Source organism: Crotalus tigris, unplaced genomic scaffold, assembly GCF_016545835.1.
Source record: "Crotalus tigris isolate CLP2741 ecotype Arizona unplaced genomic scaffold, ASM1654583v1 scf7180000018682.9941245338:1185362, whole genome shotgun sequence".
NCBI classification, from domain to species: domain Eukaryota; kingdom Metazoa; phylum Chordata; class Lepidosauria; order Squamata; family Viperidae; genus Crotalus; species Crotalus tigris.
In genome coordinates this window covers 347,052-491,230 of record NW_024097143.1, presented here as the reverse complement: position 1 = coordinate 491,230, position 144,179 = coordinate 347,052, and the positions used below count along the sequence as shown (strand labels likewise).

At 37.8% G+C, this 144,179-nt stretch overlaps 7 protein-coding genes across 7 annotated transcripts; 5 read left to right on the top strand and 2 right to left on the bottom strand.

The window, feature by feature from the left end:
• Positions 1 to 3,302: 3,302 nt before the first annotated feature.
• LOC120313427 (vomeronasal type-2 receptor 26-like) lies at positions 3,303 to 14,191 on the top strand. The gene is made up of 3 exons (XM_039355340.1): positions 3,303 to 3,518; positions 11,542 to 11,668; positions 13,287 to 14,191. The coding sequence occupies exons 1-3, from the start codon at positions 3,303 to 3,305 to the stop codon at positions 14,189 to 14,191; spliced, it is 1,248 nt and encodes a 415-aa protein (XP_039211274.1).
• Positions 14,192 to 20,747: 6,556 nt separating this feature from the next.
• Positions 20,748 to 34,415, top strand: LOC120313426 (vomeronasal type-2 receptor 26-like). The gene is made up of 8 exons (XM_039355339.1): positions 20,748 to 20,768; positions 21,250 to 21,283; positions 22,603 to 22,967; positions 23,761 to 24,189; positions 24,308 to 24,451; positions 26,459 to 26,686; positions 31,660 to 31,786; positions 33,511 to 34,415. The coding sequence occupies exons 1-8, from the start codon at positions 20,748 to 20,750 to the stop codon at positions 34,413 to 34,415; spliced, it is 2,253 nt and encodes a 750-aa protein (XP_039211273.1).
• Positions 34,416 to 43,970: 9,555 nt separating this feature from the next.
• Positions 43,971 to 56,532, top strand: LOC120313425 (vomeronasal type-2 receptor 26-like). The gene is made up of 6 exons (XM_039355338.1): positions 43,971 to 44,252; positions 45,393 to 45,491; positions 45,666 to 45,860; positions 47,665 to 47,892; positions 53,783 to 53,909; positions 55,628 to 56,532. The coding sequence occupies exons 1-6, from the start codon at positions 43,971 to 43,973 to the stop codon at positions 56,530 to 56,532; spliced, it is 1,836 nt and encodes a 611-aa protein (XP_039211272.1).
• Positions 56,533 to 69,917: 13,385 nt separating this feature from the next.
• Positions 69,918 to 81,490, top strand: LOC120313424 (vomeronasal type-2 receptor 26-like). The gene is made up of 6 exons (XM_039355337.1): positions 69,918 to 70,054; positions 70,462 to 70,753; positions 71,567 to 71,962; positions 72,863 to 73,090; positions 74,976 to 75,102; positions 80,586 to 81,490. Exons 1-6 carry the CDS (start codon positions 69,918 to 69,920, stop codon positions 81,488 to 81,490), a joined length of 2,085 nt encoding a protein of 694 aa, XP_039211271.1.
• A 2,711-nt stretch (positions 81,491 to 84,201) lies between these two features.
• LOC120313423 (vomeronasal type-2 receptor 26-like) lies at positions 84,202 to 94,905 on the bottom strand. The gene is made up of 5 exons (XM_039355336.1): positions 94,807 to 94,905; positions 92,806 to 92,960; positions 88,773 to 89,061; positions 86,489 to 86,684; positions 84,202 to 85,112 (listed from the first exon to the last, which is right to left on the bottom strand). Exons 1-5 carry the CDS (start codon positions 94,903 to 94,905, stop codon positions 84,202 to 84,204), a joined length of 1,650 nt encoding a protein of 549 aa, XP_039211270.1.
• A 3,147-nt stretch (positions 94,906 to 98,052) lies between these two features.
• LOC120313422 (vomeronasal type-2 receptor 26-like) lies at positions 98,053 to 106,697 on the top strand. The gene is made up of 3 exons (XM_039355335.1): positions 98,053 to 98,196; positions 105,210 to 105,336; positions 105,781 to 106,697. The coding sequence occupies exons 1-3, from the start codon at positions 98,053 to 98,055 to the stop codon at positions 106,695 to 106,697; spliced, it is 1,188 nt and encodes a 395-aa protein (XP_039211269.1).
• A 6,361-nt stretch (positions 106,698 to 113,058) lies between these two features.
• LOC120313421 (vomeronasal type-2 receptor 26-like) lies at positions 113,059 to 123,322 on the bottom strand. The gene is made up of 7 exons (XM_039355333.1): positions 123,302 to 123,322; positions 121,914 to 122,098; positions 120,426 to 120,711; positions 117,770 to 118,606; positions 115,589 to 115,816; positions 114,411 to 114,542; positions 113,059 to 113,997 (listed from the first exon to the last, which is right to left on the bottom strand). Exons 1-7 carry the CDS (start codon positions 123,320 to 123,322, stop codon positions 113,059 to 113,061), a joined length of 2,628 nt encoding a protein of 875 aa, XP_039211267.1.
• Positions 123,323 to 144,179: the final 20,857 nt, after the last annotated feature.

The window sequence follows — 144,179 nt, the reverse complement described above, 5'->3', positions numbered from 1 at the left end:
GGTAATACGAGACATTGAAAAGAAAAAAATCCTGTTTGAGGAAAAAGTATGGATTGCTACAGCTTTGTCAGATTTAAATGTGAGATTATTTTACCAGTTGGTTGATCTCCAGCATAACCATCTTTTATTATCTTTCTCAACTAAGGCAAAGAAAAGGACACAATATTATGATTTTAAATCACATTATTCTGCTACAGGAAAGTTTGGGGAGGCAGCATTTCAGTGTTCTTATTCAAGTCCTTTGTTGTCTAAGAAAGTTTGGAACAGATGCCTGGAAAAAGAGACCTGGGAAATCCCATCCATGGATCTGGTTGGAAGAATCCTGTCTGAGGATGGCTCCAGCATTTCCACAACAGTCCAGGTTGTGGCCTGGGTCCTCAGTGCTGCCTTTTCCTCCCAAATGAGTAAGAGGAGGATTCCTGCTGGGGACCACCAGACACTCCAGATGATACAGCCATGGCAGGTAATGCTTCTTCAAAATGTTGCTGATGTTTCCCTTTCAATTCTTAAATGTTACATTAAAGACAAACATCATCTTATGGGATAACCCAACAACAATTGCCTGTTTCTAATATTTGTTCTGACCAGATGAGGCATTTTAGAGAGAGAAAAAAAGATAGATTGTGTTGCTGAATCTTCTAGATTAAACCTGGGTTGCTGCTTTAGGATCCTTGTGAGGTTACAATATGATGTCTCAAGAGACTGGAAGATTCTTTTCACAATTGTTGAATAAATAAGCAGTAGGATGTGACAATGACCATCATGCTCTATTGAGCTTCCACCATTGTTGCACAACATGTTTGGGATCTGAGCTTACCAATTTCATAAAAAAGAGCAGGCTAAAATATTAAATTAAAATGATCTGTATGTGTGTGAGAAGGGGAGACAGATAGACATAGACAGACAGACAGAGTGGAAAGAGCCTGGAAGAAACAATGGGAGTGGGAAAGAAAGAGAGGGAGAGATGTAATTAAAGTGAAAAATATACTCTTCCTACCATATTTGCAGACAGCAGCACTAGGATAAAGTACCTTTGTTTTGATTTAGTGCTCAAATGCATACATTGCAAGGGTGATTCTCCATGTCTTTTCAGCTCCATCCATTTCTAAGAAACATCCAGATTTACAATTTTTCTGTAAATGATGTTTATTTGGATGAGTATGGAATTTCCACTGCTGACTTTAATATTGTGGACTGGGCAGTATTTTCCAACAAATGTGCTGCTGGGGTGATAATTGGGAATGTTGAAAAAGAAGTCTTCAGACATCAAGATCTTTGTGGATGAGAATGCCATTGTATGGCCAACATCTTTTAACCAGGTAACCAAGTCTGCCTCTATGTGGGTTTTATTGTTCACCTATTCCTATGTATCCATGTGATTTTGTGGTTTACCAGTTTTTTTAACTCAGATGGAGAGTCACCACTGCTAAAAGGACAGGTTGAAGGAGACACTATTTCTCCTGGTCCTCTCTAAATATCTGTTCTTATAATAAGGGATATCTGGTTTGACGTTGTAGTGATACAGATGTGGAGAGAGCAGAGCTCCACATCCCACACTTATTTTCCTTCTTCCAGGGAGCCCCAAAGGGTCAAAAGTCACCCCAGAGAGGCAACAACAAAGGAGGAAACCCTCATTGATTATGGACAGATGTCAGTTAGACATTTGATCTGAGGAAATCCTTCCAAACTGACAGAAGAAATAGGGACTGCATTCATGCAGTCTGTCCAAGAGCTACTGACAGCAGGGAAGGGCAGGGACTAGCCCTATGAGAGGATCAATAACAGCATGTCATGGAACTGGGTGAGAAGATCCTCTTTCTATCTACCACTTTTGAACACTATTCCCTGGAATAGATAAATTCCCCCAAATCAAGAACTCCCCAGGCGTGACTGGAGGAAGGGGATTCCCCCCCCCACCTTACCAGAGAAACAAAACTGGCAGGAAGAAAACTTTAAGAGGGACAGGAATAGAGAATACAGAATGATAAACAATGAGTAATATAAAGACATTGCTTTGCTAAATTTGATCAACTGTCAAAATTATTAATTTGTGCTTGAAAAATAATAGTATGAGACTAATCTTATGAATAACTTTCGATTTAAACTCCAATTACTTGGGAGAGTGACAGCTAGTGGTGAAATAGAGACAAAATCTTTCAATATATTATCCCTGGGATAGACTTGGGATAAAGCCCAGATACAGATAAGCAGCCAGCTGGATGACTTTGAAAGCTCTTAGAACTGTAACAAACAGTTGAAGACGGAAGCAGGATTTTATGTAATATTTTATCAATGAATGTATGGAATTATACTGCACACTGTGGATTACAAATGTCAGTTGACCTGGGATTTCAAGAAACATCTTGAGACAGAGAACAATATGGCTTTTTACTACTCCTGGCTTGGTGAGTCTTACTGATTGGTTTAAGATTGGCTGGCCATTTTGGATTACAAACATTGATTGATTGGCAACTCTTGGACTTTGCACTCTGGACAAAGGGCTACATTAGACTTTATAACTACCCCTCCAGACTTGATACTGACAGACAAAACTGGACTACAGTTTTTGGTTTTTTGTGGCACGTCAGACAAGAACTATAAGAATTACATAATATGATTTTAAATTTAAATTGTGTACTGATGTATTGAATATGAGATCTGGGTTTTTTTTCAGATAAAGATACTTTCCAGGGGGCACAACAGATTGATGATAGAGTAACTGGAGGGGGAATAAAAAAAGAGTATCCCAAACCTTGCTAAACCTTGTAAAAAACCTGCTTCAGCACCATCATCTGGGTAGCCCAGCCCAGTATATCAGAGATCGATTGAAGTTATGATTCAACAAAAAAGTGAACAATTTTCAAAAGGAAATGCAAACAACATTGCAATCAATTCAGGAATAGAACATGATGACTGAACCTTCATTCCATTGCAGTAGAATCTGCCCTTTTGCGGAATATAAGTCAGAATCTGAGAATGGGGGAAAGATTCCCAGCCATAGGAAACAGATGGCCACCTGAACCCCAGAGCAGGAGAAGATGATGCAATTGGCCAAAGATTTCCCCAGCCATTTCCTCATTTTGCTTCCTGGCTTTGTGGCCAGAAATGCCATCACCACCATGATAGTCTTGGTCAGCATAAAGAAGATACAAGGAAACAAGGAGACACGAAAAAATTTGGATAAGATAAATGAGCAGGTCTTCAATATAAACTTACAATTAGAAAATTCTCAACAAATGATTATAAAGAATGAGCAAAAAATCCAGAAAATGGAAGAGAAATCAGAAGAAACTGAGAAAAAGATGGAAGAAAGAAAAGGAGAAAATCAAAGATTAGCACAGGAAAATAAAAGCTTGGAAGATACAACCACAATACTGGAAATGGAAAATGCGTCACACTTTTTAAGACTACAGAACATACCTGAAGATAAGAAGGAAGTCCTAACAGAAATGATTACTAATTTGTTTGCTGAGGCTCTAGAAGTGGAAAAAAATGAGATGGAAGGAGAATTGGATCAGGTATATAGAATTAACTCAAGCTACACAAGGAGACATAGACTCCCTAGGTTCACGTTAGATTTGTGAAAAAAACAATGAGAGATGAAATATTGAAGAGAGTGAGAGATGAGCCACTGATGTATAGAAAAAAAAAAGAAATTGTGGTCCTGAACAGATCCCTAGGAGGATAAGAGATTCTCGAAAATACTACCAATTTTTGATTATAAAATTAAATGCAAAAGGAGTGAATTTCAGATGGTTGGTCCTGGAGGGAATATTAATAAATTGGGATGTGAAAACATATAGATTGGACTCCATGTTTAAGGCAACAGAGTTCTATGAGACATACAGAAGTTTTCTTGAAGAGAAAACACAAGAACCACAAGGAGATTGGGAAAATGAAATACAGAGAAAGTTAGTAACAGAAGAGACACCCATACAAAGAGAAGAAGAAGAAAAAAAAAGAAAACACAAATCAAGAAAGATAGTAGGTGATAAAAGAACAGAGACATTGTCTGACCATAGTCCAGTATGGATGGACCTGTTTGCTGAGAAAGAAGACAGGAGATCCTGGAGGGTGAATGAGAACTTATTCAAACAAGAAAAAAATGTTCATAAATTAAAGGAATGTTTAAAGGAATATTTTGCTTTAAATATGAATAAGGGAACATCAATGTCAATGGTGTGGGATGCAAGTAAAGCTTTTATGCGTGGTATCTTGATAAAAATGAATAACTTGCATAGACAGAAACAGATTCAGAAACGTAAAGATTTAGAAGAGGAGATTAAATTAAAAGAGAAACTTTTAATTTCAAATCCTTTAGACGAAAAGGTGAAAGGAGCTTTAAAACTGTTAAAAACACAATTTAACATGTTGATGGCTGATCAAGCTGCAACCAATTTATTATTTATGAAACAAAATATATTTTGTAATGGTAATAAACCAGGGAGATGGCTGGCTTATCAGTTAAGAAAGAAACAGAAACAGAGGAATATAGATAAAATAAATTATAATGGTAAATTGGTTTATCAGAAAGAATTGATTAAGAAATCCTTTTTAGAATATTATCAAAAATTATATAAGAGTGCCAATATTCAGACTACAGATATAAACAATTATTTAGGTAAAGTTAACTTTCCTAAATTAACAGAAGATCAGGAAAAAGAGATTAATGGCTTAATTACTAAAGAAGAAATTGTTACAGCTATTAAACAATTGAAATTGGGCAAAGCGCCGGGTACGGATGGGTTGACATCTATCTATTACAAAACTTTAGTAGAAGAGATGACTCAACCATTGTGTGAATTGTTTAATAATTTATTACAGGGCTTAGAGATCCCTCCATCTTGGCGTAATGCATTTATATCATTGATTCCAAAAGATAATCAAGATCTTACATTGCCTAAAAATTATAGGCCTATATCTCTTTTAAACGTGGATTATAAAATCTTTGCAAAAATTTTAGCTAATAGGCTTATGGGGATCTTGCAGCAGTTTATACATAAGGATCAATCGGGCTTTATAACTGGAAGGTATATGAAAAATAATGTTAGACAAATTATTAACTTATTAGAGTATCTAGAAAAGAATAACCAAGTCTCTGCAGGCCTGATATTTTTGGATGCTGAAAAAGCCTTTGACCAAGTGAATTGGCAGTTTATGTTATGTTTAATTAAGGAGATGAATTTTGGACAAAATATATTACAAGTATTATCTAATATATATCAAAAACAGACTGCTCAACTTATTGTAAATGGGGGTTTGTCAGAGGCTTTTGTAATAGAAAAAGGAACAAGACAGGGATGCCCGTTATCTCCGTTATTGTTTGTTTTAACATTGGAAATTTTGTTGATTAAAATTCGGGAGTCTCAAGAAATAAAAGGAATAGAAATTAATAAAAAAGAATATAAATTAAGAGCCTTTGCAGATGACTTGGTTGTTACTTTGTCTCAACCTACCTGTTCGGTGGTAAAATTATTACAATTGATTCAACAATATGGATGTGTTTCTGGTTTTAAAATTAATAATAATAAGACCAAAATATTAGCTAAAAATATGACTAATGGTGATAAACAGGTTTTAGTTAACTTAACAGATTTTGAAATTGTTGATAAGGTAAAATATTTGGGGGTCACATTATCTGCTTCTAATGCAAAACTGTATAAAAATAATTATGAAAAGCTGTGGATGGAGGTACAGAAGGATTTAAAAAACTGGAACAATCTACAGTTATCCCTTATGGGTAGAATTGCAGTTATCAAAATGAATGTCCTGCCAAAGTTTATTTTTTTGTTTCAAATGTTACCTATTTTAAAGAATGAACGTAATTTAGATGAATGGCAAAAAGGTATTAATAAATTTGTTTGGGCAGGGAAAAAACCAAGGGTGAAACTTAAAATAATGCAAGATTTTCGTGAGAGAGGAGGACTCAAGGTACCAAATATGAAATTGTATTATGATGCTGTAGTATTAACATTGATCAGCGACTGGGTGAATTTAACAAATATAGAAATACTTCATTTGGAAGGTTGGGACTTACTTTTTGGATGGCATGCCTATTTAATATTTAATAAAAAAGTGGATTGGGTTTTTAAGTCTCATATTATAAGAATCTCTTTGCTTAGAGTGTGGAGAAAGTATTATAAAAGTGACTTCAAAATACCATTATGGGCTATACCTCGGCATGCCATAGAAGGCATAAGGAAAGGGGTTAATATGGATATGGTCTCTTATGCACAGTTACTTAGATGGGATGGCCAAGATTGGCAGTTAAAATCTTTGGAAGAATTAACGCATGAAAATTTAACTTATTCATGGTTCCAATACAGACAAATAGTGGACAGATGGAAGATGGATTGTAAAATGGGCTGGCTTAGAGAAGATGAAGCTCTTTTAAAACAAGTAAGAGATCAAAGGCCAACCCATATTAAGAGAGTTTATGGGGTTTTAGTGGAATTGGACTCAGAACCTGAATTAGTTAAAGATTGTATGATTAAATGGGTACAGAATATTGGTGAAACGATTTCAATGGATACCTGGGAACTTATTTGGATAAGAAATGTTAAATTCACACAAGCGCAAAATTTAAGAGAGAATTTTTATAAGATGTTTTATAGATGGCACCTTGATCCAAAGAAAATGTCCATTATGTACCCTAATCTGCAGCCGAAATGCTGGAGATGTGGACATTTGGATGCTACTTATTATCATATTTGGTGGACGTGTAAGCATATAAAAGCTTTTTGGATTAAGATATGGTGGAATATCCAAAGAATTTTTAAACGGAGGGTAAAATTTACTCCGCAATTATTTTTACTAGGTATTGTTACTGATTGTGATGCTAAGGAGGTTATATTGATGTTAAATTTGATTACAGCCGCTAGGCTGTTAATAGGGCAATATTGGAAGAAGGAATCCTTGCCTACTTTGCAAGAGTGGTTTCATAAAGTTTCGTATTTGGCAGAAATGGCAAAGATTTCGGCTTTTTTAAAGGAGCAATCTCAAGAGAAATTCTTTGTAGTATGGGAAAAATGGATAAATTTCATACAATATAATTTGGATATGGAAAAATACCATTTAGCTTTTTTATAACTTGTAATGATTGTTTTTTCCTTCTTTCTTTCTTCCTTTTTTCTTTACGTATTATTATTTATATATATATATATTTTATATATATGTTCTATTTTTCGTTTACTTTTTTCTTTTTTCTTTCTCTCTTTTCTTTTCCCTTTTTTTTCTTTCTTTTTAGTATATATTATTCATTTTAAAGCTTATGTTATGCATATTATTATTATATATATTATTATATATATTATTATTATGATCTTTATTATTTTTATTAATTATCTTATAAATTGTAAACGTTATTTTCTAAAATTTGTTAAATAATCCTATATTCAGTTCTGGGAAGTCGGGGGGGGAGGGTGGGGTGGTTTGGGAGGGGGGGGATGTTTATTTGTAAAATTTTTGAAAAATTTCAATAAAAAAAAAAAAAAAAAGAACAGAGACAGGAAAGGCCCACTAGGTGAATAAAACCTAAATATAAGTAAAGAAGCTGGAGAAAGAAAGTGGAATTTTCTCAATGAATATAAATGGATTGAACTCCCCATCAAAAAGAAATGATTTTTGCACGATTATGGAAACTAAAAATAGATATAATTTGTCTCCAAGAAACACATATAAAAAAACAACACTATAAATTGCTGGAATGCCCCAAAATTGGGAAACTTTATTTTACATCAGCACATCAAAAGAAAAGAGGAGTCACTTTATATATAAAAGAGACATTAGAATCCAAGCAGGTCTACTCAGATGAAGAAGGAAGAATCCTAATGGTAGAAATAATGATAAATCAAAAACAGATACTGATGGTAGCAATATATGCACCAAATAACAAACAAGAAGAATTTTATCAAAAATTACAAAGGAAAATATTGGAAATGGAACATCAAAACATTTGCTTGATAGGAGATTTTAATGCAATTGTCGATCAAAAATTATATTATAGAAGCAGCAAAGGAGGGAAAAAGGAAAGAAAGATAGAATGACAGAAGAAATTTCCATACAGGATACTTATAGAGAAAGAAACCCAAAAAAGACCAGTACATATTTTATTCGAATAGACATAAATCTTGGTCTAGAATTGATATGATATGGATGTCCCCTGAGCTAAGTACTAATATATATGAGATTGAGGTAAAACCTAATATTTGGGCGGACCATAATCCAATAAAGATGACCCATAAAGAGATAAAGAAAAAATCAAGATGGACTTTGAATCAATCTTTGTTAAAAGAGAAACAATTTGTAGAAATAGCAATAAAGGAAATGGAGTATTTCTTTAAAGAAAATAAAAAGGAAGCAACATCAATTCAGAATGTATGGGACACAGCCAAAATGTATTTTAGAGGATTAGCTATAACATATATGGCTAAAAAGGACAAAGAAAAAACCCCAACAATTTACAACACTAAGAGAATAATTCAAGAAACTGGAATTAGAATTACAAATACATCCACAAAAGAAAATTGTGAAAAGGCAAATGGAGAAAGTGAAACATAAATTAAATTTAATAGAGTCAAAAGAATTGGCTCTACAAATAAAAAGGGTAAAACAAAAATTTTTTGAAAATGCAAACAAGTCGGAAAGATGGTTGGCATATAAACTAAAAAAAGAAAGAGAGAAGAAACTGATAATAAACTACAAGATGAGAAGGGTGACATACAATTTCAAACTGATGCAATTAAAAAAACAAAGAATTTTATGAAAAATTATATGATGTAGAAGGAATTTCTCGAGAAAAAAATGATACAATACTTGGAAAATCCAAACCTACCAAAAATATCAGAAAACCTAAAAAATATATTAAATGAAAAAATTACAATGATGGAAATCATAGAAGCTATAAAAAAGCAGAAAAACGATAAAATACCAGGACCGGATGTGCTATCCGCAGAGGTTTACAAATATCTACAAGATACATTAAGCCTACCAATGAAGAAAGTGTGTAACGAGGTATTATTAGAGGATGGAAGCAAGTATTACTTTAATATGAAGGGAAGATTCAGATTTGACACAGATGAAAAATTATAGACCAATATTATTATTAAATGTGGATTATACATTTTTTGCCTCAGTAATAGCAGAGAGATTGAGAAGATTCTTGACTGAAATTGCTACTGTTAGATTAGCAAAAATGTTTAAAAATATGTCTAGCAAATGTTGGAAATGTAATCAAAATCCCAGTACATATTATCACTTGTGGTGGACATGTGTAAAAGCAAAAATCTTTTGGACTAAAATACATACTTGATGAGAAAAGATGTTAGGAAAACATGTAGATTTTAAACCTGAACTGTTTTTTTACTCGGCATAATGCTAGAAAAGTTTGATAAACGAAATGTATATTTAACATTACATGTATTTGCACTGCACTGGAAAAATGAGATAGCACGAATGAAGGAAGCAATAATGAAGAAAATATTGGACTATGCAGAAATGGACAGACTCACATTGAGAATCAAAGTAAAAGAAGATACAGAATACTTTCAAATATAGAACTTATTTTATCAATGATTGGAAAAGCAGGGCAGAGAGTAAGAATTTAACCAATTTGTTGTTGTTGTTAATTGCGAAGTCGTGTCCGACCCATCGCGACCCCATGGACAACGTTCCTCCAGGTCTTCCTGTCCTCTACCATCTTCTGGAGTCCATTTAAGTTCACACCTACTGCTTCTGTGACTCCATCCAGCCATCTCATTCTCTGTCATCCCCTTCTTCTATTGCCCTCAATCTTTCCCAGCATTAGTGACCCGGTGAGTCCTTCCTTCTCATTAGGTGGCCAAAGTATTTGAGTTTCAACTTCAGGATCTGGCCTTCTAAAAAGCAGTCGGGGTTGATCTCTTCTAGGACTGACCGGTTTGAACGCCTTGCAGTCCAAGGGACTCGCAGGAGTCTTTTCCAGCACCATAGTTCAAAGAATGTAAGCAATATGACTAGGCAAAAATCAAGAGAAGATTCAGGTTTGTCACAGATAAAAAAAATTATACACCAATATTATTATTAAATGTGGATTATATTTTTTTGCCTCAATAATAGCAGAGAGATTGAAAAGGTTCTTGATTGAAATTACTACTGTTAGATTAGCAAAAATGTTTCAAAATATGTCTAGCAAATGTTGGATATGTAATCAAAATCCCGGTACATATTATCGCTTGTGGGGGACATGTATAGAAGACAAAAAAATGGACTAAAATACATACTTGGTGAGAAAAGATGTTAGGAAAGCATATAGATTTTAAACCTGAACCTTTTTTACTAGGCATAAGGCCAGAAAAGTTTGATAAACAAAATGTATATTTAACAATACATGGATTAACTGCAGCAAGGATTATATTTCCACAGCACTAGAAAAATGATATAACACCATCGAAAGAAGCGATAATTAAGAAAATATTGGACTGTGCAGAAATGGACAGGCTCACATTGACAATCAAAGGAAAGGAAGATACAGAATAATTTTAAATACAGAACTTATTTCATCAATGATTGGAAAGGCGGGACAGAGAGTAATAATTTAACCAATATGACTAGGCAAAAATCAAGCCAGACAACACATTGTTCATTAAGCACAAATGAATTGTAATGAAAGAAAACTAATAAAATACTTTAAAAAAATCTGTTGCTTTTGATGGGAATACCAGCATTGCTCTGGTGTAGAATGGAAAACATGTTGTTGGCTAGCTCAAAGCTGCTTGTAGCATGTAAGGAAACTTAGGAGCATCACAAACCAGGGAACTGGCCTTTGACTTTGAGGGACTTACGGTAGGGCATTTTATTCAGTGGAATCTTTGGTGTTCTCTGAGCTTGCTTGTTTGCGGGTAATTTCATTGATTAATTTCCCAACTAAGTAACATCATCAATGCCTGATGATAGCACTGATAATGTTATCTACTCAAATAATGAAATATCTGCAAACAGGCAGTCAAAACCAGAGAGCATCAAGGAGTTTACAATTCAACCCTGAGTTACACAGGTTTTCTTCTGTTGAATCATTCAATGTTTTTTTAGAACTGGAGTCTTCTTTGAGACTTAATTGATAGTAAATTGAGATCTAAGAAATACATATTGTAAGAAGGCAGAGGTAATGTTGCCACAGATGGTGTTCTAGCAATTGCTAAGATAAGATGAAGTAAGCCTTTGCTTTCCATGCTTTGGACTAGGCTTTCCATAGTTTTGTAATATTGACCAGTTGGCTGAAGCTGGTAGGATCTGAAGCACAAATGCAGAAAAATCCCAGGATAATGATGATTGGACTGGAGAGTCAGCAGCTTTTTCTGAACATTACGGGGACTCTGAGATCATAGCCTGCAGAAACGAAACTGCTAGTGGAAAAATTTCACTAAAACAAAAATATTTTCATTGTATTTGGAAAAAGATCTTGAAAGTGCCTTCTTGAATTCATGAACCCACTTTGGTGCTCGCTTCCATTTTTAGAAGTAATCCCCTCATTCATACATTTCTCTGATTTTTCTTTCTGTTCAGAAGGCCCCGTTTTCTAGGTGTACAGAAAGTTGCCTCCCAGGATATACCAAGCTGATGAGAGAGGGAGAACCAGTTTGCTGCTATGACTGTTCTCCATGTATGGAAGGAACCATCTCTGTGCAGGAAGGTAGGTAATTCAAGAACAAAGAAGCAGCACTAGTCTTTTATTCTAAGGATAATATAGTAGCAATAGGAATTGCACTTAGACTTATATGTTGCTTCATAGTGCTTTACAGCATGCTCTAAGCAGTTTACAGAGTCAGCATATTGCCCCTCAAAAATTTGGGTCCTCATTTTACTGACTCGAAAGGATGGAAGAATGATTCAACCTTGAGCTGGTCAGTATTACCAAGATTTGTTCTCGTATACCAATATGCTACATCTAGACTCAGGAAACAGACTAAAAACACTGCAAGAATTGTTCAGTGAAGGTAAAATTCACCATTGTGAATGTTTTCACAAGTTGCTGAAATAATAACAAGCAATTTTGAAAAAGATTGAGAGACCTTAAGAAATATGACAGCATTTGAAACACATATAGAAAACAAGATTTATGATTAAGAACCATATATAAGTTTCTTTTTGAAATACAACATGGAGATGGAAAAAAATAAACATTTTTATGATAAAATGGATGCAAAATGTCAAACAGTTGATCACAATGCAAAAATGAGAAGAGCTTTCAAAAAGAAAAATACAGAAAATTCACACCAAGTTATAATTTAAGGGGAAATTGCGGCAACAATTGCAAAATAAACAAATAATAGAACATTTAAAGTTGGAAAAGCCATGATAAGAAGGAACATTTTATCATCTGTAGTGGTTATGCAGAAGAACCTCAAAAGCATTGGAATGAAATACATCAAATTATTCAGAAAAAATCCTATACAAAATGAACCGAAATTACAAATATTCTTTATAAGTATAGTTTCAAAAAGAAAAAAAAATGCTAACCCTAACCCTTACCCTAACCTGAACAAATTTTTGAGAGAATTGGAAAAATAGATATTTTGTCAGTGATGTCAGATTGGGAGGTCAATTTGCAGAATATGCAGCAATAACACAATTGACAATGCGTACAGCAGTGATTCTTTGCAACATTAAGTCATGGGGACATGAATTCCCAGAATTCCTCAGGAGCCATGGAATTCAGGGAATTGGGGAATTCTGGCTGAGGAATTCTGGGAACTGAAGTACACGTCTTAATGTGAAGTTTGAGAAACACTGATCTACAGTATCTGTGATGAAGTTTAAGCAACTTTTAAAAAGAATAGCTCTCATATGTGGAACACATTGCACAGCAGGATATATTTAAAGCTTTAGAACATGATTTTTAACTAGAAACTTTTGAGATGAATCAAAACTAATATCAGATACCAGCAAGAATCTTTACACTTTAAAGTAAAACACACAGAGAGAGAAACAAATAGATTATGTGTGGAAGTTGTTTGTGTATGTATTTTTGTTTATTCTACTCACAGCTTGGGGAAATAACAAAAGGGAAGAATGTTTTCCATAAACATAATTAACTACTTTATTCATGCTTAGTAATTAAGCATTTTTCCCTTGCATTTCATTATTTTAATAATATTTTTAGAGAGAGAGAGAGAGAGAGAGAGAGACAGACAGACAGACAGAATCTTTATTGCTCTTTATTGCTCTATCTACATTCTGTTTCTGGTTGGTTGGTCATTATGTGCTGAATGTCATTGAACCACTATTTAAAAAGCAGTTGTGTTTTCCAGATGTAGCCCAATGTGCAAAATGTCCAGATGACCATTTCTCCAACGAGAAGCGGGATCAGTGTGTCACCAAAGTTATAACTTTCCTGTCCTACAGAGAAAACTTAGGTCTCATCCTGGCTGTATTTGCCCTTTTTTTGTCTCTTACCACTGCCTTAGTTCTAGGAATTTTTATTAAATATCGAGAAACTCCCATAGTCAAAGCTAACAATCGTGATCTCACCTACATTCTGCTGATCTTTCTCCTGCTTTCCTTCTTGACTTCCCTTCTATTCATTGGTCAACCCAAGAAAGTGACCTGTCTTCTTCGACAAACTGCCTTCAGTGTTGTTTTCTCAGTTGCTGTGTCATCCTTGCTGGCCAAGACTATCATGGTGGTGATGGCATTTCTGGCCACAAAGCCAGGAAGCAAAATAAGGAAATGGCTGGGGAAATCTTTGGCCAATTTCATCATCTTCTCCTGCTCTGGTGTTCAGGTGGGCATCTGTTTCATATGGCTGGGAATCTTTCCCCCATTCCCAGATTCTGATTTATATTCCCAAAAAGGGCAGATCCTACTGCAGTGCAATGAAGGTTCAGTCATCATGTTCTATTCTGCCCTTGGCTACTTGGGCTTTCTGGCTTCCATCTGTTTCTTGGTGGCTTTTCTAGCCCGAAAACTACCAGGGGGCTTCAACGAAGCCAAGTGGATCACCTTCAGCATGCTGCTCTTCTGCAGTGTTTGGGTTTCTTTTGTCCCCGCCTACCTGAGCACCAAAGGAAAATACATGGTGGCTGTGCAGATCTTCTCCATCCTGACCTCCAGCCTCGGCTTACTTGGCTGCATCTTTGTCCCGAAATGTTATATCATCATTCTGAGACCTGACATGAACGCGAAGGAGCATCTAATGATGAAAAACAATGAATGATCTTGATTTTGGCAGTTATATTTTATCCAAATTATTGCTAAATTAAAATAAGACATTGTAAACAGTTATTTGTTCAAAGATTTTTTTCTTTCTCCCATGTGATTAATTTTACTATCATTAAATAGCACAGTGAAGGTTATTGATGTTTCCTCCACCAATTTAAAACCATGTCATTTGTCTTCTAACCTACATTTCTTCAATATCCATTCAATGTACGAGATGCATACATAAGAGAGGAGAATACAGTGTTGTCTCATTTCTTTACTGATCTGGGATCATACTGTTTAACTCTGTTTTGTTCAGAGTCTGGCTTCGAGTCCTTGTGTAAATTTTTTAAAAGGACAAAGAGATATTGTCAGATTGTCATTTCTCTTTTTTTATTGAAAATTTTTTAAAAACTTTTACAAAGACAGAAAAAAAACAATAACAACTACAATAAGACAAAAAAAACAAAACAAAACAAAACAACCCTCCCCCAACCCCTCCCAAATCACCCCCTCCCGCCCCGAGCTTCCCAGAGCAGAATATAGGCTTAATTAAAAGAAATTAACAAAATTATAAGATAATTAAGAACAAAATATATATAAATAAAGAATTATAAACCTTAAAAAGAAAAAAATATTTTAAAAAAATATTTAAAAAAAAGCAAAGAAAAAAAGTAGAGTTTTTATACAAGTTATAAAAAAGCTAAATGGTATTTTTTCATATCCAATTTAAATTGTATAAAATTTATCCATTTTTCCCATACAGCAAAAAATTTCTCTTGCATTTGCTCTTTTAAGAAAGCCGAAATCTTTGCCATTTCAGATTGTCATTTCTCAAAAACATTCCATAGCTCAACATAATTTCTTTTAATTATTCATTTATTTTAAAAGTTTTTTATGGCCACATATGTTAAGATATATTTTATGTTTTATAATCTTCAAAAGCCATGATTTTAACCAGTGAAAAAAGTAAGGTTCTACATGTAGGCAAGAAAAATCAAATGTAGAGGTATAGTATAGGTTGTACCTTGTTCAATAGTAGTAACTGTGAGAGGGATCTCAGACTCCTAGTGGACAATCACTTAAATATGAGCCAGCCTTGTGCTGCAGCAGCCAAAAAAGCCAGCACTGTGTTAGGCTGCATTAACAGAGGGAGAGAATCAAGGTCACGTGAAGTGTTAATACCACTTTACAATGCCTTTGTAAGGCCACACTTGGAACACTGCATCCAGTTTTGGTCACCACGGTGTAAAAAAGAGGTTGAGACTCTAGAAAGAGTGCAGAGAAGAGCAACAAAGATGATTAGGGGACTGGAGGCTAAAAGATGTAAGGAACGGTTGATGGAATTGGGTATGAGACAATCAACCAGCCCCAAAGAGAAAAAGACTCCAGTACACCTCCACCAGCAATCAGCTCTCAGATCAGCATAGATAACTTCAAAGTCAACTTCAGACCTACAATCAAGTAAGCAATAACCCAATCAAGAAACTGCCAAAGAGCCATTAGTATACAGCCCAACCATAGAATCCCTAAGACCACCCCCACCCACCCAGACAGGCAAGACACCAGAATATAAACTGACAACAAACAGCTCTCCTTACTAGCACTGATATTATTATCTAGTTAGGGTAACTTGTAGTTAGGGTAAACATCTGCTAGAAAACAAGCAAGCTCTGAAAACACCAAGGGCCGCTTTCTTTTTTAACTAGCCAGTGGGGACATTATAATTTATTCTTATTCTGTCTGGTGTGTATCACATAGAAAATCAGCTATTCCATATGGTTGCCTCCAGATCATAGGTGCCTCTCCTCCCATTGGAACGGCAGAATCTGAAAATGAAAAAGAAAGACAAAATGCATTGGGTTCTAACATCAGGTGTCTGCCAGGTGCTACTGCCAGCAGAGACAAAAGACATATTTTTAAGATAGTCAAGAATACTAGTAAGGACTGTGATATTGATGCTATTTTACATCTTGGCATGAATGATCTGTCCCAAAAAGATGTGCTCTCTGTGCAGAATGATTTCCAGAGTTTGGGCAGGAACTTAGTAGGATAGGCTTTAGGCTTACTTCTTTAATGGTTTTACCACTATATAAGGACCAAAAAGGAAAAGGCCAGTGTATATCAGATTTCAATATGTAGCTAAAGGGATTGAGTTAAATCCACAGATTTTCTGGAGAAACATTCAAACTAAACAATAGGGACAGTGAGTTAATTGATATAGAACATTTCTGTCCCCAGCAATCTAAAACTAATAGGATTATCAGTACATGTAACATAGATGTTTTGCAGGTAAGAATATCAACCTTGCTGTCAAACAAAATCAAGCTTTTAATAGTGAGTGTCGCACCAAGATAGGTAGTAATCACAACAATGATGAAAACTGTTTTGAATGCATTTGGGTCAATATAATAAAAGGGGAAAAAATGACATTGCCATAGGTGTATACTATAGGCCACTCAATCAAACAGAAGAAGTAGATGAAGTTTTTGTTAGTCAGTTAACTAAGGTATGTAGGTAGCATATCACAACAGTAATGGGTGATTTTAACTACCCTGACATCAACTGGAAGACAAACTCTGCACTAAGTGGAAGATCAAATAGGTTCCTGACAAACCTAGCAGACAACTTTGTCTCCCCAAAAGTAGAAAAACGAAGCAGCCATATTGAACTTAATTCTCACTAACAGAGATGAAATGATAGAACAGTGATTTTCAACCTTTCTAATGCCATGACCCCATAATACAGTTCCCCATGTTGTGGTGACCCCCAAGTGGGTGTGGCCACCAATAAGAGGGATTAGGACAGCTAGGGAAAAGGGAAAAAAATGGTGGACAGCATGGTTTGGCGACCCCCGTGAAATGGTCATTCGACCCCAAATGGGGTCCCGACCCACAGGTTGAGAACCACTGTGATAGAAGGTGTTGAAACCACAGGAACCTTGTGCTGGCTAGAAAAGAAATGCCTTATTTTCTCTGCAGTATGCACCTAGGAGGCAGTGGGTCTGTGGAATTTAAATGTATTTAAGCATTTGTTTCTTCTGCCTAATTTATTAAATCAATATCTAATTCAAAATTCAATGTTTCTGAGAAATCCAGGTGGTTTACAAGAAAACCCTCAAATACAACTATTGTAAAGCATTACCAGCACTGCTTAAAATTATTAAAAGTGTATATTTTAAGAAAGAAAAATATTAGTAGTAATTTCATTAATGCTGTTTGACCATGAAATTTGTTGTTGTTCTACATATGCCTGGCTGAACAGTGTGTTTGGAGTTGCCTCTAAATGGGTGAGGGATGTACTGTTCATATTTTCCTTGGGAGAAAGTTCTATTTTTGGGGTGCTGTCTCTGAGAAGGCTCTGCTCTTGGCCATTCATTGTTCTATACACAAAACCAGTGGGAGCATCTGATCTTAATGGATGGTAAACAAAGATGATTAGGGGGCTGGAGGCTAAAACATATGACAAACGGTGATGACATGATAGCACTGTTCCAATATTTGAGGGGCTGCCACAAAGAAGGAGTCAACCTACTTTTCAAAGCACCAGAAGGCAAGACAAGAAACACTAGATGGAAACTAATCAAGGAGAAAACCAGCCTAGAACTAAGGAGTGAAAACTATTAATCCTGGGGTTTGCAACCTTTCTTGGTTGGTGGACCAGAGGGAAAGGGAGGGGGAAGCATTTTACACATGTCTGTGTGTGTACACACAAACAGGGCTGCAAGTAGGCATGATGCAAATGGGGCAGTGCTAGCCTGTGCATGACACCAGCACTGCCACATTTTTGCCACGCGGTGTCCCGTTTTCTCTGTGACCGAGGCACTAGAGCAAATGGGGGTGAGCACACATGTGTGCCCTGACCAGACTTTTCTATGGCCTGCTAGACAGCAAGCCATGGCCTGGTAGTGGGCCATGGCCCACAGGTTGGGGACCCTGAACTAACCAATGTAAGGTTTGCCTTCAGAAGTTGTAGGTGCTCCTTTTAAGCAGAGATATAGACATTCCATTGTCTGGAATGGTATAGGTCTCCTGCTTGAGCAGGGGGTTGATCTAGATCAGGGATCGGCAACCTTAAATATTCAAAGAGCCATTTGGACCTGTTTCCCACAGAAAGAAAACACTGGGAGCTGCAAAATGTGCGCATGTATGCAAGCTTGCTGGAGGGGGGGGGGCTTGATTGAAGAGTTTAATTAAAAAGAAATAGAGGGTGCTGTGCATGAGTTTCTCTCTGTCTCTCTCTCTCTCTCTTTCTCTCTCTCTCACACACACACACTCTCTCCCTCTCTCCCTCTCTCCCTCTCTCTCTCTCACCCCCTCTCTTTCTCTCTCTCTCTCCTCTCTCTCCCTCTCTCTCCTCTCTCTCTCCCTCTCTCTTTTTCTCTCTTTCCTCTCCCTCTCTCTTTTTCTCTCTCTTTCCTCTCCCTCTATCTTTCTCTCTCCCCCTTGTTTTTTCTCTCTCTCCCTCTCTCTCTCCCTCTGTCTTTCTCTCTCCCCCCTCAATCTTTCCTCTCTCTCTCTCTCTGTCTCTGTCTCTTTCTCTCTCTCTCTTCCCCCTCTCTCCAATCTTCTGCTCACCTGGCAAGCTGGCTTCATGCTGTTCTCAGACAAGCTGGGACTACCATTCTTATTGGGCTGGCTCTCTCCTGCCCTTGGTCTGTCAGTCCTCTTCCCCTACTCTCTCTCTCTCTCTCTCTCTCTCTCTCTCTCTCTCTCTCTCTCTCTCTCTGTGTGTGTGTGTGTGTGTGTGTGTGTGTGAGAGAGAGATATGCTACTTGCTGCTTCCTGCTGCTTCCTGCTTCTTGCAGAGATGCAGCAAAGGAGGAGCCCTGCCCAATAAGCTTCTCGGCTTGGAGAACAGTATGAGGCCACTCTCTTTCTTACAGAGAGAGAGAGAGAGAGAGAGAGAGAGAGAGAAGGGAAGCACAAGTGCCCTTGTGGGTTGCCGACCTGTGGTTTAGATAGAAGATCTCTAATGGCTCTGTCATTCTTTGAGTGAAGTGCTGCCAACCTCTCCCCCTTCCCTCGTCCCTTCCTTGGCAGGGATGAATTTTAATATAGAAGATTCTCAAAATGAACATGATAATATAATATTTTTTTGGTTTGGTTCACCAAAGATAGTACAAAGTTCCTTTTTTATATTTACATTTACATTTCCAACATGCATCTGAAATACCTTTATACATGTTTGACAATTTATTGGTTGTTAAGGATCAAAGATACATCATAGCATAAAAAATTTCTTTCAGATTGTAATTAAGCGTAATTAAACCCTTTAGCCACATGTTTTCCCATTGTACAAGTTTTATATTATACCCTGAATTTTTTTGTCCATTTGATCATATACTGTTTCATATATTCATTTTCCACATTCAGTTTCAGTGACAATTTATAAACCTTAGCAATAGGTTTGTAAACCAGTGACGGACAAATCCTTCTGACTCCAACTCTTCTTTGGACTTGAGAGTAAGTTCACTTATTTAACCATAGGTCCACCAGTCTGGCCTCACTATCATTTATTTTCTAAGAGAAAGCTTCCTAAGGTGACACCCAAAGAGTTAATTTCATAGAGAACTTTATTTTATATTTATTCCAGAACCCTAGGGTGGCACACCTAGCAAAAAGATTCTTAAAGTCAACATTTATTTTAATCTTGTCATCCCATAAGTGGGCATGCCATCCAAATCTTAGTTCATGACCTTCTAATTTGAGTAATCTCTTATTTTGGAGAGTCACCCACTCTTTCATCCAGATCCAAGAGCAGGTATCAAAATACAGTTTCAAATCTGGTAAACCCAAAGCTCCTCTTTCTTTATCATTTTGCAGTAGTTTACCTAATCCTAATGCTAACCCTTACCAGATGAATTTAGATTTATTTATTTTTTGCCATTGGTTAACTACAGTGTCAGTTGTCAATATCAGTAAAGTCTGGAATAAAAATAACATATTCCAAATAGAAACAAAAGTACTTATATTCTTTTCTTTTATGAAAATAATCAATTGGGCCATCTCTGCTAATTCCATCAGCTTTTGTAAACAATTGTGCATGGTGAGAATGGAAGCCTCCTTCCATTTTTGTGCATAGAGCAGTTTTGTTGCTGTCACCATATATAAAATCAGAGTTCCAAATTGTTTTTCCAAGTATAAAATTGTTTTGAAACAATTTAGACTTTTTACTTGTCAATGTAACCCCAGATATTTAACCTTTGTCTTTGCCCGAAACCTAGTTTCTTGCCAATGTTTTATAATCTTGAAAATTGAAGTTCTTAACAAATATTTTTGTTTTCTGTTGATCCAGTCAGGATCTGCTTTGCATATTTACTGTAAATTTTTTTCCAATTTCCCTGCACCAACTTCATTCACTCTGTCAATATGCAGTTTTTGTTCCTCTTCCTCTTCTCTGTATAATTATCAAAATCACAATGATTACTTCATCTTCCACTAAAGCCTAAGGGACTTCTTTCAGCCACAGTTATTTTGAAACAAGGTAGATGTTAGTAACCCTCATCAATGGATTTCACAAATATTTAGTAATTCTTATAAAAATCTGAAAATCTGGTTCACAAGGACCTCATGGTTGATGAAGAACACACGGTGAGACTCCTGTAGGCACAAATGTACAGGTCGGAATTTTAATGTTGTCCTTTTAATGTGCCAGATTAAATTTCATCTTGCTTGATCAAGTCAGCCTATCTGTGTTCTTTGGCAAGAGAAGTGTGCTTCTCCTTAGACAGCTCTGAGGCCAAAGACAGTGGGCACCTGTCTCACAGAACTACAGAAGATCTCCATCATGATATCTGAAATACTGCTGATGCTGCTTCTCCTGGTATCCCATTTTCCATGTGGGACGCTGATGACCAAATGTCCATTGAACATACAAAAAGAGGGAGGTAGCATATTTAATTATTACAAGTCAGGAGATTTCCTGATTAGTGGAATCATTTCTACATCAAGCACAGTATTTAAACCATACGTCTTCTTTAAGCCTCCATATCACAGATTTCAAAGGTAATTCCTGATGTGTACTTAACACTAATGATTAATTTTATCTTTTCCCCTATTTTCCTTTTAATAGGGATGGTTAGCTGATATGAATGCTAATGTTTCAGGTTAGAAACCAGGAAAGCATGACCTCTAGTCTTGCCTTGGATATAAATTAAACTGGCTAGCCCTGGATCAGTCACATTCTCTTAATGCCAGGAAGGAGGCAATGGTAAATCATTTCTGAAAAACCTTGCCAGGAAAACTGCAGGAACGTGTCCAGGCATTCTCTGAGAATCAGACATAATCAAACAGAAGGAAAAAAAAAAAAAACGTAAGCGAGTAATAAAGACAGACAATGTTGGAGATTTTCCAAGATGCATACTATTATTCAGGAAGAATCTGCCGCACTTCCCAGGTTATTATTCCAGAAGAGAGCTCTTCCTTTTTCCCCATCAAGCACAGTCAAAGAACTTTATATCTCCCAAATTGAAGCCCCCTTTAGCCTTTGAAACTTCTAGCTGTCTTAGAAGGGGCACTAGTATCACTAGATACTTTGAATGATATTGTTGTTATTAAGGGCTATGATGTCACTGCTGACTTAAAGCAACTACAAGGATAAAATTTTTTAGGGAAAAGTCTTTTAGTTCTTCCTCTAAGGACATAAGGAAATCCATTAAAAGCAAACAAACAGTTGGCATTGCAACCCATCCAAAACCAAAGACAATTAACTCATTGAATTTAAGGCACCCTTTCAACTAAACTGAGTCATCAAAGCAGAAAAAATAAATAACAAGGAAACTTTTGCCAGAATAATTCCACTTAAATATTACTCCAATTAGAAATCAAATCAACATAAAGAGACTTATTTAACAGAACCCTGTTTTTTTTATACGGAAATGATTTTCCAAAGTGAATTTTAAATAAGTGCATCCAGTTGCTATGACAGTTGATCTGCTTAGAGATGCATTTTATTACTATAAAATGCATCTCTAAGTCACCATTTGGAGAAAATAATGGTTGGGATCAGGTCTAGAGTTTCCAATTGGGATGATTTTGAGCTTCAAGAAAAACATTGGAAAGAAGGTCCTCTGTGGTCAATAAGACTGTGCTTCTAATAGCAAGATCCAAAGAAGTCCATCACCTGGCATGGTCCAAAAAATGATACAGGTATCTCAAATTAATTTTTGGAGGAATTAATTTCTGAGAATATTTCCTGCTATACAATATAGGGAGTGAGCTTTTGGTCTGATCTTCTCCTGCTTTCCCCTTCATGGGGCCAACCAGAATAGAAAGCTGTTACCAAAGGTCATCCTGGGCTACAGCATTAGAGATACATTAGAAGGTGATGCATTCCATAACTAATTTCAGATTATTAGATTGTCAAATTTGTGTACTAAACTTATAAGACAGCAATCCAACTGATTAGTTATAAATGTCCTTAAAGGAACAGCTTCAGGAAATATGATGTGTTTTTATGAACTGAAGATGAAAACCAACTGCAGTCTCTTATCTTGCAGTATACAGAGTATGAGCTTATGGCGTGTCCTGCCCTTCTTCTTTGCCACTCATGAGATCAACCAGAATCCAAAGCTGCTACCCAACATCACCCTGGGCTACAGCATCTATGAGAACTTTTTCAATGCAAGGATAACATATGAGGTCATGATGGACTTGCTGTCTACAGGGCAAGAGAATGTCCCAAACTACAGTTGTGGAAGACAAAATAATCTTCTGGCTGTGCTTGAAGGGACTGATTCGGAGCTCTTTACTTCCATTTCAACTATGCTGGGCATCTACAAAATTCCACAAGTAGGAATGAATACTGAAGCTAATTTAATTTTGTAAAGTCTACTGATAATCCAAAAGGGGTCAAATAATGAATAAAATGAGTCAGATGACAGAGCTTATAGGACGCCTGAAATATACTATTTTCATCAGGCATTCAAATACATTTCTTCATTCTTACATCATTGCATATCTTTATTTTTTTAAAAGATACACAGGTTACCCAGAGATTTTTCAACTGAACGAACCTTCACCCATAGCTCATCTGAAGTGCTCTCAACCATATTTTGCATGTCCCTGTCTTCTAGTCACTGCAGTCTCATGTCTTGGCAGACAAAAACATCTTTTTACCCTTAATCCAACCAATTCCAAACAAAATCTCTAAGGATTGTAATGGAAATAACATAGGCAAATGTTCCTTTAAGAGAGTTTTTCCCTACTTGCACAAAGACAATGAAAACATACCCAGTTGATATATTTTTTTTCTGCTGCCATCACGTGATGTTCCATTTTCCCCAATCTATGATCAAAGCAAATCAAATGATATATATTTTCAAAGCCTTTATAATACAAGAGTACAGCAAAAAGAGAAACACTGTAATACAGCAATTTGTTATTGGGGAAAGGAAAAAAGAAAAGGAAAATAAAACAGCATATCTAATGAAAAGTTCTGTGCAGTTGTATAACTTGGTGAATATAATTGACCAGCTGATATGTCAGTATAGAGTTAACATCAGAAGAAAAATCCCTTAGAGATAAGAATTTATTTTTGTCCTTAAAAGCAAAGCAATCAACCATCTTTTGTGTTTCATCTTAGATCAACTATGGGGTCATCAGCCACATTCCAGAGCAGAAACATCATTTCCCTTTTTTCTACCAAGTGAGTCCAAAACAAGAACCTCCTCACTTGGCAATTATCAAGTTGCTCCTGCATTTCCAATGGACATGGATCGGCCTTGCTGCTCCGGACAATGAAAGTGGAGAACGGTTCAGAAGAACTTTTGTGCCAGAAGCTGTAAGGAAAGGTGTCTGTGTTGCCTTTTCAGAAATCTTACCCATGGTTGTTAGAGAAGGGAGGGGAAAGGACATCCTTGAATATTTTAGCTACACTAAAGTGAAAAGTATTGTTTGTCAGTTGGACTCTCAATCCTCATTAATACTAGCAGTGGTAATACAAGACATTGAAAAGAAAAAAATCCTGTTTGAGGAAAAAGTATGGATTGCTACAGCTTTGTCAGGTTTAAATGTGAGATTATTTTACCAATTGGTTAATCTCCAGCATAACCATCTTTTATTATCTTTCTCAACTAAGGGAAAGAAAAGGACACAATATTATGATTTTAATTCACATTATTCTGCTACAGGAAAGTTTGGAAAGGCAGCATTTCTGTGTTCTTATTCAAGCCCTTTGTTGTCTAAGAAAGTTTGGAACAGATGCCTGGAAAAAGAGACCTGGGAAATCCCATCCCCGGATCTGGTTGAAAGAATCCTGTCTGAGGATGGCTCCAGTATTTCCACAACAATCCAGGTTGTGGCCTGGGTCCTCAGTGCTGCCTTTTCCTCCCAAATGAATAAGAGGAGGATTCCTGCTGGGGACCACCAGACACTCCAGATGGTACAGCCATGGCAGGTAATGCTTCTTCAAAATGTTGCTGATGGTTCCCTTTCCATTCTTAAATGTTACATTAAAGATAAGCATCATCGTATGGGGATAACCTCACAACAATTGCCTGTTTCTAATATTTGTTCTGACCAAACAAATAGATTGTGTTGCTGACTCTTCTAGATTAAACCTGGTGTGCTGGTTCAGGATGCTTGTGACATTAGGATATGATGTTTCAAGAGACTGGAAGTTTCTTTTCACAATTGTTGAATAAATAAGCAGTAGGATATGACATTTTTTACATTTTTTATACTTTTTAAAATCCTACAAGCTAGACTCCATCAGTATGTTGACTGAGAACTACCAGAAGTACAGGCAGGATTTCGAAGAGGCAGAGGAACTAGAGATCAAATTGCCAACATACGCTGGATCATGGAGAAAGCTAGGGTGTTCCAGAAAAACATCTACGTTCACTTCATTGACTATGCTAAAGACTTTGATTGTGTGGATCACAACAAATTGTGGCAAGTTCTTAAAGAGATGGGAGTACCAGACCATCTTATTTGTCTCTTGAGAAACCTATATGTGGGTCAAGAAGCAATAGTGAGAACTGGACACGGAACCACTGATTGGTTCAAAATTGGAAAGGAGTCTGGCAAGGCTGTATACTGTTGCCCTGCCTATTTAACTTATATGCAGAGGACATCATGAGAAAGGCAGGGCTAGATGAATCAAAAAATTAAAATTAAGATTGCCAGGAGAAATATCAACAACCTAAGATAGGCAGATGATACCATTCTAATGGCAGAATGTGAAGAGGAATTAAAGAGCCTCTTAATGCGGGTGAAGAAGGAGAGTGCAAAAGTTGGCTTGAAACTCAACATTAAGAAAACCAAAATCATGGCATCTGGGCCTCTCAATTCCTGGCAAATGAATGGGGAAGAAATGGACGTAGTGATAGATTTTATTTTCCTGGGCTCCAAGGTCACCTCAAATGGGGACTGCAGCCAAGAAATTAAAAGACGCTTGCTTCTGGGGAGGAAAGCTATGGCAAATCTAGACAGCATACTAAAAAGCAGAGACATCGCCCTGCCAACAAAAGTGCATACAGTTAAGGCCATGGTTTTCCCAGTTGCAATGTATGGATGTGAAAATTGGACCATAAAAAAGGCTGAGCGACAAAGAATTGAGGCCTTTGAACTATGATGATGGAGAAGACTCCTGCGAGTCCCTTGGACTGCAAGGCGTTCAAACCAGTCAGTCCTAGAAGAGATCAACCCCGACTGCTCTTTAGAAGGCCAGATCCTGAAGATGAAACTCAAATACTTTGGCCAACTAATGAGAAGGAAGGGCTCACTGGAGAAGGGCCTAATGCTGGGAAAGATTGAGGGCAACACAAGAAGGGGACAACAGAGAATGAGGTGGCTGGATGGAGTCACTGAAGCAGTAGGTGTGAACTTAAATGGACTCCAGAAGAAGGTAGAGGACAGGAAGACCTGGAGGAACGTTGTCCATGGGGTGACAATGGGTCGGATATGACTTTACAATTAACAAAAACAAGGATGTGACAATAACCATCATGCTCTATTGAGCTTCCACCATTGTTGCACAACATGTTTGGGATCTGAGCTTACAAATGTCATAAAGAAGAGCAGGCTAAAATAATAAATTAAAATGATCTGTATGTATGTGAGAAGGGGAGACAGACAGACATAGACAGACAGACAGAGTGGAAAGAGCCTGGAAGAAACAATGGGAGTGGGAAAGAGAGGGAGAGATGTAATTAAAGTGAAAAATATACTCTTCCTACCACATTTGCAGACAGAAGCACTAGGATAAAGTACCTCTGTTTTGACTTAGTGCTCAAATGAGAATGTATACATTGCTAGGGTGATTCTCCATGTCTTTTCAGCTCCATCCATTTCTAAGAAACTTCCAGATTTACAATTTTTCTGTAAATGACGTTTATTTGAATGAGTATGGAATTCCCACTGCTGACTTTAATATCATGGACTGGGCAATATTTCCCAACAAATCTGCTGCTGGGGTGATAATTGGGAATGTTGAAAAAGAAGTGTCTTCAGACATCAAGATCTCTGTGGATGAGAGCGCCATCATATGGCCAACATCTTTTAACCAGGTAACCAAATCTGCCTCCATGTGGGTTTTATTGTTCACCTGTTCTGATGTATCCATGTGATTTTTTGGTTTATCAGTCTTTTAACTCAGATGGAGAGTCACCACTGCTAAAAGGACAAGTTGAAGGAGACACTATTTCTCCTGGTCCTCTCAAAAGATCTATTCTTATGATAAGGGATTTCTGGTTTGATGTTGTAGTGATACAGATGTGGGGAGTGTGGAGCTCCACACCACACAGCTGATTTCCTTCTGCCAGGGAGCCCCAAAAGGCCAAAGGTCACCCCAGAGAGGCAACAATAAAGGAGGAAACCCTTGTTGATCATGGGCAGATGGCAATTAGCCCATTTGATCTAAGGAAATCCCTCCAAACCCACAGAAGAAAGACGGACTGCATTCATCAAGTCTGTCCAAGAGCTACTGACAGCTGGGAAGATACAATCACAATTCTGGAAATGGAAAAAGATCACACTTTTTAACAGAACAGAACATACCTGAAGATAAGGGGGAAGTCCTAACTACTAATTTGTTTGCTGAGGCAGTAGAAGTGAAAAAAATGAGATGGAAGGAGAATTGGATCAGGTATATAGAATTAACTCAAGCTACACAAGGAGACATAGACTCCCTAGGTTCACGTTAGATTTGTGAAAAAAACAATGAGAGATGAAATATTGAAGAGAGTGAGAGATGAGATGATGATGTATAGAAAAAAAGAAATTGTGGTTCTGAACAGATCTCTAGGAGGATAAGAGATTCTCAAAAATACTACCAATTTTTGATTATAAAATTAAATGAAAAAGGAGTTAATTTCAGATGGTTGGTCTTGGAGGGACTATTAATAAATTGGGATGTGAAAACTTATAGATTGGACTCCATCTTTAAGGCAACAGAGTTCTATGAGACATACAGAAGTTTTCTTGAAGAGAAAACACAAGAACCACAAGGGGATAGGGAAGATGAAATACAGAGAAAGTTAGTAACAGAAGAGACACCCATACAAATAGTAGTAGAAGAAGAAGAAGAAGAAGAAGAAGAAGAAGAAGAAGAAGAAGAAGAAGAAGAAGAAGAAGAAGAAGAAGAAGAAGAAGAAGAAGAAGAAGAAGAAGAAGAAGAAGAAGAAAAAGAAAAAGAAAAAGAAAAAGGAAAGAAAATACAGATCAAGAAAGAGAGTAGGTGATAAAAGAACAGAGACAGGAATTGTCCACTAGGTGAATAAAACCTAAATATAAGAAGATGGAGAAAGAAAGTGGAATTTTCTCAATGAATATAAATGAATTGAACTCCCCATCAAAAAGAAATATTTTCTGCATGATTACGGAAACTAAAAATCGATATAATTTGTCTCCAAGAAACACATATAAAAAAACAACACTATAAATTGCTGGAATATTCCAAAATTGGGAAACTTTATTTTACATCAGCATCTCAAAAGAAAAGAGGGGCCACTTTATATATAAAAGAGACATTGGAATCCAAACAGGTCTACTCAGATAAAGAAGGAGGAATCCTAATGCTAGAAATAATGATAAATCAAAACCAGATACTGATGGTAGCAATATATGCACCAAATAACAAACAAGAAGAATTATATCAAAAATTACAAAGGAAAATATTGGAAATGGAACATCAAAGCATTTGTTTGATAGGAGATTTTAATGCAATTGTAGATAGAAAGTGAGATTATAGAAACAGCAAAAGAGGGGAAAGGGGAAAAAAGACACTCCCTAAGGTGTTTTTTAGAATGACAGAAGAAATTTCCATACAGGATACTTAGGCAGAAAGTAACCCAAAAAAGACCCAGTACATGTTTTATTGGAATAGACATAAATCTTGGCCTAGAATTAATTAAGTACTAATATATATGAGATTGAGGTAAAACCTAACATTTGGGTGGATCATAATCCAATAATGCTGACCCGGAAAGAGGTAAAGAAGAAATCAAGATAGACTTTGAATCAATCTTTGTTAAAAGAGAAACAATTTGTAGAATTAGCAATAAAGGAAATGGAGTTTTTCTTTAAAGAAAATAAAAGGGAAACAATATCAATTCAGAATGTATGGGACATAGCCAAAGCGTACTGTATATTCTGGCAAATAAGACAACAATGCTTGCGGAAGTCATCTTATACGCCAGAAAGTACAGTATTTTAGAGGATTAGCTATAACATATATGGCTAAAAAGAACAAAAAAAAAACACAACAGAGAAGAATTCAAGAAACTGGAATTAGAATTACAAATACATCCACAAAAGAAAATTGTGAAAAGACAAATGGAGACAGTGAAACATAAATTAAATTTAATAGAGTCAGAACCATTGGCTCTACAAATAAAAAGGATAAAACAAAACTTTTTTGAAAATAAAAACAAGCTGGGAAAATGGTTGGCATATAAACTGAAAAAAGAAAGAGAGAAGAAACTGATAATAAACTACAAGATGAGAAGGATGACTTCCAATTTCAAACTGATGCAATTAAAAAAACCAAAGAATTTTATGAATAATTATATGATGTAGAAGGAGTTTCTCAAGAAAAAATGATACAATACTTGGAAAATGCAAACCTACCAAAAATACCATGAAACCTAAAAAATATATTAAATGAAAAAATTACAATGATGGAAATCATAGAAGCTATAAAAAAACAGAAAAATGATAAAATCCCAGGACCGGATGTGCTACCCGCAGAGGTTTACAAATATCTACAAGATACATTAAGCCTACCAATGAAGAAAGTGTGTAACGAAGTATTATTAGAGGCCAAACTACCAAACACATGGATGGAAGCAAGTATTACTTTAATATGAAGAGAAGATTCAGATTTGACACAGATGAAAAATTATAGACCAATATTATTATTAAATGTGGATTATACATTTTTTGCCTCAGTAATAGCAGAGAGATTGAAAAGATTCTTGATTGAAATTGCTACTGTTAGATTAGCAAAAATGTTTAAAAATATGTCTAGCAAATGTTGGAAATGTAATCAAAATCCCAGTACATATTATCACTTGTGGTGGACATGTGTAAAAGCAGACCGGGAGGCTTTACTCACAGTCACTCATGCCCTTGTCACCTCAAGACTGGATTACTGTAACGCGCTCTACATGGGGCTACCCTTGAAGAGCGTTCGGAGGCTGCAGTTGGTTCAGAATGCAGCCACGAGAGCGGTTCTGGGCGCGCCAAGGTACGCCCATGTGTCACCTATCCTCCGCGAGCTGCACTGGTTTCCTGTGGGTCTCCGGACGCAATTCAAGGTGTTGGTTATCACCTTTAAAGCCCTTCATGGCATAGGGCCAGGTTACTTACAGGACCGCATACTGCCGCACAGTTCCCAGAGACTGGTGAGGTCCCACAGATTGGGCCTCCTTCAGGTCCCGTCGGCCAGACAATGTCGGCTGGCAGGCCCTCAGGGAAGGGCCTTTTCTGTGGTAGCTCCGACCTGGTGGAATCAACTTCCCCCCGAGGTTCGAACTACTCCTATCCTGCTGGCCTTTAAGAAAGCCATTAAAACTCTACTGTTCTGGCAGGCCTGGGGCTGATGTCCCCGGGGGGGGGGGGATATGATCGGACACGCTGTATGAATGTATTTATTTTATTGTTTTATTGTCATATTATTGTTTTAATTTTGTACGCCACCCTGAGTCCCTTGGGATTGGGCGGCATATAAATTTTAGAAATAAATAAATAAATAAATAAAAAACTTTTGGACTAAAATACATACTTGATGAGAAAAGATGTTAGGAAAACATGTAGATTTTAAACCTGAACTGTTTTTTTACTAGGCATAATGCTAGAAAAGTTTGATAAACAAAATGTATATTTAACATTACATGTATTTGCACTGCACTGGAAAAATGAGATAGCACAATTGAAAGAAGCAATAATGAAGAACATATTGGACTGTGCAGAAATGGATAGACTCACATTGAGAATCAAAGGAAAAGAAGATACAGAATACTTTCAAATATAGAACTTATTTTATCAATGATTGGAAAAGCAGGGCAGAGAGTAAGAATTTAACCAATATGACTAGGCAAAAATCAAGCCAGACAACACATTGTTCATTAAGCACAAATGAATTGTAATGATAGAAAACTAATAAAATACTTTTAAAAAATCTATTTCTTATGATGGGAAAGAATGGTGTAGAATGGAAAACATGTTGTTGGCTAGGCCAAAGCTGCTTGTAGCACGTAAGGAAACTTAGGAGCATCACAAACCAGGGAACTGGCCTTTGACACTGAGGGACTTACGGTAGGGTGTTTTATTCAGGGGAATCTTTGGTGTTCTCTGAGCTTGGTTGTTTGTTTGCAGGTAATTTCATTGGTTAATTTCCCAACTAAGTAACATCATCAGTGCCTGATGATAGCAGTGATAATGTTATTTACTCAAGTAATGAAATAACTGCAAACAGGCAGTTAAAACCAGAGAGCATCAAGGAGTTTACAATTCAACACTGAGTTACACAGATTTTCTTCTATTGAATCATTCAATGTTTTTTTAGAACTGGAGTCTCCTTTGAGAGTGAGTTGATAGTAAATTGAGATCTAAGAAATACATATTGTAAGAAGGCAGAGGAAATGTTGTGACAGATGATGTTCTAGCAATTGCTAATATAAGATGAAGTAACCCTTTCTTTTCCAACCTTTGGACTAGACTTTCCACAGTTTTGTATCGTTGACCAGTTGGCTGAATCTGATAGGATCTGAAGCCCAAATGCAGAAAAATCCCGGGATAATGATGATTGGACTGGAGAGTCAGCAGCTTTTTCTGAACATTAAGGGGACTCGGAAATCATAGCCTGCTGAAATGAAACTGCTAGTGGAAAAATTTCACTAAAACAAAAATATTTTCATTGTATTTTGAAAAAGATCTTGAAAGTGCCTTCTTGAATTCATGAACCCACTTTGGTGCTCGCTTCCATATTTAGAAGTAATCCCCTCATTCATACATTTCTCTGATTTTTCTTTCTGTTCAGAAGGCCCCCTTTTCTAGGTGTACAGAAAGTTGCCTCCCAGGATATACCAAGCTGACAAGAGAGGGAGAACCAGTTTGCTGCTACGACTGTTCTCCATGTATGGAAGGAACCATCTCTGTGCAGGAAGGTAGGTAATTCAAGAACAAAGAAGCAGCACTAGTCTTTTATTCTAAGGATAATATAGTAGCAATAGGAATTGCACTTAGACATATATTACTTCATAGTGCTTCACAGCATGCTCTAAGCAGTTTACAGAATCAACATATTGCCCCTCAAAAATCTGGGTCCTCATTTTACTGATCTTGAAAGGATGGAAGACTAATTCAACCTTGAGTTGATCAGTATAAAACTCCAGGCTGTGGGCAGAGTTAGACTGCAATACTGCATTCTAATCACTGTGCCACCACAGTTCTGGTATTAGCAAGATTTGTTCTCATATACCAATATGCTACATCTAGACTCAGGAAACAGACTAAAAACACTGCAAGAACTGTTCAGTGAAGGTAAAATTCACCATTGTGAATGTTTTCCCAGGTTGCTGAAACAATAACAAGCAATTTTTCAAAAAGATTGAGAAACCTTAAGAAACACAATAGCATTTGAAACACATATAGAAAACAAGACTTATGATTAAGAACCATATATAAATTGTTTTTGAAATACAACATGGAGATGGAAAAAAATAAACATTTTTATGATAAAATGGATGCAAAATGGCAAACAATTAACCACAATACAAAAATGCGAAGAGCTTTCAAAAAGAAAAATACAGAAAATTCACGCCAACTTATAATTTAAGGGGAAATTGCTGCAAAATGTGTTTCAAATGTTCTATAGCTACATCAACAATTGCAAAATAAACAAATAATAGAACATTTAATGTTGGAAAACCCACGAGAAAAAGGAACACTTTATCATCTGTAGTGGTTATGCAAAAAAACCTCAAAAGCATTGGAATGAAATACATCAAATTATTCAAGAAAATCCTATACAAAATGAACTGAAATCACAAATATTCTTTATAGGTATAGTTTCAAAAAGCAAAATAAATAAATAAATAAATAAAAAATGCTAATCCTAAACCTATTTTTTCTGGCAGTCGCAAGAAGAAAGTTAGGAGAGAATTGGAAAAATAGATATTCTGTCAGTGATGTCAGATTGGGAGGTCAATTTGGAGAATATGCAGCAATGACACTTGACAATACCTACAGCAGTGATTCTTGGCAACATTAAGTCATGTGGACATGAACTCCCAGAATTCCTCAGGAGCCATGGAATTCAGGGAATTGGGAAATTCTGGCTGAGGAATTCTGGGAACTGAAGTACATGTTTTAATGTGAAGGTTGAAAACGCTGAACTACAGAATCTGTGATTAAGTTTAAGCAACTTTTAAAAAGAATAGCTCCTGTATGTGGAACACATTGAACAGCAGGATATATTTAAAGCTTTAGAACATGATTTTTAACCAGAAAGTTGTGAGATGAATCAAACCTAATATCAGATGCCAGCAAGAATCTTTACACTTTAAAATAAAACACACAGAGAGAAACAAATAGATTATGTGTGGAAGTGGTGTGTTTGTGTTTTTGTGTTTATTCTACTCACAGCTTGGGGAAATAACGAAAGGAAAGAGAGAAATGGTTTTCATAAACATAATTAACTACTTTATTCATTCTTAGTAATTAAGCATTTTTTCCTTGGATTTCATTATTCGAATAATATAATTTCTTTATAAATAGAGAGAGAAAGAGAAAATCTTCATTGCTCTATCTACATCCTGCTTCTGCTTGTTTGGTCATGATGTACTGAATGTCATTGAATCACTATTTAAAAAGCAGTTGTGTTTTCCAGATGTAGCCCAATGTGCAAAATGTCCAGATGACCATTTCTCCAACGAGAAGCGGGATCAGTGTGTTGCCAAAGTTATAACTTTCCTGTCCTACAGAGAAAACCTAGGTCTCATCCTGGCTGTCTCTACCCTTTTTTTGTCTCTTACCTCTGCCTTAGTTCTAGGAATTTTTATTAAATATCGAGAAACTCCCATAGTCAAAGCTAACAACCGTGATCTCACCTACATTCTCCTGATCTTTCTCCTGCTTTCCTTCTTGACTTCCCTTCTATTCATTGGTCAACCCAAGAAAGTGACCTGTCTTCTTCGACAAACTGCCTTCAGTATTGTTTTCTCAGTTGCTGTGTCATCCTTGCTGGCCAAGACTATCATGGTGGTGATGGCATTTCTGGCCACAAAGCCAGGAAGCAAAATGAGGAAATGGCTGGGGAAATCTTTGGCCAATTGCATTATCTTCTCCTGCTCTGGTGTTCAGGTGGGCATCTGTTTCATATGGCTGGGAATCTTTCCCCCATTCCCAGATTCTGACTTATATTCCCAAAAAGGGCAGATCCTACTGCAATGCAATGAAGGTTCAGTCATCCTGTTCTATTCTGCCCTTGGCTACTTAGGCTTTCTGGCTTCCATCTGTTTCTTGGTGGCTTTTCTAGCCCGAAAACTACCAGGGGGCTTCAATGAAGCCAAGTGGATCACCTTCAGCATGCTGCTCTTCTGCAGTGTTTGGGTTTCTTTTGTCCCCGCTTACCTGAGCACCAAAGGAAAATACATGGTGGCTGTGCAGATCTTCTCCATCCTGACCTCCAGCCTCGGCTTACTTGGCTGCATCTTTGTCCCCAAATGTTATATCATCATTCTGAGACCTGACATGAATGCGAAGGAGCATCTAATGTTGAAAAACAATGAGTGATCTAGATTTTGGCAGTTACATTTTATCCAAATTATTGCTAAGTTAAAATAAGACATTGCAAACAGTTATTTGTTCAAATAATTTTTTCCCTCCCATGTGATTAATCTTACTATCAATAAATAGCATAGTGAAGGTTATTGATGTTTCTTCCAGCAATTGAAAACCATGTTATTTGTCTTCTAATCTACATTTCTTCAATATCCATTGAATATATGAGATGAATAAATAAGAAAGGAGAGTACAGTGTTGTCTCATTTCTTTACTGATCTGGAATCATACTGTTTAACTCTGGTTTTTTCAGAGTATGGCTTCGAGTCCTTGTGTAGATTTTTTAAAAGGACAAAGAGATATTGTCAGATTGTCATTTCTCAAAAACATTCCATAGCTCAACATAATTTCTTTTAATTGTTCATTTATTTTAAAAGATTTGTTATGGTCACCTATGTTAAGACATATTTTATTTTTTATAATGTACAAAAGCCATAATCTTAACAAGTATTTTTGTTTTCTGTTTATCCAATCAGGAAGTGACATCTACTTTGGGTACTTAACTTATCCTTCCAATTTCCCTCCACCCTCTTTCTCTTGTTTCACCAAATTTTAAGGTAAACCAGCCAAATGCATTTCCCTCAGGGTTCTAATCCCTAACAGCCTCATGAGGATATGAGTCTCCTGCAGAGTTGTAGTCCCTAACATCTATATAATAGGCTGGCTCAGTGGGACTGCTTTCTCCAAAATCAGCAAGCAGGTCACTTCATCAGCCCTTATGACAACTGAACTGACCTTCAAAAATAAAAACTGAATTGCTTTTTTTCCCCTTTTACTGACTACAAAGGTTGGCTCACAGAAGCAGAATAACAAAAATGCCAGGCAAATAAAATGCAGGTTGACACTTTTCTTCCTGCTGCGTTCACATGATGTTCCATTTCCCCCAATCTATGATAAAACCAAATGAAATAAAATATTTTTTTATAGTCATTCACCAGCATTTACCATAAAAGAATACAGCAAAAAGAGAAACAGTGTAATACTACAATTTGTTATTGGGGAAAGGAAAAAAAAGAATAGGGCAACAAACAATAGATCTAATAAAAAGTTCTGTGCAGTTGTATAACTTGGTGAATATAATTGACCAGCTGATATGTCAGTATAGGGTTAACATCAGAAAAAAAAATCCCTTCAAAGTAAGCACTTATTTTTTTCCTCAAAAGCAAAGCAATCTGCCATCATTTCTATTTCATCTTAGATCAACTAAGGGGTAAGGAATGGACCCACTTCATTCACTCTGTCAATATGCACAGATTTTATTCCTTGTTCTACTCTTGGTCCAAATTTTAAGCTAGACCAGCATAATGAGTCTTCCTCAGGGTTCTAATCCCTAACAGCAGAATCAGGATATGAGTCTCCCTCAAGGTTCTAGTCCCTAAGAGCAGAATGAAGATATAAGTCTTCCTCAGGGGTCTAGTCCCTAACAGCAGAATAAGGATATGTGTCTCCCTCAGGGTTCTAGTCCCTAACACCTACATACTAGGCTGGCCCAGTGGGACTGCTTTCTCCAAAATCAGCAACTAGGTCAGTTCGTCAACCCCCCATGACAAATGAATTGACCTTCAAAAATCAAAACTGAATTGCTTTTTCTCCTTTTACTCACTACAAAGGGTGACTGAAAGCAGCAGAATAACCAAAATACCAAGCAAATACAATCCAGGCTCCACAAGTTTCTGAAACCAATTTAGAGATGTTTTATCAAGGAGCTTTCCTCAGTATAATTTTTAGATGAGATGCAAATCTCTTGTCAGAGATGATGAAAAAATGATGAAAAAAAAAAAAAATCCAGACCCAGGAAACTACAGACCAATCAGTCTGGTATCAATACCTGGGAAGATCATGGAAAAGATAATAAAAATCAGATCTTTGAATATCTCAAAACAAATAAAGTTATAACTAGGATGCAGCATGGGTGTGTTAAAAACAGATCATGCCAAACCAATCTTATTTTATTTTTTGACAAAGTGACTAAATTAGTATACCAGCAAAATGCTGTGGACATAGTATACTATTTCTTAGTAAGCTAGATAAATATGGGGTAGATATCATCACCACCAGATGGATTTGTAACTGGCCGATAAACCACTCAACGAATAATTCTTAATGGTACTACAACTACATGGAGGGACATAAGCAGTGGAGTACTACAACGCTCCATCTTAGGCCTAGTACTGTTCAATATTTTCATAAATGACTTAGATGAGTGAATAGAAGGAGAACTCATGAAATTTGCAGATGACACTAAGCTGGCAGGAATAGCCAACATCCCAGAAGACTTGTTCAGACTTGAATAATGGATCCTATTAAACAACATAAAATTTAATGTGGAGAAAAGCAAGGTTTTATACTTAGGCAAGAAAAACCAAAGGTACCAGTACAAACTAGGCAAAACCTGACTCAATAACAGTAGCTGTGAGAGGGACCTTGGACAATCACTGAAACATGAGCCAGCAATAGGGTAATACAATCCTTCGTGGTATAAAGAGAGGCATAGAATCAAAATCATGTGAAGTATTAGTACCACTTTATACAGCCTTAGTAAGGCTATACCTAGAAAACTGCATCCAGTTTTGGTCACCACATTAAAAAAAAAAAGATGTTGAGACTTTGGAAAAAATGCAAAGAAGAGCAAGTAAGACGATTAAAGGACTGGAGACTAAAATATTTGAAGAACGGTTGAAGGATTTGGGTTTGGCCAGTCTAGAGAAAAGGACTAGGGGTGACATGATAGCAGTATTCCAGTATTTGAGGGGCTGCCAAAAAGAAGAGGGGGTCAACTTATTTTCCAAAGTACCAGAGGACAAGACAAGAAACAACGGATGGAATCTAATCAAGGAGAAAAGCAACCTGGCATTAAGGAGAAAATTTCTAACAGTGAGAACAATTAACCAGTGGAACAGCCTGCCTTCAGAAGTTGTGGTGCTCCATCAGTGGAGGTCTTTAAGAAGACACTGGACAGCCACTTGTCTAAAATTGTATAGGGTCTCCTGCTTGAGCAGGGGGTTGGACCAAGGTGTATTCCAGCTCTATTCTGATTGATTGACTATGAGGGCTCTGTGTGAGTTGTTTTGTTATATTTCATTTCATATTGTTGAGCTTCTCTATTTGGACAATTATCACCTTTTGATTTAGTTATTTAGTTATTTGCTCATGCAAAACATTTTTTCATTCCATTTTCACATTCTTTTCTTCAGACAATCTAGATTCTTCTGATTGTTAATGTGAAAATACTGAGTGCCGATATGAAGACACTACTCAAGTACATGGAAGAATTCTCTTTTGCATTAGGAGAGAAAAGAGACCAGCTCATTTCCATCAGGAAAGTGTGATACTCTTTCGTATCAATAACTTTTTTTTTGCCGGCTAAAAATCTACTCAATTTATTAAGACATAATTTCAAAACTTCTTTCCCAAAGATATCTCAGTTGCAATAGTAACTTTGTAATTTAATTACAAAGTTTAGAATATGAGAAGCAACATTATTCTCAGTTTCCTTGAGTGAGTTGTGTGGGACTTCACATAGGGAAAAATGTGAGGAAGTATTTTCCTGGCGCTCTGTATTTGCAAATCACAAGAGACTTGACTCAGTAGAGGAATCTGATAATTTTGGGGGGAGGGGAAAATTCATTCCCCACCCTCTCAATTGCCCTAAAGGTACAGATAATTCTCAACTAAAATTTCTGTTGCCAAGTGAGATAGTTGTTAAATGAATTTTGCCCCATTTTACGACCTTTCTTGCCACAATTCAATTAAGTGAATCACTGCAGTTCTTAAATTAGTAACTTGGTTAAGAGGATCTCACTTCCTCATTGACTTTGCTTGCCAGAAGGTTGCAAAAGGTGATTATATCATTCTGGGACAGTGCAACCATCATAAATATATACCAGTTGCCAAGCGTTCAAATTTAGATCACATGCCCATGGGGATGCTGCGACAATTGTAAGTGTGAAAAACAGCCATAAGTCACTTTTTTCAATGATGTTGTAACATTGAACGGTCACTAAATGACCTGTTGTAAGTTGAGGATTACCTGTATATTGTGATTCAATATTGAAACTGCTGAGAGATCCAGCAGAATACCCCACCAGAGGTTCAGTGTCCAGCAGAGTTAATTCACAGGCACAATCAGTGCTTTCTCTGTGCTGTGACTCAATGAGAAACCCAAATATAACAGGACCAGATATTCTGCTTCCCCAGAGTAAGTTTCTTGAATAATGGGAACAAGTTTCCTGAGTTGTTATTTTGACTATTAAATTGAAACTATGTCCATACCTTATGCAAAGGTTTTCCTCTCTTGCATAGTAGTAAGTGAAGTCATACAGAGAATCAACTGTGATTCCCAAATCCCTTCATAATTATCAAAATCACAATGATTACTTCATCTTCCACTAAAGGCTAGTGGACCTCTCTCACCCACAGTTATTTTGAAACCAGGTAGAAGTTAGTAACCCTCATCCACAGATTTCTCAAATATTTTGTAATTCTTATAATAAATTGAAGCTCTGGTCCACAAGTGCCTCAAGGACGATGAACACATGGTGAGACTCCTGTAGGCATACTGTACTGGTCTGTATTTTAATGCTGCCCTTTTAATGTGCCAGATTAAATTTTATCTTGCTTGACCAAGTCAGTGGATCTGTGTTGTTTGTCAAGAGAACTGGGCTTCTCCTTAGACAGCTCTGAAGCCAAATATAGTGGGTGCCTGTCTCAGAGAAGGACAGAAGTTCTCCATTATGATATCTGAAATACTGCTGATGCTTCTTCTTCTGGTGTATCATTTTCCACGTGGCACGCTGATATCCAAATGTCCATTGAACGTACAAAAAGAGGGAGGTAACATATTTAATTACTACAAGCCAGGAGATTTCCTGATAAGCGGAATCATTTCTACATCTAGCAGTTTCATAAATCCATACCGCTTCTTCAAGCCTCCAAACAACCGTTTTCAAAGGTAATTCCTGATGTGAACTTCATGCTAGTGATTAATGCTTTCTCTCTCTCTTCTCTCTCTCTCTCTCTCTCTCTCTCTCTCTCTCTCTCTCTCTCTCTCTCTCGCATGCACACTCTCTCTCTCTCTCTCTCTCTCTCTCTCTCTCTCTCTCTCTCTCTCTCTCTCACACACACACACACACACACACACACACACAAACACACACACACACACATCTTTCCTGGGCAAGTGGCCATAGTCCTCATCTGTTAACTTTCAGCTTTTTTTTTCATCAGAAGGTTTATGGGCAACTTGTGCCATAAAAGGAGTTGAGGCTGGTATTTTGCTTTCTTCAGAATGAGTGCTATTTTCCATCTTACTTTGTGTTTTAATTAATAAGATAAAAAAAATAAAGAAGCCAAGGACCACAGCAGGATCCATGGCAGGTGGCCTTGGATGTAGGATATCTAAAGACCGTGAAAACACCATCCATCCTATTTAGAAGGGCATTCAATTTAGTAGAGGTGACTTCAGCTGCTCCAAAGAAAAATCCATTTCTAGTAAGTGGTTGTTGTTATTATGTCTTGACATAAAAAGTTTTGTTGATTTGATTAAGTGAATTCAGCACAGTACTGGCTACCTTTGGAACCTTATTTTAGATATTCAATTCAGTCACTGAACCAGGATAAATTAACAATAAAATTAAAAATTACAGTCTTCCCGTATGGAAGTATCAATCCATACAGACTGTGAGGGAAGTCACTAAAAATTAAAATTAATAATATAGAACTACAGAACTAGTTCAAGATAAAATGCTTACTATTTCACCTAGCTGATATGAACATTAAAACTTTATATGCTTTAATAATAGTGACATCTACGACATTAACTGTCTACTATGAAAAAGTATGGAAATATTATAGAAGATTCTACACAGTGTACTGTCTGAAAAGACAATAATAACAATAAAAGTAAAATTTTATTTTATGACAAAGGAATGTTAAGTTTAATATCAAGGATTCAATAGCTAGCAATGCATCTATGCAAGGGCAGGCTCTATCATGGCTGGTGAATTTTTATTCTTAATTTTGCAAGCTGATATGCAAAATTCAGAAACATGATAGGGTTGGAAAACATTCTGAAAGAAACAAAAAGATGTAAAAGTTATCAAAAGGAGTAGGCAATCTAGTCAGCCTTGGAGAGATGAGAGTTATTCTATCTCCTTATTATATGAATAACGAGTGGTGATTAAGGCTTCAGGCTAGAAACTGGAAGAACATGAACTCTTGTTCCACTGGTTGGCCTTGGGCCAGTCACTTTCTCTCAGCCTTAGGAAGGAGGCAATGGCAAACCACTCTGGAAAAACTTTGCCAAGAAAACTGCAGGAACTCATCCAGGCAGTCTCCAAGAATTGAACACAATTGAACAGAAGAAAAAAAAAAAGGAATAATAAAGAAGAACATATTTGGAGATTTTCCAAGATGCAGTGTTATTCCAGAATAATCTGCCCCAACCCTCAGATTATTATTAGAAGAGAACTCTACTAGAACATTGGTCTTCCCTTTTTTTCATCAAGCACATCAAAGTCACTAGATCCCTTGGAGGATATTGGTAATATTAAGGACCATCATATCAATACTGTTTTAGAACAACCATGCAGATAGAATTTATCGAGGATGATCTATCCTCAATCTTTGAATTAGAATAGAATATAACTGGAAGGGGCCTTGGAGGTTTTCTAGTCCAACCCCTTGCTCAAACAGGTGATCCTATACCATTTCAGACAAGTGGCTGTCCCGTCACTTCTTAAAAATCACCAATGATGAAGCACCAATAACTTTTGAAGGCAAGCTGTTCCACTGGTTAATTGTTCTCACTGTTAGAAAGTTTCTCCTTAATGCCAGGTTGCTTCTCTCCTTGATTAGTTTCCATCCATTGTGTCTTGCCTTGCCTTCTGGTGCTTTGGAAAATAAGTTGACCTCTTCTTTGTGGCAGCCCCTCAAATACTTGAATACTGCTATCATGTCACTCCTAGTTCTTCTTTTCACTACATTAGCCATATCCAATTTCTGCAACTGTTCTTCTTGTTTTAATCTCCAGGCCTTTAATCATCTTAGTTGCTCTTCTCTGTATTTTTCCAAAGTTTCAACATCTTTTTTATAATGTGGTGACCAAAACTGGATGCAGTATTCCAGATATGGTCATACTAAGATTTTATAAGGCAATACTAATACTTCACATGATTTTGATGTCAAGCCTGTGTTTATCTAACCAAGAATTATATTAGCTTTTTTGGCTACTGCAGCACACTCCTGGCTCATATTTAAGTGATTGTTCACTAAGATTCCAAGATCCATTCTCACAGTTACTGGTATTGAACCACGTTTCATCTAGTCTATAGCTACATAGTTGGATTTTTTTTTTTTTTTGCCTAAGTGTAAAACCTTACTTTTATCTGTGTTGATTTTCATTTTGTTAGATAGGGCTCAGTGTTCAGGTTTGTCAAGATCTATCCTTAATCTGGCCTTTTAGTTCTCCCTGTAAGGAGATAAGGAAGCCTATTTTTTAAAAAAGATCTTGGAGGAGTTCATTTCCTAAATTTGCATTGGTTCAGGATACTGAACAAAGTCAGCAATCATTTAATTTGGTAATCCCCTTAGGTCCGTTAAAATAACTCAGACTAGATGGGACTGAAAGAAGAGCACATGAATTATGTTTGAATATGAAACAATAGCTCAAGATTTATTAATTGATTTTGGTTCATTGTATGCATAAAGTCAGTGGAGTCTTTTATTGATTACATACCTAAATTGTCATGATGTTCTGTCCCTAACCTGCTCTTTCATTGCCACTGTAACTGAATCCAGCCCCATTGTTTTTAGTCATCTTCTTCTCTTTCTTTCCAACATTCCCAGCATTATAACTTTCTCCAGAGAGTTAACTCTTTATATAATATTTCCAAACTGAGATAATTTGAGCCTGGTCATTTGTTGAGTGAGCACTCTGGTTGAATCAATTGATGTTCAATTTCCTTGTTTTCTTGGCTGCCCACAGTATACTCAGGAGTCTTCTCCAATCCTAAAATTAAAAAGTGGCAATTCTCTTTCTCTCCTGCTTCTTCAAAGTCCAACATTTACTTCCATAGAGTATTACAGAGAATACATGAGTTGAACGATTCTGACCTTTGTAGATGTGGACATACAACTTCCTGACAGTTAGAACAATTAATTAGTGGAACAACCTGCCTCCAGAAGAGGGGAATGCTCCAACACTGGAAGTTTTTAAGAAGAGACTGGACAGCCATTTTTCCAAAATGGTGTAGGGTTTTCTGTCTGAGCAGGGGGTTGGTCTAGATGACCTCGAAGGCCCCTTCCAACTTTATTATTATTATGGCATCTGAATATATTTTCCAGGGCCTTCATGGCTGCTTTACTAAGTGCTAGTCTGTGATGTATTTCTTGACTGCTTGTGAAAAGGTCTTGGCGATGGAAGGCCCAAACACCCAAAGAAACTCAACCTTGCTTGAGTTGAGCTGAAGCCTGCTGCACTCTATCCAGGACCCTCAGCCTCCAGCCCCTTGGACAAAAAGACCACATTTTTTTAAGTTGAGATTTTTGTCTTTCTTAGCTAAAGAACATGACTAATAATGCAAAAAGTTCTTCTATTTTTATTTATGGTACCTACCTACCTACCTACCTACCGACCGACCTATCTATCTATCTATCTATCTATCTATCTATCTATCTATCTATCTATCTATCTATCTATCCCTATCACATTTACAAACTGCCTATCTTCCTCACAGTTACTGTGATTATTGTCAAATAAGATATAAAACATAAAAATATAGATAATATAGATATTATAATATAAGGCAGATTAAAACAAGAATAAAATATCTAAAATTCAGAATTAAAAAGACAGGGCAGGTCCTTCAAGCCACTAACTAGCCCTATGGCTGTGTGCATCTCTGTGGGTCCCAAGTGAGTCAGCAGAACCAGACATTTCTGAACAGTCAGGAGAATGGGTACCAACCTCATCTCTGGTGGAAGAATGTTCCAAGGGGCAGGGACAATGGCAGAGAAAGCTCTCTTCCTGGACCTCATGAACTGGAGTTCTTTAGCTGATGAGATCTGCAAATACTTTTCCTAGCAGACCAGGTGAGATGGGCCAAAGTAATGGGATGAAGATGGTTCCATAGGTAGCCTATCCCAATGCCAGGTACTTCAAAGGTCATAACCAACACCTTCAATAGGACCCAGAAGCAAACTGGCATCCAATGCAGCTTGCACAACAAGGCATATAACAGAGATGTTATATGCGCAGTCCTTTATGTGTCCATAATTGCTGGCACAGCCACATCCTGTGCCATCTGAACTTCTAGATACTTTTCAAGAGTAGCCCCAGGTAGAGCACAGATTGTTAGATTGTCAAATTTGTGCACTAGACTTATAAGACAGCAATCCAACTGATTAGTTATAAATGTCCCTAAAGGAACAGTTTCAGGAAATATGATGTGATTTTATGAATAGAAGATGAAAACTAACTGCAGTCTCTTATCTTGCAGTATACAGAGTATGAGCTTCTGTCATGTCCTGCCCTTCTTCTTTGCCACTCATGAGATCAACCAGAATCCAAAGCTGCTACCCAACATCACCCTGGGCTACAGCATCTATGAGAACTTTTTCAATGCAAGAATAACATATGAGGTCATGATGGACTTGCTGTCTACAGGGCAAGAGAATGTCCCAAACTACAGTTGTGGAAGACAAAATAATCTTCTGGCTGTGCTTGAAGGGACTGATTCGGATTTCTTTACTTCCATTTCAACTATGCTGGGCATCTACAAAATTCCACAAGTAGGAATGAATACTGAAGCTAATTTCATTTTGTAAAGTCTATTGATAATCCAAAAGGGGTCAGATAATAAATAAAATAGTCAGATTGCAGAGCTTAAAGAACACCTGAACAGGCATTCAAATACCTTTCCTCATTCTTACATCATTGCATATCTTGATTTTTTTTAAAGATACATAGATTACACAGAGATGATTCAACTGAATGAACCTTCACCCATAGTTCATCTGAACTGCTCTGAACAATATTTTGCATGGAATTTGCATCCTCTTTTCCCACCCTTCTGCCTCTTTTCCCTTTCTTTTGGTCACTGCAGTCTCATGTCTTGGCAGACAAAAACATCTTTTTACCCTTATTCCAACCAATTCCAAACAACATCTCTAAGGATTGTAATGAAAATTACATAGGCAAATGTTACTTTAAGAGAGTTTTTCCCTACTTGCACGTAAAGACAATGAAAACATACCCAGCTGACATATTTTTTTCTACTGCATTCACATGATGTTCCATTTTCCCCAATCTATGATAAAAGCAAATCAAATGATATATTTTTTAAAGCCTTTACAATACAATACAGCAAAAACAGAAAAACTGTAATACAGCTATTTGTTATAGGGGAAAGGAAAAAAAATAGGATAATAAAACAGCATATCTAAATTGAAAATTCTGTGCAGTTGTATAACTTGGTGAATATAATTGACCAGCTGATATGTCAGTATAGAGTTAACATCAGAAAAAAAATCCCTTAGAGGTAAGAACTTATTTTTGTCCTTAAAAGGAAGCAATCAACCATCTTTTCTGTTTCATCTTTGATCAACTATGGGGTCATCAGCCACATTCCAGAGCAGAAACATCATTTCCCTTTTTTCTACCGGGTGAGTCCAAAACAAGAACCTCCTCACTTGGCAATTATCAAGTTGCTCCTGCATTTCCGATGGACATGGATCGGCCTCGCTGCTCCGGACAATGAAAGTGGAGAAAAGTTCAGAAGAACCTTTGTGCCAGAAGCCGTAAGGAAAGGTGTCTGTGTTGCCTTCTCAGAAAGCTTACCCTTGGGTCCTAGAGCAGGGAGGGAAAAGGACATCCTTGAATATTTTAGCAACACTAAAGTGAAAAGTATTGTTTGTTACTTGAACTTTCAGGTCACATTAATACTAGCAGTGCTAATACGAGACATTGAAAAGAAAAAAATCCTGTTTGAGGAAAAAGTATGGATTGCTACAGCTTTGTCAGATTTAAATGTGAGATTATTTTACCATTTGGTTAATCTCCAGCATAACCATCTTTTATTATCCTTCTCAACTAAGGGAAAGAAAAGGACACAATATTATGATTTTAATTCACATTATTCTGCTACAGGAAAGTTTGGAAAGGCAGCATTTCTGTGTTCTTATTCAAGCCCTTTGTTGTCTAAGAAAGTTTGGAAGAGATGTCTGGAAAAAGAGACTTGGGAAATCCCATCCCGGGATCTGGTTGGAAGAATACTGTCTGAGGATGGCTCCAGCATTTCCACAACAATCCAGGTTGTGGCCTGGGTCCTCAGTGCTGCCTTTTCCTCCCAAATGAGTAAGAGGAGGATGCCTGTTGTGGACCACCAGACACTCCAGAAGGTACAGCCAAGGCAGGTAATGCTTCTTCAAAATGTTGCTGATGGTTCCCTTTCCATTCTTAAATGTTACATTAAAGATAAGTATCATCGTATGGGGATGACCTAACAACAATTGCCTGTTTCTAATATTTGTTCTAACCAAACAAATAGATTGTGTTGCTGACTCTTCTAGATTAAACCTGGTGTGCTGATTCAGGATGCTTGTGACATTAGGATATGATGTTTCAAGAGACTGGAAGTTTTTTTTCACAATTGTTGAATAAATAACAGTAGGATGTGACATTTTTTACATTTTTTAAAATCCTACAAGCTAGACTCCAGCAGTATGTTGACCGAGAACTACCAGAAGTACAGGCAGGATTTCGAAGAGGCAGAGGAACTAGAGATCAAATTGCCAACATATGCTGGAGCATGTAGAAAGCTAGGGTGTTCCAGAAAAACATCTACGTCTGCTTCATTGACTATGCTAAAGACTTTGATTGTGTGGATCACAACAAATTGTGGCAAGTTCTTAAAGAGATGGGAGTACCAGACATCTTATTTGTCTCTTGAGAAACCTATATGTGGGTCAAAAAGCAACAGTGAGAACAGGACACGGAACCACTAGCAGTGGTTCAAAATTGGGAAAGGAGTCTGGCAAGGCTGTATACTGTCACCCTGCCTATTTAACTTATATGCAGAGCACATCATGGGAAAGGCAGGGCTAGATGAATCAAAAGTTGGAATTAAGATTGCCGGGAGAAATATCAACAACTAAGATATGCAGATGATACCACTCTAATGGCAGAAAGTGATGAGGAACTAAAGAGCCTCTTAATGTGGGTGAAGAAGGAGAGTGCAAAAGTTGGCTTGAAACTCAACATTAAGAAAACCAAAATCATGGCATCCGGGCCTCTCAATGCCTGGCAAATGGATGGGGAAAAAATGGAGGTAGTGACAGATTTTATTTTCCTGGGCTCCAAGATCACCTCAGATGGGGTCTGCAGCCAAGAAATTAAAAGACGCTTGCTCCTAGGGAGGTAAGCTATGGCAAAACTAGACAGCATACTAAAAAGCAGAGACATCGCCCTGCCAACAATTGAGGCCTTTGAACTATGATGATGGAGAAGACTCCTGCGAGTCCCTTGGACTGCAAGGCGTTCAAACCAGTCAGTCCTAGAAGAGATCAACCCCGACTGCTCTTTAGAAGGCCAGATCCTGAAGTTGAAACTCAAATACTTTGGCCACCTAATGAGAAGGAAGGACTCACTGGAGAAGGGACTAATGCTGGGAAAGATTGAGGGTAATACAAAAAGGGGACGACAGAGAATGAGGTGGCCGGATGGAGTCACTGAAGCAGTAGGTGTGAACTTAAATGGACTCCAGAATAAGGTAGAAGACAGGAAGACCTGGAGGAACATTGTCCATGGGGTGACGATGGGTCGCACATGACTTTGCAATTAACAAAAACAAGGATGTGACAATAACCATCATGCTCTATTGAGTTTCCACCATTGTTGCACAACATGTTTGGGATCTGAGCTTACCAATTTCATAAAGAAGAGTAGGCTAAAATAAATTAAAAAGATATATATGTGTGTGAGAAGGGGAGACACAAAGACATAGACAGACAGACAGAGTGGAAAGAGCCTGTAAGAAACGATGGGAGTGTGAAAGAAAGAGAGGGAGAGATGTAATTAAAGTGAAAAATATACTCTTCCTACCACATTTGCAGACAGAAGCACTAGGATAAAGTACCGCTGTTTTGACTTATTGCTCAAATGAGAATGTATACATTGCAAGGGTGATTCTCCATGTCTTTTCAGCTCCATCCATTTCTAAGAAACTTCCAGAATTACAATTTTTCTGTAAATGACGTTTATTTGAATGAGTATGGAATTCCCACTGCTGACTTTAATATCATGGACTGGGCAATATTTCCCAACAAATCTGCTGCTGGGGTGATAATTGGGAATGTTGAAAAAGAAGTCTCTTCAGACATCGAGATCTCTGTGGATGAGAGCGCCATCATATGGCCAACATCTTTTAACCAGGTAACCAAGTCTGCCTCTATGTGGGTTTTATTGTTCACCTGTTCCTATGTATCCATGTGATTTTTTGGTTTATCAGTCTTTTAACTCAGATGGAGAGTCACCACTGCTAAAAGTACAAGTTGAAGGAGAAATTATTTTTCATGGTCCTCTCAAAAGATCTGTTCTTATGATAAGGGATATCCGGTTTGATGTTGTAGTGATACAGATGTGGGGAGTGCGAAGCTCCACACCCCACAGCTGATTTCCTTCTACCAGGGAGCCCCAAAAGCCCAAAAGTCAACCCAGAGAGGCAATAACAAAGAAGGAAATCCTTGTTGATCATGATCATTAGCCCATTTGATCTGAGGAAATCCCTCCAAACCCACAGAAGAGAGATGGACTGCATTTATGCAGTCTGTACAAGAGCTACTGACAGCTGGGAAGGGTGAGGACTAGCCCTATGAGAGGATCAATAACAGTATGTCATGGAACTGGGTGAGAAGATCCTCTTTCTATCTACCATTTTTGAACACTATTCCTTGGAATAAATTCCCCCAAAGCAAGAACTCCCCAGATGTGACTGGAGGAAGGGGATTTCCCCCCCACCACCAGAGAAACAAAAGTGGGAGGAAGAAAACTTGAAGGGGGACAGGAATAGAGAATACAGAATGATAAACCATGAGTAATATAAAGACATTGCTTTGCTAAATTTGATCAACCGTCAAAATTATTAATTTGTGCTTAAAAATAAGAGTATGAGACTAATCTTATGAATAACTTTTGATTTAAACTCCAATTACTTGGGAGAGTGGCATCTAGTGGTGAAATAGAGACAAACTCTTTCATATATTATCCCTGGGATGGACTTGGCCTAAAGCCCAGATACAGATAAGCAGCCAGCTGGATGACTTTGAAAGCTCTTGGAACTGTAACAAACAGCTGAAGATAGAAGGAAGCAGGACTTTATATAATATTTTATCACTGAATGTATGGAATTATACTGCTCACTGTGGATTACAAACGTTGGTTGACCTGGATTTCAAGAAACATCTAGAGACAGAGAACAATATGGCTTTTTACTACTCCTGGCTTGGTGAGTCTTACTGATTGGTTTAAGATTAGCTGGCCATTTTGATTACAAATATCGATTGACTTTATAACTACTCCTCCAAACCTGATAGTGACAGACAGTTTTTTTTTGAGATAAAGATACTTTCCAGGGGGCACAACAGATTGATGATAGAGTAACTGGAGGAGGAATAAAAAAACAGAGTATCCCAAACCTTGCTAAACTTCTAAAAAATCTCCTTCAGCTCCATCATCTGGGTAGCCCTGCCCAGTATATCAGAGATTGATTGAAGCCATGATTCTACAAGAAAGGAAATGCAAACAACATTGCAATCAATTCAGGAAGCAATTGTTTCACATAAAGAAGATACAAGGAAACAAGGAAACAAGAAACAATTTGGATAAGATAAATGAGCAGGTCTTCATTATAAACTCACAATTAGAAAATTCTCAACAAATGATTATAAAAAATGAGCAAGAAATCCAGAAAATGGAAGAGAAATCAAAAGAAACTAAGAAAAAGATGGAGGAAAGAAAAGAAGAAAATCAAAAATTAGCACAGGCAAATAAAAGCTTGGAAGATACAATCACAATACTGGAAATGGAAAAAGATCACACTTTTTAACAGAACAGAACGTACCTGAAGATAAGGAGGAAGTCCTAACATAAATGATTACTAATTTGTTTGCTGAAGCACTAGAAGTGAAAAAAATGAGATGGACGGAGAATTGGATCAGGTATATAGAATTAACTCAAGCTACACAAGGAGACATAGACTCCCTAGGTTCACATTAGATTTGTGAAAAAAACAATGAAATATTGAAGAGAGTAAGAGATGAGCTGCTGATGTATAGAAAAAAAGAAATTGTGGTCCTGAACAGATCCCTAGGAGGATAAGATATTCTCAAAAATACTACCAATTTTTGATTATAAAATTAAATGAAAAAGGAGTGAATTTCAGATGGTTGGTCCTAGAGGGAATATTAATAAATTGGGATATGAAAACATATAGATTGGACTCTATCTTTAAGGCAACAGAGTTCTATGAGACATACATAAGTTTTCTTGAAGAGAAAACACAAGACCCACAAGGGGATAGGGAAGATGAAATACAGAGAAAGTTAGTAACAGAAGAGACACCCATACAAAGAGAAGAAGAAGAAGAAGAAGAAGAAGAAGAAGAAGAAGAAGAAGAAGAAGAAGAAGAAGAAGAAGAAGAAGAAGAAGAAGAAGAAGAAGAAGAAGAAGAAGAAGAAGAAGAAGAAAATACAGATCAAGAAAGAGAGTAGGTGATAAAAGAATAGAGACAGGAATTGTCCACTAGGTGAATAAAACCTAAATATAAGAAGATGGAGAAAGAAAGTGGAATTTTCTCAATGAATATAAATGAATTGAACTCCCCATCAAAAAGAAATATTTTCTGCACGATTACGGAAACTAAAAATAGATATAATTTGTCTCCAAGACACACATATAAAAAAACAACACTATAAATTGCTGGAATATTCCAAAATTGGGAAACTTTATTTTACATCAGCATCTCAAAAGAAAAGAGGGGCCACTTTATATATAAAAGAGACATTGGAATCCAAACAGGTCTACTCAGATAAAGAAGGAGGAATCCTAATGGTAGAAATAATGATAAATCAAAACCAGATACTGATGGTAGCAATATATGCACCAAATAACAAACAAGAAGAATTATATCAAAAATTACAAAAGAAAATATTGGAAATGGAACATCAAAGCATTTGTTTGATAGGAGATTTTAATGCAATTGTAGATAGAAAGTTAGATTATAGAAACAGCAAAAGAGGGGAAAGGGGAAAAAAGACACTCCTTAAGGTGTTTTTTAGAATGACAGAAGAAATTTCCATACAGGATACTTAGGCAGAAAGTAACCCAAAAAAGACCCAGTACATGTTTTATTGGAATAGACATAAATCTTGGCCTAGAATTAATTAAGTACTAATATATATGAGATTGAGGTAAAACCTAACATTTGGGTGGATCATAATCCAATAATGCTGACCCGGAAAGAGGTAAAGAAGAAATCAAGATAGACTTTGAATCAATCTTTGTTAAAAGAGAAACAATTTGTAGAATTAGCAATAAAGGAAATGGAGTTTTTCTTTAAAGAAAATAAAAGGGAAACAATATCAATTCAGAATGTATGGGACATAGCCAAAGCGTACTGTATATTCCAGCAAATAAGACAACTCGGTGTATAAGATGATCCCCGACTTCGGCACCTATTTTAATGCTTGCGGAAGTCATCTTATACGCCAGAAAGTACAGTATTTTAGAGGATTAGCTATAACATATATGGCTAAAAAGAACAACAACAAAAAAAACATAACAGAGAAGAATTCAAGAAACTGGAATTAGAATTACAAATACATCCACAAAAGAAAATTGTGAAAAGACAAATGGAGACAATGAAACATAAATTAAATTTAATAGAGTCAGAAGCATTGGCTCTACAAATAAAAAGGATAAAACAAAACTTTTTTGAAAATAAAAACAAGCTGGGAAAATGGTTGGCATATAAACTAAAAAAAGAAAGAGAGAAGAAACTGATAATAAACTACAAGATGAGAAAGGTGACATACAATTTCAAACTGATGCAATTAAAAAAACAAAGATTTTTATGAAAAATTATATGATGTAGAAGGAATTTCTCGAGAAAAAAATGATACAATACTTGGAAAATGCAAACCTACCAAAAATATCAGAAAACCTAAAAAATATATTAAATGAAAAAATTACAATGATGGAAATCATAGAAGCTATAAAAAAGCAGAAAAACGATAAAATACCAGGACCGGATGTGCTACCCGCAGAGGTTTACAAATATCTACAAGATACATTAAGCCTACCAATGAAGAAAGTGTGTAACGAGGTATTATTAGAGGATGGAAGCAAGTATTACTTTAATATGAAGGGAAGATTCAGATTTGACACAGATGAAAAATTATAGACCAATATTATTATTAAATGTGGATTATACATTTTTTGCCTCAGTAATAGCAGAGAGATTGAGAAGATTCTTGACTGAAATTGCTACTGTTAGATTAGCAAAAATGTTTAAAAATATGTCTAGCAAATGTTGGAAATGTAATCAAAATCCCAGTACATATTATCACTTGTGGTGGACATGTGTAAAGGCAAAAATCTTTTAGACTAAAATACATACTTGATGAGAAAAGATGTTAGGAAAACATGTAGATTTTAAACCTGAACTGTTTTTTTACTCGGCATAATGCTAGAAAAGTTTGATAAACGAAATGTATATTTAACATTACATGTATTTGCACTGCACTGGAAAAATGAGATAGCATGATTGAAGGAAGCAATAATGAAGAAAATATTGGACTGTGCAGAAATGGACAGACTCACATTGAGAATCAAAGTAAAAGAAGATACAGAATACTTTCAAATATAGAACTTATTTTATCAATGATTGGAAAAGCAGGGCAGAGAGTAAGAATTTAACCAATTTGTTGTTGTTGTTAATTGCGAAGTCGTGTCCGACCCATCCCGACCCCATGGACAACGTTCCTCCAGGTCTTTCTGTCCTCTACCATCTTCTGGAGTCCATTTAAGTTCACACCTACTGCTTCAGTGACTCCATCCAGCCATCTCATTCTCTGTCATCCCCTTCTTCTATTGCCCTCAATCTTTCCCAGCATTAGTGAGCCAGTGAGTCCTTCCTTCTCATTAGGTGGCCAAAGTATTTGAGTTTCAACTTCAGGATCTGGCCTTCTAAAAAGCAGTCGGGGTTGATTTCTTCTAGGACTGACCAGTTTGAACGCCTTGCAGTCCAAGGGACTCGCAGGTGTCTTCTCCAGCACCATAGTTCAAAGAATTTAAGCAATATGATTAGGCAAAAATCAACCCAGACAACACATTGTTCATTAAGCACAAATGAATAGTAATGATAGAAAACTAATAAAAATACTTTAAAAAAAATCTATTTCTTATGATGGGAATACCAGAATTGTTCCGGTGTAGAATGGAAAACATGTTGTTGGCTAGGCCAAAGCTGCTTGTAGCACATAAGGAAACTTAGGAGCATCACAAACCAAGGAACTGGCCTTTGACGCTGAGGAACATACGGTAGGGCGTTTTATTCAGAGGAATCTTTGGTGTTCTCTGACCTTGGTTGTTTGTTTGCAGGTAATTTCATTGGTTAATTTCCCAACTAAGTAACATCATCAATGCCTGATGATAGCAGTGATAATGTTATCTACTCAAGTAATGAAATATCTGCAAACAGGCAGTCAAAACCAGAGAGCATCAAGGAGTTTACAATTCAACCCTGAGTTATACAGATTTTCTTCTATTGAATCATTCAATGTTTTTTTCAGAACTGGAGTCTCCTTTGAGACTCAGTTGATAGTAAATTGAGATCTAAGAAATACATATTGTAAGAAGGCAGAGGAAATGTTGTGACAGATGATGTTTTAGCAATTGCTAAGATAAGATGAAGTAACCTTTTGATTTCCATGCTTTGGAGTAGGCTTTCCATAGTTTTGTATCGTTGATCAGTTGGCTGAAGCTGATAGGATCTGAAGCCCAAATGCAGAAAAATCCCAGCATAATGATGATTGGACTGGAGAGTCAGCAGCTTTTTCTGAACATTAAGGGGACTCTGAGATTATAGCCTGCTGAAATGAAACTGCTAGTGGAGAAATTTCACTAAACAAAAATATTTTCATTGTATTTGGAAAAAGATTTTGAAAGTACCTTCTTGAATTCATGAACGCACTTTGGTGCTCGCTTCCATTTTTAGAAGTAATCCCCTCATTCATATATTTCTCTGATTTTTCTTTCTGTTCAGAAGGCCCCCTTTTCTAGGTGTACGGAAAGTTGCCTCCCAGGACATACCAAGCTGATGAGAGAGGGAGAACCAGTTTGCTGCTATGACTGTTCTCCATGTATGGAAGGAACCATCTCTGTGCAGGAAGGTAGGTAATTCAAGAACAAAGAAGCAGCACTAGTCTTTTATTCTAAGGATAATATAGTAGCAATAGGAATTGCACTTAGACTTATATGTTGCTTCATAGTGCTTTACAGCATGCTCTAAGCAGTTTACAGAGTCAGCATATTGCCCCTCAAAAATTTGGGTCCTCATTTTACTGACTTGAAAGGATGGAAGAATGATTCAACCTTGAGCTGGTCAATATCGAACTCCAGGCTGTGAGCAGAGTTAGACTGCAATACTGCATTCTAATCACTGTGCCACCACAGCTCTGGTATTAGCAAGATTTGTTCTCGTATACCAATATATTATATCTAGACTCAAGAAACAGACTAAAAACACTGCAAGAATTGTTCAGTGAAGGTAAAATTCACCATTGTGAATGTTTTCAAAGTTGCTGAAACAATAACAAGCAATTTTGAAAAAGATTGAGAGACCTTAAAAAATACGACAGCATTTGAAATACATATAGAAAATAAGATTTATGATTAAGAACCATATATAAATTGTTTTTAAAATACAACATGGAGATGGAAAAAAATAAACATTTTTATGATAAAATGGATGCAAAATGTCAAACAATTAATCACAATACAAAAATGAGAAGAGCTTTTAAAAAGAAAAATATAGAAAATTCACGCCAAGTTATAATTTAAGGGGAAATTGCTGCAAATGTTTTTTAAATGTTCTAAAGTTACATCAACAATTTCAAAATAAACAAATAATAGAACATTTAATGTTGGAAAAGCCATGAGAAAAAGGAACACTTTATCATCTGTAGTGGTTGTGCAAAAAAACCTCAAAAGCATTGGAATGAAATACATCAAATTATTCAGAAAAATCCTATACAAAATGAACTGAAATCACACATATTCTTTATAGGTATAGTTTCAAAAAGCAAAAAAAAAAAAAAAATGCTAACCCTAACCCTATTTTTTCTGGCAGTCGCAAGAAGAAAGTTAGGAGAGAATTGGAAAAATAGATATTTTGGCAGTGATGTCAGATTGGGAGGGCAATTTGGAGAATATGCAGCAATGACACTTGACAATACCTACAGCAGTGATTTTTGGCAACATTAAGTCATGTGGACATGAACTCCCAGAATTCCTCAGGAGCCATGGAATTCAGGGAATTGGGGAATTCTGGCTGAGGAATTCTGGGAATTGAAGTACACGTCTTAATGTTGTGAAGGTTGAAAACACTGATCTACAGAATCTGTGATTAAGTTTAAGCAACTTTTAAAAAGAATAGCTTTCGTATGTGGAACACATTGAACAGCAGGATGTATTTAAAGCTTTAGAACATGATTTTTAACCAGAAAGTTGTGAGATGAATCAAACCTAATATCAGATGCCAGCAAGAATCTTTACACTTTAAAGTAAAACACACACACAGAGAGAAACAAATAGATTATGTGTGGAAGTGGTGTGTTTGTGTTTGTGTGTTTATTCTACTCACAGCTTGGGGAAATAATGAAAGGAAAGAGAGAAATGATTTCCATAAACATAATTAACTACTTTATTCATTCCTAGTAATTAAGCATTTTTTCCTTGCATTTCATTATTTTAATAATATAATTACTTTAAAAATATATATATAGAGAAAAAATCTTCATTGCTCTATCTATATCCTGCTTCTGGTTGTTTGGTCATGATGTGCTGAATGTCATTGAATCACTATTTAAAAAGCAGTTGTGTTTTCCAGATGTAGCCCAATGTGCAAAATGTCCAGATGACCATTTCTCCAACGAGAAGCGGGATCAGTGTGTTGCCAAAATTATAACTTTCCTGTCCTACAAAGAAAACTTAGGTTTCATCCTGGCTGTCTCTGCCCTTTTTTTGTCTCTTACCACAGCCTTAATTCTAGGAATTTTTATTAAATATCGAGAAACTCCCATAGTCAAAGCTAACAACCGTGATCTCACCTACATTCTGCTGATCTTTCTCCTGCTTTCCTTCTTGACTTCCCTTCTATTCATTGGCCAACCTAAGAAAGTGACATGCCTTCTTCGACAAACTGCCTTCAGTGTTGTTTTCTCAGTTGCTGTGTCATCCTTGCTGGCCAAGACTACCATGGTTGTGATGGCATTTCTGGCCACAAAGCCAGGAAGCAAAATTAGGAAATGGCTTGGGAAATCTTTGGCCAATTTCATCATCTTCTCCTGCTCTGGTGTTCAGGTGGGCATCTGTTTCATATGGCTGGGAATCTTTCCCCCATTCCCAGATTCTGACTTATATTCCCAAAAAGGGCAGATCCTACTGCAGTGCAATGAAGGTTCAGTCATCATGTTCTATTCTGCCCTTGGCTACTTGGGCTTTCTGGCTTCCATCTGTTTCTTGGTGGCTTTTCTAGCCCGGAAATTACCAGGGGGCTTCAACGAAGCCAAGTGGATCACCTTCAGCATGCTGCTCTTCTGCAGTGTTTGGGTTTCTTTTGTCCCCGCCTACCTGAGCACCAAAGGAAAATACATGGTGGCTGTGCAGATCTTCTCCATCCTGACCTCCAGCCTCGGCTTACTCGGCTGCATCTTTGTCCCCAAATGTTATATCATCATTCTGAGACCTGACATGAATGCGAAGGAGCATCTAATGATGAAAAACAATGAGTGATCTTGATTTTGGCAGTTATATTTTATCCACATTATTTCTAAATTAAAATAAGACATTGTAAACAGTTATTTGTTCAAAGAATTTTGTCTTTCTCCCATGTGATTAATCTTACTATCAATAAATAGCATAGTGAAGTTTATTGATGTTTCCTCCACCAATTTAAAACCATGTCATTTGTCTTCTAACCTACATTTCTTCAATATCCGTTCAATGTATGAGATGCATACATAAGAGAGGAGAATACAGTGTTGTCTCATTTCTTTACTGATCTGGAATCATACTGTTTAACTCTGTTTTTTTCAGAGTATGGCTTCGAGTCTTGCGTAAATTTTTTAAAAGGACAAAGAGATATTGTCAGATTGTCATTTCTCAAAAACATTCCATAACTTCTTTTAATTGTTCATTTATTTTAAAAGATATGTATGGCCACCTATCTTAAGACATATTTTATGTTTTATAATCTTGAAAAAAAATTGCTAAGTTTAATATTAAGGATTTAATAGTTAACAATGTATCTGTGCAAGGATAGACTGTCATGGCTGGTGAACATTTATTTTGAATTTTGCAAGCTGATATGCAAAATTCAGAAATAAAATGGGGTTTTGTTGGAAAACCTTTTGAAAGAAATAAAAAGATGGAAAAGATGTCACGGTGAGTAGGCATTGTAGTGAACCTTGGAGAGATGATAATTATTTAATCTCCCTATTAAATTATTGTTTGATGTTGTGGTTAATGCTTCAGGTTAGAAACCAGGAAAGCATGACCTCTAGTGTTGCCTGGGACATAAAGTCAACTGGATGGTGAGTAATAAAGGCAGACAAATTTGGAAAATTTCTAAGATGCCTGATATTATTCAGGAAGAATCTGCTGCATTTCCCAGGTTATTATTCCAGAAGAGAGCTCTTCCTTTTTTTCCCATCAAGCACAGTGAAAGAAGAACTTTATATCTCCCAAATTGAAGCCCCCTTTAGCCTTTGAAACTTCTAGCTGTGTTAGAAGGGGCACTGGTGTCACTAGATACTTTGGATGATATTTTGTTATTAAGAGCCCTTAATAACAAATGACATGTATGATGTCACTGCTGACTTATAATGACATGTATGATGTCACTGCTGACTTATAGTGAACACAAGGGTAAAATTTCTCCAGGAAAAGGTTTTTAGTTCTTCCTCTAAGGAGATAAGGAAGTCCATTAAAAGCAAACAAACACCTGCCATTGCAACCCATCCAAAACCAAAGATGATTAACTCGGGCATTAAGGCACCCTTTCAACTAAACTGAGTCATCAAAGCAGAAACAATAAATAACAAGGAAATACCTAAACTTTTGCCAGAATAATTTCACTTAAATATTCCTCCAATTAGAAATTAAATCAACATAAAGAGACTTAGTAATAGTAGTAAAGTTGGAAGGGACCTTGGAGGTCATCTAGTCCAACCCCCTGCTCGGGCAGGAAACCCTACACCATTTCGGACAAATGGCTGTCCAGTCTCTTCTTAAAAACTTCCAGTGTTGGAGCATTTACTGCTTCTGGAGGCAAGCTGTTCCACTGATTAATTGTTCTCACTGTCAGGAAGTTTCTCCTTAGTTCTAGGTTGCTTCTCTCCTTGATTAGTTTCCACCGTTGCTTCTTGTCCTGCCTTCAGGTGCTTTGGAAAATAGCTTAATTCCCTCTTCTTTATGGCAGCCCCTGAGATATTGGAATACTGCTATCATGTCCCCCCTTGTCCTTCTCTTCGTTAAACTAGACATACCCAATTCTAGCAACCGTTCCTTATATGTTTTAGCCTCCAGTCCCCTAATCATCTTTGTTGCTCTTCTCTGTACTCTTTCTAGAGTCTCAACATCTTTTTTACATCGTGGTGACCAAAACTGGATGCAGTATTCCAAGTGTGGCCTTACCAAGGCATTGAAGAGTGGTATTAATACTTCACGTGATCTTGATTCTATCCCTCTGTTAATGCAGCCTAGCACTGTGTTGGCCTTTTTGGCAGCTGCAGCACACTGCTGGCTCATATTTAAGTGATTGTCTACTAGGACTCCGAGGTCCCTCTCACAGTTACTACTATTGAGCATGGTGCCACCTATGCTGTACTTGTGCATTTGGTTTTTCTTGCCTAAATGTAGAACCTTGCTTTTTTCACCATTGAATTTCATTTTGTTAGTTAGTGCCCAGTGTTCAAGTCTGTCCAGATCCTTCTGTATCTGAAGCCTGTCTTCTGGAGTGTTGGCTATTCCTGCCAGCTTGGTGTGATCTGCAAATTTGATGAGTTCCCCATCTATCCCTTCATCCAAATCGTTGATGAAGATGTTGAAGAGTACTGGGCTCAGAACAGAGCCCTGGGGCACCCCACTACACACTTCCCTCCATATAGATGCAGTTCCATTGAGGACCACTCGCTGAGTACGGCCGGTCAGCCAGCTACGGATCCATCTGGTGGTGGTTCTGTCTACCCCACATTTTTCTATCTTGTCAAGTAGTAGGTTGTGATCTACTTTATCAAATGCCTTACTGAAGTCCAAGTAAATTATGTCCACAGCATTCCTCTGATCCACTAATTTTGTCACTTGGTCAAAGAATGCAATAAGATTTGTCTGGCATGATCTATTTTTGACAAACCCATGTTGGCTTTTAGTAATGACTTTGTTTGCCTCTAGGTGTTCATTGATTCGTTGTTTGATTATCTTTTCCAGGATCTTCCCAGGTATTGAGGTCAGGCTGATAGGTCTGTAATTTCCTGGATCCATTTTTTTTCCTTTTTTGAGGATGGGAACTACATCAGCTCTTTTCCAGTCCTCTGGTAGTTCCCCTGTGTTCCAGGATCTTTGAAAAATATAGTTCAGTGGCTCCGATATCACATCTGCCAGTTCCTTGAGAACTCTGGGGTGTAATCCGTCTGGTCCTGGCGATTTGAACTCATCTAGGCTGGACAGGTGCTCACTAACGATTTTCTTGCCTATCTTAACTTGTGTTTCTGTTTTGTTTTTTATGGCACTATTTTTGATAGGTTGGTCTGTTTTTTCCCTTTGTGTAAAGACAGATGCAAAAAATGAGTTAAATAGTTCTGCTTTCTCCCTGTTGCTTGTCACCTTCTTGCCACTTCCACCCACTAATGGACCAATCATTTCCTTCACTTTTTTCTTGTTTTTTACATGTTGAAAGAAGCTTTTTTTGTTATTTTTGACTTTGGTCGCAAGCCTCAGTTCATTTTGAGCCTTGGCTTTCTTCACTTCATCTTTGCAGGCTCGGGCTATTTGCTGATATTCTGACTTAGTTATGTTCCCCTCTTTCCACTTTCTATACTTGTCCTTTTTATCTTTCAATTTGTCAGAGAGTTCTTTATGCAGCCATGCTGGTTTCTTTTGAGAGCTGTTATTTTTCCTCTTTGTTGGTATTGTGCTAGACTGTGCTTTTATTATCTCATTTTTCAAAATTTCCCAAGCTTCTTGAGTTGTTTTCCCCTTGAGGATTCTCATCCATGGAATCCTTCCCAAGCCCTCTCTAAGTTTATTGAAATTAGCTCTCTTGAAGTCCAAGACTCTAGTTTGACTGTGTTCTATTGCTTGTGCTTCTATAATGTTGAATTCTAATATTGCATGATCACTTCCTCCCAGAGTTCCTATGGCTTCAACACCGTCTATCATTTCATCTCTGTTAGTGAGAATTAGATCCAAAATGGCTAATCCCCTAGTTCCATTCTCTACTTTTTGGGAGACAAAGTTGTCTGCTAGGTTTGCCAGGAACCTGTTTGATCTTCCACTTGGTGCGGAGTTTGTCTCCCAGTTGATGTCAGGGTAGTTAAAGTCCCCCATTACTATTGTGATGTGCTTCCTACATACCTTAGTTAGCTGACTAGCAAAAAGTTCATCTATTTCCTCTGTTTGGTTGGGTGGTCTGTAGTATACACCTATGGCAATGTCATTTCCCCCCCCCTTTTATATTGACCCAAATGCATTCAAGACAGTTTTTATCATTGTTGTACTCTATTTCTGTGGAGATGTAGTTATTTCTTATATAGAGAGCAACTCCACCTCCTCTTTTATTTGGTCTGTTTCTTTTAAATAATTTAAATCCCTCTAGCTGTGTGTTCCATGTGTGAGTTTCATCCCACCATGTTTCCGTAATGGCAACAATATCGTATCTGCCCTCATTAACCTGAATTTCTAGTTCACCCTGTTTGCTGTTCATACTCTGTGCATTGGTGTATAAACATTTGAGTCCTTTGTGGGTGGCCCTGTGTTTCCTTTCTACATAACCTGTGTGGTGCCTGAGTTCCCCTATTGTCTTACCACCTATTTGGTTAGTGCACTTTATATGGCACTCGCTATTAGAGGCTTCATTTTGATTGGTAGCAAGGTTGGTATTCATAGAACCCTGTTTTTTTTATAAGGAAATGATTTTCCAAAGTGAATTTTAAATAAGTGCCTCCAGTTGCTAAGACAGTTGATCCATTACTATAAAATGCATCTCTAAGTCGCCATTTGGAGAAAATAATGGTGGGGATCAGGTCTAGAGTTTCCAATTGGGATGATTTTGAGATTGAAGAAAACCACTGGAAAGAAAGTCATTTGTGGTCAATAAGACTGTTTTTCTAATAGCAAGACGCAAAGAACTCCATCACCTGGCAAGGTCCAAACAATGAATGATACAGGAATCTCACATTATTTCATTGAGGAATTAATTTCTGAGAATATTTCCTGCATTACAGTACAGGGAGTGGGCTTTTGGTCTGATCTTCTCCTGCTTTCTCCTTCATGGGGTCAACCAGAATCCAAAGTTGTTACCAAAGATCACCCTGGGCTACAGCATTAGAGATACATTGGAGGGCGATGCATTCCATAACTAACTTCAAATTGTTAGATTGTCAAATTTGTGTACTAGACATATAAGACAGCAATCCAACTGATTAGTTATAAATGTCCTTAAAGGAACAGCTTCAGGAAATATGATGTGACTTTATGAATTGAAGATGAAAACCCCACATCAAGATGAAAGCCAATTGCAGTCTCTTATCTTGCAGTATACAGAGTATGAGTTTCTGGTACATCTTGTCCTTCTTCTTTGCCACTCAACCAGAATCCAAAGCTGCTACCCAACATCACCCTGGGCTACAGCATTTATGAGAACTTTTTCAATGCAAAGATAACATAGGAGGTCATGATGGACTTGCTGTCTACAGGGCAAGAGAATGTCCCAAACTACAGACAAAATAATCTTCTGGCTGTGCTTGAAGGGACTGATTCAGAGCTCTTTACTTCCATTTCAGCTATGCTGGACATCTGCAAAATTCCACAAGTAGGAATGAATACTGAAGCTAATTTCATTTTGTAAAGTCTACTGATACTCCAAAAGGGGTCAGATAATGAAACAAATGAGTCAGATGACAGCTTAAAGGGTGCCTGAAATATTCTATTTTCATCAGGCATTCAAATATCTTTCTTCATTCTTACATCATTGCATATCTTGATTTTACACAGAGATGTTTCAACTGAATGAACCTTCACCCATAGCTCAATTTAACTTCTTTCAACCATATTTTGCATGAAATTTGCACCCTCTTTTCCCACCCTTCTTATCCATGTCTTCTGGTCATTGCAGCCTCATGTCTTGGGAGAAAAAAAATCTTTTCACCCTTATTCCAACCAATTCCAAACAAAATGTCAGAGATTGTAATGGAAATAACATAGGCAAATGTTACTTTAAGAGAGTTTTTCCCTACTTGCACGTAAAGACAATGAAAACATACCCAGTTGACACTTTTCCTCCTGCTGCGTTTATGTGATGTTCCATTTCCCCCAATCTATGATAAAACCAAATGAAATAAAATATTTTTTTTACAGTCATTCACCAGCATTTACCATAAAAGAATACAACAAAAAAAGAAACAGTGTAATACTACAATTTGTTATTGGGGAATAGGGCAACAAACAATAGATCTAATAAAAAGTTCTGTGCAGTTGTATAACTTGGTGAATAAAATTGAGCAGCTGATATGTCAGTATAGGGTTAACATCAGAAAAAAAATCCCTTCAAAGTAAGAACTTATTTTTGTCCTCAAAAGCAAAGCAATCTGCCATCTTTTCTATTTCATCTTAGATCAACTAAGGGGTCATCAGTGACATTCCATAGCAGAAACATTATTTCCCTTTTTTCTACAGGGTGAGTCAAAACAAGTCTTCTCACTTGGCAATTGTGAAGTTGTTCCTGCATTTTGAATGGATGTGGATTGGCCTTGTGCTCTGGATAATGAAAGTGGAGAAATGTTCAGAAGAACTTTTGTGCCAGCAGCTATAAAGGGAAGGTATCTGTGTTGCCTTCTCTGAAAGCTTCCCCATGGTTATTGAAGCTTGGAGGAAAAAGCACATCCTTCAATATTTTAGTGACACTAAAGGGGAAAGTATTGTTTGCCAGCTGGACTCTCAGGCCATACCAATACTAGCATTAATACTAGCTAATTCAAAGAATTGAAAAGAAAAAAATCCTGTTTGAGGAAAAAGTATGGATTGCCATAGCTTTGTCAGATTTAAATGTGAAGTTTTTTATCGATTTGTTAATCTCTACAGCAGTGATTCTCAACCTTTTTAATGTTGCAACCCCCAACCGGTCGTAAGTCGAGGACTACTCAACTGGTCGTAAGTTGAGGACTACCCAACCAGTCGTAAGTCAAGGACTTTCCCTGCCTGGGAGCGCCGTGCATGCGTGGTGCTGCCCCCTGTGCCGGCCGAGGCGTAGCTGGCAAGGGGCAGTGATGGCACAGGGCGACCACCGGCTGGGCCACCAGCTGGCCCAGCCCAAGGGAGGTAAGGCACCTGCCGGGCCCCACACGCACCAGCAACCCTCCCTGCACCTGCCAGCCTCCCACCTCCCACTCCTGGCCCTCTTTTACTTACATTTTTAGTAGTTGCTCAGCAGGGAGGGGTGGAAACTTCTAGACAGCTCGCCTTCGCTGCAGACAACTTGTAGCACCATTTGCAGAATGGGACTTTTGGCGGGCTCAGCAGGGCAGAGACAGCCTGGAGAATTCCTATTGGCTTTTGAAAGCCAATAGAATTAGACTCTATTCAAGAGAGTTTATTATATTGGCTTTCAAATGCCAATAGAATAAAAGGGAGTAGCACAGCTAAGGAAAAGGGGGAAAAAATGGCGGACTGCATTGTTTGGCAACCCCCGTGAAATGGTCGTGACCCACAGGTTGAGAACCGCTGCTCTACAGCATAACCATCTTTTACTATCCTTCTCAACTAAGGCAAAGAAAAGAACACAATATTATGATTTTATTGCACAATATTCTAAGTAGTAGGATGTGATAATAACCATCAAGCTCTGTTGAATTTCCAAAATTGGCCTGATGTACTTTTGGCTTCCTATCCTGCCATGCAAAGAGGAGTCAAGTCTTTCTTCCTCTTAGCATCTTCAGGAAACAAGCAGGTCAGTTGACCTGCTTCTCACTACAATTTCTGGTTATAGCCTGGCGATTTTATAATTTGTTTTAATTATTCATTTATTTTAAAAGCTTTGTATGGCCACCTATCTTAAGACATATTTTATGTTTTATAATCTTCAAAAGCCATGATCTTAAAAAGTATTTTTGTTTTCTGTTTATCCAATCAGGAAATGTCATCTGCTTTGCATACATAACTTTTTTTTCCAATTTCCCTCCACCCCTGCTGCGTTCACATGATGTTCCATTTCCCCCAATCTATGATAAAACCAAATGAAATAAAATATTTTTTTATAGTCATTCACCAGCATTTACCATAAAAGAATACAGCAAAAAGAGAAACAGTGTAATACTACGATTTGTTATTGGGGAAAGGAAAAAAAAGAATAGGGCAACAAACAATAGATCTAATAAAAAGTTCTGTGCAGTTGTATAACTTGGTGAATATAATTGACCAGCTGATATGTCAGTATAGGGTTAACATCAGAAAAAAAAATCCCTTCAAAGTAAGCACTTATTTTTGTCCTCAAAAGCAAAGCAATCTGCCATCTTTTCTATTTCATCTTAGATCAACTAAGGGGTAAGGAATGGACCCACTTCATTCACTCTGTCAATATGCACAGATTTTATTCCTTGTTCGCCTCTCGGTCCAAATTTTAAGCTAGACCAGCATAATGAGTCTCCCTCAGGGTTCTAAAACCTAACAGCAGAATCAGGATATGAGTCTCCCTCAAGGTTCTAGTCCCTAAGAGCAGAATGAAGATATAAGTCTTCCTCAGGGTTCTAGTCCCTAACAGCAGAATGAGGATATGTGTCTCCCTCAGGGTTCTAGTCTCTAATACCTACATACTAGGCTGGCCTAGTGGGACTGCTTTCTCCAAAATCAGCAACTAGGTCAGTTCGTCAGCCCCCCATGACAAATGAGCTGACCTTCAAAAATCAAAACTGAATTGCTTTTTCTCTTTTTACTCACTACAAAGGTTGACTCAAAGCAGCAGAATAACAAAAATAGCAAGCAAATACAATCCAGGCTCCACAAGTTTCTGAAACCAATTCAGAGATGTTTTATCAAGGAGCTTTACTTAGTATAATTTTTAGATGAGATACAAAACTCTTGTCAATGAAAAATAAATGATGAAAAATGATGGGAAAAAAAACCCCAGACCCAGGAAACTACAGACCAATCAGTCTGGTATCAATACCTGGGAAGATCATGGAAAAGATAATAAAAAAATCAGATCTGTGAACATCTCAAAACAAATAAAGTTATAACTAGGATCCAGCATGGGTGTGTTAAAAACAGGTCATGCCAAACCAATCTTATTTTATTTTTTGACAAAGTGACTAAATTAGTACACCAGCAAAATGCTGTGGACATAGTATACTATTTCTTAGTAAGCTAGATAAATGTGGCGTAGATATCATCACCACCAGGTGGATTTGTAACTGGCTGATAAACCACTCAATGAATAATTCTTAATGGTACTATACAACTACATGGAGGGACATAAGCAGCGGAGTACTACAACGCTCTGTCTTAGGCCTAGTACTGTTCAATATTTTCATAAATGACTTAGATGAGTGAATAGAAGGAGAACTCATGAAATTTGGAGATGACACTAAGCTGGCAGGAATAGCCAACATCCCAGAAGACATGTTCAGACTTGAACAATGGATCCTATCCAACAACATAAAATTTAATGTGGAGAAAAGCAAGGTTTTACACTTAGGCAAGAAAAACCAAAGGTACAAGTACAAACTAGGCAAAACCTGACTCAATAACAGTAGCTGTGAGAGGGACCTTGGACAATCACTGAAACATGAGCCAGCAGTAGGGTAATATAATCCTTGGTGGTATAAAGAAAGGCATAGAATCAAAATCATATGAAGTATTAGTACCACTTTATACAGCCTTAGTAAGGCTATACCTAGAAAACTGCATCCAGTTTTGGTCACCACATTAAAAAAAAAGATATTGAGACTTTGGAAAAAATGCAAAGAGCAAGTAAGATGATTAAAGGACTGGAGACTAAAATATTTGAAGAACGATTGAAGGATTTGGGTTTGGCCAGTCTAGAGAAAAGGACTAGGGGTGACATGATAGCAGTATTCCAGTATTTGAGGGGCTGCCAAAAAGAAGAGGGGGTCAACTTATTTTCCAAAGTACCAGAGGACAAGACAAGAAACAACTGATGGAAACTAATCAAGGAGAAAAGCAACCTGGCATTAAGGAGAAACTTTCTAACAGTGAGAACAATTAACCAGTGGAACAGCTTCCCTTCAGAGGTTGTGGGTGCTCCATCACTGGAGGTCTTTAAGAAGAGACTGGACAGCCACTTGTCTAAAATTGTATAGGGTCTCCTGCTTGAGCCGGGGGTTGGACCAAGGTCCATTCCAGCTCTATTCTGATTGATTGACGATGAGGGCTCTGTGTGAGTTGTTTTGTTTCACGTTCTTTTCTGCAGACTATCTAGATTCTTCTGATTGTTAATGTGAAAATACTGAGTGCCGATATGAAGGCACTACTCAAGTACATGGTGTTTTGAATTAAGCATTCTCTCTTTTTGCATTAGGAGAGAAAAGAGACGGGCTCATTTCCATCAGGAAAGTGTGATACTCTTTTGTATCAATAACTTTTTTTTTTCCGGCTAAAAATCTATTCAATTTATTAACGCATAATTTCAAAACTTCTTTCCCAAAAATATCTCAGTTGCAATAGTAACTTTGTAATTGAATTACAAAGTTTAGAATATGAGAAGCAACATTATTCTCAGTTTCCTTGAGTGAGTTGTATGGGACTTCACATAGAGAGAAATGTGAGGAAGAATTTTCCTGGCGCTCTGTATTTGCAAATCACAAGAGAATTGACTCAGTAGAGGAATCTGATAATTTTGGGGGGAGGGGAAAATTCATTCCCCACCCTCTCAATTGCCCTAAAGGTACAGATAATCCTCAACTAAAATTTCTGTTGCCAAGTGAGATAGTTGTTAAATGAATTGTGCCCCATTTTATGACCTTTCTTGCCACAATTCAATTAAGTGAATCACTGCAGTTCTTCAATTAGTAACTTGGTTAAGAGAATCTCGCTTCCTCATTGACTTTGCTTGCCAGAAGGTTGCAAAAGGTGATTACATCATTCTGGGACAGTGCAACCATCATAAATATACACCAGTTGTCAAGCTTTCAAATTTAGATCACATGCCCATGGGGATGCTGCGACAATTGTAAGTGTGAAAAACAGCCATAAGTCACTTTTTTCAAATGACCTGTTGTAAGCTGAGGACTCTCTGTATATTGTGGTTCAATATTGAAAGCTGCTGAGAGATCCAGCAGAATACCCCACCAGAGGTTCAGTGTCCAGCAGAGTTAATTCACAGGCACAATCAGTGCTTTCTCTGTGCTGTGACTCAATGAGAAACCCAAATATAACAGGACCAGATATTCTTCTTCCCCAGAGTAAGTTTCTTGAATAATGGGAACAAGTTTCCTGAGTTGTTATTTTGACTATTAAATTGAAACTATGTCCATACGTTATGCAAAGGTTTTCCTCTCTTGCATAGTAGTAAGTGAAGTAATACAGAGAATCAACTGTGATTCCCAAATCCCTTCATAATTATCAAAATCACAATGATTACTTCATCTTCCACTAAAGGCTAGGGGACTTCTCTCACCCACAGTTATTTTGCAACAAGGTAGGTGTTAGTAACCCTCATCCACAGATTTCTCAAATATTTTGTAATTCTTATAAAAAATTGAAGCTCTGGTCCACAAGTGCCTCAAGGATGATGAAGAACACATGGTGAGACTCCTGTAGGCATACTGTGCAGGTCTGAATTTTAATGCTGCCCTTTTAACGTGCCAGATTAAATTTTATCTTGCTTGACCAACTCAGTGGATCTGTGTTGTTTGCCTAGAGAACTTGGCTTCTCCTTAGACAGCTCTGAAGCCAAATATAGTGGGTGCCTGTCTCAGAGAATGACAGAAGATCTCCATTATGATATCTGAAATACTGCTGATGCTGCTTCTTCTGGTGTCTCATTTTCCATGTGGCACAGTGATATCCAAATGTCCATTAAATGTGCAGAAAGAAGAAGAACACAGATTTAATTACTACAGGCCAGGAGATTTCCTGATAAGCGGAATCATTTCTACATCTAGCACTATATTTAAACCATACTTCTTCTTCAAGCCTCCAAACCACAGTTTTCAAAGGTAATTCCTGATGTGAACTTAACACTAGTGATTAATGTTATCCTTTTAATAGGGATGTCTTCCTTTTAATAGGGATGGTTTCCACTTTCTGGTACCTGATCTCTGCCATCTTTTTCACTCTTCATTTGCTTTAAGAAAAGGTCTGTCTGTCTGTCTGTCTGTCTGTCTGTCTGTCTGTCTGTCTGTCTCTCTCTCTCTCTCTCTCTCTCTCTCTCTCTCTCTCTCTCTCTCTCTCTCTCTCTCTCTCACACACACACACACACACACACACACACGTTTTTCCTGGGGAAGTGGCCATGGTCTTCTTCTGTTGACTTTCAGCTTTTTTTTTCATCAGAAGGCTGATGGGCAATTTGTGCCCTAAAAGGAGTTGAGGTTGGTATTTTACTTTCTACAGAATGAGTGCTATCTTCCATCTCACTTTTTGTTTTAATTAATAAGATAAAAAAAATAAAGAAGCCAAGGATCACAGCAGGATCCATGGCCTTGGGTGTAGGATATCTAAAGACTTTGAAAACACCATCCATCTTATTTAGAAGGGCATTCAATTTAGTAGAGGTGACTTCAGCTGCTCCAAAGAAAAATCCATTTCTAGTAAGTGGTTGTTGTTATTATGTCTTGACATAAAAAGTTGTTGATTTGATTAGGTGAATTCAGTGCAGTACTGGTCACCTTTGAAACCTTATTTTAGATATTCGATTCAATCACTGAACCAACATAAATTGACAATAAAATTAAAAATTACAGTCTTCCCGTATGGAAGTATCAATCCATACAGACTGTGAGGGAAGTCACTAAAAAATAAATTAATAATACGGAACTACAGAACTATTGTTTTTAGTCATCTTCTTCTCTTTCTTTTCAACATTCTCAGCATTATAACTTTTGCCAGAGAGCTAACTTTTTATATAATATTTCCAAACTGAGATAATTTGAGCCTGGTCATTTGTGTGTGAGTGAGCAATCTGGTTGAATTGATTGATGTTCCATTTCCTTGTTTTCTTGGCTGCCTACAGTATACTCAGGAGTCTTCTCCAACCCTAAAATTAAAAAGTGGCAATGCACTTTCTCTCCTGCTTCTTCAAAGTCCAACATTTACTTCCATAGAGTATTACAGGGAATATCATGAGTTGAACAATTCTGATTTTTGTAGATATGGACATATCACAGCATCTGAATATATTTTCCAAGGCCTTCATGGCTGCTTTACTAAGTGCTAGTCTGTGATGTATTTCTTGACTGCTTGTGAAAAGGTCTTGGCGATGGAAGGTCCAAACACCCAAAGAAACTCAATCTTGCTTGAGTTGAGCTGAAGCCTGCTGCACCTATCCAGGACCCTCAGCCTCCAGCCCCTTGGACAAAAAGACCACATTTTTTTAAATTGAGATTTTTGTCTTTCTTAGTTAAAGAACATGACTAATAATGCAAAACATTCTTCTATTTTTATTTATGGTATCTATCTATCTATCTATCTATCCCTATCACATTTACAAACTGCCTATCTTCCTCACAGTTACTGTGGGCATTGTCAAATAAGATATAAAACATAAAAATATAGATAATATAGATATTATAATATAAGGCAGATTAAAACAAGAGTAAAATGTCTAAAATTCAGAATTAAAAAGACAGGGCAGGTCCTTCAAGCCACTAACGAGCCCCATGGCTGTGTGCATCTCTGTGGGTCCCAAGTGAGTCAGCAGAACCAGACATTTCTGAACAGTCAAGAGAATGGGTACCAACCTCATCTCCGGTGGACGAATGTTCCAAGGGGCAGGGACAATGGCAGAGAAGGCTCTCTTCCTGGATCCCATGAACTGGAGTTCTTTAGCTGATGAGGTCTGCAAATACTTTTCCTACCAGACCAGGTGAGATGGGCCAAAGTAATGGGATGAAGATGGTTCCATAGGTAGCCTATCCCAATGCCAGGTACTTCAAAGGTCATAACCAACACCTTCAATAGGACCCAGAAGCAAACTGGCATCCAATGCAGCTTGCACAACAGAGGTCTATAACAGAGATGTTATATGTGCAGTCCTTTATGTGTCCATAATTGCTGGCACAGCCACATCCTGTACCAGCAATACTTCTAGATACTTTTCAAGAGTACCCCAGGTAGAGCACAGATTGTTAGATTGTCAAATTTGTGCACTAGACTTATAAGACAGCAATCCAACTGATTAGTTATAAATGTCCTTAAAGGAACAGCTTCAGGAAATATAATGTGTTTTTATGAATAGAAGATGAAAACTAATTGCAGTCTATTATCTTGCAGTATACCGAGTATGAGCTTCTGGCATGTCCTGCCCTTCTTCTTTGCCACTCATGAGATCAACCAGAATCCAAAGCTGCTACCCAACATCACCCTGGGCTATAACATCTATGAGAACTTTTTCAATGCAAGGATAACATATGAGGTCATGATGGACTTGCTGTCTACAGGACAAGAGAATGTCCCAAACTTCAGTTGTGGAAGACAAAATAATCTTCTGGCTGTGCTTGAAGGGACTGATTCGGAGTTCTTTACTTCCATTTCAACTATGCTGGGCATCTACAAAATTCCACAAGTAGGAATGAATACTGAAGCTAATTTAATTTTGTAAAGTCTACTGATAATCCAAAAGGGGTCAGATAATAAATAAAATGAGTCAGATTACAGAGCTTAAAGGACGCCTGAACCATTCCATTTTCATCAGGCATTCAAATCCCTTTCCTCATTTGTACATATGTTGCATATCTTGGTTTTTTTTAAAGATACACAGATTACACAGAGATTTTTCAACTGAACGAACCTTCACCCATAGCTCAACCGAAGTGCTCTCAACCATATTTTGCATGAAATTTGCATCCTCTTTCCCCACTCTTCTGCCTCTTCTCCCTGTCTTCTGGTCACTGCAGTCTTGGGAGAAAAAGAACATCTTTTCACCCTTATTCCAACTAATTCAAAACAAAATCTCAAGAATTGTAATGGAAATAACATAGATAAATGTTACTTTAAGAGAGTTTTTCCCTACTTGCACCTAAAGACAATGAAAACAAACCCAGCTGACATATTTTTTCTGCTGCGTTCACATGATGTTCCATTTCCCCCAATCTATCATCAAAGCAAATCAAATATATATTTTAAAGCCTTTACAATAAAAGATTACAGCAAAAAGAGAAACACTTTAATACAGCAATTTGTTATTGGGGAAAGGAAAAAAAATAGGAGAATAAAACAGCATATCTAATGAAAAGTTCTGTGCAGTTGTATAATTTGGGAATATAATTGACCAGCTGATATGTGAGTAGAGGGTTAACATCAGAAAAAAAATAGAAGTAAGCACTTATTTTTATCCTTAAAAGCAAAGCAATCAATCATCTTTTCTGTTTCATCTTAGATCAACTATGGGGTCATCAGCCACATTCCAGAACAGAAACATCATTTCCCTTTTTTCTACCGGGTGAGTCCAAAACAAGAACCTCCTCACTTGGCAATTGTCAAGTTGCTCCTGCATTTCCAATGGACGTGGATCGGCCTCACTGCTCCAGATGATGAAAGCGGAGAAAAGTTCAGAAGAACCTTTGTGCCAGAAGCCATAAGGAAAGGTGTCTGTGTTGCCTTTTCAGAAAGCTTACCCATGGTTCTTAGAGCAGGGAGGGAAAAGGACATCCTTGAATATTTTAGTGACACTAAAGTGAAAAGTATTGTTTGCTACTTGAACTTTCATGCCACATTAATACTAGCAGTGCTAATACGAGACATTGAAAAGACAAAAATCATGTTTGGGGGAAAAGTATGGATTGCCACAGCTTTGTCAGGTATAAGCGTGAAATTTTTTTATCGATTGCTTAATCTCCAGCATAACCATCTTTTGCTATCCTTCTCAACTCAGACAAAAAAAAGGACACAGTATTATGATTTTAATTCACATTATTCTGCTACAGTGAAGTTTGGGGAGGCAGCATTTCAATGTTCTTATTCAAGTCCTTTGTTGTCTAAGAAAGTTTGGAACAGCTGCCTGGAAAAAGAGACCTGGAAAATCTCATCCCCGGATCTGGTTGGAAGAATCCTGTCTGAGGATGGCTCCAGTATTTCCACAACAATCCAGGCTGTGGCCTGGGTCCTCAGTGTTGCCTTTTCCTCCCAAATGAGTAAGAGGAGGATGCCTGCTGGGGACCACCAGACACTCCAGATGATACAGCCATGGCAGGTAATGCTTCTTCAAAATGTTGCTGATGGTTCCCTTTCCATTCTTAAATGTTACGTTAAAGATAAGCAGAGATGATGGGGATAACCAACAAAAACTGCCAACATCTGATATTTCTTCTTAGCTGATGAGGAGGTTTACAGAGAGATAAAGACAGAGATTGTGTTTCTGAATCTTCTAGATTAAACCTGGTGTGCTGATTCAGAATGCTTATGAGAATAGGATACAAAATAATACAATAAAAAAATCTGTATGTTCATGTGAGAGGGACAGACAAGCATACAAAGACAGGCAGAAAGAGGGGGGAAAGCATGGGAGAAAGAATGGGAATGGGAGAAAAAAAGAGGGAGAGAATAATTAGAGAGAAAAAAATAATCTCCCTACCACATTTGCAGACAGAAGCACTAGGATAAAGTACCTCTGTTTTGACTTAGTGCTCAAATGAGAATGTATACATTGTAAGGGTGTTTCTCCATGTCTTTTCAGCTCCATCCTTTTTTAAGAAAATCCCAGATTTACAATTTTTCTGTGAATGATGTTTATTTGGATGAGTATGGAATTCCCACTGCTGACTTTAATATCATGGACTGGGCAGTATTTCCCAACAAGTCTGCTGCTGGGGTAATAATTGGGAATGTTGAAAAAGAAGTCTCTTCAGACATCAAGATCTCTGTGGATGAGAGCGCCATCGTATGGCCAACATCTTTTAACCAGGTAACTAAGTCTGCCTCTATGTGGGTTTTATTGTTCACCTGTTCCTATGTATCCATGTGATTTTTTGGTTTATTAGTCTTTTGACTAATAAGCACTGCTAAAAGGGAAGGTTGAAGGAGACACTACTATTTTTCCTGGACTTCTGAAAAGATCTATTGCTTATGGTGAATATACCAACGTTGTTCTGGGGTAGGATAGAAATCATGTTGCTGGCTAACCCAAAGCTGTTTGTACCATGTAAAGAAGCTAAGGAGCATCACAAACCAGGGAGCTGGCCTTTGACACTGAGAGATTTATAGTAGGGCCTCTTACTCAGTGGAATCTTTGGTGCTCTCTGAGTTTAGTTGTTTGTTTGTAGATATTTCCTTGGTTACTTACCCAACTAAATAACATCATTAGTACCTGATGATAGCACTGAAAATGTTATCTAGTCATGGAATGAAATATCTGCAAGCAGGCAATCAAAGCCAGAGAGCATCAAGGAGTTTATAGTTCAACACTGAGTTACAGAGATTCTCTTCTATTGAATCTTATTCAAAGTTTATTCAGAATTGGAGTCTGATTTGAGACTGAGTTGATTATAAATTGAGTTCTAAGAAATACATATTGTAAGAAGGCAGAGGAAATGTTGCGACAGATGGTGTCCTAGCAATTGCTAAGATTTGTTGTTGTTGTTGTTAATTGCGAAGTCGCGTCCGACCCATCGCGACCCCATGGACAACATTCCTCCAGGTCTTCCTGTCCTCTACCATTTTCTGGAGTCCATTTAGGTTCACACCTACTGCTTCAGTGACTCCATCCAGCCATCTCATTCTCTGTCGTCCCCTTCTTCTATTGCCCTCAATCTTTCCCTGCATTAGGCCCTTCTCCAGTGAGTCCTTCCTTCTCATTAGGTGGCCAAAGAATTTGAGTTTCAAGTTCAGGATCTGACCTTCTAAAGAGCAGTCGGGGTTGATCTCTTCTAGGACTGACCGGTTTGAACGCCTTGCAGTCCAAGGGACTCGCAGGAATCTTCTCCAGCACCATAATTCAAAGGCCTCAATTCTTTGGCGCTCAGCCTTTCTTATGGTCCAACTTTCACAGCCATACACTGCAGCTGGGAAAACCATGGCCTGGACTATACACACTTTTGTTGGCAGGGTGATGTCTCTGCTTTTTAGTATGCTGTCTAGATTTGCCATAGCTTTCCTCCCCAGGAGCAAGCGTCTTTTAATTTCTTGGCTGCAGTCCCATCTGAGGTGATCTTGGAGCCCAGAAAAATAAAATCTGTCACTACCTTCATTTCTTCCCCATCTATTTGCCAGGAATTGAGAGGGCCGGATGCCATGATTTTGGTTTTCTTAATGTTGAGTTTCAAGCCAATTTTTGCACTCTCCTTCTTCACCCACATCAAGAGGCTCTTTAGTTCCTCTTCACTTTCTGCCATTAGAGTGGTATCATCTGCATATCTTAGGTTGTTGATATTTCTCCCAACAATCTTAATTCCAACTTTTGTTTCATCTAGCCCTGCCTTTCTCATGATGCCTTTCTCATGATTACTTCATGACGAAGTAATCCTTTGCAGTCCATCCTTTGGACTACATTTTCCACAGTTTTATATCATTGACTAGTTGGCTGAAGCTGAAGTCCAAAATCCCAGGATAATGATGCCTAGACAAGAGAGTCATCAGCTTTTTCTGAACATTGAGGGGACTCTGGAATCATAGACTGCTGAAATGAAACTGCTAGTGGAAACTTTTCACTAAAAGTAAAATATTTTCATTCTATTTGGAAAGAGATCTTGAAAGTATCTTCTTGAATTTATGAACCCACTTTGGTGCTCATTTCCATTTTAAGAAGTAATCATCTCATTCATATGTTTCTCTGAGTTTTTTTTTCTGTTCAGAAGGCACCCTTTTCTAGGTGTACGGAAAGTTGCCTCCCAGGATATACCAAGCTTATGAGAGAGGGAGAACCAGTTTGCTGCTATGACTGTTCTCCATGTATGGAAGGAACCATTTCTGTGCAGGAAGGTAAGTAGTTAAGAACAAAGAAGGAGTACCAGTCTTTTATTCTAAGGACAATATATTAGCAATAGCAATTGAACTTAGATTTATATATTGCTTCTTAGTGCTTTATAACACTCTCCAAACAGTTTACAGAGTCAGCATATTGCCCCCACCAATCTTGGTCTTCATTTTACTGACCTCCAAAAGATGGAAGGCTAATTCAAACTTGAGCTGGTTGGGACTGAATTCCAGGCTATGGGCAGAGTTAGCCTGCAATACTGCATTCTAATCACCACACTGCAATGGCTCTGGTATTAGCAAGATTTGATCTCACATACCAATATACTGAAGTTGAAACTCAAATACTTTGGCCACCTAATGAGAAGGAAGGACTCACTGGAGAAGGGCCTAATGCTGGGAAAGATTGAGGGCAATAGAAGAAGGGGACGACAGAGAATGAGGTGGTTGGATGGAGTCACTGAAGCAGTAGGTGTGAACTTAAATGGACTCCAGAAGATGGTAGAGGACAGGAAGACCTGGAGGAACATTGTCCATGGGATTGTGATGGGTCGGACACCACTCTGCAATTAACAACAACAACCGATATACTACATCCAGATTCAGGAAACAGACCAAAAACACTGCAAGAACTGTTCAGTGAAGGTAGAATTCATCATGATGGATGTTTTCACAAGTTGCTGAAACAATAACAAGCAAACTTGAAAAAGATCGAGAGACCTTAAGAAACATGACAGCATTTGAAACACTTATAGAAAACAAAATTTATGATCAAGAGCCATTGTTTTTGAAATTTAACATGAAGATTGAATAAATAAACATTTGTTTCGTAAAATGGATGCAAAACTTTAAAGAAATAATCACAATACAAAAATGAGAGGACCTTTTAAAAAGAAAAATACAGAAAATTCACTCTATAATTTAAGGGGAACTTGCTTCAAAATGTTTTTCAGGTGTTCTAAAACTACATTAACAATTGCAAAATAAACTAATCATAGAACATTTAATGTTGGAAAAGCCATGACAAGAAGGAACACTTTATCTTCTGTAGTGGTTATACAAAAAACTCAAAAGCATTGGAATGAAATACATAAAAATATTCAGAAAAATCTTATACAAGATGAACCAAAATCACAAATATTCTTTATAGGTATACTTTCAAAAAGAAAAAAAATGCAAAATCTCTCACACTACAAAGATATTTGTTCTGGCAGTTGCAAGAACAAATTTAGGAGAGAATTGGAAAAATAGACATTTTGTCAGTGATGTCAGTTTGGGAGGTCAATTTGGAGAATTTGCAGCAATGACACAATTGACAATACTTACAGCAGTGTTTCTCAAATTTGGCAACATTAAGTCATGTGGACATGAACTCCCAGAATTCCTCAGGAGCCATGGAATTCAGGGAGTTGGGGAATTCTGGCTGGGGAATTCTGGGAGTTGAAGTACACATGTCTTAATGTTGTCAAAATTGAGAAATACTGATCTACAGTGTCCATGATGAAATTTAACCAAATTTTTTAAAAATGGATCTTGGACGTAGAACACGTTGCGTAGCCGGATATATTTAGACCTGTCATGCCTCCTTCGGAGCCTGAATCTGTGGAGGAAAATGAGCTGGAACGGGACCCTATGGAGGTCGAGAGAGAGGTGTCTGTAGCTTCAGAGGAATGTGGGGTAGAGCAGCAGAGGCAGGCTAGGGCCCTTCAGGAGTGGGACAGACTGGACAGGAGAGACAGAGTTCAGGTGATGAGCAAGGGCCACCGTCACCTGATTCTAGAGCACAGAGAGTGGAGAGAACAATGCAGGCAGGCTGAACTACTCAGGAAGAGAGTGTCCTGCCCCTCTCCACAAGGCACACCTGGAGAATGAGATTTAAGGAGACAACTGTGGGGAGAAGCTTTTTTCATGAACAAACGCTGATTCCTTGGAGTTTTGTGTGTGTTGTTGCTGATCTCTTGTTCTATGGACTTCTGCTTGGAAATCCAGAAACTCTGACCCTTGGACTGGCTGATAATGTTGCTTGGATGCTTGTAGATCTTGGACTGTATTTTAGCTTCCCTTTTGAAACTATTTTCAGCTAGAGGTATGTGCGTTTTCCTTTGTTTGGAGGCTTGCCAGAAATGTGGGAGCATTTGGGGAAAATTTGGAGCAATTAAAGAGCGGTTTGAATTTCCATCTGACTGCATTGCCTCTGTGCTATGCCCTGGGTCATCACATGACCTTTTGAGCATGACTTTTAGCTAGAAAGTTGTGAAATTAATTAAAACTAATTTAAGAATTATTCAAATATAAATGCTAGCAAGAATCTTTATAGTTTAAAGTAAAACACACCCACACAAACAAATAGAATATGTGTGGAGGTGGGGGTTGTGTGCTTGTGTGTATTCTACATACAGCTTGGGGAAATAAGAATAGAATAGAGCTGGAAGGGGCTTGAAGGTCTCCTAGTCCAGCCCCCTGCTCATGCAGGAGAACTATATCATGACAGATAAGTGACTGTCCAGCCTCTTTTTAAAGATCTCCAGTGATAGAGCACCCACAATTTCTGCAGGCAAATTGTTCCACTGGTTAACTGTCCTCATTGTCAGGACGTTTCTCCTTAATTCCAGGTTGCTTTTCTCTTTGATCAATTTCCAACCATTGTTTTTTGTCCTGCCTTCTGGTGCTTTGGAGAATAATATGACTCCCTCTTCTTTGTGACAGCCCTTCAAATATTGGAATACTGCTATCATGTCTCCCCTATTCCTTCTTTTTTTAAGACAAGCCAGACCCAAGTCTGTCAGCTGTTCTTCATATGTTTTAGTCTTCAATGCTGGCTCATTGTCAAGTGATCGTCCACTAGGACTCCAAGGTCCCTATCATACTTACTGTTTTTAAGCCAGGTCTTGCCTAGTCTGTACTTGTATCTTTGGTTTTTCCTGCCTAAATGTAAAAGTTTGCTTTTCTCCACATTGAAACTCATCTTGTTGGATAGGACCCATTGTTCAAGTTTGTCAAGATCTTTTTGGATCCTGAGTTTGTCTTCTGGGGTATTGGCTAGTCCTGCCAGTTTAGTATCATCTGCAGACTTGATGAATTCCCCTTCAATTCCCTCATCTAAGTCATTTATGTAGATATTGAAGAGTACTTGGCCTAGTATGGAACCTTGTGGTACCCCACTGCTTACTTCTCTCCATGTGGATGTAGTGCCATTGAGGATTACTCATTGAGTACAGTTTGCCAGCCAGCTATGCATCCATCTGGTGGTATTGTTGTCTATTCCACCTTTTTCTAGTTTACCAAGGAGGAGGTTGTGGTCTACTTTGTCAAATGCCTTACTGAAATCTAAGTATATTATGTCCACAACATTATGCTGGTCTACTAGCTTAGTTACTTTATCAAAGAATGAAATAAGATTGGTTTGGTATGTTTTTAACAAACCCATGCTGGCTACTGGTTATAACTTTGTTTGCTTCTAGTTGTTCGCAGATCTGTTTTTTATTATCTATCTATCTATCTATCTATCTATCTATCTATCTATCTATTTATGAGACTTATATACCCCCTTAAGTGCAAGCACTCTCTAAGCGGTGTACACCAGTAAGCAATGTATATATATATTTACATTGCCCCCAAGAATCTGGGTCCTCATTTTACCTACCCCAGAAGGATGGAAGGCTGAGTCAACCTTGAGCCGGTGAGATTTGAACCGCTGACCTGCTGAACACAGTCAGCTAAAGTGGCCTGCAGTACTGCACTTTTCTGGGATCTTCCCAGGTATTGATGTTAAACTGATTGGTCTGTAATTTCCTGGGTCAGTTTTTTTCCCCTTCCTTGAAGATGGGAATCACATCAGCCCTTTTTCAGTCCTCAGATACTTCCCCTTTGCTTCAGGAGTTTTGAAAGATATGGTGCAATGGTTCTGAGATAACATCTGCCAGCTCCTTCAGAACTCTGGGGTGTAATCTGTTGGGTCCCAATGATTTATATTCATCAAGGTTGGATAGGTGGTCTCTTACCATTTTCTTGCTTATTTTATTTTTTGTTTCTAAATTTGTTTTTTGCAGTGGTTTTTTTGGTATGCTGGGCTATAGTTTCTTTTTGTGTGAAGACTGATGCAACGAATGAGTTAAGCAGTTCTGCTTTCTCCCTTTTGCCTGTTACTCTTTAGTAGACCTACAGTTTCCTTGTTGTTAATATGTTGGATATATGTTTTTTTATTATCCTTGATTTCTGTTGCAAGTCCTTATTCATTCTGGGCCTTTGCTTTCCTGACTTCATCTTTGCATGGTTTGGTTGCCTGCTGATAATCAGCCCTTAGTTATGTGTCCCTCTTTCCATTTTTTAAATTGTCCTTTTTGTCTTTCAGTTTGTCAGAGAGATCTTTGTGCAGCCATGCTGGTTTCTTCTTGGATTTCTTGTTTTTCTTTTTCAATGGTATTGTGATGGACTGGGCTTTTATGATCACATTTTTCAGAGTTTCCCCCACTTCTTGGGTTGTTTTCCCCTTTAGGATTTTCATCCATGGAATCTTTCCTAAGTTCTCTCTGAGTTTGTTGAAATCAGCTCTTTTGATGTTTAAAACACTGGTTGGATTATTTTCTATTGCTAGTGTTTGCATTATATTAAATTCCAGTATGACATAGTCACTTTCACCCCAGGTTCTGGCAACTTCAACTCCCTCCATCACTTCTTCTCTATTGGTAAGAATTAAGTCCAGTATAGCTTTATGTCTAGTTCCCTCCTCCACCTTTTGGATGATAAAATTGTTGGCTAGGTTGGTTAGGAATCTGTTTGATCTCTCGCTCCCTGCAGAGTTTGTCTCCCAGTTGATATCTGGATAGTTGAAGTCTCCCATTACTACTCTGGTATGCTTCCTATATACATTTGTTAACTGGTTGGCAAAGAGTTCATCTATTTCTTCTGATTGGTTGGGTGGTGTGTAATATACACCTATGACAATGTCACTTTTTTCTCTTTTATATTGACCCATATACATTCTGGAGAAGTTTTATCTTTGATCAGGTGCATTTCTGTAGATATGTAGTGTTCTCTTACATATAGTGCAACTCCCCCTCCTCTTTTTGTAGACTTGTTTTTTTTTAACAATTTGTATCCATCCATCAGTCCATTCCATTCATGGGTTTCATCCCACCAGGTTTCTGTAATGCCAACTATGTCATACCCACCTTTGTATACTATTGCTTCTAGTTTGCCCTGTTTGTTCCCCAGGTTTTGAGCATTTGATTTTCCGCAATCATAATTTTGTACTTTATTAATGCTTAGTAATTATTTCTTTTTGAGTTACTCAATTATCCCTATCCAACACAGACCATTTTCCATTACATTTTATTATTACAATAATACCTTATTTTTTTAAAAAAAAATAAAAAAATAAAAAATCTTCATTACTCTATCTACATACATCCTGTTTCTGGTCAGTTGGTCATGATGTCCTGAATGTCACTGAATCACTTGATTAACAAACAGTACTTTGTGTTTTCCAGATGTAGTCCATTGTGAAAAATGTCCTGATGACCACCATTCCAACAAGAAGCGGGATAAATGTGTCCCCAAAGGTATAATGTTTCTGTCCTACAGAGAAAACTTAGGTGTCATATTGGCTGTCTCTGCAATTTTTTTGTCTCTTACCACTGCCTTAGTTCTAGGAATCTTTATTAAATACAGAAAAACTCCTATAGTCAAAGTCAACAACAGGGATCTCACCTACATTCTCCTGATCTTTCTCCTGCTTTCCTTCTTGACTTCCCTTCTATTCATTGGTCAACCCAAGAAAGTGACCTGCCTTCTTCGACAAACTGTCTTCAGTGTTGTTTTCTCAGTTGCTGTATCATCCTTGCTGGCCAAGACTATCATGGTGGTGATGGCATTTCTGGCCACAAAGCCAGGAAGCAAAATTAGGAAATGGCTGGGGAAATCTTTGGCCAATTGCATCATCTTCTCCTGCTCTGGTGTTCAGGTGGCCATCTGTTTCATATGGCTGGGAATCTTTCCCCCATTCCCAGATTCTGACTTATATTCCCAAAAAGGGCAGATTCTACTTCAATGCAATGAAGGTTCAATCACCATGTTCTATTCTGCCCTTGGCTACTTGGGCTTTCTGGCTTCCATCTGTTTCTTGGTGGCTTTTTTAGCCCGAAAACTACCAGGAAGCTTCAACGAAGCCAAGTTGATCACCTTCAGCATGCTGCTCTTCTGCAGTGTTTGGGTTTCTTTTGTCCCTGCCTACCTGAGCACTAAAGGGAAATATGTGGTGGCTGTGCAGATCTTCTCCATCCTGACCTCCAGCCTTGGCTTACTCAGCTGCATCTTTGTCCCCAAATGTTACATCATCCTTCTGAGACCGGACATGAATGTGAAGGAGCATTTAATAATGAAAAACAATGAGTGATCTTGATTTTGGCAGTTATTTTTATCCAAATTATTGCTAGGATAAAATGAGACATTGTGAATTCTTTATTATTTGCTCTAAGAACTCTCTCCCATGTGATTAATTTTACTATCAATAAATAGCATAGTGAAGGTTATTGATGTTTCCTCCAGTAATTTAAAACCATGTTATTTGTCTTTTAATTTACATTACTTCAATATCCTTTCAGTGTATTGTACAAGTTGAATAAATAAGAAGGTAGAATTATCTCTCATCACAATCATTATCACAAATATCATGCATTGAGCAGAGGGCAAGAAGTTACAGTAGTTTGGGATAGATGAAGAAAGAGCTGGTTCAAGAACATATAGAAAACATGGGGTTTAGATATGGTAGTGGAAAATAGAGGGAAAGAAAAAGAAGAAAGACTTTTGAAATTAGGAGGTGTCAACTATTCCACATAGTCCATTCAGAAAAAGTCTCCTGGGGCAGTTTCATTTTCCAAGAATACAACTACCTGAGCTGGCATGGATACAGAAGTAGAAAAGCTTTTCCCCTCTTTTCCTGGCCCATTCACAGTCATTTTTTCCCTCCAATTCACTATGTTTTTTTGTTTGAGTAATGTACTCTTTGTTTAGTAGACTTTCACAGCATTTGACCTTGAGGTGATGGTATAGCTGCACACTTCGAGTTGGTGCTCTTACATTCCTTTGGCTCTCCTCTCAATACCTCACTTACATTCCAATCATTGTCTTTCCTCTTTACTTCTTGTCTGGCTGTGAGTGGGGTTTGCAAAGAGAGTCAAGCTTCAGACATGACAGAAGGCAATTAAAAAGATTATTCATGAAGAAGTGATAGACAAAAACACACGAGGCTTGTTCAACAATTCCAATGAAGCTTATTGGCAGCTGAGGCAATGAAGAGTTGGAACTTTTGCCCCTGTGAACCAGTGGGGAAAGAGTTTGGAGAACAAGATCAAGAGGAAGAAAATGCTAGGATGTGAATGAAAGATCTGATTGAAAATCTGATCCATCTAGCTGCATGAATGACATGAGTGAGAAGAATGGAAAGGTGGTATAGAGAGGATTTATTGGGTTGCTAGACTATTTATTGATCTCAGGTTTCTATAGTACTGTGTTGATACAATTCATGGACTTATAATCACCTTTAGGATTTTAAGGAAAGTTGCCAAATTTGACCATTACAGGCAGGACATTCTTTTTTCTTCTTGGATGTCCCAGGAAGTAGAAAGTCATCCCAGAGAATTTTACAGATGGGACAGGCAATTGAGATTCTGGACTCCAACATACTGGACATATATGCTCAGTGCAGATATCAAATGAAACATCCTAATTTTGATAATTGTAAAGGGAGAAGGAATCACAGTGGACACTTGATGTGACTTCATCTGCAGATGAACCACTGGAGACATACATTTGTGTGACCCATATATATAATTCCAGTTGAAGTGTTTACTTGGTCCATCAAGTGACCATTCAGAAAAGTGAATTCCTTTTATTTACAAAATTATTGTTGAAATGCTAGGGAGGTCCTGGTGATATGCCACTTTATACACTTTTTAAGATTCTATTTGTTTTAAGGACTGAGCATGAAAGACTTATTTATATGTCCCCATCAGTTTACAAAACCTAGGAGTTAATCCAAAGCAACAGCCTATTTTTGGAGAAAGTGCAGTTCTTAGAAAACACAGAAACCTCATAGGCCTACTGTCAACCTTCAAAGAATTTTTACACTGTTTCATCCATTACTGCTTCTTAGTTTGCCTACAGACTCAGGGGGAGGGGAAGGGTGAATGGAATGTGGACTTCAGATATCAAGCTGTCAGTCTGTGAAAACCAAGGTCTCTCGAAAGTTGTCTTCTGAGAACTAAAGACATTATCTCATAACAAGATCTAACACTTAATTGGATAATGTGACCTATATGATTAAGGGGAAGAGAAACTTTTATGGTTTCTTCCTCCTTCCACAACTGATTTCAGCTGGTGTACAGAGAGCAACGTTGAGTCTTAGGCCTCTGCTTTATGAAGTGCTGAAGGCTAGACTCTCTTCCCACTCCTATTTAACATCCTAAATATCATAATAACTGTAGTCAAGAATATTGATTGTCTTTTGTTGGAGATAATGATTCTGACATCCGGCCTCAATATAGGAAGGGGATTTATCCATATCAGCTTGGAGAAAAAGGGGAGGAATTCTTATATTCCCTTTTAAAAAAACTATTCACCCTTTTTAAAAAACTATTCAGTTCAGAAATTCTAATAGAAGATGGCACTGGGGTGGATGCAGGGATTGAGCTATTATGCAATGTGGGTATCCTCCTACACTCACGGCTCCTACTCAAGGAACAGGTGGCAGTCATGGCTAAAGAAGCATTTGCACAGATTCATCTGGTGCACTAATTGTGCCCCTTCCTTGACCATGAAGCCTTGATCTGCAAAATATTTCTCTTACTCTTAACATTGACACTACTTCTCTTCAGTGTGATGATCCACAGGACATGCCGGTTAAGGAACATATTTCCCATACCGAAAACATTTGCATGGTCAATCCAGTTGGATTTTCTTCTCAACTAAACAGTTTGGCATGATAGAAATACTGTTCTTGCATTCCAGGCATCTCAAGAATCAGAAATATTAGAACACATAAAAAGAATTTTATTTCCAAACTATTTTATTTTATATTAGTAATTATTTAGAAAAAAGTACTATTAATCAATACCTCTCAAAGTTTTTCATCCTTAAGTGCTGTTTGGTATTCATGTGGGGGTTCAGAATAATGATGTAGCATTTGGGAACAAAAATGCAGACCAGTAAACCCAAGCTGGAGGCCAGGATGGAAAAAATCTGCACAGCCACCATATATTTTCCTTTGGTACTCAGGTAGGTGGGGACAAAGGAGATCCAAACACTGCAGAAAACCAACATGCTGAAGGTGATCCACTTGGCTTCATTGAAAGTCCCCGGCAGTTTTCGGGCTAGGAAAGCCACTAAGAAGCAGATGGTAGCCAAAAAGCCCAGGTAGCCCAGTGTGATATAGAACATGATGACAGATCCTTCATTGCATTTTAGAAGAATCTGTCCTGGTTGGGAATGCAGATCAGAATCTGGGAAGGGAGGAGAGATTCCCAGCCATATGATACATATACCAATCTGAATACCAGTGTAAGATAAGACAATCGAGTTGGGAAGACTTTTCCCCAGCCATTTCCTCATCCTGCTGGCTGGCTTTGTGGCCAGAAATGCTATCACCACCATGACAGTCTTTGCTAGCAAAGAAGACACTGCCATTGAAAAGACAACACTGAAGGTGGTTTGTTGAAGGAGACAGGTCACTTTCTTGGGGTGACCAATGAATAGAAGGGAGGTTAAGAAGGACAGAAGAAGAGAGACCAAGAGAATATATGTGATGTCCCGGTTGTTGGCTCTGACTATAGGAGTTTCTCGGTTTTTAATAAAGATTCCCAGGACAAAGGCAGTGGTAAAAGACAAAAAAGAGGCGATCAGAGCCAGACTGAAACCTAATGTTTCTTGATAAGACAGAAAACTAAAAACCTTGGGGACACATTGATCTCCATTCTTATTGGAATGCTGCTCATCTGGACATTTTTCACAGTGGGCTTCATCTGAGAAACATAAGTAATTGCTGTGTAAGTAGTGAATCCAGTAATGTTTAACACATCATAACTTATTTACCAAAAAAAGGCAGTGAAGTATAGGTAGAACATTGTTTATCCTAGGTTCCCTGTTTGTCATGCTGCCAATTCTGAACCTAAATGATTTCTATGTTTTGCCTAAACATATATTTCCTATAATTAAATATTTGTCTTATGCTGATAGAACATACTTCAATAATCACAAGAATGACCTAGTCTTAGGAAGACGTATCTGCAACCACAATTATCTGGATCATGGGGCATTTTTAGAGAGAAATAGTTTGATAGGTCACAAGTAGGTTATGTCTTTCAGCAGGTGGCAGGATTTGACAAACTTGATTCAGTTTGTGAGCTAAGCAGGGTCAGGTTTGGTTTATACTTGAATGGGATGTCTTCTTTGGTCTTGAGTCACCCACCTTCCTGTCTGGAAATTGTTCCTTCAATGCATGGAGAGCAGTCATAGCAGCAAACCGGTGCTCCCTCTCTCATCACCTTGATGTATCCTGGGAGACAACTTTCAGTACACCTAGAAAAAGGTGCCTTCTAAACAAAAAATTGGAGAAGTATAAAAATTAAGGTATTGCTTATGAAAATAATTCAGAAGATTCCAATTTAGAAAACTCAAGCATGTAATTTTAATGATTCTTTCAAATACGATGAAAATACTTTTGTCACAAAGTCATTGAAAATACCATCCTTTTCCCCCAAAAGCTTGATTTTCAGCATGATTTTTAGAATAGAATAGAGCTGGAAGGGACCTTGGAGGTCTTCTAGTCCAGCCCCCTGCTCAAGCAGGAGAACCTATTCCATTTTGTCCAAAGTCCACTCAGTTCAGATGGAACTCTGAACATATGCTATGGATACCACATCTCATCATCTTTGGCATGAATGGCCAACAATAAAAAAAAATGGGGAATGTAATACAAAGCAGGAAATGCAAAAGGTTGCCTGCTCCTATCTCAGCAATTGCTAGGACAACATCCACTATAACCTATTGTATCTCTGCCCACATCTGTCTCCTAAATTCAAGTCTTAAAGCAGGATCCGTCATGGAAGAAGCCACCTGCCTTAAAATGGCTTTATTGGCCTGCTTAACTTCCTTATATACAAGTAATATTGGACTAACCAACCACATGATTTCCATCCTGCCCAAGAACAATTCTGGCACCCACACACTTAACAATAGGGATTTTGTGAGTCCTTCATCCCAACCCTTTTTCAACATGGACCCTCCATCAGAGTGGCAAGCCTTCAATTTCAATCTATAGGAGCAGATAAATAGTAAAATGACAATAATAATCACAACTCAGCCACCTGGTTAAATGATGTTGGCCATCTGATGGCACTCTGATTGATGGAGATCTTGACTTCTGAAGAGGTCTCTCTTTCTATATTCCCAATTTTCACTCCAACAGTAGACTTGTTGGGAAACATTGCCCAGTTTATAATATCCAAGTTAGCAACAGGATTTCCATCCTCATCCAAATAAATATTATCCATGGAAAGATTGTAAAGCTGAAAGTTTCTTAGGAAAGGATGAAGCTAAAATGACAGACATTACCTTATGAATCCTAATTCAAAATAATCTGATTCAACTCAGTGCCTCTGTCTGCAAATGTTGGCAAAAAGAATCCAAGTAAGGGTTAACTCTGTCTCCCCTTTTGCTTTATAACTCTGGCCTGATCCCTTTTATGAAGTTGCTATTCTCAGATCACAATATATTTTGACCAGCTATCTGACTCTGGGTAAGCTGGCCATCTCACTATGGCTGATTCCACAATACTGATCTAAAGTGCCAACCATCTTTGGTGATAGATTTGGCTAAAACACCAATATCCCAAATTTCTTTGCCTGGAAGTTTGACTCTACTCTGTCTTTGAATCATCTTCAGCAACCTGATGCTAAATTATTCTATCTTCGTTGGTAGGTGTGCCAATGCAATCTTTTCACTTCATCTCTCTTACCTAACTTTCCCTTCTTCCTCCTCTGCTTGGAGATTGTTCTTCATCCCCTTGTCTATGTCATCTGAAACAAAATCCTCTCCCCCACATCAATTCTCTGTATTATAAGAAGGAAGAGAACTTCAGCAATTGACCTGGCTGTTCCCTGAAGATATTGAGAAGAGGGACAGATTTGAGATGTCCAGATCTTCACAGAAGACAAAGTCAAAGTTGGATGATCAAGGAGAATTTGAAGATTATTGCGACATCCTGGTGGCTATTTAATCTATAGATGTGGAATGGGACTTTCTATTGAGGCATCATTCCTTTTTCTTACAGCATCCTAAACCAGCACAAGTATTCAGTTTAAAAGATGCAGACATAGGAAATCTCCCTCTCTCATTCTTCTCACCCTACATAGAACACACATGAAAAACTGGGAAACTGTACAGTACTCCACCCCATGTCCTGGTCATTTCTTTCCCATCATGAAACTGAAGAATTGAATGGTTTGTCACTAGAACTTTAAATAAGGAAAATCTTACCTGCCATGGCTGTACTACCTGAGATACCAAATGATTGCCAACCTGCATCCTTCTCCGACTCAGATGAGAAGAAAAGACAAGATGAAGAATCCAGGAGACAGCCTGGATTGCAGTGGAAATACTGTGGCCATCCTCAGACAAAATGTCTGCAACCACATCATGGGATGGGATTTCCCAGTTCTCTTTTTCTGTGCACCTTCCCCAAATTCTCTTTGACAACTTTGGGCTTGAATAGGAACATCGAAATGCTGTCTTCACAAATGTTTTTAGAATAGAGAAATATGTATTTAAATCATAAGTTTGTGTCCTTTTGTTTGTCTGGGTTAAGAAGGATAACAAGAAGTGTTTATGCTGGAGATTAACAAATTGATAAAAATATTTCACACCTATGTCTGTCAAAGCTGTTGTAATCCACACTTTCTTTCCAAATATTTCATTAGTCTTTTCAATATCATGTATTATTATTGTTAGTATAAATGAGGCCTGAAAATCTAATTGACAAACAATAACATTTGCTTGGCTGTTGCTAAAATATTGAAGAAGGGCCTTTGTTTTCTTTTTATTTAACACAGGGAGGATTTCTGAGAATGCAACACAGATTCCTTTCTTGGTAGCCACAACTGTAAAAGTTCTTCTGAACTTTTCTCCATTTTCATTGTCTGGAGCAGCAAGGCCGATCCACATCCATTGGAAATGGAGGAGAAGTTTGACAATTGCCAAGTGAGGAGGTTCTTGTTTTGGACTCATCCGGTATGAAAAAGGGAAATGATGTTTCTGTTCAGGAATGTGGCTGATAACCCCATAGTTGATCTATGATGAAACAGAAAAGATGAGTGTTTATCTAGCTCTTAGGAACAAATATAAGTGCTTAATTTAAAGTTATTTCCAAGTGCAAAGGTGTGCTTTTCATGTGTCATTGAGAACCCTACAGTTAATATATGGATAGTCTGAATCCAGTTCAGCAGTATAGTTGAAGTATGGATAGTCTGAATCTATTTCAGCAGTAAAAAGGGGGAATTCTGCAAAATCAATGTATCTTTCAAAAGCTATGCTGTAAACTGACTCCAGAGTGAAGAAAAAATTATTTAGGTGCATAATGGAAAAGTATTATTTTTTAAAAACGTAGCTTGAGCTTTCATTCATACCTGAGGCATTTTGTAGATGCTCAGCATGCCTGAAACATGACTGAAGAGATCAGAATCAGTCCCTTCAAGCACAGCCAACAGATTTTTTGGTCTTCCACAACTGTAGTTTGGGACATTCTCCTGTCCCATGGATAGCAAATCCATAATGGAATCATATGTTATCCTTGCATTGAAAAGTATCTCATAAATGTTGTAGCCAAGGGTGATGTTTGGTAAGAGCCTTGGATTCTGGTTGATCTCATGAATGGCAAAGACAAAGGGTAGGACATGAACAAAACTCACAAACTTACTGCAAGATAAGATATATTAATAGATCTTCATTTTTATATGAATTTTTATCTTTGGCTCATAAAGGCATATCTTTTGGGGGTAACCTTTTAAGGGAATCTATGAATCATCAGCTATATTTCTATCTTTTACATGAACAGTTGAAATCTATTCTGAAGTCATTGGAAGAGTGATGGGAAGGGTCATTCTAAAAACTCATCTGGGTCATCTCATGAAGGGCTGAGGAGGTTAATAGGTTATGAGATCCTCATTCTCACTACATTGCAATGTAGGAAATATAGTCAGATATTTATTGCTGTAAATTGGCCTGTGATTTAATATGCAAAATAAATCTACAAGTGAACAGTTGAGGACTATGTCCAGGAGAAGAGAGACACAGAGAGAGAGAGAGACCGAGAGACAGACAGAGGAGAGAGAGAGAGAGAGAGAGAGAGAGAGAGAGAGAGAGAGAGAGAGAGAGAGAGAGAGAGAGAGAGAGAGAGAGAGAGAGAGAGAGAGAGAGACTGAAGTGTATCATAGACAACATTGTAGGGAATAAGAAGATATGGTGAAAAGGGTTTCCTCTTTGCCTTCAGCTAATGACTCTCCCCGGCATGACTCTATGTTGTGAAGAACCAAGCTCCATCTACCCTACAACTATTTTGTGAGAGTGACAGTAGCTCTCAGGAGTTAAAAAAAAAACCTGTCAAAATGCATGATATGCCTTAAATAGAATAAGTGTTTTCTTTAAAGCACATGGGGAGGGAAAAAAAGTGACAGGGATATTGTACTAGGAAGTGGGAATCTGTACTAAAAAGAAGATGATCATATTCAGTGCACATCAGTAATTACCTTACAAATCTGTTGGTGGGAGGCATTAAGAAACTATATGGTTGAATTACAGAACTGGATGTAGATATGATTCCACTAATCAGATAATTTCCTGGAATGTAATAATTTAACATGTACTTTTCCCCTTCTAACACATTCAGTTGACATCTGATCATCAATGCTGCACAGGGAAAATGGGGCACCAGGAAAAGCAGCAGCAGCAGCATTTTCCATACCAGGAGGGAAATCTGCAATACTCTTTGAGAGAGAAGCCACTGTCTTTGGTCTCAGAGTAGGAGAAGCAATATTCTCTCACCAAAGATGAGAGACACCCTGGCAGCAAAAATGGAGAGAGAAGCATAAAATGTCATGCTAGCATAGGCCCCTGACTACATAAATCCATCTGACATTCTTGAAGGAATGGAATTATTTTCAGGATTTTTATATGAAAAGTTACCAAATATTTGTTAAGTACTGTTGAAGGGAAATTGCTAAGTATTCTCAGTTGGCTTTCTGAGCAGGTGAATTCCAGTGGATTTTCTGGAAATAGAATAAATCACCATCATTTTGTTAATCATAAAGAGAGAGAATTGATATAGTGGGTTCTCTATAAGAAATCTCTGTGACCCATGGGCATAGTTGAAACTTAAGTTGTTTATGTGTTCCCTCAAGGGACCGGTTCTGGAAAGTTTGACTGCTTCTTACTCACCAAAGTGATTCTTGAAATACTAAATGTTGCAATATGCTAAGACAAGTGAACAGTTTTTAACTAGCCACTAAAAACATTAAATTCTTTGCTACCTACTTCTGGTATGGATGAGGCCTCTTCCTGTATTTAGGACAACTCCCTGGAATATCTGTGTTCAGGAGGTGATACATTAGTCTAATTACCGGATTAGACTAAAATATCACCTTTAAATACCTCCTTTTTTTGAATTCTGCAAAAACAAAACAAAACCAGTCACATTTGATGTGTGTAGTCACCATGAAGGCTTGGCCCATTGCAGAAGTATTATGTGTTATGACAAGATAGAAAATTATTTAACTTAACTAATTTACAAAAAAGATGGCTTATGCCTATGTAATTGTCTAGAAAGAGTATGGAAGTACTTTGTCTCTCTCCAATATGTTTTTCTCAACTTCCTAGTCTAGCATATAGCCCTAGTCTTTTCTGCTAACGTCCTTTCAAGTAGTCACCATGCTTGCTTCTGACAAATCAGTATTTCATCTTCTGGGGTAGCTAAAGTACTACTAATTACTTGGGTACTCACAGAATTGTTCCACTAAGGAAGAACCTGAACTGTCATTAGACCAATGTGAACTGCTTTGTCTTGGATCTCCCCAAATTTTCTGTGTGCAAAACCTGAACCTAATCTTTTGAAGATTGCATGGTGGTACACATTGTTGTCAATGTCATAGGACTCAAAAGACAATGGCTTTTTTTTTGTTTCACCTTTCAGCTTCCATTCAACAGCATGCTTCATAGCACTTCATGGCTATTGTCCATTGATCATTTTTGACTCCATAAATATTTCTTTATCTATTTTACAATCATGCAACTTAGGCCTTGACCAAGTACAGTAAAAAGATATTTTGAAATATAGTCACAACTTGACCCATTATGTTTTTGCAGCTCATTAACTCCTATATATAAATCAGAACATCAGATTCATGTTCTTCTGTGAAGCAATTGACTATTTTCAGGGTTGATACAGACAAGATATGTAACTAATTTACTACTTAATTTATGTTTCATCACATATTTTAGAGGAGGTTTCTAGATGCAATGAGTAGTGGTCTCATTAGTGGATACTAATTAGATGTATTTAGACCTGTTCATCACATAACATGGTCTATAGGGTTACCGTATATGCCGGCGTATAAGATGACTTCCGGAAGCGCTAAACTCGGCGCCAAAGACGGGGTTCGTCTTATACACCGAGTCGTCTTATACCCTGGAAATACTGGTAGTTTCCGGTGTATAAGACGACGTTCTAGGAAGGCGACTTGGCGATAAAGACGGGGGTCATCTTATACACTGGGTCACCTAATACGCCGGCATATATGGTACCTTTTCAGATTTTCTTAACTCCTTCACCTTCAGCCATTGTTGATATTGCACTAAATTAGCACCATCTTTTAGTCCCCTACTAGGAAATCTATGTAACTGACAGCAAAAAGGATCACATCATAAACAAGTCAGTAAAAGGCTATTTTTCAGATTAATGCACTAATGGCAAGCCAATGCAAATAAAGCAAAACACAAAATAAAATCCAAGGCATCGCAGCAGCATCCAGGAAATTTTTACCAGATCTCATCTCTAACCTTGAAGACTGATAGTCTTCCCTATTTAGAAAGATAGAGGTAAATTTTTAACAGGGGCTTCTGATGAGGTTTTTTTTTTTTTTTTTTTACAACTTATGGAGATAACCATTCTGGAATATCCAACCTTCTTTGAGGAAAATTATCTCATTTAATAAGAAATTCTAATGTCCCTACCGGCTAGTGAAAAAGTGTTCAATTGTTTTAGCACATTGCAGAATTTAGAATCAGGAATAAGTTTACGGAGTAAAAGGCAAACTTCCCTGAATTGTTCCCTTCCTGAGTCTTAAACTAGAACTATGCCCTTGAGTCATGCAAAATTGTTTTTTTTTCCCCAACTGCATACGTGTTACAACTGTTCCCAATTCCCTTTCTAATTATCAAAATTATGGTTATTTATTCTATTTTAAACAAAGTTTATGGCATTTCCATCACTACCATTTGTTGTAAACTGATGTGATGGAAATGGGATATACAACAATTGAAAATCTGACATGTATCCAACTTGGGCTCTGCTGAAAGCTGGATGTGATAGAATTGGGCAGGGATTTTGCCAGTCTGAAATTGCAGATTTGTCTACCTTGATATGGGGCCAAGCTGGACCATCTTCACCGCAGTTGTGCTCTTTTGTGAGCATTGAGATCCAACTCTGTGCCAAAGACACAACTATAGGAAGAATCTCCATCAATACATGTTAAATGCTGCTGCTGCTGCAAATACAGTTTTTTCTGCTTCAACTTCTGTCCAAATTTCCCTGTGCCACAATGCTGATAAAGTGTCCATTGAAGGTGATAATAGAAGAAAAAAAGGAGTTTAATTACTACAAGCCAGGAAACTACCTGATTAGTGGAATAACATCAGGAATGATTTCTCAACTATATCCATATGTTTTCTCCAAGCCACCAAGCCACCGATTGAAAATGTAATTTTTTCCATGTACAGGGTTCTGGTTATTTTACATGCTCTAATGCATTTTTTCTAGGAATACTTTCCATTCCCCAATTCCTCACCAGGTTATTATTTTCTCCCAATTTGCTTTAGGAAAAGGCTTCTGAAGCACATCTCTCTCTCTCTCTCTCTCTCTCTCTCTCTCTCTCTCTCTCTCCCTCTCCCTCTCCCTCTCCCTCCCTCCCTCCCTCTCCCTCTTCCTCTCCCTCTCCCTCCCTACCCATCCATCCATCCATCCATCCATCTATCCACCCACCACCCACCTATCTGCCTGCCTGCCTGCCTGCCTGCCTGCCTGCCTGCCTGCCTGCCTGCCTGCCTGCCTGCCTGCCTGCCTACCTACCTACCTACCTACCTACCTACCTACCTACCTACCTACCTACCTACCTACCTACCTATCTATCTATCTATCTATCTATCTATCTATCTATCGTGGTGCAGTGGTTAGAATGCTGAACTGCAGGTTACTTCTGCTGACTGCCAGCTGCCAGCAGTTCGGCAGTTGAGTCTCACCGCTTCAAAGTTGACTCAGCATTCCATCCTTTCGAGGTCAGTAAAATGAGGACCCAGATTGTTGGGGGTGCAATATGCTGATTCTGTAGGCACTTAGAGATGGCTATAAAGCACTGTGAAATGGTATATAAGTTTAAGTGCTATTGCTATGATGATTTCGCAAAAGTTAAGCATGCAAAGTTCCTTTTAAGTTTCTCCACAAAAGTCAGCCTCAGCAAAACTCTCCCAGGATGACTTTTTTCTAGGTAGGCTTCTGCCTGTTCCCAAAATTATTACTGTGGAGAGTCAGCAAATATTTATATTTATTTATGCCATTATACATATATAATGGCATATCTCACAGTCAAGTGATCCAATATTTTTGAGTAGAAGGAGACCTCTTAAGGCTGTTTCCCACCATCTCCTCTTTTATATCTCTGCTCTATCCTTCCTTCCTCCTTTCCCAAGCTTTCATTCCAACCAATGTCTTTTACATGTTTTCTAAGCTTTTATGACTCCCATTTCACTTTTTGTTTAAATAAAGGAATACCTTTTGAAAACCAAATTCAAGCAAAATAGAGACATAATAAGCTAATGGTTTGGCTGGAGAGGAGAATATTAAAGATTCTTCAATATAGTGCAATAACTCCAAAGCCATCAATATCCTGTAGCAAAACAGTCTCTTGGACTAAAGGTGGCTTGTTGAGAAGTGGACCATCTCCAGATGAGTAATACACCACACTTGCTCAAGAGCTAATTCACCACTTGAATCCAGAATTAGTCACCTTCTGAGTGGTATAATGGGAAGAAATAATATAATGCAATGATGACATATAGCTATACTTGGTAACACCCCCTTTTAGCATTCTGGAAGACTGTGAAGATTTGGTTCTTTTCCCAAGCACTGGGATGGGGAATTGAGCTGTGATTGAGATATCCGGATTGACCTTTGAAGAGAATGGTATCTTCTTTTAACTATTATGGATTGTTGTGAGACTCCTAGAGTCATAGGTAGCCCTGTAAGACCTGTAAATAAAATAAACAAATGTTTGGTTTTGCAAAAGTTTATTTAAACAGACTGAAGCAATTATAGTTAAGAAACTTCTCCACTTTCTTTTGCTAGTTTTCCCAACTGAGTTAGTAAATGTATATGGATTATTTTCCCAATTTTACCCTGCTCCCCCAAGTCATAACTTGGAGAAAATTATAGTTAGGATCAGCTCTGGTGATTTTCATAGGATTCCTCTGATCCTGATATACCAAGTTCACCATAACTCTTTGGTGTTTGTTTTGGGAAGAAGCTTCAGTTGGGATCAATTGGAGTGTTGCTCTAATAGAAATCTCCAAAGATGTCTATCACATGGAAAAGGCAAAAAAAATGATTCAAAAGTTTCCTGTTTTTTAACTGAATGATGAATGTATGATTAGTTTTTCAGCATTGCACTATATAGATACAAATCTATAGATACAAATATAGCATGCTTTTATGAATTGATAAATGAAATCTAAATTAAAAGGATGAACTCTGAATATCTGTTATGTTGCAGTGAGTTGATCAGCTTCTACCATATCCTGCCCTTTCTTTTGACTGTTCGTGAGATCAACCAGAATCCAAAGCTCTTACCCAACATCACCCTGGGCTACAACATCTATGAGAACTTTTTTAATGCAAGAATGCTATATGAGGGCATGCTGGACTTGCTGTCTACAGGGCAGGAGAATGTCCCAAACTACAGATGTGGAAGACAAAGAAACCTGCTGGCAGTTCTTGAAGTGACAGATTCTGAACGGTTTGATCATCTTTCTGCTGTCTTTAGCATCTATAAAATTCCACAGGTACAAATCTAAAAGGGACTTAATTCTAGATTAGCTCAGAAAACAGTACTCATATATATCACCAAATAAATTTAAAGGCAGAAAGCAGTTATTAAAAGACCTGAAAGAACTTTATTTTCACAAAGTACTTTTTTTTAAATTTCATTCCACAACATGGCTTGGAAACTAAGTATTGGCTTTGGAACTTATCCTCTTCCACTACTGAAGAACTTTTTTTCAAAGGAGCAAAATAGCAAGTAGATGAACTCTTAGTAGAATGTTTATTAAAGTTGGGCAAAAGATGGAGAAATGTTAATGCACACAAACACTTGAAGAAAAGAACAGGTCGAATGTGGCCTGTTGCAAGAATGAGTGTTTGTTGAAAAGCCTAAACTAGGTGTACAAACAAGTGTACTTCTGTCCACTTTGGTAAATGAAACTGTGAGTGGAGGTTGTCACAAATATATTAAAATGAGTTGTAGGCCAGGGCTGTTGGGAATTTTGTAAGAAGGGTATGTCAAACCAAAAGAAAGAAAGTCAAGAATGTATGAGTGCTGAATAAATTTATGTATGTTAATGCAGGGCTGAATCACTCTCATAATCAGGAAATTCCTTATTTTTTAAAAAACAAAAGTATTGTCTGAAGATCAAATAGCAAAATAAAGATATGAAGGAAAAGTGAATGGGTCAAGGAAGACCATGGAATGACTTATAACACATCCAGACAGCAGCTTTAACATGCTTCCATTTGTCCTCATGACAATCCAAAGGATGTCATCATAAACATATTTTCTCATATAATGAACAAGAGCTTATCACAATTTCAGCATCCTTGGGTCCTTTAGAATGAGGTTATTAAACATGCCCTTCCAAATCAGATGTCTGAGTCTGTTATTACTAACCAATTAAACAGTTTAGTAATACATTTTTGAAATGCAGAGTCCTTGGTACTCTCTGAGTGTGGTTGTTTTCTTGTAGACATTTCATTATTCAATGCACTGATGATGTTACCTAGTTTGGGTAATGAAACATCTGCAAGAAAACAACCAAGCTCAGAGAGCACCAACTATCCCTCATTTCAACTCTGAGCTATAAAATATGCTCCTTTATTGGTAAATTTTTGAAATCAATTATATAAAAATAATGAAATAATATTCAAACAATAAATTTGATGGGGTGGGATATACAAAACAATATTTCAATTCTACATATGAAGTAATCAAATAAGGAGTAATCTATGAGAAATAAACATGCTTGTCTATTCAATGAAAGAAAAAAAATTCCATAAGAAGTAGCATCATATGGACTGGGATTGGAGTTTAGGCTAGTTCTGAAGCTGAAATTCTGGATTTAGCCATAACTAACAATCTGAATGGGATTCTCTCTCTCTGTCTCTCTATTTCTCTCTCTCTATTTCTCTCTCTCTATTTCTCTCTCTCTCTCTCTCTCTCTCTCTCTCTCTCTCTCTCTCTCTCTCTCTCTCTCTCTCTCTGTCCCTGGTAAATCAGGTGAGTTTTCTGTTCCAAAGTATTAAGATGTTCATATCTATTTGGATTATTTGCTGACTACTAACTATGTGGGTGACCCTTAGAGTTTTAGGGCAAATATGAGTCTTAGTTGTTGGCAACAAAATTGCCCCACTGCATCCACTCTATTAGTTGCATGGGTAGAGTTTCACCAGAAGGATGTACTTGCATGAGGTTCATCCATGAGGATCACTGACAAATTAGGAGAGAGCTCCCTAGCATCAAAGGGAGTGATCAGGACAAGAGATGAAAAAACCAGGAGAGCTAACAAGTTTCATGTAGGTATTGTTTTCTGTAAACGTCTCTCAGCAGTGGCTCTTACATTTAAACATCTGATTTTTATCATTAAAAGTGACACAAACTACCAATGTATTCTCTTTCATCTTAGATCAACTATGGTGTTAGCCACATTCCTGAGAAAAATCATCATTTTCCTTTTTTCTACCGGATGACCCCAAAACAAGAACCTCCTTGCTCAGCCATTGTCCAGCTGCTCCTGCATTTCCAGTGGACATGGATTGGCCTCCTTTCTCAGGACAATGAAAGAGGAGAAAACTTTAAAAGAAGCTTGGCAACTCTAGCTATAAAAAACGGGGTTTGCATTGTCCTCTCAGAAACAATCCCTGCAACAAATAAGGATACAAGTCTCGGAAAAATGTTTATGAAAAGAAAAAGGCAAAAGCTTTTTTTCCTTATCAATAGTCAAATAAAAATTATAGTTTGTCAATTGGATTTTCAGGCCACAGCGATGCTATCAGGACTAATACAAACTTCTGGAAGGAAGAATGCATTCGTTGGGGGGAAAGTGTGGATTGCAACAACTTTGACAGATATAAGTATAACAATGTTTTACTATGGGGTGGATCTCCAACATAAACATGCTTTGTTTTCCTTCCTTACCCACACAAAGACAAAAAAACAATACTATGACTTTAATTCATATTCTTCTGCTGTCTTTCAATTTGGAAAGGAAGCATTCCAGTGTTCCTACTCAAAGGCTGTGAAGTCTAAGAAAGTTTGGGAAAGATGCAAAGAAAAAGAGAACTGGGAATTCCCACTCCATGACATGGTTGCAAGAATGCAGTCTGAGGATGCCTCCTCTATTTCCAAAGCTATCCACGCTGTGGCCTTGGTCCTCAATGCTGCCTCTTCCTCCCAACTGAGTACCAGGAAGATGCAAGTTGGAGACCATCAGTCGCTCCAAATTGTACAACCATGGCAGGTAAGACTTCTTAAAGGTTCCACTGATGCTCCCCTTTCAATACCTTAGTATTAAATTGGGAATACAAGGGATGAGAGATTCTAAATACCAGTTGCCCTGTTTGCAGTATTTGAGAGTGTTGAGAAAGAGATTATGTGGATAAACCTTGCAAATTTAAACTATCTGTCTGATCTGGGAATCTATAATAAAAGAGATACTTCCATAGTGACAAGGCAGTTTTCCCCATTTACAAATTAAATATGCATCAGGATGCTTCATCAATCTTCAGTTCTCATCCCAAGATAGCACATGCTGATCTTGTCTAGTTGTCAAGCCAAGAAGTTAATCCTAACTTTGTATTTTGGATTACTTCAGATGCCTCAATAGTTAGTCTTTGAAAGAGACAACTTTGCTATGAAACCTTTGTCCCATTCATAGCCCAAAGCTAAGCCCCTCTAACTTCTTATAGATCTGAACTAGAGGGCTTCCAAGGTCCCTGCCATCTCTGTTATTCTATGTTCTGTGTTTAAGCCTTCAAATATCTCAAATTGTCCTATCTCAGATGGGGTTGTGGTGGTGAAGCAGCAGAAGCTTGGAATTCTATTATCCCCTTTGTGGGGGTATGGACAAACCCTCTCACATCTGATGGACAGTGCCTTCTTTATATGATTTTCTAGGTTTAGACAACAAGAGAATCTGACACTCAGTATCTCCCAATGGAAAGTAGTAGTAGTAGTAGTAGTAGTAGTAGTAGTAGTAGTAGTAGTAGTAGTAATAATAATAATAATAATAATAATAATAATAATAATAATGGTGGTGGTGGTGATGATGATGATGATGATGGAAGTGATCATGGAGGTCATCTAGTCAAACCCTCTGCTCAGGCAGGAAACTCTATATGATTTCAGACAAATGACTGTCCACTCTCTTCTTAAAAACTTCCAGCGCTGGAGCATTCACAGCTTCTGGAGGCAGGTTGTTCCATTGATTAATTGTCAGAAAATTTCTCCTTAGTTTTAGGATGCTTCTCTCCTTGATTAGTTTCCATCCATTGCTTCTTGTCCTGCCTTCAGGTGCTTTGGAGAATAGCCTGACTCAGTGGTGGGATTCATCTGGTTTGCACCAGTCTGGCAGAACTGGTAGCTGATTTTTTGTTGCCCAAACAAAAAATCAGCTACCAGAAGGACTTTCCAGAAGCAGCATCCACACAGAGAACCAGTTGTTCACATATTTGAATCCCACCATTGTCTTGACTCCCTCTTCTTTGTGGCAACCCCTGAGATATTGGAACACTGCTATCATACCACTCCTCGTCCTTCTCTTCATTAAACTAGACATACCCAATTCCAGCAACCGTTCCTTATATGCTTTAGCCTCCAGTCCCCTAATCATCTTTGTTGCTCTTCTCTGTGCTCTTTCTAGAGTCTCAACATCTTTTTTACATCATGGTGACCAAAACTGAATGCAGTATTCCAAGTGTGGCCTTACCAAGGCACTGTATCAACACTTCATGTGATCTTGATTCTATCCCTCTGTTAATGTAGCCTAGAACTGTTTTGGCTTTTTTTGATAGCTGCAGAACAATGCTGGCTCATATTTAAGTCATTGTCCACTAGGACTCCGAGATCCCTCTCACAGTTAGTACTATTGAGCAAGGTACCACCTATGCCAGGGCTTTTCAACCTTTTCACCGATTGTACCACTTTTAGGATATGGCAATATTTGAGTACCACCTAGCAAGGTGTCAAAGACTTGATGACCAAAAAAAAAAAAAAAAAAACCCCAACAACTATTCAAAGTTGCAATTGCACTGAAGTGACTTGTGACCATTTTTCACACTTATGACCACTGCAGCATGCCCAGGTTCATGTGATTTATATTTGGATGCTTGGCAACTGAAGGAAGAATTTCCTTTCTTCTGAAGGAAGAATTTGAACCCCCCATATTTTTCCTCTTCCATATATTTATCAAACAAGGAAAAGGAGACAGAAAAGACAAGCCACTGAGGGAACTAGCTTAAAAAGGCACATTCCCCTTTAAGAATTAGCTACTGGCTAGAAAGGAAAGTTAAGGAGCCAGCAGCCGACACTTAAGGAAGAAAAAAAATGTAGTAAGTACTGGCTGCTGGTTAAGACAGCCTCCCCAAATGGCTCGGTTCATAAGTAAAGGAATGTTACAGGCAAAATCCATTCAGGAGAAAAATACTTCAAAATCCCTTGCAGCAAAACTTACAGCTAACAATAGCAGAGCAATAGAATCTAACATGAGACATCAGCCATCAGCCAAATAGAAATTGCCAAACACTCCTTAAGAACACAAGCCCACATTGCACAAATCCCAGAACTTTGAAGTCACAAAAGCACATTAGAATCCTTCCACTCTCCCGGTTTGTTGTTCAGCTGAAATGGCACTTCGTTTCTGCCCTTAAATATCTCCTCTCGAGCAGCCGGGGCAGCAGCAGCTGGAGGTTTGTTTCATCTGGTCTATTTCAAACGGCAGCCCCACAAATACTAGAATACTGCTATCATATCACCGTTATTCCTTCTTTTTTTAAATTAGCCAAACCCAAGTCCTGCAGCCATTCTTCATATGTTCTAGTCTCCAGGCCTTTGATCATCTTATGTTGCTCTTCTCTGTACTTTTTCCAAGGTCTCAACATCTTTTTTGTAGTATGGTGACCAAAATTGGTTGCAGTATTCCAGGTGTGAGCAAGGGAAACAAAAGGAGAGCAGGAGAGAAAGAAGACTGAGAAATGAGAGAAAACAAGAAATAGCAGACAATGAGACAATTGATAAGAGGCAGAAAAAGAGACCAGTGAGAAGTATCCATAGATATAAGGAACAAAAGAGTGAATAACAATGTGAGAAAGCAAGGCAAAAAAGCATCTGGAAGGGAGAATAATAAAGACCGTGTGACTGAGCAAATCCTGTAAGAAAGATTATCTGTGGAATGAGTGGATACCAGGAAAAATAGGCTAGGAGAGCAGATGTGTCTGGCTTTGGGAGTGGGGTGTAAGGGGAATTTCCTACTAAACAAGCAGAAAGAAAGACTTAATCCACTACACAGGTCATGTTCTGATAGGTTGCTGAAATTTAGGTTTCGTCCTCTGTGAAGACTCTCCTCCATTGCCACTTTCCCTTCCTGCAGCACACAGGTCTATGCATGTTTCCTTCTCTCAGACATTGTAATCAAAAAGGGAAGGGAGATGGGTACACTGACAGGTTCACTGAAGAAGGTAGCACAATTCATGGTGCAACAGATGACAAAAAGATGAAATGGGGTTAAAGTTAGGGCATCAATGAGTTTGCTGATACAAGGAGTGGTGACAAGAAACTCTATTTCTTTAGCACTAATCTCTATGTTCCCACATTCTGGGATCTGTTCTCCTTCCTAACCAAGTTCATTCTGTCTTTTATTTCTTTGGATTTGCTTTGTTCCTCCACTCCATCAAAGCTTCTGTTATTTGTACAATCACCAAAGGTCATCTCTTTCATCCTTCCCTATTTCCTACTAGGCTTGCCACATTCAGAGCTGTGTCATCTGAAGGACAGGGGAGAACTGAAATAGGATGCAATGTGTAAGCTATTTACAGTTGGTTTGATCTCCAGAAAGGAACCATTTCAGAGAATAGAAAACAGAGTATGATTTTGTGCTGTCTGAGTTATACACATGTACAAACACACATAAGCAGGATTGCTCTAAAAAAGTAAAGCATAAGAAATCAAGAAAATCTCATACAGTATCACAGAAAAACTTGGATCTGATGACATTCAATCAACTCTTGAAATTTCAGCATTATGTAATTTTGCTTTTTGTTCTTGCTGTTAACATTATGATGCTAAACTAGAACTTTGTAGGAGAATGCAATGATTCTTTCAAGAAAGTAAAAGATATAGTAGATGTGAAAAAGATCTGGTATTCCATAGAAAAGTAGGGACAGAAGCTTAAAATCTGGAATCATCCTCTTGCAGACCAAAGTGCTGAGTCAAAGATGTTGAATTATTCAAAGTAATTCCAGTCCAGAATTATAGCCATAGATACATTGAATAAGGACTCAGTGTATACTGTATGTGATTTTCTTTGTCATTCAGCTTCATCAGTTCATAAGAAATTTCCAGCTTCAAAATATTTCCAGGGATGGAATTTATTTGGATGAAAATGCTGACTTTCATATCATCCACTGGACAGTTTTTCCTAACAAGTCTACTGCTGGGGTGGAAATTGGAAGTGTAGAAAGAGAAGCCTCTTCTGAAGTCTATGTCTCCATCAATCACAGTGCTATCCAATGGCCAACATCATTTAACAAGGTAGCTGACTCTGCTTCATTTTGAGTCTTCTATTTACCTCCACATATGAAAACTTTTCTGCTCAGAAATAACTCTCATTGAAGACAATTGAGATAACCTCCAAATAAAGGAACCTAAAGTCCCATTAATTCATTAGCTATCATGTGTCTTTAGGTGTATTTCAGTAGTTACCACAATCTGCTATACCACTAATTGTTAAACTGGAATATAACACTATAATTAATGGCCTATCATACAATCTTACTGTCAATAAGAAAAAAATCCAGATGTTAAAGAGAGCAGCCCACTGAATTGCACAAGAGAAAAGTATCAAGTTGAGAATGTGATGGGGTAAATGGGCGCAGTTGAAAAAAGGCAATTCATAATACAATGTTTAGCCCCAGGGGAGAAACATAGGGACTTTTGCAGAGATAAAAAATGTCAGAGTTTGGGGTTTCCTGCCCAAGCAAAGAAGGAGAGAATGACAGAAGATATAGCATTCCCATATATGCCTTAAGGAGAAACACCTTTTGCAATGGAACCACTTTCCTATGAATGGAGAATAAGACAAAGGGAATGTTTCTGGATTGAAACAGAAATTGAACCAGAAAGAGAATCATCTTTATTTGCTACTGGCACATAATGTCCTTTTCCATAAAGGTCCATGTTAAAAGTTGTGAGATATGCAATAAATGTACATTTTGTAATTTTCCATTTCTGCTTAAGGAATAGGCATGTAGAGGCACTTAACTAAGGTACTTTTAGAAAAGGAAATGTAGTAAGCTGGAGGAACAGAAAGAGACTATATACACCAGTGGTGGCAAACCTATGGCACGGGTGCCAGAGGCGGCACTCAGAGCCCTCTCTGTGGGCACACGTGCCATCGCCCCAGTCCTAGGCCTTCAGCTGGGTTTTATAAAACCTTTTCACTTTAGGACTGCACTGCCATGTGCAAAAAAAAAAAAAAAAAGGTTCAATCAGTCAATTTCAACTTCTCGCAGGAAAAAAAACGATCTTGCAAAGTTGGAATTGATTGATTGAACTTTTTAGTCCCACCCAGTCTGCCATTACCACCGCAGCCACGCACAGCCAATGGGCCACACCCACCCAGCACTCGACGATGCATAAGTGGGTTTTGGGTTGCAGTTTGGGCACTCAGTCTCTAAAAGGTTCGCCATGACTGATATACACTGACTCAAAGCATACTTTTAGAATAGTGCACACTACTGTAGAATAGCATATAGTTTATGAATGACATATTATCCAATTTATATAAGGTTTATTCTTTATTCAAACTACCTAAAGTTAGTATTTTAAAGTATTATATTAACCAAAGAACAACCATGTTTAACTGAAGCATGAACTCTGTTACATACATAGCTTCTGGATGAAAAACATGCACTCTTACAGGAAACATAAATAATTTGTAATTGCTGAAATTATATAGTTTAGGCAAACAGGCTCATTTTATAGATAAGCTATATCCTGAGTTAGCAAGATGTCATGAATCATGCCACAGACAAGGAAGGGGAGATAAGACATGAGCAAAGGGGCTTTTGATCATATAATTGGAGGGTCTGGTTACTAGGCGGTAGAAAAGCATATGACCAATCAGACCTATCAATTAGGTCTAGAAAGGAAGGATGTGGTGTAATTCTACGGGACAGGGTATAATAGTTTATGCTGAAATGATTCAAGTGTGGCCTCTTGGACATACAGAGGTACACCAGCCTTTGCAAACACTTTTAATAAAACTTTGTTTTGCTTTCCAACAACTTTGGAGTTGAATTTTATTCCTCATAAATGATATCTCCAAAGCCTAGAATGGAAAGGAATGGTGGTCCCCATCAGTAACTGCTGTGCCACTACTCCTTGGCTGAGCTGGCTCACTGTACTACCTGGCTACCAGAAACCTATTCCTTGAAATAAAACCTGTTGTTGTTGTTGTTAACTGCAAAGTCGTGTCCGACCCATCGCGACCCCATGGACAACGTTCCTCCAGGCCTTCCTGTCCTCTACCATCTTCTGGAGTCCATTTAAGCTCACGCCTACAGCTTCAGTGACTCCATCCAGCCATCTCATTCTCTGTCATCCCCTTCTTCTATTGCCCTCAATCTTTCCCAGCATTAGGCCCTTCTCCAGTGAGTCCTTCCTTCTCATTAGGTGGCCAAAGTACTTGAGTTTCAAGTTCAGGATCTGGCCTTCTAAAGAGCAGTCGGGGTTGATCTCCTCTAGGACTGACTGGTTTGATCACCTTGCAGTCCAGGGGACTTGCAGGAGTCTTCTCCAGCACCATAATTCAGAGGCCTCAATTCTTTGGCGCTCAGCCTTTCTTATGGTCCAACTTTCACAGCCATACATTGCAACTGGGAAAACCATGGCCTGGACTATACGCACTTTTGTTGGCAGGGTGATGTCTCTGCTTTTTAGTATGCTGTCTAGATTTGCCATAGTTTTCCTCCCCAGGAGCAAGCGTCTTTTAATTTCTTGGCTGCAGTCCCCATCTGAGGTGATCTTTGAGCCCAGAAAAATAAAATCTGTCACTACCTCCATTTCTTCCCCATCTATTTGCCAGGAATTGAGAGGGCCAGATGTCAAGATTTTGGTTTTTTTAATGTTGAGTTTCAAGCCAACTTTTGCACTCTCCTTCTTTACCCGCATCAAGAGGCTCTTTAGTTCCTCTTCAAATAAAACCTACTTAACCCCAATTCATAGGTTGCCCTAACTGATCTTTATTTTTATGTTTAGATGGTGCCTTCTTCTAGATGTTCAGAAAGTTGTTATTCTGGATATGCCAAGCTCATGAGAAAGGGAGCACCAATTTGCTGCTATGACTGTTCTCTGTGTATGGAAGGAACATTTTCAATGCAAGAAGGTAGGTAGCTCTGGGAAAAAAGTGAAATTGAGGATGCAATCAATATTCACTCTTGTTTTTCTGGGCAACAATTACTAAAGTTGTTTACTTTCCTACCAGCTGTAGATCTAATTAGGAACATAGTAGTTTCATAATTCTACAAAGCAATAAAAATTAAATTTCTCAACAGCATCCACAGACTTTTCAAGGATTGGGTACCAATCATCCAATTTTGTGTAATGATGTGGCTTTTAAAATACATAATAAAAGGGAGATGAAATTTCTCAAGTTGTTGCCTTCTTACCTGGTTTCAGGAAAGAAGACACATTTTGCGAGAGTTGATAGTCTCATTGGTTCCTCAGTCTTTAAAACAAGCAATGATTATTTCTAATTAATGTTGGGACCTACACATTTTCATGATTCTACCGCTGTAGAACTAGACAGGTGATATATATTTTTTTTCAGATGCAGCCCATTGTGAAAAGTGTCCAGATGGCCAGTATTCCAATAAGAAGCGAGATCAGTGTGTCTCCAAAAGTATAAGCTTCTTATCCTATGAAGAACTGTTGGGATTCATTTTGGCTTTCTTTGCCATTGCTTTGTCCCTGATCACTGCCTTCATTCTGGGAATCTTCATTAAATACCAAGAAACTCCCATAGTCAAAGCTAACAATCGGGACCTCACCTACACTCTTCTGATCTTCCTCTTGCTTGCTTTCTTGACCTCCCTTCTGTTTATTGGTCATCCTAAGAAAGTGACTTGTCTTCTTCGGCAAGTCACCTTCAGTTTTGTTTTCTCAGTTGCCGTATCTTCCTTGCTCGCAAAGACTATCATGGTGGTAGTTGCATTTTTGGCCACAAAGCCAGGAAGCAGGATGAGAAAATGGCTGGGGAAAACTCTGGCCAACTCCATTGTCTTGTCCTGTTCTGGGTGTCAAGTGGGAATCTGCATGATATGGCTAGGATTCTCTCCCCCATTCTCAGATTCTGACTTGCATTCCCAACCGAGACACATCTTGCTGCAATGCAATGAAGGCTCAGTCATCATGTTCTATTCTGTCCTTGGCTACATGGGCTTTTTGGCTGCTATCTGTTTCTTTGTGGCTTTCTTGGCCCGAAAGCTTCCAGGGACTTTCAATGAAGCCAAGTGGATCACCTTCAGCATGCTGGTCTTCTGCTGTGTTTGGATCTCCTTTGTCCCCACCTACCTGAGCACCAAAGGGAAATACATGGTGGCCGTCCAGATCTTTTCCATCCTGGCCTCCAGCCTTGGCTTACTAGTCTGCATCTTTCTCCCCAAATGCTACATCATTATTCTGAGATCTGAGTTGAACACCAAGGAGCATCTAATAAGAAAAAAGAATGAGGGCTCCCAATTTTAGAGAATATTTTTGTATAGCTAAATTTTATTGCTTACTTTCATTATAACATAATATGCCTTGGTGGTAATTTTCTTTTTAGATATTCAAAACAATCTTTGTCTGCCCATGTGAGTTCTGAATTATAATGTGTAACTACAAGTACTCCTCCGTTAGCAATCATATGTACAGCAACTGTTCAAATTTGGAATGGTGTTGAACAAGTTGTACTTATGACAGGTTCTCAAAGTCAACAGTCCCCAACCTTTCCAGCTTGATGGCCTGGCCTGGCACAGAGAGGGGCATGTGAGTAGCAGGTGCACATGTGCAGGCACAGCTCTATTTGTGCAAATGGCACCTGTTAGGACCCTCCACTCACACAAATGGAGTGAGCACATGAGTGAAGAATGCTTGTGCTTGCGCACAAAGCTCCACTTGTACAAGCAAAGGGCTCTTGAGCAGAGGGTGCTTGTGCTCGCATGTGAAGTTCCATTCACATAAGCACAAGCACCCTCCACTTGTGGGAGGGTAGCTTCAAGTGCTTGCGCTTGCCTATCTCTCCTGCAGCCTAGTTTTGAACAGGCAATGGCCCGGTAGTGGGCATTCCAGCAAGCCCACAATGACATGATTACAATCTGGTTGCTAGGCACGTAGTTCTCCCTTACAATGATTGCAACATCCTGTAGTCCCATTGTGGGGGGAAATGCATGCGCAGCAAACTGCCATGTTTCCCCCCCCCCACAAACCTCATAACCTTTTGATACCCTTTGTCCCAGTGCAGCAGCCAGAAGGTCATCCCCTTTTGACTTAATGCCTCACCTACCTAAACAGACAATATGCTTAGTTCCTTCTCCTATCTTTTCCTGTTTTTGTTAGTTCCTTCTCCTGTTTGTTCTTTACCTGGTCTTTGATCATGTAATGTGTTACTAGAAAATAGTTGCTTACATGAAGACATTTTCCAATGAAATGTCTTCTTTGTCAGCATCTAATAGTTAAGCTGGTGTATGTAACAAGTATATAAGAAGCAATAAACTCAGAGTTTGTCAAGCTGTGTCCTGCAGTTTCAAACCTCTGCTCAAGACATGCCTGCGTCTTTTTCTTAGCATCTTACACCCATGATAACCATTAGCAAACTTCCCTGCTGGCTTTCCATAAGCAAAGTCAATAGGGCAGATGGTAGGGAAGGTTGCAAGTTAGTCTCACAACATTTCCCCCCAAGCAGCTTCACTATGGAGTACAAGATTCACAGATCTTGTTCTTCATAGTGTGCACTTGGGATGCAGCATCCTATTACTTGCCCAGTTGTACTTGTGGCTCAAATCAGCACTCCTTCCCCATCTCACATGCACTTGTGTTGTGCGATAGCAATCTGTCCTCAGCCTGCATGCACTCATGCTTCACTTCACTTTTTCTCCAACAGGCACAGTATCCCCACCCCACCTTACTCCATAGCATTCACCCACTCACCTGCCTGTTTACAAGCCACCCAGGACTTTTGACTTCCTGCCAGCTTCTCCATTGACTTTGTTTGAGGGAAGGGTGCAGGAAGTTACAAGTTGCTGTCATTTGAGTTCTTTCCTTAATGACTCCACAATTCTCACTTAATAACAGTAATGAGTACTGCTAAGATTGCCATCACTAAGCAATGTAATCACAGGACATCATACCTGATGATCATATCACTTAGAGACAATTGGCTCAATTACTGTTGTTAAGCAAGAACTATCTATAGTGAGATTGAGGAAGTAATCTTCAGAAATCATCTTCTTTGAAACAATTGCATTAAAAGCACATGGCAAACTTATATAAGTTGTCTGAAATCAGTGTAGATAAACTGTCACTGGGAAATTTTAATAATCTAGTTTTTAGATTAGTTGAACATCTGTTATTAATGAGGATGTGTGTTTTTATTGGTGTCTCCTTACGAATAGGGCATTCTTTCTTCTCATTTAATATCCACATCTTAAATGATAGTCTTGGTCTTCTTTTGAACTTTAAATCTATGAAAATATTGGAAGCACTTGGTGTTAGGTTGTGGGCATAACCACTGAACTATTCAAGACAGAGCAGCACAGAGCAGACTCTGGATGATTTGGTACCAACCTGTGTGGCTAGATGTTAGTAGTGACAGAATGTCCATCAGACACCTTTTCTTGTCTTCAGGATCTCCACCTTGGCAGAGATAGCAATGATTATTTGGTAATGTCTGACCCAGTGTTTCAGAGTTTCTAGTCACTGAGTGTTGGTACTGAATAGCATGGGAGGTTGTTTAGTTGATGCGGTAGAGGAACAGCTTAGATTTGGGGGCTGCTACAAACTTTTTTACATGGAAGATAGGCCATTGTTTGTTCCTGTTGTCATTTTTTTGTGCATTTTGGCTTTGTTGTTTTTATCAGTTTTTATCGAGCAAGTTGGAACATTATAAGTCTTCATCATTCTGCCTTGATGTGGATGAGGATTTTGTTAGGAGTTCTTCCTAAATTCAAGTGAGATTCAAGATTCTCTAAGTCATCCCATAGAGGCAGCAAGCAAGGAGAAGACTCTCGTTGATCATGGGGGAGGGGCAGATCTCCCATTTGATCTGAGGAAGCCCTCCAAACTGGCAGAGGAAAGACTGGCTGCATTCGTATCGCCAGTCCTAAGTGACTGACAACAGAAGTCAACAAGCACTACCAAACAACTTTACAGCAATGTGGATGAAACTGGGTGAGACCTGATCCTTTCTTTATGATTTTAAGACCTCTTCCTGACAATCTGCCCAAAGCACTCCCCCTGATGAAAGAGGGAAAGGGAATTTCTGCCCCGTTCCTTCAGAAAAGAAATTAATTACTTGGGGGAAATGGTGAAACCCATAAGACCTATTTGGAATTAATATATACATACAGCGTGAAAATTTGGGGACTAAAAATGTTTTCAAGACTTTTTTTTTAAAAAAAGAGGAAACTGACTTGAAAAGTTTACAATATAAGTTCTGGATCTAAAAACTGAAAAGTGGCGTTGATGACATCTAGTGGTGAATTATGGCACTACAACTTATTTATGCCTAAAAAAAACCTGGCTTGAATCCCAGAATTACAAAAGACTTTGGCTGGCCTTAAATGCTTTTACACTGAGAATTTCAGCTGAGAAAAAAGGAACAGGCTTGGGGGCTGCTTATCTGGGTGGCAGAGATATTAAATATTCTAAATTTGGCATGTCTGAATTTTGAATATAAATACTGACTTTCAGAACTGTATTGTGGAATTATTTTCTTGTAAAAGAAACATATGAAACACTTTGAATTATAAATCTTCAGTGGTTCTTTTTTCTCCCTGGACAGAAAGGATATATTTCTTATTGGACAGAAAAGTTTGATTTTTACCTATATCTGCTTAGGGGAGACTCAAGAATAGACAGTTGGTTGGATAAATCTATAATGACTACTTATAAAAAAATAAAAATAAAATAAAATGAGTGTTCCATACTCAGCATGACAAGACTCAGATAAATGAAAACTCGGGGAACACAACAATAATACTGGAAACGGAAAAGACATTTTATGAACCAAAGTTTCAGAACATACTGGATGACAAGGAAGGAGAGCAGATGGAATGGAAGATAAAATCATTAACAGAACTGTAGGGAACTGGAGAAGGAGGGAGGTGATTTAATGAATATCAGTTGGCTAGCTCTTCTAACAATACTTTAACCAAATTGTTTCTCTTGTTCCAAATAATATATACAAAAATAGAGGAAGAATTATTTGATGATCCAAACGCACTGACTTGAAAAGTTAGTTGGCAAAGAAAGAATGCTAGAGTAAGATTGAAGGAAACAGAAGCTTTGACCTATTAGAGGGAATGCCATATTTTTAATTAGAGGTTTGAATACGGTTAAGAATAGATTGTTAGAGATAATATTATTATAACTAGATAGTTAGGATTTATAATTAGAATATTATATCTTGGTATGAAAAGGAAAATAAGAATATCTTAAGAATTTTGAATACGAGATGCTTTTGGTTGCCCAAATACAACTTGTTTCAAAATTAAAAATGCTTGGGATACCTTGAACATGGATGGGAAATTAAAATTGAAAAAAGCAAAAATAGGATATGGATTAAATAAGAGGAAATTGAATGCAAATGCAATTAAAATATGCTTTGACTAGAAAATATATTTTAAACTGATATTTTTGATAGTATTAGAAAAGTGTAACAAATGTTGATATGCAATTGTATGTTTACTAACAATAATAAGAATTGTATTTGCTTGATGTGGAAAAATGGTTATTGCCAGAAGAAGAGAGGATGTACTGGTGGGTGAAATAGTGGACTTAGCTGGAAGAAGCTTATATGCACCACAGAATTACTAATGGACTCAATCATCACATTGTCTATTGAGCACTTGTATGTGAAAATAGAAAATTAATAAAACATTTATAAAAAATAAAAGAAAATCATGAGCAGAAAAGTTGTCATGAGGTTTATCAAAAATTAAAATATCAAGTTGCCCATTAGGAGTATTTTTTTCCCTTTCCTTTTGAAACATGTTGGTTTTGGGATTTGAGATGATTAAAAGCAAATAAGAATCAACTGAAAGCACATTCAGGGAAAGCCAGGTTTGTAGGATTTCTTCAGCTGTATTATACCTCTACTATTGCTTAATGATTTCCACTCTTTTTTAAAGATGAAGGGTGGCAAATCCAATAAATATTTTATTTAGAAAGAGGCCCTGCTTTTTTAAAAAATTAATGGAGGTCCCCATAACTTATCTTTATGATTGTTATATATATGATTCTCATAGCCAAAAACATCTGTTCTCCTCTGTTTCTCTCACAGGAAATGAGTGAAATCCTAGATCCAAACTAAGCCAAAACATACATATATATACACACACATACACACATACATACATACATACATACATACATACTTCACATATCTAGGAACCAGAAGTGTGTGACTCTTGCAAAGGAATGGCAAGATTTTTCATGATGTGCAAACCATCTCTTTTCAGTTAACCCAGAAGTAACTAGGATAGGTAAGAAGCTACAATGACAGAAATCAAAATTAGGACAATCTAGAATCCTGACTTAGCATAATGAGTGAAATTGATCAGTATGTGAATAAAAGACCTACATTGCAATTGCATTTGGGAGGGCTTTGCTTTTCCAGTGCTTTCTGAATATCCAAAGACAGATAGTGTAGAAAGCAGAGGTAATGGCATTACTAGGACAAGATCAAATATAAGTAGTACTGACTTACATGACATAGCATTCCTAATCTGTTTTCCATTAGACAAAAAAAAAACAAAGACAAAGAAAAGACACATGCACACACAAAAAAAACATATATTTAAAGGTAAAAGTTTAGATTGGTATAGGTAAAGATTGCCTCTGTCAGTCTTGCCCAACCGAAGGACTGGTGCTTATCTTTGATTCACAAACGAAAAACCAGCTTTGTCTGAAGATGATTTCATGGTCATATGGCCGGCATGACTATACACCGTGCAGAGGTGCAGAGGACATTGTTACTTTCCCACTGAACTGATATCTATTTATCTACGTGCTTTCGAATTGCTAAGATGGCAGCACACACAAACACACACACACACTATAGGTATATGGAAATGGATATGGATATGGACATGGATAAAAAACAGGAATCCGTTTTAATACTTCTCATAAGCACACTTCATTGTCACATCAGGTGTCTACATGACTTTTTTCAGAGTTGTACATATTTTTCTTTTGATTGAAGACACTCTAAAATAATAATTTGTCTCATTAATTTTTTCAAAAGTATAGAGAAAAAAATAAAAGTTGCTCACTGTTCATGTTGATATTTTTTCTTAATATATAGAATGTTATCTCTCTCTCTGTTTCTCTCTCTCTCAATCTCTCTCATTTATCTATCTATCTATCTATCTATCTATCTATCTATCTATCTATCTATCTATCATCTTACATTATCCAGCCAGAAGAGACCAATCAAATATATATTTCAAATTAACAATTTTTTAAAGTCAGAATATCAACCCCCAAAATAAAATATAACACCAACATATATAGCAACAAAAAATACATCATCATTAACCATAGTGTTTAATTTAATCTAAAACTATGTTAGAACATCTCTGGTAACATCTCTTGCCTGGTTTCAGAAATTTTATTAATGTCATTGATGATACTTATGATTTAACATGAATTCAGATTGTGGCAATTGAAGGATATGATTATTTCAAATAGTTTGAGTTGTTTTAGCAACTTTACTACTCAATTATTATAATACAAAATTCACATGGAATGAAAAAATATAAGCTACAACACATAAAACATGACTTCAAAGTATGTGATGTTATACTGAATGTAAACTGTACAAAAATAAAGACCAACATCAGGAGACTTATTGATTTTTTATCATCAGATTTTCTTTGGTGTTCATGGCAGGTCTCAGGATAATAATGTAGCATTTGGGTATAAAGATGCAGACAAGTAAACCCATGCTGGAGGCCAGGATGGAGAAGATCTGCACGGCTACCATGTATTTCCCTTTGGAGCTCAGGTAGGTGGGTACAAAGGAGATCCATACACTACAAAAAACCAACATGCTGAAGGTGATCAGTTTGGCTTCATTGAAACTCCCTGGCAGTTTTCGAGCCAGAAATGCCACCAAGAAGCAAATGGCAGCCAGAAAACCCATGTAGCCAAGGGCAGTGTAGAACATGGCAACCGAGCCTTCATTGCATTGCAACAAGATGTGTCCTGGTTGGGAATGAAAGTCGGAATCTGGGAATGGGGGGTAAATTCCCAGCCATATCATACAGATGCCTACTTGAATACCAGAGCAGGATAAGACAATAGAGTTGGCTAAACTCTTCCCCAGCCATTTCCTCATGCTGCTGCCTGGCTTTGTGGCCAGGAAGGCCACCACCACCATTACCGTCTTGGCCAGCACAGAAGACACAGCAACTGAGAAAACAATACTGAAAATGGTTTGTCGAAGAAAACAAGTCATTTTCAAGGGGCGACCAATGAATAGAAGAGAGGTCAAGAAAGAAAGCAGGAGTGAAACCAGGAGGATGTAGGTGAGTTGACAGTTGTTGGCTTTGACTATGGGAGTTTCTCGGTATTTAATGAAGGTTCCCAGAATAAAGGCAGTGGTCAGGGACAAAACAATGGCAAAGAAAGCCAGAATGAATCCCAACAATTCTTCATAAGATAAAAAGCTTATACTTTTGGGGACACACTGATCTCGCTTCTTATTGGAATGCTGGTCATCTGGACACTTGTCACAGTGGGAGGCATCTGAAAAAAAATTGTTAGCATGTATCTGTTTCTGCAGCTGTAGGAGCATGAAAACCACAACAAAAATCAATTACTTCATTTCCAAGGAATAATATAATATTTCTGCCCAGTGATATCCATATGATACAACATTTGTTAAAATAGTCAACATTCTTTTTTTAAAGGCTAAAGATAAATGAGATTATCAGCTCTCAAAGACTTCTCCTCTTGCCTGAAACCAAACAAGAAAATTACAACTGAATAGGAATCAACATTTCATTATTTATTTTAATGTTCACATCATCATACAAAATTTGGTGATCGTGCCCAATCTTAGAAAAGTTTGTGGATGCCTTCAAGAAATTTAATATTTTTCTTGCTTCTTTATCAAATACCTTTAAAAAGCAAGAGAGAATATTGATTATATCCTGATTTTTTCCTTTCTGTTTTTTTCTTTTTGGAGCCACCTACTATACCTTCTTGCACAGAGAATGTTCCTTTCATACACAGAGAACAGTCATAGCAGCAAACTGGTGCTCCCTCTCTCACAAACTTGGCATAACCTGGGGAGCAACTTTCTGTACATCTTGAATAAGGCACTGTCTAAACATAAACAGAAAGATTACACAGGGCAATATATGAATTAGAAGGGCTTAGTGAAATCAACTGGTTTCCAGAAGCTCAGAAGCACACTGAGCAAAATCAGTCAAGGACTGGTGGCATGGGCTTTAATTAGTCTGCTTGCAAGTGGCAAATGAAAGGTGATTCTCTTTCTCTATCAATCTCTATTGCAGATCCCAAAACAGACTTGTTGCCTTATTCTTCTTTCCAAAGGAATGTAGTTCCATTGCAAAAAGTTTTTCTCCAAAATTTAGCTTTCTCTTGAGTCCTTATCTTTCTCTTATGCAATTCAGTGGGCTAAGTTCTTCATATTCTGGATTTTCGCCCAAAGGTGCTTTTTCAAAAGGCAACTGGTCTTTGTTTTCCCTTGAAGACATTTTGCTTTTTCATCTCAGAAGCTTCTTCACTTCTGACTGAATGGTGGAGGATAAAAGGATTTATATTCCTTGCAGTCATCTGGTCATTAGCAGTCTTTCTGAGAGTTGTTAAGGTTACTTGGAGGGTCACCTGAATAGTGCAAATGGATGTGGAACCTTGGAACTGCTGAATCTATATCCTGTTTACAACATAGTCCTTCAGCAGTTCCAAATCCTTCCATCCTCCACCATTCAGTCAGAACTGAAGAAGTTTTTTTGTATGAGAAAGTAAAATGTCTTCAAGGAAAAGCAAGTTCCAGGTGCCTTTTGAAAAAGCACCTTTGGCACAACAATGATCTGGATGACTGAGAATCTCCATAGATTTTGGATTTTCTCTTACTGAAAACAAGATGATTTCATATACTGTAAATTATGGCTTCCTATTCCAATTTAATAATGTAGATTGCAAATCCCATAATACAATTGATGATACAACAGGTTCCAATGTGTGATAGATTACTGAAAAACCTCTAAAATAAAATGTTATCTAATAAATTAATGAGGCTTATTTGGAAGTCATCATAATTGACTTCAATAAGTATTATTTCTGAGCAGAAAAGTTTGCACATATGGAGGTAAATAGAAGAGTAAAGACCAAGCAGCATCAGTTACTTTGTTAAATGATGTTGGCCATTGAATGGCACTCTGATTGATGGAAATCTTGACTTCTGAGGAGCCTTCTCTTTCTACACTCCCAATTTTCACCCCTGCATCAGACTTTTCCCAAAATGATGTCCAGTGCATGATATCAAAGTCACCAAGAGGAACTCCATTTTCATCAAAATAAATCCCATCTCTGGAAATATTGTGATGTTGGAAGTTTTTCAGGAACCTATGAAGCTGCAGAAACAGAGAAAAAACATTACAATTTGAGTCTTTATTCAATGTTTTTCTTGTCATTATTCTGGACTGGAAGTACTCTGAATAATTCAACCTTGTCAGATCACCTCTACAGTCTGAAAGAAATTGATTCAGCATTTCATGGAATGCTTCTCTCATCATTCTCCAGGGCTCCACAGCTCTTTTTCAGATATTTATCTCACATTCTTGAAAATGTGGGATAGACAACACCACCACCAGATGGTTTATAACTGGCTGACAAATCGTACTCAATGTGTAGTCCTCTAGAGAACTACATCCATATGGAGGGAATAAGCTGTGGGATACACCAAGGTTCCATTTTAGGCCCAACTCTCTTCAATATCTTATTAAAAATCTAGATGAGGGAATTGAAAGGGAACTCATCAGATTTGCAGATGATACTCAACTGGGAGGAATACTCATCTCCCCAGAAGACAAGCCCAAGATCCAAAAAGATCTTGACAGACGTGAACACTGAGCCCTATCTAACAAAATGAAATTCAGCATAGATAAAAGTAAGGTTTTGCACTTAGGCAAGAAAAACTAACTGTATAGATATAGACCAGGTGAAACTTGGCTTAATGTCTGTAACCGTGAGAGGGATCTTGGAGTCCTAGTGGACAATTACTCAAATATGAGGCAACAGTGTATGGCAGCGTCAAAAAAGCCAATGCAATTCTAAGCTGCATTAATGGAGGGATAGAATCAAGATCATGTGAAATTCTAGTATTGCTTTACAAAGCCTTAGAAAGAACATAGTTGGAATACTGTATCCAGTTTTGGTCATCATAATTTTAAAAAGATGTTGAAACTCTGCAAAGAGTGAAGAGAGGAGCAGCAAAAATGATTAGAGGGCTGGAGGCTAAAACATACAAAGAACAGTTGCAGGAATTTGGTATGTCTAGTCTAAGGAAAATAAGGACTAGGGGAATCATGATAGCACTATTCCAGTATTTGAGGAGCTCCTACAAAGATGAGGGGGTCAAACTATTTTCCAAAGCACCAATGGGCAAGAAAAGAAACAATGGTGGAAATTAACCAAGGATAGATGCAACCTAGAACTAAAGAGAAATTTTCTAATGGTGAGAGCAATCAACCAATGAAAGAGCTTGCCTTCAGAAGTAGTGGGTGCTCTATCACTGAGCTTCAAAAAGAGACTGCACAACCATTTTTCTGAAATGGTATAGGGTCTCCTGCTCAAGTAGGGGGTTGGACTAGAAAATGTCTGAGATCCCTTCCAACTCTTTTATTCTATGTTTTATGTTCTCCATTTTGTTGTTTCACCATCACAGCCCCATCTGCAGCAAGACCATTTAGAGATATGGGAAAACTTGTAATGGGAGAAGATGGAGAATACAATTTTACCATCAGTCCTGATCAATATGAAGTTAGCAGAGCTTAACTCCGGGCTAGGAATGCAATACAAATTGCATAGTGATGTTATTCCTTTCAAAGACTAGCTATGGAAGCCTATGCATTAATTCAGGAGATGTGTGGGTGAACTTTTTGTGGCCCTCAGAAGATGCTTTTAAAAGACATTGATTTCTATCTTGTTGCTATGTTAGAAATCTTTAGTTAGCAAAGTCCAATTTCAATCCAGAACAAACAATCAAGCCTAACTCCTTAGCTTGGAAACTAGATCACTTTGTGATCACAAGAAAGGGTTGAGCATTGCTGAAATATTATGATACTTATTTAATTTTCAAAATCACATTGTCACCATAGAGCTATTTCTGTCACAAAAGCATCCTATACCAATACAGTTTGTTTAACTTTGGAAGATTTTTCTCCATCATCTTGTTCTCAAACTCACTCTCAAATACTACAAACTGGGCAATTGTTCTTTGGAATATTCCACCCCTCTCTACATCTAATTTAATATTGAGGAGTTGGAAGGGGGAAATCAGTAGAACCTCTAAGAAGAAGACTTACCTGCCATGGCTGCACAATCTGGGATGATTCATAATATCCAGCTTGCTTTCTACTCTTACTCTGTTGGGAGGAAGAGGCAGTACTGAGGACCCATGCCACATTTTGAATTACTTTGGAAATACCGGAGGAATCCTGAGAGAGGATTCTTGCAATCATATCATGGGGTGGGAATTCCCAGTTCTCTTTTTCTTTGCATTTTTTCCAAACTTTCTTAGATAACAAAGGACTTGAAATGGAACATTGGAATGCTTCCTTTCCATACACTGTGACCATAGATGTATAAGATTTAAAGTCATAATACTGAGTCCTTCCCTTTGTCTGGATGAGGAAGGAAAACAAAGCATGTTTATTTTGGAGATCAACCCAGAGGTCAAAAATACCTACACTTAAAGCTGTCAAAGTTGTTGCAATCCACACTCTTCCCACAATGAATATATTATTCTTCTCAACCACTTGTATTACTGATGTTAGTATCCCTGTGGCCTTTAAATCCAGTTGGCATACTATAATTTTTATTTGACTCTTGATAAGGGAAAGGAACATTTCCCATTTTTCTTGCATGAGGGTGTCTCTAGCACCTGTCTTCATATTTGCTTCTGGGATGGTTCCTGAGAGGGCAATGCAAATCCCATTTTTTAGAGCAAGAGCTTCCAAGCTTCTTTTGAATTTTTCTCCTCTGTCATTGTCCAGAGAAAGGAGGCCGATCCACGTCCATTGGAAATGCAGGAGCAGATTGATAATCGCAGAGTAGGGAGGTTTTTGGTTTGGGGTCATCCGATATGAAAAAGGAAAATGTTTATTTTGCTCAGCAATCTGGTTGATGACACTATAGTTGATCTAAGATAAAACAGAAGGTATTGGTAATTTGTGTCAGTTTTAATGATAAAAGTTGCATGGTAAATCTAAGGGCTTTTCCCTATTGCTGAGAGAAGTTTCAAACAGTAACTGCATGAATTTTACTGGCTCCCTTGATGTTCTGTCCTGTTGTCTTGTATGCTCCCTTTGAAACTAGGGAGCTCTGAATTATCTGTGGGTGGTGTTCATGGGTGGTCCTGATGGAGTGCATCCCTCTGGTCAACCCTTATCCATGTAGTTTTGCTTGAGTGATGGAGTAAATACAATGCGGCACTTTTGCTGTCAATAACTGACAAACTAACAAACGTAAAATTCTCATAGATTATTACCGCTTATTTGATTGCTTCATATGTTGGACTTGAAATATTGTTTGTTATATCCCCCCTAGCAATTGTTTAATATTGGTATATTATTTCATTGTCTTCATTCATATAATTGTTTTCAAATATTCCTATATGAACTCTTTAATTGGTTGAATTTGTTTCAGATGTTTGAAATGCAGAAGTCTGTTTAATAATCTAACTTTAAAAAAAACAAAACAAGACAACTGGCATTGTGCCAAGTTCCAGTTCAAAATAGGAAAGAATATTATGACATACTTTCTTTTGTCTTGTACACTGGAGAAAGTATGTAAAAGCTGCTTTCTGGAGGTGCCCTCAAGCTGTCTTGACCTATTCGTTTTTCTTTCATATCTTTCTTTCCCAATTTTTACTTCAGTCTCAATTATAAAAATGAGGAATTCCTCACTGAAAGTTATTAAGAGTTGGAAGAAGAACAGACTGAATGGAAAATAAACTTTTTAGGACAACTGTGGGGAACTTGAATAATGGGGAGGCGATTAAAGAAATATAATGGGGCCAGTTCTTCCCCAAAAATTCTAATTAAATGGTCAGTCTGAAAGAAACTAAGGTTTTGATTTATTAGGGGCAATTTTATACTATTGATTAGAAGGTTAAAGGTGGTCAAATATAGATATTTTTTAGAAAATAAAATAATATTATAACTGAATAGGTAAGGTGTAATAAGATTAATAGTTATTTGGTTGACTATGGTGAAATTTGTTTTAAAATAGAATAAGATTATATGCAAATAGATAAGATGTATATTTAGAATATTAGATTTTTTTTACAAAAAGGGGAAAATGTAGAAGTTGAGATAAGGGAAACTCTAGTTACCTAAAGCTTAGAAACTATAACATATCAAATGTTAAGTTGAATATTCAGGGGAAATTAAAGCCTGGGGTAAAAGCTATAGCAGGACATTGATGTATATAAGATTGAATGTAAACACAATTAAGATATGTATAACTTCAAAATATTGATAAATGTTATAAAGATGGTTTTACTTAGTTGATAACAATAAGAATTATATTAATTTTAGTTATTAAGGGATAAAGAGATGAGATATTTGATGTTGAGATTTGTGCTAAAGATTTATGTATGTTATGGAATCATTGATTATCCAGTCACCACGTTGCTTTTTAAATGTTTAATTGTAAAATTAGAAAATCAATAAAATATTATTTAAAAAAGAGTTGGAATACCCTGTCTTCTGGAGCTCCATCACTGGATATTTTTGAGGAAATATTGGACAGCAATTTATCTGTAGTAGTCTGACCATTCTTGGCCCGTGTAGGGAGTTGGATTTTTTTATTCTATGATTCTGTGTCCAAAGCAGCTTTTTTGTATTGGTCACTCTTCAGCTCTTCTGATATTTATTCTATGACTCTCAATTTATTTGGAAAAATATAGACAAGTGCTGCCTTCTAGAATTAAGGAATTAATTTCATTTGGCTTTATACCTGTGGGATTTTGTAGATGCTCAAGATATTAGAAATATGATCGAAGAGTTCAGAATCCACCTCTTCAAGGACTGCCAGCAGCTTCTTTTGTCTTCCACATCTGTAGTTTGGGATGTTCTCCTGCCCTGTGGATACCACGTCCATCATGGCCTCATATGTCATTCTTGCACTGAAAAAGTTCTGATAGATGTTGTAGCCCAGGGTGATGTTGGGTAAGAGCCTTGAATTCTGGTTGATTTCATGAACAGCCAACAAAAAGGGCAGAAGGTGGTAGAAGGTGTTCTCACTGAAACATAAGAAATTTCCAAAGGTCATCATCTTCAATTTGGGTTTTCATAAAAGCATGTCATATTTACTGTAGCTTTATAGCTATATAGTGCAGTGCCAAAAAGATACACTCATTATTTAAGTAAATTATTCACTTTATTTGGCCTTTGCGGGTGATAGATATCTTTGAAATTTCTATTAGAAGAACAGTCCCATTGACACCACTAGGAGCTTCTTGCCAAAAGAAATAGGGAGATATAGTAAGCTTCTTATGTCAGGATCAAAAGAATCCTAGGCACCATATTAGATATGCTTATAGCTCACAACCTAGCACAATGCTTGAGGGAAGATCTGTGTCTTCCCAGTCCTCCAGAATGCTAATGAGAGATGCTACCAAGTATACATGTATATGTTGTGATCATATTATAGGATTTCTTCCTGTTATATCCCCCTGGAGATGACTAACAGCTGGATTCAAGTGCTAGATTAGCAAGTGGTATTTCCTATCTGAAGATGGATATCTCTTCATAAGCCTTCTTTAGATCTAGAGATTTGCTGCAGAATATTCATGACTTTAGAATTATTTCCCTATATTCTACAGTTAACTACAATTAATGTGATCCTCTGTGACTAAACATTAACATATAAAGTCTCTCCCCTCCTTGAATTTGGTTTTTAAAAGGTATGCATTTTATTTAAACCAAAAGGAACAGGGTAACCACAAAAGTAGCAAAAGTGTTAAAGTGTGGAAAGAAAGAGTGGAGAGGGTGGTAGGAATTACAGACTAAATGTAAGGAAAGGGAAGAAATGGTAGGGAGAAAGTACAAGTGATCTCCCTCTGCTGTAAGGTATTCAATCACTTTATTGGGAGTTATTGCTTAACTATTGTTAATAAATAAATAAAATAAATATAAAAAAATGGCTGAGTCTCCACAGTACCAAGGTAATCATTTTGAAAGCAGGCAGAACCCCATCCAGGTAAGAGTCATCCTGGGACAGTGTTGGCAATGCCCAGTGTTACCCAGTGTAAGAACTTAAAAGGAACTTTGCAAACTCAGGTTTTACAAAATCATCATGTTCCCTAGGAGCCTTTCCTCCAAAGCAAACTGGGTGAAGCAATAATGACTTGCCTTTCTCAAGGTGAGGAATAGGGGAAAGGAAATCATCGCTACAAAAGACATTGAAATCAATCACCAGAATCCTGGACATGCTGACAGTTACCTTTTCAGTTGGTGGGTTGGAGGCTTGGAGAATGAAAATTGGTACAGTCGAGAGCCGATCCCAGACATTATTCCAGTAATTAAGTAGTCTCCTGGCTTGTAGTAATGGAACCATTCCTTTTCTTCTATTATCACCTTAAGTGGACATTTCATCAGCATATAGGCACAGGGAATTTGAGACAGAAGCTGAAGCAGAAAGATTTGTTTATGCAGCAATAGCAACATTTGACACATACTGCAGAAGATCCTTCCTATAGTTCTTTATTCAGCACAGAGTTAAATCTCAGAGTTCACAGAAGACCATAACTACAGTGAAGCAGTTTGGCCCCAGATTTGGAAGAGTTATCTGCAAATTCAGACTGCTACAGTATTTGCTTGATTTTACGCCAACCTCTGCACATTGATTGGTAACTAATTGAGGTGGTGGAAATCCCATAAACCTTGTTCAAATGAGAATAAATAATCATGATTTTAATAATTAGAAGGGGAATTGGGAAATAGCTTTGCCACAAAAGTGTGCAGTTGGAGAAAAGAATGTTGTTTCGCTCAGGAGAATAATCCTAATCCGAGAGTCAAGAAAGCAACAATTCAGGGAAGTTTGATTGTTTTTAGTCTATAAACTTATATTCTTGGGATTCTGAAGATTAAAATGTGGAAAAACAGTTCAACACTCTTGAACTAGTCAGCAGGCTATCAGTCTTTATGATTACAAATAAGATCTAGTCGAAATTCCCTGGTGCATTAATCTGAAAAATGGCCTGTTACTGACTTGTTCATAATGTGATGACATTTGCTGTCATATGTTATCTAGAAGGGGGCCAAGAGATTGTGCTGTAGGAGTGCAATAGCAAAAAAGGCTGAAGTTGAAGGGGTAAATGAAATCTGAGAAGCTGAGACCATGGTCAATGCTATATGATGGGCAGATTTGAGTCCTTCAGCTAAATATGCACCTGAGACCTTTATCCATTGCATCCTCCAAAACCCATTTGATGTAGTATAAGTAAATTAATTACATATATTTCCTGGAAAATCAGTTGCTTCAAGGATAAACGTTAATCTGAAGCCAGAATGGGACAACTCACCATAGCCAACTCATTATGGCCAACTGGCTATGGCCAACTCACCATGGGACAAGTCGCCATGGGACAATTTTACAATTTAATATAATTATTTAAAATAAATAAAAATAAATTTTATTTTTTGTAATTCCCATTTCATTCTGTCACTCCTTTGATATCCCTTTTTAAATCATTCTATTCCACCATTTCTTAGACATTAGTGTAACTCTTGTCCTGCAGCGAATTGTTACAGATTCATCTGAAGTTCTAATTCCAAAGGTGTAGATTGCAAAGTATGGACTTTTCTGTGTTGGCACTTCAAACCTCTTACCTGATTTGCTTCCAAATTCATGGGAGAAGAAATAGGTCATTTTTTACACACCTTGATTTTACCCTTGAAGTATATGGGAGAAACAGGTAATCCAGTACAATAACATCTATTCATCTAGGTGTCTGTCACTTCTGATTGGAAAGAATGCAATATCATGAGATCTCAATAGATACCAATGTGCTGGGTGTGATTTACTTTTTTATTATTTGGAAGTGGGGAAAGATCCACTTCCAAGTAATATTTTCCCCATTGTTCCCTGGGTACATTTTTTTTGATGTTTTCTTAGAAGGTGGGTGGATTGGGATAAATAATATTTCTGTCACCCCTTATTTCAGTTGGAAATCAGGTGATTTCAGGGACTTGAAGACAGAAAGAAGAAGTAATAGATAATTGCCAAAGGGGACCTATCTTTTATTCAGAGTCTGGATTACGATATTTCACTTCTGGATTAGTTTAAATACAAGGGCTTAACTAAAATACTGTACTTAGAATAATATTATAAAGACAGGATGGCACAGCACTGAATTCTCCACATCAGATCAATAGCACATTTATATACCTCACGGCATTTAAAAATGAAACATGCTTTCCCTAGGAATGTATTCCCTTAGTCCATCAAACAAACTGTGGGAAATCTAATGAAAGTAGATTAACTATCTATTGACTAGAAAAGAGAGAGAAAATGTTAGTGTACTGAAGAGCATATTGATTCAGTGATGTGATTTGTGCTCAAATCCAAATGACTTCCAACAGTTCTCACACATTCTGAAACAAGGATCACAGTATTACTTATCTTTCTAATTCAAATATTGGAAAAACTGGTTCTTCATGTGGATGCCACTTCTGGAGGTCTATTCTGAGCCTGGGCAACGAAAAATTAGCTATCTGTTCTGCTGAAATGATGCGAACTTGCTGAATCCCACCACTGCCCTCCGCCCCCAAAATCTAATGTTCCTGAATCTTTGAAATTTTGAGGTCTGTGGACAATTCTGGTAGTTTGATTTTAAAGGTCAAAACTTTGAGCTGCATTTAGAAGCTAGTAAGGACCAAAGCTAATAAGAAATCAATGCAGAATCCCTTTGATGCACCAGCAGCTGAGTAACTGCATTCTAGTCCAATTGAAACTATTGAACGGTCTTTGAAGAAACCCACGTAGAACACATTGAAGTAGTCCAGGCAAGGGTGAAAAGGGCTTGGGTTACTCTGGCAAATTCCTCTTACTCAAGATAGCATTGTAAAGATGTACTGTACTAGACAGATCTGGGAAAAGGTAGAAGGAAAGAGAAGAAGAACATGACCAGCATCAAGGTGGCTGGACTCAATTAGTGTCAAAGTGTATGTCACTGAGATACATGAAGGTCCAAATTATAACAGATCAACCTGAAGATGGTCCAGCTATGATGTCAGTAGATGTTGATGCCACATGACAGTTGATAATCAATCCATATGAACTTATTCTCTATAGAGGCCAAAAGAGTGCAGTATTCAAGAAAAAAATCATTCAAAACAATATTGATGTTAGGATATATCATTACCTAGAGATAAGCATTCTGGAATATCTGACCTTCATTGAAGAAGATGGTTTCATTTACACAAGACACAATAAGAAGAAATTATTTATTTATTTAATTTTATTTATATGCCGCCCAATCCCAAAGGACTCAGGGCGGCGTACAAAATTAAAACAATCATCTAACAATAAAACAATACAATCATACTGCAAGTCCGATCATATCCCGCCCCCCCCCCGGGGACATCAGCCCCAGGCCTGCCGGAACAGGAGAGTTTTAACGGCTTTCTTAAAGGCCGGCAGGGTGGGAGTTGTTCGTACCTCGGGGGGAAGTTAAAATTTCTCCACTGGCTAGAGAGAGAAGATGTAGACTTAGCAAGAGATTATCTGAAACTGCAGGTTTCCCTTCCATAACTGGGGCAAACTGGAAAATCTTCACTGCAGAGGAGCTATTTTGAGATTGCTGAACTTCAACTTTATGCCAGAGAAAGAACTTTAGGAAGCATCTCCATCAATATCTTCAAATGCTATTGCTGAAAATGCATTTCTTTCTGTTTCTGTCCCAATTTCCCTGTGCCATGATGCAGATGAAATGTCCATTGAAGGTGACAACAGAAGAATTGAAGAAGTTTAATCACTACAAGCCAGGAGATTACCTGATTACTGCAATAACATCTAAAATATTTTCTCGATGTTTCCCATATATTTTCTCTAAACCTCCAACCCACTACTTTGAACATGGATGGGAAATTAAAATGAAAAAAAGCAAAAATAGGATATGGATTAAATAAGTGGAAATTGAGATATGCTTTGGCTAGAAAAGATATTTTAAACTGATATTATTAGAAAAGTGTAACAAATGTTTTTTTTTATTGAAAATTTTTTAAAAGTTTTACAAATAACAACAAACAAGACAACCCTCCAGATGGAGTATTTCTACATTTGTTAAATTTACCCAATCACTAATCAATGTTAAAACCACAGCATCGTAATATAATTTCAAATTCGGTACCTTGAGTCCACCTCTCTCACGAAAATCTTGCATAATTTTAAGCTTTACCCTTGGTTTTTTCCCTGCCCAAATAAATTTATTAATACCTTTCTGCCATTCATTTAAATTAAGCTCATTCTTTAAAATAGGTAACATTTGAAACAAAAAAAGAAATTTTGGTAGGACATTCATTTTAATAACTGCAATTCTACCCATAAGAGATAACTGTAACTTATCCCAATTCTTCAAATCCTTCTGTACCCTGATCCACAACTTTTCATAATTATTCTTATACAGTTTTGCATTAGAAACAGATAATGTAACCCCCAGATATTTTACCTTATCAACAACTTCAAAATCTGTTAAATTAACCAAGATCTGTTTATCACGATTAATCATGTTTTTAGGTAATATTTTAGTCTTATTATTATTAATTTTAAAACCCGAGACACAACCATATTGATAAATCAATTGTAATAACTTTACTACAGAGTAAGTAGGTTGAGACAGAGTAACCACCAAATCATCTGCAAAGGCTCTTAACTTATATTCTTTTTTGTTAACTTCTATTCCTTTTATTTCTTGCGACTCCCGAATTTTGATCAGCAAAATTTCCAATGTTAAAACAAACAGCAACGGAGATAATGGACATCCCTGTCTTGTACCTTTTTCTATTGTGAAAACCTCTGACAAACCCCCATTAACAATAAGTTGAGCTGTCTGTTTTTGATATATGGCGCATAAAGCTTGTGATATTTTTTCTCCAAAATTCATCTCCTTAATTAAACTTAACATAAATCCTCCCTGATTTGAGACACAGCATTTCCCATTATATCTTTAATATCTTGTGCAGACAAGCCTAGGGGGGGAGGAGAAGATGGAGGTGTAACCTTAGGTTGCTGCACCAGTGGTGTTACTTTAAGTTGTTGTTGTACAGTTGCAATTACAGGAGAAGAAACCACCTTAGAAACTATAGAAGCTGGTTGTCTCTTTGAAGCCATTTTTTTAAAAAATCTTATTCTCTCTTTCTTTCTTCTTGAAAAAAAAATACTAAAATCTTTAAAGTTAAAAAAAGACCAGAGAGAGTCCCAAAAAAGAAAAACTTCCAAAACACTTTAAAAGAAAATAGAAAAAGAAACTTAAAAAAGAGAAAAAACAATGCTAAGCATACGTTTCATTTAGTCCGTCTTTTCTTTCCGGAGATAGAAAGAAAAAAGCACTTTCAAAACGCCATTTTACTTTCACTCTCACTCTCCGCCCGAAAGAAAAAAAACCAAAAAAAAAGAATCAACATAAGCTAAAAAAGAAATAAAGAAAAATAAATCTCTAACTCTAAGTAAAATCCTTTAAACAGTTCTGTCCGCTTTAAAAATCACTCACCAGAAAACTTTAAGCGCGGAGATGGTAGCGGCGTTTCACTTTGCTTCCAAAGAAACAAAGACAGCTGAGAGGCGGAGAGGACACGAACTCCGAGGGAACACTCCTTCTACCCCCCCAAAAAAGAAATCCAGGGGGGGTTAAGAGGTTCTACCTCTATTCGTGCAGTCTCTACCCCTTCCCTTCGCCTGGGAAGGGGATTTCGAGCCGCGGGCCAGCTGATGAACGCTGTGCTCCGCAGATCTGACACCATCTCAGGAGGACGGCTACAAAGTAGCCGCCATCACCGTCGCTAACCACCGGAAGTTTTTTCGAAAAGTGTAACAAATGTTGATATACAATTGTATGCTTACTAACAATAATAAGAACTGTGTTTGCTTGATGTGGAAAAATGGTTATTGCCAGAAGAAGAGAGGATATACTGGCAGGTGTAATAGTAGACTTAGCTGGAAGAAGCTTACAGTATATGTATCACAGAATTACTAATGGACTCAGTCATCATGTTGTCTATTGAGCACTTGTATGAAAATAGAAAATTAATAAAACATATATATATCTTCCCTCCCTAACACAGCTGGCAAAAGTGAGAAAGAGCCTGTGGCCTAGAGATTAACACAGCTGCCTAACATGCAGATGGCCCAGGTTCGAATCTCAGAAGGGTATGTCTGGTTGAAAAGAACTAAAAAAGTTCGAAATAGCTATTCCAGTTCTCCCTTAATTCTTTGCTAGCAATCCAAATTTTAGAAATTTGTTTGCAGACAAAATGGCTATCCATTTGATTTCATCAGACGATACAGCAGACCATATGAACCTCGCAGAATACAACACACAGGCACCACTATGACATGGACAACTCTGCCATACATCAAGGGGGTATCAGAGGCGACGGCACGAATATTGGTGCCATATAACATTAGTATTGCCCATAAACCAAATCAAACCCTTTGTACCAAAATAATGTACCCCAAAGATCCACTCCCCAATGAAGAAAGATCTTCAGTGATATATAGAGTGAAATGTAAGTATTGTCACTGCAATTACATTGGGGAGACAACCAAACGGCTTGGAACTAGAATCCATGAACACAAACTGGCCATTAAACGACATGAGCAACGCTCGCAGGTGTGGGTCTATATGGCCAACAACAATCACACGTTCCACCTTGCCAGGGCGGAGGCCATCGCACAGGATGTCTCCAAAGGTGGCCGATTACTGAAGGAGGCTTGGCTGTCAGATGAACATTCAATTAATTGCCACATAGATTTACTGCCTGCTTATCGGGCACTAAGGAAGTGGGAACAACAATGCAACAATCCACAATGAGTGCAACGGGTACAGCCTATGCAAGACCAGAACTGCTGTCTGATGCAACAGCAAAGAAATATGACTGGCAAAAGAGGAGAAATCCCTAGCACGATTCATACAGGAGTCAATGATGGGAAGTGGAGTGCCACTCACAACAAGGGATGGCCACAAGACAGGATGCAGTAGGGATCATCTTATAGCAAAGTATACCCAGATACCCAAAAAGCAGGCAAAGAGAGTGGCAATATATAGCATTTAACAACTATATATAAGATTTCTTTCAGCATCTACCTTTTAACCCTGATGATGTCAAGTATATTTGATGAAAGCTTGGTTGATTAAACTTTTATTTCTTAAATTTATTTTGGTGATCATTATTTTATATATGTATGTCTTGGTTATATATATATATATATATATGAAAATCGTGAGAAGAAAAGTTGTCTTGATGTTTATCAAAAATTAAAATATCAAGTTGCCCATTAGGAGTATTTTTTTCCCTTCCCTTTTGAAACATGTTGGTTTCAGGATTTGAGATGATTAGAAACAAATGATAAGAATCAACTGAAAGCACATTCAGGGAAAGCCAAGTTTGTAGGATTTTTTCAGCTGTATCGCTGAATTGCTAGGATGGAAGCACACACACACACACACACACACATGCACACACACGCACTATATGTACAGTATATGTATATGGAAATGGATATGGACATGGATAAAAAACAAGAATTGGTTTTAATACTTCTCACCTTCACTGTAATATCAGATGTCTACATGACTTTTCTTTTCAAATGATTCAGAGTTTTTGATGGAAGATAGTGTAAAATAATAATTTGTCCCAAATTATTTGTATGGAGGAAAAAAATAAAAGTTGCCCCAATGTTCATGTTGATATTTTATCTATTCTTAATATATATATATATATATATATATATATATATATATATATATATATATATATATATAATGTTATCTATCTCTGTGTTTCTATCTATCTATCTATCTATCTATCTATCTATCTATCTATCTATCTATCTATCATCTTACATTATCCAGCCAGAAGTGACCAATCAAATATATATTTGAAATTAACTATTTTTTAAAGTCAGAATATCATCCCCCAAAATAAAATATAACACCAATGTATATAGCAACAAAAACACACATCATCATTAGCCATAGTCTTTAATTTAATCTAAAACAATGTCAGAAATCTCTGGCCTGGTTTCAGAAATTTTATTAATGTCATTGATGATACTTATGATTTAACATGAATTCAGATTGTGGCAATTGAAGGATATAGTTATTTCAAATAGTTTGAGTTGTTTTAGCAACATTACTACTCAATTATTATAATACAAAATTCACATGGAATGAAGAAAGATAAGCTACAACACATAAAACATGACTTCAAAGTATGTGATTTTATACTGAATGTAAACTGTACAAAAATAAAGACCAACATCAGGAGACTTAATGATTTTTTATCATCAGATTTTCTTTGGTGTTCATGGCAGGCCTCAGAATAATAATGTAGCATTTGGGGATAAAGATGCAGACTAGTAAACCCAGGCTGGAGGCCAGGATGGAGAAGATCTGCACGGCTACCATGTATTTCCCTTTGGAGCTCAGGTAGGTGGGTACAAAGGAGATCCATACACTACAAAAAACCAACATGCTGAAGGTGATCAGTTTGGCTTCATTGAAACTCCCTGGCAGCTTCCGAGCCAGAAATGCCACCAAGAAGCAAATGGCAGCCAGAAAACCCATGTAGCCAAGGGCAGTGTAGAACATGGCAACCGAGCCTTCATTGCACTGCAACAAGATGTGTCCTGGTTGGGAATGAAAGTCAGAATCTGGGAATGGGGGGAAAATTCCCAGCCATATCATACAGATGCCTACTTGAATACCAGAGCAGGATAAGACAATAGAGTTGGCCAGACTCTTCCCCAGCCATTTCCTCATGCTGCTGCCTGGCTTTGTGGCCAGAAAGGCCACCACCACCATTACCGTCTTGGCCAGCACAGAAGATACAGCAACTGAAAAAACAATACTGAAAATGGTTTGTCGAAGCAAACAAGTTATTTTCATGGGGCGATCAATGAATAGAAGAGGGGTCAAGAAAGAAAGCAGGAGTGAAACCAGGAGGATGTAGGTGAGTTGACAGTTGTTGGCTTTGACTATGGGAGTTTCTCGGTATTTAATGAAGGTTCCCAGAATAAAGGCCGTGGTCAGGGACAAAGCAATGGCAAAGAAAGCCAGAATGAATCCCAACAATTCTTTATAAGATAAAAAGCTTATACTTTTGGGGACACACTGATCTCGCTTCTTATTGGAATGATGGTCATCTGGACACTTGTCACAGTGGGATGCATCTGAAAAAAAAATGTTAGCATGTATCTGTTTCTGCAACTGTAGGAGCATGAAAACCACAACAAAAATCAATTACTTCATTTTCAAGGAATAATATAATATTTCTGCCCAGTGATATCCATATGACACAACATTTGTTAAAATTGTCGACATTCTTTTTTTGAAGGCTAAAGATAAATGTGATTATTAGCTTCTCCTCTTGCTGGAGACCAAACAAGAAAATTACAACTCAATAGAAATCAACAACCTTTCATTATTTATTTTAATGATCACATCATCATACAAAATTTGGTGCTAGTGCCCAATCTTTGAAACGTTTGTGGATGCCTTCAAGAAATTTAATGTTTTTCTTGCTTCTTTATCAAATACTCTAAAAAAGCAAGAGATTAATATTGATTGTATCCTGATTTTTTCCTTTCTTTTTTTTCTTTTTAGAACCACCTACCATACCTTCTTGCACAGAGAATGTTCCTTTCACACACAGAGAACAGTCATAGCAGCAAACTGGTGCCCCCTCTCTGACAAGCTTGGCATAACCTGGGGAGCAACTTTCTGTACATCTTGAATAAGGCACTGTCTAAACATAAAAAGAAAGATTAGTCAGGGCAATATATGAATTAGAAGAGTTTACTGAAATCAACTGGTTTCCAGAAGCTCAGAAGCACACTGAGCAAAATCAGTCAAGGACTGGTGGCATGGGCTTTTATTAGTCTGCTTGCAAGCGGCAAATGAAAGATGATTGTCTTTCTCTATCAATCTCTATTGCAGATCCCAAAACAGACTCATTGCCTTATTCTTCTTTCCAAAGGAAAGTAGTTCCATTGCAAAAGGTTTTTCTCCTTAGGGCATTTATGAGAATGCTATAATTTATTTTTTTTACCAACTTTGCTTTCTCAGGAAACCTCCAAAATTTAGCTTTCTCTTCAGTCATTATTTTTCTCTCTTACAATTGATCATTGTATAATTTTATGTAAATGCCTTTTTTAGCTGCCCTCATTTCCCTCACCACATTCTTTTTTTTTTTTTGAAAATTTTTAGATTTTACAAAACAATACAAATCCCTTCCCCGAACCCCCCCAACCCTCCCCTACCCTCCCCCGACCTTCCCAGAGCTGAATACAGGCTTAATTAAAAAATTTTCAAAAAGTCTTAAAACAGATATAAACCATAAACAAGTCTAAGTACATTAATTAAACAAGTTATAAAATAGTTAACAATAATATATATATATAAAAAGACAAAAATACAAGGAAATACAAGAAAATAGGAAGAAAGAAAAAAAGGAAAAAAAGTCTAAAAAGTCTATAAAGTCTATGAAATATCTTAAGTTTTAAATATAAGTTATTGAAAAGCTAAATAATATTTTTTATATCCAACTTATATTGTATAAAGTCTATCCATTTTTTCCATTCCAAAAAATACTTCTCTTGCAATTGGTCTTTCAAGAAAGCCGAAATCTTTGCCATTTCCGCCAAATAAGAATCTTTAAAAAACCACTCTTGCAAGATAGGCAAAGATCCCTTCTTCCAACATTGCCCTACTAACAACCTTGCCGCTGTAATTAAATTTAACATCAATGTAGTCTCTTTAGTATCACAATCAGAAACAATACCTAACAAAAACAATTGTGGAGTAAATTTTACCCTTCTAAAAATTCTTTGGATATTCCACCATATCTTAATCCAAAAAGCTTTTATATTTTTACATGACCACCAAATATGATAATAAGTAGCATCCAAACATCCACATCTCCAACATTTAGGCTGTAAGTCAGGATACATATGAGACATTTTTTGTGGATCTTTCTCTTATGCAATTCAGTGTGCTAAGTTCTTCATATTCTGGATTTTCGCCCAAAGGTGCTTTTTCAAAAGGCAACTGGTCTTTGTTTTCCCTTGAAGACATTTTGCTTTTCATCTCAGAATCTACTTCACTTCTGACTGAATGGTGGAGGATGAAAGGATTTATATTCCTTGCAGTCATCTGGTCATTAGCAGTCTTTCTGAGAGTTGTTAAGGCTACTTGGAGGGTCACCTGAATAGTGCAAATGGATGTGGAACCTTGGAACTGCTGAATCTATATCCTGTTTACAACATAGTCCTTCAGCAGTTCCAAATCCTTCAGCAGTTCCAAATCCTTCCAAATTCAGTCAGAACTGAAGAGGATTTTTGTATGAGAAAGTAAAATGTCTTCAAGGGAAAGCAAGTTCCAAGTGCCTTTTGAAAAAGCACCTTTGGCACAATGACCTGGATGACTGAGAATCTCCATAGACATTTTGGATTTTCTCTTACTGAAAACAAGATGATTTGATATACTGTAAATTATGGGTTCCTATTCCAATTTAATAATGTAGATTGCAAATTCCCTAATACAATTGATGGTACAGCAGGTTCCAATGTGTGATAGATTACTGAAAAACCTCTAAAATAAAATGTTATTTAATAAATTAATGAGGCTTATTTGGAAGTCATCACAATTGGCTTCAATAAGTATTATTTCTGAGCAGAAAAGATTGCACATATGGAGGTAAATAGAAAAGCAAAAACCATCAACTACTTTGTTAAATGACGTTGGCCATTGAATGGCACTCTGATTGATGGAAATCTTGACTTCCGAGGAGGCTTCTCTTTCTACACTCCCAATTTTCACCCCTGCATCAGACTTTTCCCAAAATGATGTCCAGTGCATGATATCAAAGTCACCAAGAGGAACTCCATTTTCATCAAAATAAATCCCATCTCTGGAAATATTGTGATGTTGGAAGTTTTTCAGGAACCTATGAAGCTGCAGAAGCAGAGAAAAAAAACATTACAATTTGAGCCTTTATTCAATGTTTTTCTGCTATTATTTTGGACTAGAAGTACTCTGAATAATTCAACCTCGTCAGAACACCTCTACAGTCTGAAAGAGATTGATTCAGCATTTCATGGGAAGCTTCTCTCATCATTCTCCAGGGCTCCACAGCTCTTTTTCAGACATTTATCTCACTTTGTTGAAAATGTGGGATAGACAACACCACCACCAAATGGTTTATAACTGGCTGACAAATCATACTCAATGTGTAGTCCTCTAGGGAATTACATCCATATGGAGGGAATAAGCTGTGGGATACTCCAAGGTTCCATTTTAGGCCCAACTCTCTTCAATATCTTCATAAAAAATCTAGATGAGCGAATTGAAAGGGAACTCATCAGATTTGCAGATGATACTCAACTGGGAGGAATAGCCATCTCCCCAGAAGACAAGCCCAAGATCCAAAAAGGATAGACTTGAAAACGGAGCCCTATCTAACAACATAGATAAAAGTAAGGTTTTGCACTTAGGCAAGAAAAACTAACTGTATAGATATAGACTAGGTGAAACTTGGCTTAATGTCAGTAACTGTGAGAGGGATCTTGGAGTCCTAGTAGACAATTACTCAAATATGAGGCAATAGTGTGTGGCAGCAGTCAAAAAAGCCAATGCAATTCTAAGCTGCATTAATGGAGGGATAGAATCAAGATCATGTGAAATTCTAGTATTGCTTTACAAAGCCTTAGAAAGAACATAGTTGGAATACTGCATCCAGTTTTGGTCATCATAATTTAAAAAAGATGTTGAAACTCTGGAAACAGGGCAGAGAAGAGCAGCAAAAATGATTAGAGGGCTGGAGGCTAAAACATATAAAGAACAGTTGCAGGAATTTGGTATGTCTAGTCTAAGGAAAATAGGGACTAGGGGAAACATGATAGCAGTCTTCCACTATTTGAGGGGCTCCTACAAAGATGATGGGGTCAAACTATTTTCCAAAGCACCAATAGGTAAGACAAGAAACAATGGTGGAAATTAACCAAGGATAGATGCAACCTAGAACTAAGGAGAAATTTTCTAATGGTGAGAGCAATCAACCAATGAAATAGCTTGCCTTCAGAAATAGTGGGTGCTGTATCACTGGAGCATCAAAAAAGAGACTGCACAACCATTTTTCTGAAATGGCATAGGGTCTCCTGCTCGAGTAGGGTTGGACTAGAAAATCTCTGAGATCCCTTCCAACTCTATTATTCTGTGTTTTATGTTCTCCATTTTGTTGTTTCACCATCACAGCCCCAACTGAGGTAAGACCATTTGGAAATATGGGAAACCTTGTAATGGGAGAAGATGGAGAATACAATTTTACCATCAGTCCTGATCAAGATGAAGTTAGCAGAGCTTAACTCCGGGCTAGGAATGCAATACAAATTGCATAGTGATGTTATCTCTTTCAAAGACTAGCTATGGAAGCCTCTGCATTAGTTCAGGAGATGTGTGGATGAACTTTTTTGGCCCTCAGAAGATGCTTTTAAAAGACATTGATTTCTATCTTGTTGCTATGTTAGAAATCTTTAGTTAGCAAAGTCCAATTTCAATCCAGAACAAACAATCAAGCCTAACACCTTAGCTAGGAAACTAGATCACTTTGTGATCAGAAAAAAGGGTTGAGGATTGCTGAAATATTCGGATGCTTATTTAATTTTGAAAATCACCTTGTCACCGTAGAGCTATTTCTGTCACAAACGCATCCTATACCATTACAGTTTGTTTAACTTTGGAAGATTTTTCTCCATCATCTCGTTCTCAAACTCACTCTCAAATACTACAAACTGGGCAATTGTTCTTTGGAATATTTCACCCCTCTCTACATCTAATTTAATATTGAGTAATTGGAAGGGGGAAATCAGTAGAACCTCAAAGAAGAAGACTTACCTGCCATGGCTGCACAATCTGGGATGATTCATAATATCAAACTTGCATTCTCCTCTTACTCCGTTGGGAGGAAGAGGCAGCACTGAGGACCCATGCCACATTTTGAATTACTTTGGAAATACCGGAGGGATCCTGAGAGAGGAGTCTTGCAATCACATCATGGGGTGGGAATTCCCAGTTCTCTTTTTCTTTGCATTTTTTCCAAACCTTCTTAGATAACAAAGGACTTGAAATGGAACATTGGAATGCTTCCTTTCCATACACTGTGACCATAGATGTATAAGATTTAAAGTCATAATACTGAGTCCTTCCCTTTGTCTGGATGAGGAAGGAAAACAAAGCATATTTATTTTGGAGATCAACCAAGAGGTCAAAAAGAACTACACTTAAAGCTGTCAAAGTTGTTGCAATCCATACTCTTCCCACAATGAATTTCTTACTCTTATCAAGCTCTTGTATTACTGTTGTTAGTATCCCCGAGGCCTTAAAATCCAGTTGGCATACTATAATTTTTATTTGACTCTTGATAAGAGAAAGGAACATTTCCCATTTTTCTTGCATGAGGGTGTCTCTAGCACTTGTCTTCATATTTGCTTCTGGGATGGTTCCTGAGAGGACAATGCAAATCCCATTTTTTAGAGCAAGAGCTTCCAAGCTTCTTGTGAATTTTTCTCCTCTGTCATTGTCCAGAGAAAGGAGGCCGATCCACGTCCATTGGAAATGCAGGAGCAGATTGACAATCGCAGAGTAGGGAGGTTTTTGGTTTGGGGTCATCCGATATGAAAAAGGAAAATGTTTATTTTGCTCAGCAATCTGGTTGATGACATTATAGTTGATCTAAGATAAAACAGAAGGTATTCGTATTTGGGTCAGTTTTAATGATAAAAGTCACATGGTAAATCTAAGGGCCTTTCTCTATTGCTGAGAGAAGTTTCAAACAATAACTGCATGAATTTTACTGGCTCCCTTGATGTTCCTTCTGTTGTCTTGTATGCTCCCTTTGAAACTAGGGAGCTCTGAATTATCTGTGGGTGGTGTTCATGGGTGGTCCTGTTGGAGCACATCTCTCTGGTCAACCCTTACCCTTGCAGTTTTGCCTGAGTGATGGAGTAAATGCAATGCAGCACTTTTGCTGTCAACAACTTATGCTCACATGATCCCTACATACTCTTTTTTTTACCCACATTGTAACTCTGTGGGTCACCCACCCACTCATGGAATATCTTTTTAAACTGACAAACATGTTAAATTCTCATAGAACATTACTGCTTATTTCATTGCTTCATATGTTGGAGTTGAAATACTGTTTTTTATATCCCCCCTAGCAATTGTTTAATATTGTTATATTATTTCATTGTCTTCATTCATATAATTGTTTTCAAATATTTCTATGTGAACTCTTTAATTGGTTGAATTTCTTTCAGACATATGGAATGCAGAAGTCTGTTTAATAATCTAACTTTAAAAAAAAAAACCCAAGACAACTGGCATTGTGCCAAGTTCCAGTTCAAAATAGGAAAGAATATTATGACATACTTTCTTTTGTCTTGTACACTGGAGAAAGTATGTAAAAGCTGCTTTCTGGAGGTGCCCTCAAACTATCTTGACCCATTCGTTTTTCTTTCATATCTTTCTTTCCCAATTTTTCCTTCAGTTTCGAGATTATAATAATGAGGAATTCCTCACTGAAAGTTATTAAGAGTTGGAACATCCTGTGTCCTGGAGCTCCATCGCTGGATATTTTTGAGGAAATATTGGACAGCAATTTATTTGTAGTGGTCTGACCATTCTTGGCCCGTGCAGGGAATTGGACTTTTCTATTCTATGATTCTGTATACAAAACCAGCTCTTTTGTATTGGTCACTTTTCAGCTCTTCTAATATTTATTCTCTAACTCTGATATATTTGTATATCTGAAGAATTTACAACATGGAATTAATTTCATTTGGCTTTATACCTGTGGGATTTTGTAAATGCTCAAGACATTAGAAACATGATCAAAGAGTTCAGAATCCACCTCTTCAAGGACTGCCAGCAGGTTCTTTTGTCTTCCACATCTGTAGTTTGGGATGTTCTCCTGCCCTGTGGACACCACGTCCATCATGGCCTCATATGTCATTCTTGCACTGAAAAAGTTCTGATAGATGTTGTAGCCCAGGGTGATGTTGGGTAAGAGCCTTGAATTCTGGTTGATTTCATGAACAGCCAACAAGAAGGGCAGAAGGTGGTAGAAGGTGTTCTCACTGCAACATAAGAAATTTCCAAAGGTCATCATCTTCAATTTGGATTTTCATAAAAGCATGTCATATTTACTGTAGCTTTATAGCTATATAGTGCAATGCCAAAAAGATAATCAGACACTCATTATTTAATTAAATTATTCAATTTACTTGATCTTTGCAGGTGATAGATATCTTTGAAATTTCTATTAGAAGAACAGTCCCATTGTCACCACTAGCAGCTTCTTGCCAAAAGAAATATCAGGGAGATATAGTAAGCTTCTTACGTCAGGATCAAAAGAGTCCTACCAAAATTACCAGAACTGATTCTGCCTACAATTATCTCCAAATTATGACTTGGGGGGAAAAATGAGGAAAATGATTCTTATACTTTAGTAACCAGGTAAGAAAAACAAACACAATAGTTAGAAGCCTTTGTACTTTCTTTTATTGTTTCAATCTGTTTAGAATAACCTTTTGCAAAATCAAAGCATTTATTTTGTTTACTTAACTATTTCCTGAGATAATATATCAGTTCACAACAATCCATAAAATATAATTAAAATCATGCCCTTACCCCAGGCACCAGACTAGATATGCTTACAGCTCACAACCCCCATCCTAGCACAATGCTTAAGGGAAGATCTGTGTCTTCCCAGTCCTCCAGAATGCTAATGAGGGATGCTACCAAGTATACATGTATATGTTGTGTTCATATTATAGGATTTCTTCCTGTTATATCCCCCTGGAGATGACTAACAGCTGGATTCAAGTGCTAGATTAGCCAGTGGTATTTCCTATCTGAAGATGGATGTCTCTTCATAAGCCTTCTTTAGATCTAGAGATTTGCTGCAGAATATTCATGACTTTAGAATTATTTCCCTATATTCTACAGTTAACTACAATTAATGTGATCCTCTGTGACTAAATATTCACTTATAAGTCTCTCCCCTCCTTGAATTTGGTTTTTAAAAGGTATGCGTTTTATTTAAACCAAAAGGAACAGGGTAACCACAAAAGTAGCAAAAGTGTTAAAGGGTGGAAAGAAAGAGTGGAGAGGGTGGTAGGAATTACAGACTAAATGTAAAGAAAGGGAAGAAATGGTAGGGAGAAAGTACAAGTAATCTCCCTCTGCTCTGAGGTTTTCAATTACTTTATTGGGAGTTACTGTTTATCTATTAATAAATAAATAAAATAAATATGAATAAATTGCTGACTCTCCACAGTACCAAGGTAATCATTTTGAAAGTAGGCAGAACCCCATCCAGGTAAGAGTCATTTGGGACCGTGTTGGCAATGCCCAGTGTTGCCCAGTGTTGAGCTTGACACTAGTGGAGGAACTCAGGTTTTGCAAAATCATCATGTTCCCTAGTAACCTTTCCTCCAAAGCAAATTGGGAGAAGCAATAATGACTTGCCTTTCTCAAGGTGAGGAATAGGGGAAAGGAAATCATTGCTAGAAAAGACCAGAATCCTGGACCTGCTGACAGTTACCTTTTCAGTTGGTGGGCTGGAGGTTTGGAGAATGAAAATTGGTACAGTCGAGATAAGGTTCCAGACAATATTCCAGTAATTAAATAGTCTCCTGGCTTGTAGTAATGGAAACATTCCTTTTCTTCTATTATCACCTTAAGTGGACATTTCATCAGCATATAGGCACAGGGAATTTGAGACAGAAGCTGAAGAAGAAAAAGTTGTTTACGCAGCAACAGCAACATTTGATACATACTGCAGAAGATCCTTCCTATAGTTCTTTATTCAGCACAGAGTTAAATCTCAAAATTCATAGAAGACTACAGTAAAGAAGTTCTAGTTTGGCCCCAGATTTGGAAGAATTATCTGCAATTGCAGACTGTTACAGTATTTGCTTGATTTTACTCCAACCTCTGCTCTCATCATAGAAGGAGGCTGTTATAAATCAGACTTTCAGGTGCTGTATATCCCATTTGTTGTCACATTGATTGGTAACTAATTGGGATGGTGGAAATCCAATAAACCTTGTTCAAAGGGGAATAAATAATTATGATTTTAATAATTAGAAGGGGAATTGGGAACGAGCATTGCCACAAAAGTGTGAAGATAGAGAAATGAATTTTGTTTGGCTCAGGACAATAATCCTAATCTGAGAATCAAGAAATCAATAATTCAGGGAAGTTTGATTTTTTTTTTACTCTATAAACCTATTCTTGGGATTCTAAAGATTAAAATGTGGAAAAACAGTTCAACACTCTTGAACTAGTCAGCAGGCCATTGTAATTCCATCTTATTCTGTCTGATGTGGATAAAATCATCTTCCTCAATATAAAGTCAGATACCCCAGAATGGTTAACTCCAGATGATGATATATTGGACAACCTATTGGAGGGCCCTGTTAAATGTCTTGTATCTTTCAAAATGTGGAAGACTATCAGTCTTCATGATTACAAATAAGATCTAGTCGAAATTCCCTGGTGCATTAATCTGAAAAATGGCCTGTTAATGACTTCCTCATAATGTGATGACATTTGCTGTCATACATTATTTAGTAGGGGGTCAGGAGATGGTGCTTTGGAGTGCAATACCAAAAAAGGCTGAAGTGGAAGGGGTAAACAAAATCTGAGAAGCTGAGACCATGCTCAATGCTATGCAATGAGCAGATTTGAGTCTTTCAGTTAAATATGCACCTGAGACATTATCCATGGCATTCTCCAAAACCCATCTGATGGAGTATAAGTAAATTAATTACATATATTTCCTGAAAAATCAGTTGCTTCAAGGATGAACATAAATCTGAAGCCAGAATGGGACAACTCACCATAGCCAACTCATTGTGGCCAACTGGCTCTGGCCAACTCACCATGGAACAAGTCACCATGGGACAATTTAACAATTTAATATAATCATTTAAAATAAATAAAAAAAATATTTTAATTTTTGTCATTCCCATTTCATTTTGTCTTTCCTTTTGTATCCTTTTTTAAATGATTCTATTCCACCATTTCTTAGACATTAGTGTAACCAGTGCTTTTTTCTTAAAAAAAAAAAAATGTTCCGGAAATCACACACGTAATACAACCTGCCTTGCCTACCCTACAAGGTTCCATCCAAAAAAAGGTGCCGGAACTCCGTTCTGAGTGTTCTATGAGAAAAAAAGCCCTGAGTGTAACTCCTGTCCCTCAGTGAGTTGGCTGTGGTGAGTTGTCCTGCAGGAATTATCTGAAGTTCTAATTCCAAAGGTGTAGATTGCAAAGTATGGACTTTTCTGTGTTGGCACTTCAAACCTCTTACCTGATTTCCTTCCAAATTCATGGGAAAAGAAATATGTCATTATTCACACATCTTGACTTTACCTTTGAAATATATGGGAGGAACAGGCAATCCAGTACAATAACATCTATTCATCTAGGTGTCTGTCTCTTCTGATTGGAGAGAATGCAATATCATGAGATCTCAACAGAAACCAATGTGCTGGGTGTGATTTACTTTTTTATTATTTGGAAGTGGGGAAAGATCCACTTCCAAGTAATATTTTCCCCATTGTTCCCTGGGTACATTTTTTTGAGGTTTCCTTAGAAGGTGGGTGGATTGGGATAAATAATATTTCTGTCGCCCCTTATATCAGTAAGAAATCAGGTGATTTCAGGGACTTGAAAATAGAAAGAAGAAATAATAGAGAATTACCAAAGGGGCCCTATCTTTTATTCAGAGTCTGGATTATGATATTTCACCTCTGGCTTAATTATACAAGGACTTAACTAAAATACTGTACTTAGAATAATATTATAAAGACAGGATGGCACAGCACTGAATTCTTCACATCAGATCAATAGGACATTTATATACCTCATGGCATTTAAAAATGAAACAGGCTTTCCCTAGGAATGTATTCCCTTAGTCTGTTAAACCAACTGTGGGAAATCTAATGAAAGTAGATTAACTATCTATTGACTAGCAAAGAGAGAAAAAATGTTAGTGTACTAAAGAGCATATTGATTCAGTGACGTGATTTGTGCTCAAATCCAAATTGTCAGACCCAGCGTGATACTTACCTTCCAAAGTCCAGAATGTTCCAGTTAACCCTGTGTTCCAGCCGAGTCCGGTAGCTTCGTGAGCTACATCGCCAACAGCAGCGGCCGAACGGGTCACGTGAACATCCTATGTTGCCAACACATAACCGGACGGAGGCTACATAGAAATGGAATATGGAGAAGCCGACTGCTGTTAAAACTGTTATGGCTTATGTTGCTGGAACTGTGACTCTGTGAATGATGGGAACTGGGACGCTGGGTCTGACAACACTTGGATACCGGGAGGGGGTATTAAAGGAAGAGGTTGAGTGGGACATTAGGGATGAGAATGGCGTGAACGGAACGCATGGACTCAATGCAAGGTTTGAACATAAGTACTAGCTGGATCGGGGCGTGGACTCAATGCAAGGTTTGAACATAAGGACTAGCTGGATCGGGGCGTGGACTCAATGTAAGGTTTGAACATAAGTACTAGCTGGATCGGGGCGTAGGTAGGGTGGAGGACTATCACAAGGCAGGTATGGGGAGGGGGACAGGTGGATTCCAGATGACCAATTAACCGTCAATTGGGGTGTGTACTCTGGGTGTGGTGGAGGAATGTATTTAGGGCAATGAATGGAGCTTCGTTCCAGTGCTAACTTAGTTTCAACATAGTGAATAAAGCTTGTTGAATACTGCAACGTTCCTGTTTCCTGGCTTTCGCGAAGCACGGTTAGGACGTTCTGTTAGTAAGTTAGCACTCACCCCAAAGCCATCTAGCTTACAGCATAATGGCGGAGGGGACACAGGGAGTGGAGCCGTTGGAGGAGGAGCAGTTAGAAGCTGCTGAGCAGATGGAGGTGCCTGTAGCCGGTGATACAGAGGCTCCTCAGATGGTGGTTCGACCAAAGGAGAAGCTGCAGGTTCCTGAGGCTACAGAGCATGCAGTGAAACCGCGAACAACCACAGCTTCAGACGGAGAGTGGTGGCTGAGTCCTGCATTGCGGCATCCGGAGGAGCGCGGAGACAGGGGATTGGCGCCGAGTTTGAGCGGATGGAGGGAACGGCGGGTCACTGGAGACGACAAAGATGAGTGGAGCTATTCCACGGCTCCGGGCAATACACCTTGGACGTTCTTAGAGACCAGTTTGGGGAGCGGGGTTATTCAGTTCCCGCTAGTATCCTTCCCCAGTCTAGGGCTGCCCCAGGGGCGTGTATAACATCCGAGTCATCCCATTTCCAGTTAGTGAGTCCGAGGCTCAAATTACAGCCAAGTAGCCGCTTTACCTTGCAGAATACCATGGGGAGGCAGGGCACAGCTGAGTATTCCCAATACCGGCAGGAGGCACGAGGGGCCGGAGTTCCGCCGGTGGATTCAGGTAGGCAAGGGGCGGGCCCAGTAGGCTCAGGTGACCGACCCATGTTACTTCCAGAAAATATCCCATATGGAGGCCAGATACCAGCTCCTTGGCCACAAGCCATGATGTGGAATCCACCTCCCATTACGCTTACTTTTGACGGCAATCCAGATCGTTTGGCTGTATTCTTAAGCCATGTGCTCAGCCACTTGGATCGTTTTACTACCCTATATCCGTCTAATTGGGCGATGGTGGTTGCAGTGACAGCCAGCCTACAAGGGGAAGCTGCTGCTTGGGCTGCTGACCTGTATAGAGACCATGCCAGGGAGCTGTCAGATATAGGACTATTCTTAGACGCCCTGAAAACGAGATTTGAGGATCCCACCCGACTACAACGGGCGGAAGCACAGTTAGTAGGTCTGCGACAGGGGGCCAGGCCAGTACAAGATTATATACGGGACTTCCAAAAAGTGGCAGGAAGGCTTAGATCGTGGCCAGATCGTTTACTGGTCCATCATTTCCACACGGGACTAGATATTGACCTACGCAGGGCATGTGTGGTTAGAGGGATCGTAGGACGCCTTTCCGAATGTTCAAGGCGGCGGTGGAGTTAGATGTTTGGCTAAGGGAATTGCCTGGAGCACGTGAAGTACGGTTGCAGCCTCGTAAGGGCAAGGATCAATCCAAGGACAGTACCAATCAGATGCCAAGTAGTAATGCACGTCCTAAACCGGTGTTCCGGTTGCAACCGGCCAGGTCACCGTGCGGCGGAGTGCACATTCCCCGAATCAACTAACATACCAACAGGCGTGGGCAGACCCGGTACGACACCAAAGAAGATGACGGAGAAATCACGAGTCGCCCATCAAGTAGGACAAACCGCTCCAGGTGATATTTCTCCGGCATTGGAAGAATATGAAGAAGAAGGCCCGGTGGAGGATCCGATGGTGAGTGATCCCATAGTTCCGTTCACCATCCCCATAACATTAACGAGTCCGGTTACTGGGGAGTCAGGGTCATTTCAGGCATTGCTTG

Coding starts and splice junctions, on each gene's coding strand:
- LOC120313425 (XM_039355338.1), top strand. CDS start 43,971: ATGAGCTTCTGTCATGTCCTGCCCTTCTTCTTTGCCACTCATGAGATC. Junction 47,893..53,782: donor GGCCAACATCTTTTAACCAG/GTAACCAAGTCT, acceptor CTTTCTGTTCAG/AAGGCCCCCTTTTCTAGGTG. Junction 53,910..55,627: donor AACCATCTCTGTGCAGGAAG/GTAGGTAATTCA, acceptor TGTGTTTTCCAG/ATGTAGCCCAATGTGCAAAA.
- LOC120313422 (XM_039355335.1), top strand. CDS start 98,053: ATGCAGTCTGAGGATGCCTCCTCTATTTCCAAAGCTATCCACGCTGTG. Junction 98,197..105,209: donor AAATTGTACAACCATGGCAG/GTAAGACTTCTT, acceptor TTTTATGTTTAG/ATGGTGCCTTCTTCTAGATG. Junction 105,337..105,780: donor AACATTTTCAATGCAAGAAG/GTAGGTAGCTCT, acceptor ATTTTTTTTCAG/ATGCAGCCCATTGTGAAAAG.
- LOC120313426 (XM_039355339.1), top strand. CDS start 20,748: ATGGTTGATGAAGAACACACG. Junction 24,452..26,458: donor CCTGTCTGAGGATGGCTCCA/GTATTTCCACAA, acceptor ATGTCTTTTCAG/CTCCATCCATTTCTAAGAAA. Junction 26,687..31,659: donor GGCCAACATCTTTTAACCAG/GTAACCAAATCT, acceptor CTTTCTGTTCAG/AAGGCCCCCTTTTCTAGGTG.
- LOC120313427 (XM_039355340.1), top strand. CDS start 3,303: ATGGAAGAAAGAAAAGGAGAAAATCAAAGATTAGCACAGGAAAATAAA. Junction 3,519..11,541: donor TGGAAGGAGAATTGGATCAG/GTATATAGAATT, acceptor CTTTCTGTTCAG/AAGGCCCCGTTTTCTAGGTG. Junction 11,669..13,286: donor AACCATCTCTGTGCAGGAAG/GTAGGTAATTCA, acceptor TGTGTTTTCCAG/ATGTAGCCCAATGTGCAAAA.
- LOC120313424 (XM_039355337.1), top strand. CDS start 69,918: ATGGGTACCAACCTCATCTCCGGTGGACGAATGTTCCAAGGGGCAGGG. Junction 70,055..70,461: donor TACTTTTCCTACCAGACCAG/GTGAGATGGGCC, acceptor ATTATCTTGCAG/TATACCGAGTATGAGCTTCT. Junction 70,754..71,566: donor GCATCTACAAAATTCCACAA/GTAGGAATGAAT, acceptor GTTTCATCTTAG/ATCAACTATGGGGTCATCAG.
- LOC120313421 (XM_039355333.1), bottom strand. CDS start 123,322: ATGAATTTGGAAGCAAATCAG. Junction 120,712..121,913: donor CCAACCCACCAACTGAAAAG/GTAACTGTCAGC, acceptor CTTATGTTTCAG/TGAGAACACCTTCTACCACC. Junction 115,817..117,769: donor AGATTGTGCAGCCATGGCAG/GTAAGTCTTCTT, acceptor CTGTTTCTGCAG/CTTCATAGGTTCCTGAAAAA.
- LOC120313423 (XM_039355336.1), bottom strand. CDS start 94,905: ATGGTGAACTTGGTATATCAGGATCAGAGGAATCCTATGAAAATCACC. Junction 89,062..92,805: donor CACAAAAGAGCACAACTGCG/GTGAAGATGGTC, acceptor CTTATCTTGCAG/TAAGTTTGTGAGTTTTGTTC. Junction 86,685..88,772: donor GCATCTACAAAATGCCTCAG/GTATGAATGAAA, acceptor CTGTCATTTTAG/CTTCATCCTTTCCTAAGAAA.